This window comes from Dama dama, chromosome 19 (genome assembly GCF_033118175.1).
Source record: "Dama dama isolate Ldn47 chromosome 19, ASM3311817v1, whole genome shotgun sequence".
NCBI classification, from domain to species: domain Eukaryota; kingdom Metazoa; phylum Chordata; class Mammalia; order Artiodactyla; family Cervidae; genus Dama; species Dama dama.
The window spans coordinates 61,474,125-61,596,020 of NC_083699.1; the positions used below are offsets into that span (position 1 = coordinate 61,474,125).

Below are 121,896 nucleotides of genomic sequence, written 5' to 3' on the forward strand. Positions count from 1 at the left end.
AAGAATCTGCCTGCAAGGCAAGAGACCTGGATTTGATCCCTATGTCAGGGAGATCCCCTGGAGAAGGAAATGGCAATCCAGTATTCTTGCCTGGAGAATCCCATGGACAGATGGTATTAGAAAGTGTTCCAGTTTCATTCTTTTACATGTAGCTGTCCAGTTTTCCCAGCACCACTTATTGAAGAGGCTGTCTTTTCTCTATTGTGTATTCTTGCCTCCTTTGTCAAAAAAAGGTACCCATAGGTGCGTAGGTTTGTCTGTGGGCTTTCTATCTTGTTCCATTGATTTATATTTCTTTTTTTGTGCCTTGATGACCATATTGGCTTGATGACTATGGTTTTATAGTATAGTGTGAAGTCAGGAAGGTTGATTCTTCCAGCTCCATTCTTCTTTCTCAAGATCGCTTTGGCTATTTGGGGACTTATGTTTCCATATAAATTGTGAAATTTTTTGTTCTAGTTCTGTGAAAAATACAACTGGTAGTTTGATTAGGGATTGCATTGAATCTGTAGATTACTTTGGGTAGTATAGTCATTTTTCACAATATTGTTCTTCTAATCCAAGAACATGGTATATCTCTCCATCTGTTTGTGTCATCTTTGATTTCATTCATCAGTGTTTTATAGTTTTTTTGCATACAGGTCTTTGTCTCCTTAGGTAGATTTATTCCTTGGTATTCTTTTTGTTGCAGTGGTCAATGGAATTGTTTCCTTAATTTCTCTTTCTGATTTTTCATTGTTAGTGTGTATGAATGCAAGGGATTTCTGTGCTAGTTTTTACCCTGAAACTTTCTATATTCATTGATTAGCTCTAGTAATTTTCTGGTGGAATCTTTAGGGTTTTCTATATAGTATCATCTCACTGCAAATAGAGTTTTACTTCTTTTCTGATTTGGGTTTCTTTTATTTCTTTTTCCTCTCTGATTGCTGTGGCCAGAACTTCCAAAAGTATGTTGAATAGTCATGGCAAGAGTGGGCAGCCTCTCTTCCTGATATTAGAGGAAATGCTTTCAGTTTCTCACTGTTGAGAATAATGTATGTTGTGGTTTATTGTATATGGCCTTTATTATGTTGAGGTATGTTCCTTCTAAGCCTGCTTTTTGAGGAGTTTTTCTTTTTATCATGAATGGGTTGCCATTGCCTCCTCCAGGAGCTCTCCCCCACCAGGGATTGAACCTGCCTATCCTGCATTGCAAGAGCCCCCAGGGAAGCCCTGACCCTCTCAGTGTGCTGCTGGGTTCTGTTTGCTAGAATTGTGTTGAGGATTTTTGCATCTATGTTCATGAGGGATATTGGCCTGTAATTTTCTTTTTTTATAGTATCTTTGTCTGATTTTGGTGTCAGGGTGAGGATGGCCTTGTAGAATGAGTTTTGGAGTTTTCCTCCCTCTGCAGATTTTGGATGCATGTAAGGTGTGTAATCGCATAATTTCAGTCCCTGTGTTTGTCTGTTTTTTGGAACTGTACTCAATAAAACTTGTTTTTATAGGTGTACTGCTTGAAACTCACCAGTCACCTCATTTTAGCCTGAAGGATATCACGAATGTTCCTTTGTATCCTGTGATGAAAACTAGAAAGCTTTCTCTTTCTCCAAAAAAGAATGTAGAAAGCCCACCAGTGTCTTTACGTAAACGCAGGTGCACAGCCGCCATCGTGAACTATAAGGAACCCACGCTTGCTTCGTAAGTATTTGGCTTGTGGGAACTCACTTTTAATGACATACCTGGGAGAGTAAGGTTATAGAGCTTCATTAAAGGGTGAGCCTTATTTGAAATACACTATTTTGATGAAAAACTGAAGTGAGAATATTAACAATGGCATGATCTACAATAAACTTAAACTGAAGAGTAAGTTAGTATTGGGATGCTTATAATTATGCTTAAGAGTTCTCTTTACTCTTACAGGAAACTGAGAAGAGGGGACCCTTTTACAGATTTGTGTTTCTTGAATTCGCCTATTTTCAAGCAGAAAAAAGATTCCAGACACTGTTCTAAAAAAAAAAAAGTGTGAAGCAAGTACAATGAAGCCTGTGTTAGATGCTATTGAAATTCATCCTGCACCCGCTTCTGTGGCGCCAAGAGGGAATCTGAAAAATAGTATTCAAATGGTTAAACTATTGGCCGTAGAATATTCTCTTGACAAGATTGTAGATCATGAGCATGTCTTCAAAACTATACTTCAGAAGTGATGTGTCTTCTTAAACCTTTGATACATTTGGTTTATTTTTCTTCTAGCTATAAATAATTGGACTGAAGCACTATCATAGTTTAGATTTTTTTTTATATTGCCTAAAACTTAATTGATGTATCTTATACCAACATTGGGACATTAATCATGTTTCTTCAAATTAAGATGTTTTCGTTATAAGGCATCTTTTTTTCCCTTAGGTGGGTAGTACTATGATTGAATGAATTTTTGAAGACAGACTGAGAATCTTCTGAAACTCTTTGTACAGTGTTTGAATAAAATGAATCCTTGTCATTCGCAGTAGAGCATACGCTAAGCTGTTCGTGGGTTCCTTATACCATCGCTGTATTTGATTTTTTTCAGACAAAATGTGTATGAGATCGTGATTAGAGCACGATGGTTGCTTAGGCTCAGGGACTGGGTAAGTGACTACCTCTGAACCCACAGCTCCACATGCCCGTTGTTGAAAGTGATACGTTAGCATAATCACAAATTATTGCGTCATGGCCTCTCAGAATAGTTCCTTGTTTAGTCAGAAATGCCAAATGTTAAACGTGTGAAAGCCAAGGCCTTCTTTATGCATTTGCTCAAATTCCTAAGTCCATGGCCGAGGGACACTGCCAGTGGCAGAAGTGAGGTGTGCTCAAACCTGAAGCCACGAATTACCTCAAGTCAGGTCCTCAGGTGACGTGAAGCCAGTTTGCGACCCAGCCAACCTGGGACCCCAATGTGGAGAGTAGACCGCAGCCCGAGCTGGAGTGGGTCTGGCCTGGTTTAACTGCTCCAGCCTGCCCGGGGAGGACCAGCTGGTTTGGGGTCTCTGCCTCTGCCTGTAAATCCTGGTGTGACTTCATTTCTTCAAGGTTCCTAATTAAAGAATAGAATCTACCTTTCTAAGAAAAAAGTAAATTCAGTGAGAGTTCAGTTCTGAGAGTTTGAAACCTATACTTTTATATACTTCTGTAAATTTTGATTCGTGTTTAAAGAGTAATAAAGTTTGTATAAGATAGTGCGTCTGTTTTTTTCCATTCTTTAAATACAGACGTATCCTAGCTCTCTGGTCATCTTTGTCTCCAGCCATCACTGCTCTCACCCTTCCTGGGCATTTCTCCCCACAAACCTTGGCTTTCCCTGTGGTCATCGCCTCTGTCACATTACCATCCTCACGGTCTCTTCTCTTTTCTCTTCTCACTGGAGCCTCCCTATCCCAGTCAGCAGTGTCTGTGTTCCCAGCTGCCTCTTCTGACCCTGACCTCAAGTTGTCTACTGCATCTCCATACCTGCCTGCGTTCCGTGCTAGTCACACCCGAAATCCTTAACGTCAGCCCAGACTTTCCTGCCCCTGATGGAATCACGGGTTCATATGCCCTACTCTCCATCACAGTCTCTTATTTTTCCAGTTTGTTTATTCAGCTACTGCCCTTCCACCTGCTGTTTGAATTCATTCAAACTCTAGGATGGCTGTCTTAATTAGGGTTCAGTACAATTTTTAAAGCTTGTCAGTCACAGCTGCTGCATTGCAAGTGCTCAATAGCCACAGGTGACTAGTGGTTACCACACTGGGGACAACGCAAATATAGTCCATTCCTGTCATTCCAGAAAGTCCTGTTGGACTGATGGCTACTTTGGCTAGTAGTTAGCACACTGCAGCCTGCAGGTCCAAGTATAACTCGTTTTTGTCTTAGTAATAAAAAATGCATTCAGTGAAAAAGAATCTGTTTTATAAAATATATTTTTCTTTAAATCTTAAAAATTACTGTTTTTAACAGTCTGTCTGCTTTTGCATGGTCTGCAAGGTAAAGATGCTTTTTGTCTTTAAATAAAAAACTTGCTATTGATTTATTTTATCCCTTAAGCTTGCAAAGTCTAAAATATTTACTCTCAAGCCCTTTACCCCAAAGGCTTGCCAACTCTTGCTCTTCACCATTGACTGCCTTTACTATTACTTTATGGATCTTTCTCTTCTGACATTTTTGGATCTACCTTTATCCTCACCTTCCTTTCACCTCCAAAATCAATTATTCTGAATTTGGTGGCTTTATCCTTTTTTTAATTCACTTTTGGCTGTGCTGGGTCTCCACTGCCACACTCGGACTTTCTCTAGTTTCTCTGCTCTTCGGCGCGGTGCACGGCTGTTCTGCAGTGGCTCCTCGTTGCCGAGCACAGGCCCTCGGTGTGCGGGCCTCAGTTGTTGCAGCACACGGCCTCACTATTTGCGGCTTGCTGGCTCTAGGGCTCATGGGCTTCAGTGGTTTTGGTGCACAGGCGTATCAGCCGTTCCTTGGCATGTGGATCCCTCCTGGACCAGGGATCGAACCTATATCCCCTGCATTGGCAGGTGGATTCTTACCCACTGCACCATCAGGGAAGTCCTATACTTCTATAGTTTCTGTATTTTACTATTTCTTTATTCTTGTAAAGTGTTTATCCATAGACTATTAAGATTTCTTTGTATTTTAACATTTTACATGAATGTTATGTTGTATACATCTTTTTACAACTACTTTTCACTCAACACTGTTTTTAGATTTGTCCATGTCGGCAGATGTAGCTTATTTTCCTTGGTGTACAAAATTTTATTATATAAACCACACTTCCTCTTCTTTTCAGAAACAATTGGCTTCCACTTTGTCATTATTATAAATGAGTGTTTCACTGAATATTTTGTGTTCTTATATGTATAAATAAGTTTCCAGGGAGTTAGTACCTAAAAGTAGGGTTGCTCTTCTCCTGATAGAATGAGTATATCATTTTCCAAACAACAATTCTTTAAAATTTAAGTATGTATTTACTTTTTGTAGTATACTTGATTTACAATGTTGCATTAGTTTCTGGTAGGTATACAGCAAAGTCATTCACTTATATATAACCTATAATGGAGATTTTTCTTAAAGGTTACTGTAAAATATTGAATAGGCTTCCCTGTGCTATACAGTAGGTCCTTCTTTATCTATTTTATATATAGTGTGTATCTGTTGATCTCAAACTACTTAATCCTCTGTCCCTCCTTTCCCTTTTGGTAACTATAAGTTTGTTTTCTTTGAGCCTATTTCTGTTTTGTAAATAAGTTCATTTGTATTACTTTTTAAATATGTATATCTATTTATTTGGCTGTTCCAGGTCTTAGCTGCAGCATGCAAGACCGCCTCCTAACAAACTTTTTAGTTGCAGCACATGGGACCCAGTTCCCTGACCAGGGATCAGACCCAGGCCACCTGCATTGGGAGCATGGAGTCTTAGCCACTGGACCACAAGGGAAGTCCCTGTATCATTTTTAGATTCCACATACAAGGGATGTCATATGATATTTGTATTTCTCTATCTGACTTCACTGAGTATGATAATCCCTAGGTCCATCCATGTTGCTACAAATGGCATTCTTTTGTTCTTTTTTATGGCTGAGTAAAAACTATAAGGTGCTATTTTTGAAGTACAAGTTGTTTTCTTAGGTAGGTTTATTCCTAGGTATGTTATTCTTTTTTATATAATTATAAATTAGATTGTCCCTTTAATTTCTCTTTCTGATAATTTGTTATTTATAGAAATAGATTTCTATATGTTAATTTTTGTATCCTGCAACTTTACCAAATTCACTGATGAGCTATAGTAGTTTTCTTGTGGCATGTTAGGATTTCTTTGTATAATATCATGTCATCTGCAAACAGTGACAGTCTTCTTTCTTTCGCAGTTGATTCTTCTTTTTTCCTCTGGTTGTTTCACCTCAGGCTTCCAAAACTATATTGAATACAAGTGGCAAGAGGACTTCCCTGATGGTCCAGTGGTTAAGACTGTTTCCAGTGTAGGGGGCACGCCCAGGTGAGTGAGTGAAGTCCCACATGCCAGGTGGTGCAGCCCAAAAAACAGTGGCAAGAGTGGGCATCCTTGTTTCTGATCTTGGAGAGAATGCTTTCAGCTCTTCACCATTTGAGTATGTAAGTGGCTGTGACTGTCATATATGGCCTCTGGTATGTTGAGGTCGGTTCCCTCTATGCCCTCTTTCTGGAGAGTTTCTATCATAAATGGGTATTGGAATTTGTCAGATGCTTTTTCTGCGTTTTTTGTTTGTGAGTGAAACAGCAGCTGGTCATGTTCTGCGGATTCTTTTTTTGTAGGTAATTCATTGCTTTTCCCTTGCTTTTAGCACCTTATCTTTATTTTTCATTCTTATCGTTTTGATTACAATGTGTCTTGGTCTGTTCCTCTTTGGTTTGTCCTGTATCAGACTCTGCACTCCTGGATTTGGTTCATGATTTCCTTTTCCAGGTTAGGAAAGTTTTCATTTTTCAGTTACTATCTTTTCAAGTATTTTCTCAACCTTTTGACGAGAAATTTTTGATGTACTCCTTTCCCGATTTAGAACCAGTTTGTTGTTCTATGTCCCGTTGTTGCTTCCTGACCCGCATACAGGTTTCGCAGAAGGTAAGTTGCCCCAGTATTCCCATCTTTTGAAGAACTTTCCATAGTTTGTTGTGATCTATACAGTCAACGGCTTTGACATAATAAATAAAGCAGATGTTTTTCTGGAATTCTCTTGCTTTTTTGATGATGCAACAGATGTTCACAATTTGATTTCTGGTTCCTCTGGCTTGGAGAATTTTGAGATTACTTTACTAGCATGTGAGATGAGTGCAATTGTGCAGTAGTTTGAGCATTCCTTGACATTTGTCTTTCTTTGGGTTTGGAATGAAAACACCTTTTCCAGTTCTGTGGCCACTGCTGAGTTTTCCCAATTTGCTGGCATATTGAGTGCAGCACTTTCACAGCATCATCTTTTAGGATTTGAAATAGCTCAACTGGAATTCCATCACCTCCACTAGCTTTCTTTGTAGTGATGTTTCCTAAGGCATGGCCAAAGATAAGTAAATTACAAAAGAAAGAAAAGATAAAGATCTCCTGTAGGCCTTCCAAGAGTAGAGTCTGTTTCCCCCAGCCTTGTGGAGTTCTTGCAGTCAAGTCCTGCTCTTCAAAACCAAATGCTCTCGGGGCTTGTCTTCCTAGTGCCAGACCCCCAGACTGGGAACCTCATGTGGGACTCAGAACTCTCAGTCCTGTGGGAGAGCTTCCGTGAGAATTATTCTCTAGTCTGTGGGTCACCCACCCAGGGCATGTCAGATTTGATTATCTCACGAGATAGGTAGGCCTTGCTGTGGTTCCTTCTTTATGTCTTTAGCTGTTGAAGCTGTTACCTTGAGGTTCCAGTCTTTTTCTTTGAGGTTATTCTGCAGACACTTGTGATCTTGGCCTGCTTGTGATGGGTGAGCTCACAGCCTTTCTCCTCCACCATCTTGGCCACTGTCCCTAATAGCAGTTTATAAGTTCCAGGTTCCCCCACACGTGATCACTTGGTATTACTGAACGTTTAAATTAGCTAAGCCAGTGAGTGTGACACAATTTCTTTCTAATTACTTATGAGATTTTCTCTCACTGAGTTCATCACTTGTGATGACTCAAGTGTCAGTGGTCATTCTCACCCCTTCTGCATGGTGCTTATGCAACTGAAAGTTGCCTCCTGTTCTACTGGAATGTCTTTTCCTTGATAAACAGTATGGCCTCTTTAATATTCTAGGTTCTGTTCCTTGTCTTTATTTACATGGGTTATAACTGTCTTTTCTCAGTTTTTATCTGGATTTTTTAACTTGATAAAGAGATTTTCAGGTTTTAATTTCTTCAGTTTTGCTACTTTGTGTAACACAAAGTGTTTGTTCATTTCATCTAAATTATCAAATACATGGGAATGATGTTTATAATAATCTCCTTATCCTTTTAACATCTTTCATGAAAGAGCTCTAATTTTGTCCTCTTTGATTCCTGATATCAGTAATAATTCTGTAATTTTTTTAAGCACTGCATTAGCTACATCTCACAAATTTGAAATGTATTTTCACTTTCATTTAGTTCAAGATATTCTGTAATTTTGTTTGTGACTTTTAGTCCTTTTTCTCTTTGTGCTTCATTTTGGGTATCTTCTAGTGCTGCATCTTTAAGTTTACTTGTATTTTCTGCTATGTCAAATCTTTTATTGATCCCATCCAGTGAATGGGAAATGATTGATACTGTATTTTTTTTTCACCTTTAGAAACTCCATATGGGTGTTGTTTATATATATTCTATTTTATTCCTCAGTATGTTCATGGTTTCTTTGTATCCTTAAGCATATTTATGTTTATAAAAGCCATGTTAACATCCTTTTCTGGTAATTACCTCATTTTTTGATCAGTTTTATTGGCAAATTTCTCTTTTAGTTACATACTACAGTTTCCGGCTTCATATATCTTAATTTTTTTATTGGATATTGTACATTGGGAATTTAACATTCATATAAGCTATATTTTATTACAGGTCTTCAAACAGAGTTTTGAACTTTGTTGGGCAATTAAATTTCTTGGAGATCAGCTTGATCCTTCATGAGCTTGGTTTTAGGCTTTGGGGGCAGGTCTAAGATACCTTTTCCTCTAGGCTCCTTTAGCCCCCGTAGTAACTTTGAAGCATCTAAGGTCTCCACTGCATGTTGCGTGTATCTGATGGTGATCATGTCTGTCCTTTCTGGCTGCTGTAAACTCTGACAGTGATTTGGCTTACATAATTGGTCTTTGCCCTACAACTGTTCTTTCCCTGGCTTCATGATGTTTCATCCCACACATGTGCAGATAAGCATTCAACCAAGATTCAGGGACCCCTTAGCAGAATTCTGGAAACTTTCCCCTGCATGGCTCCTTTCTTTCCAACACTTTGTTTGCATATTCTTGCTTCCTTGAAACTTCCGTCTCTGTCTCCTTAAACCAGTGGTCACACTGGACTCTGAAGTCCAGTTTTCTCATTTACAGTGGGTCAAGAAGTCCTGCAGTTGATATGCATTCATGGAAACAAATGGACCGTAATTCATCATGCTTGGGAGTCAACTGATTATAAATATTCATGCCTTTTATTATAAGAAAAATTCTTAGTTCATTAAAAATTACTTTTTCCTCATTCTCTCCTTACTTCTGATAATTATTGTGCTTTAACTAATATCCAGCATCAACTGTGCCAGCATCATCAGGCACGGTTCTCGGCGTTCAGATTAGTTCAGTGAGCAAATGCTCAGCTCTGATGCAGTTCACATTGTTGGATCTGTCCTGTCCCTCTTTCCTATTTTCATCTCTTTGGCTGTGTTCTTTCTGTAATGTTTCATCGCCTCTGTATTCTAGTTCACTCTATTCTTGGCTGTATCATAGTCTATCCTAGCCAGCCCCATATGTTTCCTTTTCCTTTTAACAACCATAAACATGCGTTTTCTTTCAGAGTATTGGTGTTTTCTCACATTAGGTGGCTAAACCTGATATTTGATCATCTGACTTTTGAATATGATTTGGTATGATTTGATATGATTTGGTATGAATATGACTTGGTCATGCCTGTTTCCCAGCTTTTTGTGAGCTCATCTTTCAGTGGACTTATTTTTTTTGCTTTGAGAAAATTTATGGACTTAGGTTGTCCAAAATTTTGGTTGCCCACAGTGTAACATCAATACAGACTAATTTTTTTTTTCCCCTTACAGACTAATTTTATGTTTTATCAGAAGCCCTGCAGGTATCATCTAAGAACCAGTTTTTACTTTGTTACACTGGGGGATTTGGTTCAGGATTCCTAGATCAGGCAGGAAAATAAACTTGAAGTTGAAGCCTGGTTGAAGTCCTTGGGCTTCAGATTCTTAGGAAATCTGTCTGCCATGCTTTCACTAATATGTACAGACCTTTATTGATTCCAGCTTTATGTGGCAGGGGATGGGAAGGGGTCACAGCTTGTTTTAACCAATTCACAGATACATTAAAACCTAAGCCCCTTAATTATGGAGATAGCACCTTTCCCAGACTGACCAAGAATTAGTACCAGTGTTGGTGACACTGTTTTAAATTTCCTTTTATGTCACTTCAAAGTTGCCTATTGTTCCTTGTAAATCCAGATATATCCTTAAATTCAGTGCCTTAAATTCAGTGCCAGCATTTCCATGTATTTTTAGGGGGCAGGGTTTTCTTTTCTTTTTTTTTAATTGAAGTGTAGTTGATTTCTCCCAGGAGAAAGAAGCAGTGAACCCACAAGAAACTGACCCAGACTAGCCTGTGAGTGTCCCCGGAGTCTCTGGCAGAGGCCTGGGTCAGCAGTGTCCTGCTGCAGGGCCAGGGGCACTGAACAACAGTGCACGCACAAGAGCTTTTGAAGAAGATCACCGTTACCTTCCTTGAGTGAGTGAAGTCGTTCAGTTGTGTCCTACTCTTTGCGATCCCATGGACTGGAACCTACCAAGCTCCTCCGTCCATGGGATTTTCCAGGCAAGAGAACTGGAGTGGGTTGCCATTTCCTTCTCCAATTCTCCACCATAATTTGGTCTCAGGGAAGGAACACAGCCCCACCCATCGACAGAAAATTGGATTAAAGATTTACTGAGCATGGCCCTGCCCATCAAAACAACACCTAGTTTTCCCCAGTCTCTCCCATCAGAAAGCTTCCATAAGCTTCTTATCCATCAGAGGGCCAACAGAATCACCACAATCACGAACACTAATAAAACTGATCACATGCACTACAGCCTTGGGTAACTCAGTGAAACTATAAGCCATGCCATGTAGGGCCACCCAAGATGGATGGGTCATGGTGGAGAGTTCTGACAGAATGTGGTCCACTGGAGAAGGGAATGGCAAACCAGTAGTCTTTCCTTGAGAACTCCATTAAAAGTATGACAAGGCAAAAAGATATGACACAAAAGATGACTACCCAGGTCGGTACATAGCCAACATGCTACTGGAGAGGAGTGGAGAAATAACTCCAGAAAGAATGAAGAGACAGAGTCAAAGCAAAAACAACACCCAGTTGTGGATGTGACTGGTGACAGAAGTAAAATCCAATGCTGTAAAAAACAATACTGCACAGGAACCTGGAATGTTAGCTTCAGGAGTCAAGGTAAATGGGAAGTGGTCAAATCAGAGATGGCAAGAGTGAGCATCAACATTTTAGGAATCAGCTAAAATGGACCAGAATGGGAGAGTTTAACTCAGATGATCATTATATCTATGACTGTGGGCAGGAATCCCTTAGAAGAAATGGAGTAGCCATCATAGCCAACAAAAGAGTCCAAAATGCAGTACTTGGATGCAATCTCAAAAATGACAGAATGATCTCTGTTCATTTCCAAGGCAAACAATTCAATATCACAGTAATCCAAGTCTATGCCCCAACCAGTAACGCTGAAGAAGCAGAAGTTGAATGGGTTCTCTGAAGACCTACAAGACCTTCTAGAACTAATACCCAAAAAAGATGTCCTTTTCATCATAGGGGACTGGAATGCAAAAGTAGGAAATCAAGAGATACCTGGAGTAACAAGCAAGTTTAGCCTTTGAGTACAAAATAAAGCAGCAAAGGCTAATAGAGTTTTGCCAAGAGAATGCACTGGTCATAGCAAACACCTTCTTCCAACAACGCAAGAGAAGCCTCTACACATGGACATCACCAGATGGTCAACACCACAATCAGATTGATTATATTCTTTGTAGCCAAAGATGGAGAAGCTCTATATAGTCAGCAAAAAGAAGACCGGGAGCTGACTGGCTCAAATCATGAACTCCTTATTGCAAAATTCAGACTTAAATTGAAGAGAGTAGGGAAAATGACTAGACTATTCAGGTATGACCTAAATCAAATACCTTATGATTATACAGGGGAAGTGAGAAATAGATTCAAGGGATTACATCTGATAGAGTGCCTGAAGAACTATGGAGGCAGTGATCAAGACCATCCCCAAGAAAAAGAAATGCATAAAGGTAAAATGGCTGTCTGAGGAGGCCTTACAAATAGCTGAGAAAAGAAGAGAAGCAAAAGGCAAAGGAGAAAATGAAAGATATACCCATCTGAATGCAGAGTTCCAAAGGAAAGCAAGGAGAGATAAGAAAGCCTTCCTCAGTCATCAATGCAAAATAGAGGAAAACAATAGAATGGGAAAGACTAGAGATCTTTTCAAGAAAATTAGAGATACCAAGGGAATGTTTCATCAAAGATGGGCACAATAAAGGACAGAAATGGATGGACCTAACAGAAGCAGAACATATTAAGAAGAGGTGGCAACAATACACAGAAGAACTGTACAAAAAAGATATTAATTACCCATATAACAACTATGGTGTGATCACTCACCTAGAGCCAGACATCCTGGAATGTGAGGTTAGGTGGGCCTTCGGAAGCTTCACTACAAACAAAGCTAGTGGAGGTGATGGAATTCCAGTTGAGCCATTTCAAATCCTGGAAGATGATTCTGTGAAAGTGCTGCACTCAATATGCCAGTAAATTTGGGAAACTCAGCAGTGGCCACAGGATTGAAAAAGGTCAGTTTTCATTCTAATCCCAAAGAAAGGCAATGCCAAAGAAGTTCAAACTACTGCCCAATTGCACTCATCTCACACGCTAGAAAAGTGCTCAAAATTCTCCAAGCCAGGCTTCAACAGTACGTGAACCGTGAACTTGCAGATGTTCAAGCTGGATTTAGAAAAGGCAGAGGAACCAAAGATCAAATCGCCCACATCCTCTGGATCATTGAAAAAGCAAGAGAGTTCCAGAAAAACATCTATTTCTGCTTTATTGACTATGCTAAAGCCTTTGACTGTGTGGATCACAATAAACTGTGGAAAATTCTTCAAGAGATGGGAATAGCAGACACCTCACCTGCTTCCTGAGAAATCTGTATGCAGGTCAAGAAACAACAGAACTGGACATGGAACAACAGACTGGTTGCAAATAGGAAAAGGAGTACGTCAAGGCTGTATATTGTCACCTTGCTTATTTAACTTATATGCAGAGTATATCATGCGAAATGTTGGGCAGGATGAAGCACAAGCTGGAATCAAGATTGCTGGGAGAAATATCAATAACCTCAGATATGTAGATGACACCACCCTTATGGCAGGAAGTGAAAAAGAACTAAAGAGCCTGTTGATGAAAGTGAAAGAGGAGAGTGAAAAAGTTGGCTTAAAGCTCAACATTCAGGAAACTAAGATCATGGCACCTGGTCCCATCGTTTCATGGCAAATCGATGGGGAAACAATGGAAACAGTGACAGACTTTATTTTCTTGGGCTTCAAAATCACTTCAGATGGTGACTGCAGCCATGAAATTAAAAGACACTTGCTCCTTGGAAGAAAAACTATGATCAACCTAGAGAGTATATTAAAAAGCAGAGATACTATTTGCCAATAAAGGTCCATCTAGTCAAAATGTTTTTTCCAGTAGTCATGTATGGATGTGAGAGTTGGACTGTAAAGAAAGCTGAGTGCTGAAGAATTGATGCTTTTGAACTGTGGCATTGGAGAAGACTCATGAGAGTCCCTTGGACTGCATGGACATCCAACCAGTCCATCCTAAAGGAAATCAACCCTGAATATTCACTGGAAGGACTGATGCTGAAGCTGAAACTCCAATACTTTGGCCACCTGTTGGGAAGAACTACATCATTGGAAAAGACCCTGATGGTGGGAAGATTGAAGCCAGGAGGAGAAAGGGACAACAGAGGATGAGATGGTTGGATGGCATCACCAACTTGATGGGCATGTGTTTGAGCAAGCTTCGGGAGTTGGTGATGAACAGGGAAGTCTGGTGTGCTGCAGTCCATGGGGTCACAGAGTCGGACAGGACTGATTGACTGAACTGATCAGAGGAGACAGCATCAAAAAGAGATTGCTATGGTTTATGTCAATGATTATTCTATATTTTGCTCTAGGAGTTTTATAGTATCCAGTCTTGGATTTTGGTCTTCAATCCATTTTCTTTTTCTGTGTAGTGTTAGAGAATGTTCTAGTTTCTTTCTTTTTTTTTTTTTTTTTTCACAAGTAGCAGTCCAGTTTTCACAGCACTGCTTATTGAAGATATTGTCTTTTCTTCAATATATATTCTTGCCTACCCTGTTGTGGATTAGTTGACCATAGAGTAATGGATTTATTTCTGGCTTTCTATCCTGTTCCATGTAACTGTATTTCTGTTTTTGTGCCAGTTCCCTACTGTTTTGATTTCTGTTGTTGTTGCTTAGCCACTAAGTCCTGTCTGATTCTTCTGCAACCCCATGGACTGTAGCCCACCAGGCTCCTCTGTCCATTGGATTTCCCAGGCAAGAATACTGGAGTGGGGTGCCATTTCCTACTCCAGGGGATTTTCCTGACCCAGGGATTGAACCCACGTGTACTGTGTCTCCTGCATGAGCAGGCAGATTCTTTACCACTGCACCACCTGTGGGGCTTCTGTGTGTGTGTCTATGATTTTCAGATTTTCTTCCATTATAGATTATCACGAGTTATTGAACAGTGTCCTGTGTTATACACTAGGCCCATGTTTATTTTATACGTATCAGTGTGTGTCTGCTAATCCCAAACTCCTGATTTCTCTCTCCTCATCCTTAACCCTTTAGAACCATGTTTGTGTTTCTGTTTTGTAAATAAGTTTTTTTTAATATTCCACATATAAGCAATATCATATACTTGTCTTTTTCTATCAACTTGTGTGTTGACTGAAGCCCCCCTTTGAGCCACCTCTGCCAGCTGCGTCTCTCACTGCAGCCCTTTGTAGTAACTTGTTCAGTGTCTGACATCTGTGAGGTGTGCCTCCAGCTTTGGTCATCTGGTGCATACACAGTTTCAGCAGCTCTTGTGAGCCTGTTGGTAAAGCCCAGGCTCCTTAGAGAGGTGGCTGATGACCCATCCAGAGCACATTATCAGCCTTCAGCCCAGCCTCACAATGCTACCTCTGAATTCACAGATGTTATACCCTGTCACATGGCTTACATTTCATCTCCAGTAATAGATTTTAGTCTCAAAAGCTGGCAACTCACCTTTGTATCCTTGTCATTTCATGCATAAAAAATGTTTAACATGGAATATAGTAAGAATTCATAGTATAAAAGGAATTGGAACTACAGTTAATATGTAGATAAATTGTATTTAGAGACTTCATGCAACGCACAAGGACAGTCACTCTTTGGCTGTAGACGTGGCTGGTGCTGCACCGAGTTTAATAATCCTGACTCTGGATCAAAAATCCCAGCGTGTGACTTTTACTGCTTCCCTGTATCTCAGTGTTTTATTAAACTGTTGCCAGGATTCAATGACTTAATATGCTTAAGTAAAATGCTAAGAAGAGTGACTGACACCTAGTCAGTGCTTGATAAGTAGTTCCCAGGAAAGAAAATTACTTGTATGAATCCAAGGGCAACTAAGGCCACGTGCTGCAACCACAGCCTGTGCACTCTGGACACCACGTGCACTAACTTGAGAGAAGCCAGCGCTGCAACAAAGACCCCAAAGAGCCAAAAGTGAAAGTTTTAAAAATTAAAAGGACACAAAGAACTCTGTGTATAACTCTGTGTATAACTAAACTCTGTGTATAACACTGCATTGTCAATTATACTTCAGTTTTTTTATGTTAGAAAGATATTGGGGGGGGGGACCATCAAGATGTCAGGGCAGACGTACGTAGAGCTCACATCCTTCCACAAATACATCAAAAACGCATCTCCATGTGGGACAGTGCTGACAGGAAACCCACTGAGCCCCAGCAGAGGACTTCAGACTTCTGAAAGGGCGAGAAAAGTCTCCATGTAACTGGGTTGGGCAAGAGAAAACCCCAGAGCGAGAAAAGTCTGCAAAGGCCCCTCACTGGCAGGGAAGTCGGCCAGGACGGAGCGGCACTCCAGTGCCCCTGGGGAGAGAGCTGCTCTCGCTCTGTCTCAGGCACATAGACAGAGGCCCGCACCCCCAGCCTGAGTCGTGCGTCTGCCGTCGGTGGGGCGCAGCTGGAGCTGAGGCTCTGGCGGACAGGCCTGGCGGGAGCAGGGGTAGTGGTGTGGACAACCTGCTGGGCCCCAGAATCTGCTTTCTCCCCACTCGCTCTCAGCAACCGGCACCCTTTTACGGGCTGCATGCGCCAGGCGCGGGCTCCGGGGCGGGCAGCACCCACTGCGGGGAGAACAGCAGGCATCCACACTCACCAGCCCTCACCCCAGAAACCTTAACCCTACAAGGGGCACTCCCACAAAAACAGCCTTGAAGACACAGGAGGTGATTTTTTCTACTAAACTCATAGAGCAAGGGAGAAGTCAATGGCAACCCACCCCAGTACTCTTGCATGTAAGATCCCATGGCCAGAGGAGCCTGGTGGGCTACAGTCCATGGGGTCACAAAGAGTCAGACAACTGAGGGACTTCACTTTCACAGAGCAAGGGAAATACAAGTAAAATTGAGGAGTAAAGGAACCATCCCCAGTTCTAAGACCAAGAAAACTCCCCTGAAACAACAATGAAAAAGACTTCTTCAGTCTAGATAGAGTTCAAAAGGAGATAATAAAAATACCGAAGAGATTAAGAAAAGCTATTGACAGAAATGCAGATTATTATAAGAAGGCAATAGAAAGAGGAGCCAAGAAAACTCAGAAAACACAATCACTAAGACGAAAACCTAGGCTACAGGTAATGAAGAGCAGGATAATAATGCCAAAGAATGAGTCAGTGCTCTGAAAAACACAATAATGGAAGTCACCCAGCCAGAACAGCAGACAGAAAATGAAAGAAAATAAAAGAGACTTATGGGATTATGTGCCAACCTACACATAATAGGAATTCTAGAAGAAGGAAGAGAGGGGATCAAAAATGTATTGGGAGAAATTATGCATATATGCCCAGGAGAAAAAGACAACCTATGGAACAGGAGAAAATATTTGCAAACATTTGTGATGTCCAAAGCTTTAGTTTCCAAAACATACAAACAGCTCATACAACTCAACAACAGCAAAACAACTCAATCAAAAAATGCCTGAAGACCTAAACAGACATTTCTCCAAAGCAGACAGGTGGCCAACAGGCACATGAAAAGCCATTCAACATTGCTAATTATTAGAGAAATGCAAATCAAAACTTCAATGAGGCAACACCTCACAATAGTCAAGATGGCCATCATCCAAGTCTACAAATAAATGCGGGAGAGGGTGTGGAGAAAAGGGAACCCTCCTACACTCTTGGTGGGAATGTAAATTGGTGCAGCCACTGTGGAGAACAGTAGGGAGGATCCTCAAAAAACTAAAACTAGAGCTGCCTCCTGCAGTCCTACTCCTGGACATATATCCAGACAAAACTGTTAGTTCAGAAAGATAATGCACCTGAACATTCACTGCAGCATATTTACAATAGCCAAGACAAAGAAGCACCAATAAATGTCCACTGATGGATGAATGGATAAAGATATAGTGTGTGTGTGTGTGTGTGTGTGTGTGTGTGTGTCTGTGCTGTTGTTGTTCAGTCGCTTTGGCCAGCCCATGGACTGAAGCCCTCCAGGCTCCCGTCCATGGGATTTCCCAGGCGAGATACTGGACTGGGTTGCCATTTCCTTCTGCATGTGTTTGTGTGTGTGTGTATATAGATGGAATATTACTCAGCCATAAAAAGAATAAAATAATGCCATTGTAGCAACTTGGATGGAACTAGAGAAGTCAGAGAAAGACAAATACCACATGACATCATTTATATGAGGATATGACACAAATGAGCCTACCCATGAAACAGGAAGAATCACAGAGAACAGACTTGTGGCTGCCAAGGGGGAGCTGGGGAGAGGAGGGATGGAGGGAACAGAAGATGAGCAGAGGCGAACTCTTCCATTCAGAATGGACACGGGACACCCCTGGTGGTTCAGCAGCTAGGACTCTGCACTCCCAACGCAGCAGGCCCAGGTTCAATCCCTGGCCAGGAAGCTAGACACATGTGGCAACTAAGAGTCTGCATGTCCCAACTAAAGACCCCTCAGGCTGCAGCAGAGACTGAAGACCCCACATGCCAAGACGAAGACCCAGCACAGCCAAATAAATATTTTTTTTAAAAAATTAAGAACAGATAAACAATAAGGTCCTACTTTATAGCACAGGGAACAATATTTGATATCCTGTGATAACCATAATGGAAGAATGAAAAATAATATAAAAAAGAATGTGTGTGTGTGTATAACTAAATCACGTTGCTATACAGCAGAAATTAACACAACATTGTACATCAACTATACTTCAACTGAAAATGTATATAGGCTTCCTGGTGGCTCAGATGGTAAAGAATCCACCTGCAATGTGGGAGACCTGGGTGAGATCCCTGGGTCGGGAAGATCCCCTGAAGGAAGGCATGGCAACCCACTCCACATTCTTGCCTGGAGAATCCCATGGACGAGGAGCCTGGTGGGCTACAGTCCATGGGGCTGCAAAGAGTGCAACATGACTGAGCAACTAAGCACAGCATGTATTCAACAGCCACACAAGTGTTTTTGGGGTGTGCTGAGGAGAAGCAGTGCTGCTCCAATGACTGAACAGCACTCTGAAGGGCAAAGATTTGAATCGGAGCTTGATCACAGACTCTGCATGAAACAAGAGCGTGTTCTACTCAACTCTTATTTAAAATAGCCAACATCAAAAAATAAATAAACAAAATAGCCAACATCAACCCTACCTAAGGACTCTATCACCTTTGCCTGTGTTTACTGTAGAATAGTCCAATTGTACAAAAAGGCAGATTCTCTGTTCTTAGATATTTTAAACTGTAAATTAGATATCCATCTTTTACTGTCAAAAATGTGAGGTTAACAGAGCAAAGGACAGAGATCAGTGAATTTTAGGGAGCGTCCAAGAACCAATGGAGCAGGTATGCAGAAAGTTTGTGAACATGTGCATTACTTTGAGAAGGTCCTTTAGTCCAACATCCTCCAGGGGATTTCTTTTAACCTTCAGTTCAGCTCAGAAAATTACACACACACAAATAACATGTGTTGTTTCTCATTTTTTAAGCTACCTCTGCCAAGGTGGTGCCAGACTTCCCAGTAACAGGAGTGGGTAGACAGGTTAGCTTGTGTTTTCCTGGCTTTTCTCTGCTTTGTTGAAATTATATTGCTTTTTTAACAAACCCAAAGAAAATCTCTAGCTTTGACATTGTTAGCTTCCTTATTCTATTAAAAAAAAAAAAAAAAAAGATGCTACCAGGAAGAAACCAAGGCATGAATATACATGAATTACATTTGAAAACTTGTTACATTTGCCAGCGTTCTCTCACCCCCAAAGTCTGCTGTTTACTTTGTTGAAATTCCTCCTCTAAAGGGCCCCTGAAAACCTTCCACTTTGTTTTTCTGTTTCTTTTCTAGCTTCATGTTCATCTCTTTCCCAGACTGGAACATTCAGTTCGGTTCAGTTCAGTTGCTCAGTAGTGTCTGACTCTTTGAGACCCCATGAACCCCAGCACGCCAGGCCTCCCTGTCCACCACCAACTCTCGGAGTTTACCCAAACCCATGTCCATCCAGTCGGTGATGCCATCCAACCATCTCATCCTCTGTCGTCCCCTTCTCCTCCTGCCCTCAATCTTTCTCAGCATCAGGGTCTTTTCAAATGAGTCAGCTCTTCGCATCAGGTGGCCAAAGTATTGGAGTTTCAGCTTCAGCATCAGTCCTTCCAGTGAATATTCAGGGTTGATTTCCTTTAGGATGGACTCGTTGGATCTCCTTGCAGTCCAAGGGACTCTCAAGAGTCTTCTCCAACACCACAGTTCAAAAGCACCAATTCTTCAGCGCTCAGCTTTCTTTATAGTCCAACTCTCACATGACCACTGGAAAAACCATAGCCTTGACTAGATGGACCTTTGTTGGCAAAGTAATGTCTCTGCTGTTTAGTATGTTGTCTAAGTTGGTCATAACTTTCCTTCCAAGGAGTAAGTGTCTTTTAATTTCATGGCTGCAGTCACCATCTGCAGTGATTTTGGAGCCCAGAAAAATAAAGTCTGACACTGCTTCCACTGTTTCCCATGAAGTAATGGGACAGGATGCCATGATCTTAGTTTCCTGAATGTTGAGCTTTAAGCCAACTTTTTCACTCTCCTCTTTCACTTTCATCAACAGGCTCTTTAGTTCTTCTTCATTTTCTGCCATTAAAATGGTATCATCTGCTTATCTGAGGTTATTGATATTTCTCCCTGCAATAATTCCAGCTTGTGCTTCCTCCAGCCCAGCGTTTCTCATGATGTACTCTGCATATAAGTTAAATAAGCAAGGTGACAATACACAGCCTTGACGTACTCCTTTCCCTATTTGGAACCAGTCTGTTGTTCCATGTCCAGTTCTAACTGTTGCCTCCTGACCTGCATACAGGTTTCCCAAGAGGCAGGTCAGGTGGTCTGGTATCCCCATCTCCTTCAGAATTTTCCAGTTTGTGGTGATCCACACAGTCAGAAGCTTTGGCATAGTCAAAAAAGCAGAAATAGATGTTTTTCTGGAACTCTCTTGCTTTTTCTGTGATCCTTTGGATGTTGGCAATTTGATCTCTGGTTTCTCTGCCTTTTCTAAAACCAGCTTGAACATCTGGAAGTTCACGGTTCACATATTGCTGAAGCCTGGCTTGGAGAATTTTAAGCATTACTTTACTAGTGTGTCAGATGAGTCCAATTGTGCAGTACTTTGAGCATTCTTTGGCATTGCCTTTCTTTGGGATTAGAATGAAAACTGACCTTTTCCAGTCCTGTGGCCACTGCTGAGTTTTCCAAATGTGCTGGCATACTGAGTGCAGCACTTTCACAGCATCATCTTTCAGGATTTGAAATAGCTCAACTGGAATTCCATCACCTCCACTAGCTTTGTTCGTCATGATGCTTCCTAAAGCCCACTTGACTTCACATTCCAGGATGTCTGGCTCTAGGTGAGTGATCACACCACCGTGATTATCTGGGTCATGAAGATCTTTTTTGTACAGTTCTTCTGAGTATTCTTGCCACCTCGTCTTAATATCTTCTGTTTCTGTTAGGTCCCTACCATTTCTGTCCTTTATTGTGCCCATCTTTGCATGAAAGGTTTCCTTGGTATTTCTAATTTTCTTGACATCTCTAGTCTTTTCCATTCTGTTGTTTTCTTCTATTTCTTCGCATTGATTGCTGAGGAAGGCTTTCTTATCTCTCCTGGCTATTACTTTGGAACTCTGCATTCAAATGGGTATGTCTTTCCTTGTCTCCTTTGCTTTTCGCTTCATTACTGACCATATTTTCCCGTCGGCCTCCATCTCATACTAACAGCACTGATGCACCCAAAGGAGAAAGCTTCCCTAAAAGCCTGGAGACTCAGGTAAAGGCACCGCTTTCTTTCCCTACTGCTGTCCTCCACCCCAACCTCCACCTCTGCAAACACATCCCTCTTTTCCTGCCAGGGATAAATGAATAGTCAACAAATCTAAACATATATTTCATGATGATAAAAAAAAGTTACCTTAATTTGATGCTTTTGAACTGTGGTGTTGGGAGAACCCTCTTGAGAGTCCCTTGGGCTATGAGGCAATCCAACCAGTCCATCCTAAAGATCAATCCTGAATATTCACTGGAAGGACTGATGCTGAAGCTGATACTCCAATACTTTGGTCACCTGATGCGGAGAGCAGACTCATTTGAAAAGACCCTGATGCTGGGAAATATTGAGGGTGAGAGGAGAAGGGGACAACAGAGGATGAGATGGTTGGATGGCATCACTGACTCAATGGACATGAGTTTCAGCCAACTCCGGGAGTTGGTGATGGACAGGGAGGTCTGACATGCTGCAGTCCATGGGGTCACAGAGAGTCGGACACGACTGAGTGACTGGACTGAATTGCAAACGTGCCACCATCATGCCTTTTGAGATTCCATAGTGGCACTGGTCTTCTCTTCAGGTTTTCTACTTTCTTAAGGTAAGGGCAGGGCCAGAGCGGAGCAGCTCAGAACAATATAGAACAGGGCGAGGGCTGTGGCCAGTAGCCCTTCCTTGTGCCGCTTTAGCGTCTCTTACATAAAACCACGAGGGTCAGTCTGAGAAACACCAGCTTAGAGGGGTGACACATTATTAAGCTGACCACAATACCTCAGTCTGATCCTGTTTCTACTTCTTAGGTTCCATAATTATAAATTTTACTTCCAGGTAACATGAAAACCACAATGCTTTCTTCTCTTATAATGAATACTACCAAAGTTGAACCACCAAAACATTTTTACTGAGACTGCTGACCGTGGATGTATGGGCTGGGGTGGGAGGGAGACAGTCACCTTCCATGTGTTCACAGCCCCCAGGAGGACGCCAGTGGCTCCCCACGTGCCCCATGCCTGCCCCCACCCCGGGAGCGGCTCGCCTCAGACTCGCTTAGATGAGGACCTGGCCTGGGCTGGCCGCTCCTTCCTCTCCTATGCGTCCTCGGAGCGGGCCTGCTGTGGAGGGCATCGCTGCCTGGGCCAAGCACGGAGCTTAAGGGGAAAGGCCCTGCCCCGGGGGGGATGTGACGGGGTGTGGAGCTGCTGGTCAGTCAGCCACAGCCCGAGGTTCAGTATTAGCCCATCTCCCACAGATACGGAAGTCACCATCTCTTATATGTAAGTCACCATCTCCGATATATGTCACCATCTCTGATATGCATTCTAGTATTAATATATTCTGGCCATCGTGTGCCTCATTCCTTCAACTGCTAAGATGGCTCAGAATTCAGAAAGGAAGAATGATGCTCTTTGGTGGGTACTGATACCCCAGTGCGATATAGTTTTTTCAGCACTGTGAGTAACATTAGAAACCTATGGGAGATGTCTAAACATCAGCTGTTATGTTTTTTTTTGGGGGGGGGGGGGGCAGGGGTGGTGTCTCCTTATTCATCTATCTCACAGATGCAAAGCAGGAAAAACTGGGGCATGGGGTGGCTGCTTCTAAAACCAAGACCACTTCTTTAGCTGGATTTTTTTTCTTTTTTAGTAAGTGACAATAGGCACAGTAAGTGTCTCTCCTTTTGAAAATCTCTCAGTAATGGGCTGTGAATTTTTATGAAACTTCCCACAAATGCAACAATTCTGAACACCTCCCTCAAAATACTGCATCCTAAGAACTAAGGATGTAGTCAGTCATTAACCAGATCACACATTTGCCCCGCTAAACACAAATCTGTCAGAACAAAGCACACCAGCAGCAGAGCTTTTTAAAATATAATTTAAAACTATTTTGTACCAGTACAATATATTAATTTTACAAATGTAAAATTTTATCCGCTGTTAAAGCATTTGCAAAAACCACACATCCTACTTCAGCTTTATTGCACAGTATCTATAAGAAAATATTAATTTTTAAATTAGAAAACATAAAAATGCTTTCAATATAGAAGAGACAATCTGATTTTAAAGACAATATTCTATAAGAATGTCTACCCAGAAAATAACAAACATTTCACAGGATACCATGCTGGTCAGGTGATTCAGCAGATCCAGGACAAAGCACTGTTTAATACCAGTCCAAGATACTTAATCCAAACTCTATCATTCTTCTTCATTAGAAATCTAGATGCCACTCAAGGTGGTTTCTTTAAAAAGTTGAGGCATTTCTCAGTTGTGAGCATTCTGAGTGTATCTTAAACATTAAAAACCATCCTTCCAACTCCACAGCCATCTGCAGGGCTTTTTCCTTCACGCAGACTCTCTGGCAACTGTATCTAATGGTTATCAAATGATCATTTCAGTTAGTTTATGCTGATAGAAAGCACTGAGTTACAGACACTTTTAAAACCTAGTCCTTTACAAAAAGCAGTTTATAAATTTGTATCATAAAAATTAGTGTCGAGACCATCAAGATGGCCACCGTTTGCTTTATGAGTTGGTTCTCCCAGAGCTGGGGTTGCAGATGTCCCACTTTTCAGTGTAGTGTTAATCAGGAAATAAATCCCAGCAAGAAGCCGGAATCCCAAGACAGGTTAACAAGGTTGTATGACAGATTTTAGTGGGATATTATTACCCTGTACCAAAGCAGGTGTTAAAATACTGACAGAAGATCTTGGTGGTAACTGAATTCATCTCCAAACATGAATATAATCTGGAGACGCCAAAGGACAAGTGTCCATAAACACATTATCAGTTGGGCTGAGTATATTGTAGAAAAGGGGAAAAATCTTTATTTGTTAAAAAAAAAAGCAAAGGATTCACTAAATTTGATCCATAATATAGATTATACATCTTTTTAAATTAAAGCATGTTAATTCAATCTCAAGTGTTTTCAAATGGATGCTTTTGTGGCCCAAGCAATTGCCTTTTGGAACTTATGGCCTGCATAAGCAAAGTCAAATATAGTATTACAGACTCGTGTAGAGAAAATAATTATTAAAATAGTGGTTATGCACTCAAAAGTTTGTTATAGGTAGACAGAATTATCAAAAACCCAGACGCTTATAAAAAAATGTCTGCATTATTTAGAATTTCTTCTTTAGAAATCAAAGCAGTTGCTTTTCTGGAACTGCATTTTTCAGAACTGCTCAAAGCACCTCATCTAGATGACTGTTTTTTAAAAATATATATAAAAAGTCTACCATGAGACTTCAAACATCATGTTTCACCTTTTATGGGCTTTTTATCATGTATCCCTTCCTTTAAAGTCCTTCAGAATAAAATAAAAATAAACTCTCACATTCCATTAGAAAAAAATGGAAACATTCACGGTCTGAAAATTTTCTGCATTCCCCCAAATCTTGGTACTATGTGCAATTTCCTCATATACAAGTTGTGAGGAAACCCCTGATCATCTAGTACTGAATATTCAGCTAATGGACATGCCATAGAAAATTGACATTAATAGTAGTAAATAGATTAAAATCTATTCCATAAAATAAAAATGTTCTATGACTTCAATTTAAATACACATCTGAAAAGCTAAGAGGTTTTTTGTTTTTCAAAAGTGCTAATTGTTACAAGTATCTTCAATACATTATGTCCAATTCTTTGTAAAACTAAACCATGCTTTAGGCACACTGTTTGATGAGTTTCTAAGAAGCAGAGGAAAAAAATATCACTTGTCAATTAATCCAGCTTCCTTAATTTTACTGAAGAAGAATTTCTCCAGGATATTGGCACATTTGTAGTATTCACTCTCAGGGGGGTTGTACTCTTTGCAATTGGTAAAGACTCGCTGCAAGTCTGCCATGAACAATTTCTTAGACACGTAGTACCTATTCTTGAGGCGTTCACTCATGGTTTTCAGATCTACACAAGGAAAAAAAATATTAGCAATTTTTCACTCCTTTCAAACACTTGCTGACAAAAGTGAGACTGGGAAAGAAATGTGTCATCAGTCTGCCCACATTTTCACCACCTCAATGGTTTGTTTAAGAGAAATGCATATGATCAAGGAAAACAGTTCTTGAGGCTTGTGTTCTTCTGTGAGGGTATCCTGTGCAAATCAGTATTTTAACACTGAAGGGACCATCAGTGGTCATCTGGTGCAATCCCCTATTCAGTGTGAGGAAGCTAAGTAGATCAGCAGCTATAAGTATGATAAACTAAGTACTGTGAGCTGTTCACTCAGAAGTATAGAGAATGGGCTCCACCTACATGGACAGCAGCGGGTGGAACATTTGCATTGAATTATTTCATTACTTAAACAATCAGGATGAGTTTGTTTCTCTAAATCCCCAGTTGCTCTGGTGTTGTAGAGAGAACTAAAGTAGGGAAACAGATCATAAATACATCTGCAAGTACACATCGACCATGCATGTAAAATGTTTCCAGTGAATTTAGTTTCATGGTCCATTGATGAAATAAGAATGACAAACTTTACTTAATAAAATACTTTCTAAAGCAAGTAAACCTTGCAAGACAATTGTAAAAAGAATATTTCTCCAATATATCTACTTGCTTTAAATAATATTACTTTACAAACGAAAACAGTGCTTCATCTAAATTTGTAAGAATATAATGGGGCTTCTTTAATTCTCACTTTCAGAACCAATTTAAAGAATTCCATGCAGATTAGAAGATGCTGACATTTGTCTGTTTATAGGTCCCTAGTTGTCTCTAAGTCTGGTTCTATCATTAAAAATTATATCAACTATTAAACTGGATTAGCAGATATACACTACTGGATATAAAACAGATAAACAAGGTGTGTAGCACAAGGAATTATACTCAATATCTTGTAATAAACCATAATGGAAAAGAATATGAGAAAAATTACATAAACTAAGCATGAAAATATATATATATAAATTAAGCATGAGTCAAAACCACTCAAGAAATGCTTCTGACTACCAATGACCCAAATTCCCACTCTATTATCAAATTTTCCAGAGGGAAAGACACAATCAAATACACTGGCATTATCATTTAATGAGATAAATAAATTTATGTGCAACGTCTCAAGTGGGCAGAAACTGATTTGCATCAAGATCCTTCCTAAATCTACCACAAAATTCGAAAGGAGACATGGGAAATACCTGCTTTCCCGTCTCCTTTGATTAAAGCCTATCTGTTTTTCATTCTTTGACTGAAGCCTATATTGGTTAGAAATAAGTCATCACATGTTGTGTGTTCAACTTTCCACTTTCTTCTTCTCTAACTGAAACAGTTTGGAAGGAGACAAAAATTGAATAGTGTGTGAAGGCTCAGCAGACACCCCAGGAACCGTCTCCCAAGTGTGAGTGCACAGGTGAGGATGTGCTCTCGTTTAATAAAGAAGCACTGTCCTCCTGGGGGAGACTGGAGGCTTACCCTTCCCTCCACCTAAATGCCAGTTAAGGGCGGCTGAGAACGTGTTGCAATGTTTACAAGGAAGACAGGAGCAAGCAAAAACAGGTGGGGTGGGGGGGGGAGAGTGAAACTTGACACAAAGAAGCTTAGCCTAAACCTTTTCAAACTATTCTTTGGAAGAGAGGAGGAAAGAACAGCTGGGGATGGCAGAAGGAGAGTCACAGAAGTGTCTGGACCTTTCTGAATAGTGACAATCAATGCTGCATGCTTCCTTCTCCATTTCCTTTCTCCTCTAAACTGACAGACAGCATTTTCCTTCCTCTGACCTTCTTAGAATCTTTCAGTTGACCAAATGGCCTGGGTCACAGAAGAAGGTGATCGCACACCAGTGGTAACAATCAGTGGACAGGGCTGAGGACCATCCCCCGGGGAACACGAATATCCCGGGCCGGTTCTCAGGAGGGCCTGGGGCGGCCCTGGTGACAAGGCTGCAAAGGTCACTGAGGTCTGGACACGGGCGTAGAGGGTTCCAGCACATCTTTCACGTCGAATGTGTGTGCTAAGTCGATCAGTCGTGTCCCACTCTCTGCGACCCCGTGGACTGCAGCCCCCAGGCTCCTCTGTCCGTGGATTCTCTAGGCAAACACGAGCGGGTGGCCAGGCCCTCCTCCAGGGGGTCTTCCCAACCCGGGATCCAACCTGCCTCTCTTGCGTCTCCTGCACTGGCGGGCGGGTTCTCTACCACCAGCGCCACCTGGGAAGCCCTTTTCACATCATGGGAATTACCAATACCCAGGTCAGCCTTCCATCTAGAATTCTCCACTCTCTCCACCCTCACTCAGACTTTCAGACTGAAACACATGGGAACAAGGCCAAGAGAAAAGGGAAAGAGAACGGCAAGCATGCATGGTCACTGTAAGGCTTGGAGACCACGGGAGCCATCGCTGCATGGTGGAAACACTCCTGAGATGACTAAGGCCAGAGACACATCCGCCAGCGACTGCTCCAGGGGAGCCGGCGGGTCCCACTCCCTCTCCTTTCACCTCCTAACGCCCTCTCAGCCCCAGGAGGCCACATGGAGAAAAGGGACAGCAGATACAGCTCGCTCCCCAAAAGATGGTCCCACAACTAACTGATTGGGAAAAAAATGAAATTCAGCTAGTGGTCTTCAATTTGCACAATGCCACATTAGTTTAATTTGGGGATTCTCAACTGACTCCATTAATCATCTATTTTAGCCTGGTGCAGACTCGGCAACGAATTCCACAGTTCTACATTTCTAAAGGCATCTTCTATTTGTTTTGGATGTGGAACAAGGCTTAAAACAGGAGTGTAATTAGTAAGCCTCCCAGTCTCCACCGAGCGGTGGGAGAGCCAAAGCAGTGGGAATGCTCATCACTTCTGTCTACAAGGACAGCGGGCCAGCGGCGTCAGCTCACTTCACCTGTTTACCTTCCAAATCTCTCAGGCTCTCAAAGCCACCAAGGGGACAAGCTGATGCTTTTCCACTTGCAGCCCAACAGGTTATAAGCAAGGTTGTGTTCAAACAGCACACTTTCACCTCTGGTGCCGTCTGAGCTCATGCTGACGGAGCGGCCTTGACAGGACAGCAGAGAGTCATCTCCAAGAACATGGCCGCCCGGTGCCCGCTCCCTCCTCTGACCCCCTGCCCACCCCGCTCCCCTGTCCCTGTTCTGACCCCCTGCTTACCCTGGTCCCTGCTCTGACCCCTGTCCGCCCCGCTCCCCAGTCCCTGATCTGACCCCTGCTCACCCTGCTCACCCCGGTCCCTGCTCTGACCCCTGCTCACCCCGCTCACCCCGGTCCCTGCTCTGACCCCTGCTCACCCTGCTCACCCCAGTCCCTGCTCTGACCCCTGCCTGCCCTGCTCCCCGGTCCCTGCTCTGACCCCTGCTCACCCTGCTCACCCCGGTCCCTGCTCTGACCCCTGCTCACCCTGCTCACCCCGGTCCCTGCTCTGACCCTTGCTCACCCCGGTCCCTGCTCTGACCCCTGCCTGCCCTGCTCACCCCGGTCCCTGCTCTGACCCCTGCTCACCCTGCTCACCCCGGTCCCTGCTCTGACCCCTGCTCACCCTGCTCACCCCGGTCCCTGCTCTGACCCCTGCTCACCCTGCTCACCCCAGTACCTGCTCTGACCCCTGCTCACCCTGCTCACCCCAGTCCCTGCTCTGACCCCTGCCTGCCCTGCTCCCCGGTCCCTGCTCTGACCCCTGCTCACCCTGCTCACCCCGGTCCCTGCTCTGACCCCTGCTCACCCTGCTCACCCCTGTCCCTGCTCTGACCCCTGCCTGCCCTGCTCCCCGGTCCCTGCCCTGACACTCCTAACTGTCCACTGTCCGGCTCACGCGCCCTACCCTATGACAGAGAAACACGCCCTCGGCAATGTCTGTCCCCACACCGCCATCCAGAGCTTTAAGTCTATACTTAGAAAATGTTAATGGCATTACCCATGGGGAACCTTATAACTTCATAATATCCCGGAGCTTCTGTTCTCTTCACGGGTTCCATGAAGGGCCAAGCGCTTTGATGGCTCTTGGGTAAAGAAAAAAGTAAGGTATCTGATACGGCAATTCCATGCAGGAAATCATTTCAAAACATCCGCGTGGAGTGGAGGAAAGGCGGACACCCACCTTCACCTGCTGCAGGATGCTCCTGAGCGTGCTGTATAGCTGCTCGGGGTCCCGGGCCTCCTTACTGGAAAGGGAAGGGCACACAGGAGAACAAGGGTTAGCATGCGCCCCCTGCCGGGCGACGCCTACCCAGCTCATCTGCACAGAAACCTAAGATCAGAGCTACTACTGCGTGTTTTATGAAAAGTGAAACCTAACGAGTGCTGTGGTGGTGACTACAACCAATTTGCCTGTTTTCTCTAAGTTGCTGGGCAGGGAAATAAAAGCACTTCCGTCAGGATCCTCTGGCCCATCACACTTACCTCTTCTCTCTTCCGCTCGGTTTCCAGCCTGTCTCTCCTACACACACCAACGAAATTAAACAGTGAATGAGAACTGCTTTCGGTCAAGAGAGTAACACAGTTAATACTTGTAAAAATGCAATAACATACAGCCATGACTCAATACAATACTACTTCTGAAGAGAGACTGAAATTAACTGCAATTAATTCTTTCCTTCCTTACACACTTGAATATATAAAACATTCCCAAGACTAGCACTGCTCCATCTGCTAGTATTTTTTTAAAGCAGGAACTCCAACCTTTCAGAGGAAAGCATAACAAACAAGCATCGACCTTTCAGAGGAAAGCATAATAAACCAGCACATCTGGGCCTGTGGGCACGTATATTTTTAAAACTGTAAGTCACATTTTCTGCTAATCACCATGTGAAACAGTTAAGCTGTTATTTTAGGTTGGAACAAACTCTGTCCTGCTCTCTATTTTATTTGGCACAGAACCTGCTTGTAACGCAAGATGGTCTCGGGCAGCAGAAAGAAGACACAGCCTGGAATCCAACAGACCTAGATTTGATTTTTTGTTCTCTCCTTAAAAGCTAAGCTACCCTCCATATTAGTCAGCCCTTGCCTCTGTTTATCAATGTATAAGGCAGAATCCAGAACTGAGCTGATTCCTTTTGAGATTTGTTGATGCATGTATAAAAAATTAAAAAAAAAAAGAAGAAGAAGAATGCTTGGCACAGGTACGTTCACTGACACCGTTAATAAGGATAATACACAGAAGTAAAATTTCCAGGTCTAGCAAGGAAAGTAAGATCTGCTGTACGGGATACTTTGTAATGAAGACGTCTATCTGGCCCAAATAATGTCTTATTTTCTTCTGGAGAATTTTAGTTTTGTTTATTTAATCTTCAATACTCTAGAAGATCCTAGATTTGAACTGAATCAAAGTGCCAACATTTATAGCTTCTGATCAACAAAAACAGCTATTTTACATGTTTTAACCCAATATAATTTACTTCTAACATACTCGGAGAAGAACCCTTGGAAAACCACTCTAAAACAGGGAACCTGAGACCAGCGTTACACTGTTGGGTCCACCTGGTTTATTAGTCGGGGGCGCTAAGCTGGGGCGAGCACAGCTCTGCCCCGGACAGCCCAAGGCGGGAGAAGGGCGTGGACGGGAAGCCGCCTGGAGGAGGCAGGGCTGCTGCTCTTCCCGCGGTCACTGGCCACGAGCTGCTCACGGTTACGGGGCTGAGCCAGCCTGGGCCTCAGCCTCCCAGCCCTATGAGCAGAATTCCCTGCCCTTAAGGTCACCTGTGGGAGTGTCCGACACTGCGCCACAAACAACAGGCTCTCAAAGCGATGCGTTAACAGATAAAGCAGGAGCCGGGCCCTGCTCTCCGTGGTGTCTGCCCCGGAAGCAGAGCAGACACAAAGGAGAGCACTGCGCTCTTCCGAGACCGCAGGATCCCAACTAAAGCGGGCGCCCGAACCACCGCGCTCCGGCTTGCTGCTTCCGGGATCTCAGGGCTTGACCAGAAGCGTCTGCCTTAAAGAAGATCAATACATACGAATTCCAGGAATGCTTTCTATCGGGATCTGCCGAACTCCATCTTTAAAACAGGAAAGTCCAGGGTAGACTTTCCGAATCTGGGCTTGTTTTCTTTCTATCAGCTTTTTAATGATCTGCAAAGCACAAGAAGAAACTTCAGTTTAGTGACCGAAGTTTGTGGCTCCAGCTTAAGTCAGAAGTTATTTTCCCAACAAAATTAAGTCTTTAGGAAATAAAAGGGTGAATGATATTAAACGGTGAGACATGAAAACATCCTACGAGGCCATGCACGCTTAGTGTCACTGACAGAGCCATCGTTGAACGTCCCCTGCCCCCGGAAAAAAGCCGGCATTGGGAGACCGCACTGCCCTAGAGCCCACTGCCCTCTTCAGCGTAAGTGCCAGTCATCTCAGCCCTCCCCCGGAGCCTCGGCCACAGCCCTGCAGCCGGGCACCTCAGCTTCCCTGAACGCCGTCGCTAGGCCCAAGCGCTGCCCCGAGCACCTGAACGGCAGGCGTACGCACCAAGTCCCCAGCGCCCGGGAGGACGGACTCCCTGGCGCTCACATATTTCAGGGCGTCAGCCCCAACCTACGACGCTCGCATCCAGAAAGCAGCTCTGCAGACTAAAGGCAGCACAGTCAGGGCAGGGGCCGCCAGAAAGATTTAGGGATAAATTTTGGGAGGAGTCCGTTTGTCTTGTAAAATAATTCCCTTCTCCAGTAGAGCTTCCCAACCCAGGAATCACACCCAGGTCTCCTACACTGCAGCTGGATTCTGTACTGTCTGAGCCCCCAGGGAAACCCAATGTTCTGATGTAACCACTTCCAGGGCGGTTTTCCCTTTAAAGAAGGAAAGGGACTAGTGGTGCAGTGGTGAGGACTCCATGCTCCCGATGCAGGGGCACAGGTTTGATCTCTAGTCAGAGAACTAAGACCCCGCATGCTGCACAGAGCAGCCAAAAAAAGGAAAGAAAGACCAACAACAAACTCAAAAACCACCATATCGAGATTAACTATATCAGCGCTGAATTTTGGAAAACACTAAAACAGTAGCAGTCATTAATCAAATTAACGAAAAAATTCAAGTTGCTAACTTCTTGATCTCAAATGGAAGACTGGTAAATGCTACAGCATGAATACATAATCTTAACAATTAAACACAGGACTTCATAAAATGAATAGAAGTGGCAAAATAGACTGGTGGCAAATCTGCTCAGGGCTGCCCAACATCATGTAAACCACTCAGCAATTTAAAATTTTTCAGTAGCTACTTTAAAAAAAATAAAAAGAAACAGAAGAAACTGATTTTAACAATATATTTTTATTTAACCCAATATATCTAAAATACTATTACTGCAGCATATAATCAACAGAAAAAACTATGAGATATTTTACATGCTTTTATTCACACTAGGTCTTCAAAATCAGAATGCAGTTTACACTTACAGAACATCTGTTTTGACTGGCCATGCAGCTAGCACCCAGTAGCTACATGTGGCTAGTGGCTACCACTGAGGACAGGCAACTCTAAACGGAGGCTCTGCATTAGGTGTTAAGTCCAGGTCTTTTTAAAAAGACTCCTTGGGACTTCCCTGGTGGGCCAGTGGCTAAGACTCCACACTTCCAACTAAGGTCCCACATGCCACGTGGAAGTCACCCCACCCAAAAAAAGAAGAATTTCTGGAAACATGTATACAATGGAACATTACTCAGCCATAAAAAAGAATGAAATAATGCCATTTGCAACAACATGGAAGGACCTAAAGATTATCATACTAACTGAAGTAAGTCAGAGAAAGACATATACCATGTGATATCACTTGTATGTGGAATCTAAAAAAGTTGATACAAATGAACTTATTTCCAAAGCACAAACAGACTTGCAGATAGAAAACAAACTTACGATTACTGAAGGAGAGGAGGCGGAAGAATAAACTGGGAATTTGGGATTAACAGATGCACACTGCCATATAAAAAACAGACAGCAAGGACCTACTGCATAACATAGGGAACTCTACTCAATATTTCATAAGAACCTACATGGGAAAAAATCTTAATATATATATATATGTATGTATATGTATGTATGTGTGTATGTGTGTGTGTATGTAACACTCAATCACTTTGCTATACACCTGAAACTAACACCAACATTGTCAATCAACTATATTTCAATATAAATTTTTTTCAAAGAATCACAATGGCAATTTCTTAAATGAAGGCCTTCAGAAAACTTAATTTCAAACACAGCTTTAAATGTTTTTTTCTCTTCACCAAAGATGCTCTCAGATGTGATAACAAAACAGGCGGCTTCCACCGCCTCACGGAGCACCTTGAGGTGACTGGTAATGTTGGGGTGGGGGGCTACCCAACCTCTCGGACCCTGAGGATCACTTTAGAGAAAGCAGACCTTTCAATCCCACTCTAGCTTCTTATCATCGCTTCCCTAGAAACTCTCTTCAGTTCATCACCATGTCTTCATCTCCGTATCCTCAAATCCATCTTTCATTCCATTTTTGTCTTTTTTCGTCTTCCCAAACAGAGAATCAGGGGGCATATCACCTACTTTTATATTTCACCAAGTCGCACAATGTCTTCCTACAAAACACCCGGGCTCTTCTTCACTCTTTGGCTCCTCCAAGCCCCGGGTGGCAGCCTCACGTGTGAACCGAGCTTAAAGCCGACCCTCCTCCAGCCCCACACACGGCCCTGCTCCGTCCTGCCCGCTCCAGCCTGGCCACCCTTTCTCAGAGGCACTCATCATGTGCACGCCTCAGGCTCCAGGCGCTCCGGGCCCAGGGACCTCGTCTTGCAGGACTCCGTCTGCTCCTGCTGACGGCCTTCTGGGTCCCCTGGCCCCTCCAGTGATGCAAGTGATGCCGGGCCCTCTGCACCCTGGGTCTGCGCTCACCCCGGCGCTCAGCCCCCCCGGCCGCAGTCCTGGTCCCCATCTGCACCCCGCGGCCTCTGCTCCTGTGCCCCAGGGGGAGGACATCCGCCTGCCTGTCTGCTCCTGAGCACCGTCCATCCCTCCCTCCTCAGGGCCTTCCAGAGCTTGACTGAACGGCACGTGTGACAATCACCTGAATTCTATAGAGGTCACTAGGTAAATCCAAGAACCTCACTAAGGTGAGTTCCGAGCTCTTTTAAAAGAAAGAGGTGAACAGCTGCATTCAGGGGTGCCCGCTGGAGACATTGGAAACCGAGGTGGGGGACTCAAGGGGACGGAGCGGGAGGGGGGGCCTTGTCTTCTCCAACGCCAGGCTCCGCTGGACCTAAGACAGCCCAGACAGAGGGTCCCCAACCCAGGGGTCTGGACTCGGAGCCTGCGGACCCCGCGGGGTCCCGCTCTGGCCTCCACGGTGGGAACGTGGGGATGCAGGGAGCAGGGAAGAGTGGGGACCAAGGGGCCAGGAACATGGGGCGCGGGGAGCCGGGTGCCAGCTACCAGCACACGGCTCGGAACTCTGCCTCACGCTGGAACCTCTGCCCAAGAAACAACAGAGGCTGCTTCTATTTTCTAGTTTAATAAAAAGCCTTTGGCTCCCTTCCGTGGGACGTGTATGGAGAAGTCTGAGCTACTTTAACTAAAAGGGAAGCACTCGCTGCTCACCTGGTTCTTAGGACACACCCTGAGAAGGCAGCTTTATCTCTGCGATGTCAGAGACATCAACAAGGAACTAAGAACTGGGATCGAGGCACATAAGCAGAAACCAGAGAACAGAGACAGGCCTACGGCAGATGTCTTTTTTGTTACTCACTAGAGCAAAGCGCCTGCAGTACTCTTGCCTGGAAAAGCCCACAGACAGAGGAGCCTGGTAGGCTGCAGTCCATGGGGTCACTAAGAGTCAGACACGACTGAGCGACTTCACTTTCACTTTTCACTTTCATGCATTGGAGAAGGAAATGGCAACCCACTCCAGTGTTCTTGCCTGGAGAATCCCAGGGACGGGGTGCTTGGTGGGCTGCCGTCTATGGGGTCGCAGAGTCAGACACGACTGAAGCGACTTAGCAGCAGCAGCAGCAGCAGCAAAGCACCTCTGACTGAGTAACAGAAGAATAAAGTGGGACTGGGGCTCCCAGGTGGCTCAGGGGGTGAAGTGTCCACCTACACTGCAGGAGACACAGGAGATGCGAGGTGGATCCCGGATCGGGAAGATCCCCTGGAGGAGGGCCTGGCAACCCACTCCAGTGTTCTTGCCTGGAGAACCCCATGGTCGGAGGAGCCTGGGGGCTACAGTGCATGTGGTCGCAGAGACTCGGACTTGACGGAAGCAAACTGACAGGACAGGTGCAAAGCGGGATTGACGTGGGGTGCGATTTCCCAGTGTTTGAACTCCAAGAGCTAGGGGACCAGGAGGGTGATCCTCTGTTTACTATGTAAAGTTCACTCGTTTAATAAACGGCCTGTGTTGTGCTCCCCTAACTATGCCTTTATGTTTCTTTCTCCTGTCTTACAAAAATGTGAAACTTGTTATGTAATCAAGTCCATCAACCTTCCCTTCACCCCTTTTCTTTTAGTTCATATGCATAAAAGACTTGACCCCAGTATCAGAGGACAAATCACCTGGAACTTCCCTGGGGTCCCTTGGTTAAGACTCCGCACATCCACTGCAGGGGGCGTGGGTTCAACCCCTGGTCAGGGAACTAAGACTCCGCAAGCTATGTGGTGTGGCCAAAAAAAAAAAGTTCTCTCCAGATCACAAATCATTTAATATCTGGAAGAATACACTTTCAGAACTTGCAATGGAAAAGAGATGAATACACACTAAGATAAATATGGAAGATGATGAGTAACTGAAGTCCAAATGAGTGGATCAAACTAGTGCTTGAGAGGTTCAAAGAGGAATGGAACACAGGCAGAAGTGGTGTGTGTGTGTGTGTGTGTGTGTGCGCGTGAATTGGGAGAGGAAGTAAGTGAAGGATGAAGACACCACGTCAAAGGGTTAGAGCGTCAGTAACAGCCTTGGAGAGCAGTTTAGAAAAGGGAATAAAGAGATGAGTCTGGGAAGAAGGCATGGGGCCGGCATGTAAGAGGCCTTGAAGGTAAAACCACTGTATTTTATACCAATTTAATAGGTATTGACCCCTGCTTCAAAGTGGTGATGCAGACAGGAGGTAAAGGATACGTTCAAAGAAGAAATCCAGACAAAGCAGAGCAAGCGGAGGTCCTGGTGTCCAGCAGACGCCCCCCCAGAGCCCAGGGGTGCGCACTGCGCCCTAGAGGAGCCTGGTCTGTGCAGAGGGAACCCGAGTCGGCCACACGCTTACCTCCTTCTGCTTCTTAATGATGACAGAGAACTCCGTGTATGGGATCCGTGGATTTAGCTCACATCCCATTAAAGTGGCACCTTCATAATCCTTGATGTAGCCAACATATTTGGTTTTAGGTATTTTAATTTCTTTGGAGAAACCCTGCAAAACCAGTAACTTCATTTAAAAAGGCCCTGAGCATCAAACACCCTGTCTGAGTGCAAACTACATGTGAGGCCTGGCTTGGTGGCGGCAGAGGTCCAAGCTCCTTTCTGACTATCCTGGGGCATTAGCATGAAACTCCTCTAAGAAGTTCATCAAAAATCAAACTGTGCAAATAGGAAGCAACCGAACATAAAATAATAATATTTAATTTAGCATTAAGCTGCACGTAGAGAGGGGGCCTCTAGGATGTTCTGGAAATCAACTAACAGTGAACCCTATTTTGAAAGCAAAATTTGTCCAAAAATATACCAAGAACCTTGATATTGAAGAAATGAAACACTTAATAGACAAAAAACTTCCAGACCATTACAAGTGTGGTTGTTTCAGTGACGTTAATACTTTGCAATATATTCATTTACATACTTTAAGCTGTAATAACATAGTTATACAGGGAATATAGTCATATTATTTATAACAATTTTCCTTAAGGTGTCTGTTTCAAATTTTTGCAGAAAATTACTTGGGACTTCAGTTTCTTGCCTCCTCTTTCAGTAAAAACTTATTTTCCAAGCAATTATTCCCATCAGCCTCAGAGAGGACCACAGACGCAGACAAGTCATTGAGAACAGAATGGAGAGAGTGACATGGAAGCTTACACACCACCACGTGTGAAATAAAAACCAGTGCGAGTTTTCTGTGTGACTCAGGGGGCCCGAACTGGGGCTCCGGAACTCCCCAGAGCGGTGGGGAGGGGTGGACGGTGGGAGGCAGGTGAGGAGGGAGGAGCTAACACGAACCTGCGCTGATCCATGTGATGTGGCGGAGGCCAACACAGGAATGGGAAGCAATCTTCCTTCATTAAAAATAAATCAGCTTGGGGCGGGGCGGTGGAAAGCATGGCTGAGGGCTTCCCTGGTGGCGCAGCGGTACAGAATCTGCCTGCCGATGCAGAAGCACAGGCTTGCTCCTTGGTCCAGGAAGGTCCCACTGCGCCCGCGCCCCAGGACCGTGAGCTCCAAAGCCTGCGCCCCGCAACCAGCGCCTGCGCCCCACGCCAAGCGCGACCCCCCTGGAGCCGGGGCCGCGGGGGGGTGGCCCGCTCGCAGCAGAGAGAAGCCCACGCAGCGATGGGCAGCAGAGCCAGAGACAAATCAATGAAAAATTCCTAATCTTTTTCTAAAAAAAAATCCTTGCTGAGTTACTTCTTTGCCATGCAGGTACAGCCTAGGAAAGCTGACACTCAAGTCCCAGTAAAATAAAGCCACTGAGATCTCTCTAGCAAGTTTTACTATAAAAGTTACCAATGCATCGCAGAATGAGAAGAAAATAAAAAGGTTAATCATCTGACACTGTAGGGAAAGATTTCTAGTCATATGTATAAGGACTTATATTTTTCAAAGAGGTTAACAGATTTTATGTGATAAAATCTCTAAAATTCTGTACATTGGGAAAAAAGCCATAAGCAATGTTGAAACAGAAAAACCAGGGAGAAAAATCATAAAATAAAAGGTTATTACTCTCATATCCTTATATATGAGTTCTAATAAATCAATAGAAAAATAAATATTTTAATAGAAAAAGAGGCAAAATACAATAAAGTGGCATTTCAAAAAAAGAAGAAATACAAAGAGTCAATGAACAAGGAAAAACAGGTCAAATCTCACAATAATCAAATGAATGCAAACATGCTCAATTTGTTACCTAGGAAAGGGGTAAAAAAAATTTTTTTTCAATCAACTCCTTTCCTGAGCCCCTTTACATACTGCTGACAAGAGCAGAAATTGTTACAGTATTTGTTATTATTTGTTACAGTGCATAACAAAACGTTAGATATGTCTGGAAGCCCACACTCACACATAGACACTTACTTACAAAAAATACATAAATGTTCCCTAAATGTGGGATTGGTGTGAGAAATTAGTTTCCATTTCTACAACAACAATTCAGAGAACCATCAAAAATCATAATTAAAAAATCAGACAATAGTAAGTAAAAAAGTCAACTAATTAAACTGCATATAGTATGAGCCAATTTTGTTTATATACACACAAACACACACAGAGAAAAAAACATAGGAAGGGTATCTGTCAAAACATTAACAGTAAATTTCTCTGGGTGGTGGAATCACATGCAATTTTTCTTTTTTTTGGAGTTTTATTTCATTTTCCAGTTATTATATTTCTATAATAACTATACATTACTTTTGTCATCAAAAAAGTAAACGGAAAATGTTTAGGAATCTAGAATTATAAAGCACTATTAAAAAAACATGTAGCAGGGACTTCCCTGGTGGTCCAGTGGTTCAGACTCCACTCTTCCACTGCAGGGACTTTACACCTGGTCGGGGAAGGAGGGTCCCACATACTGAGCCACAAGGGCAAAGAAACAGAAGAATCCTCAGAGGGCTGAGATGAAACTTCTAGTAGAAAGAACTAAGATGTGGCTAAGCGCCCAGCCACCCACATGCTGACGGAGCAGGACTGTCTGGAGCCCTCTGTGACGTCAGAACTTCCTCTCTGCCATCAGAAACACACTCTGACTTCCAGAGATTAAATCTATTTCTCTCTTTCAAGGTGAACTCCAGTCCCCCAATGTGAACCCCCCTCAGCCTGGAGAGACCACGTTTTAGACTGTCGTGGTGCAACAGTGCACCCCACTCACAGATGACATCCCTTCATTCACTCAAACATTTATTTAGTACTGATGGTGTGCTGGTCACACCCTCTAATCCAGACTGAAGTTTACCTCTGGCTTAAGGCTTTCAAAACAAATGTGTGTCCTTATAAGGAAAAGACACTGCTGGGGGGAGGACTTATTTGCATGAAAGCTACTTGAGTGGATATCAAGAAAAGGAAGGGCAGAGCAGGTTTGCACAGCCAAAAAACCCACCTGCTTCTTGAAATATCCAATTGCATATTCATCTGCATAGGTGAGGAAGTTCAGGATGTCATGTTTTATGTGGTATTCCTTCAGGTGGTTCATCAGGTGTGTTCCATAGCCCTATGGGCAAGTCAGTATACAGACAAATATATTAGGTTCTGGACAAAAGAAAGTCCCACATTTTCACTGAGAAATACTCGCAAATTTAGGCATATGTATTACCAATGTAATACCAATACCCTTCTTGAGTTTCTGAACTTTGAAAATGAGCTGCAAAGCCAAAAAATTCAAAATTGTTGAATTAAAATACAATCATCACTTAAAAACACAAGTTTCTGGCTCTTAGAAAAGAATATACCAAAGCTACAAGCTGCTCATTCACACCTAGAGATTACAGGCTGAATATTAATAGAGGTGTCTGGAGTAAATATTGATCATGAATTTCTGCTTATGTTTAGAGTATTTGAGAACCTGAGATCAAAAGAGCAATGTAAATGAGAAGGGCTAACCTTTTCTAGAATATTAACTAATACAAGTGTTTCCTATATACAACAAGTCAGCAATCCTTTCAAAGAACTGTATCATCACACACAAAGGATTTTCAACTTGGTCTTTTCAGACCTTTCCCAGCAAAGTCTGAGGAGCCCCGAAGTGCTGAGTGAGCCAGAAGACATTAGGAAGTAACTAAGAACAGTGACAGAGGATGGGATGGTTGAATGGCAACACCAATTCAATGGACATGAATTTGAGCAACTCTGGGAGATGGTGAGGGACAGGGAAGTCTGGCATGCTGAAGTCCATGGGGTCGTGAAGACCTGGACATGACTTAGCAACTGAACAACAGCAGCAAAAATAGTGAACAATGTTGAATAAATTAATGATTGAAATATGAAAAAAAAGAGTAAAGTTTCTTGGTGATGGACAAAGCTTAAAGAAAATGTATAAATTTAAAGGGATGGTTTGAGAATCTCATAAAAAGAAGATGAAAGTAAACCCAGACACGAATACCTTTACATCAATATTTTAGAATTTGATGACACATTTTTCTAAAGAACTCAAAGAGGCTCACAGGTATGACGTCATGGAACTACAGCACCATACTGGAGAAGGGTCTTGGCAGTCATTTGGTCTAATTCTTCCCCATGTGAAGCTAGGAGTCTTCTGCCATCTACCTCAGGGAGGTCAGCCGCTAGAAAACCTCCACTTACGGTGCTCACTGAGTCCTTGGACCAGTTCGTTTTCAGCCACTGTTGTGGCTGGGAAGTTCTTTCTAATTTTCACCTGTGATCTGACCCCTTGTTTTTTCTATTGACCTTAGTTCTGGTCCTAGAATAACAGTGACTCTTCCCTGCTCTTAACAACTCCCTAAGCCCTTGAAAATCACCCACGTCCATCCCTACCTCCCAGGTCCCAGGTCCCGCCTCATCGAGGCTTCAGTCCTGCCTCGTACGCATGACTGGAGACCCCATCTCAACGTTACTCGTATCTTTCAAGGCTTGCTCCTGTGTAACAATACACGTCTAGAGCACGGATCCCAAAACCAAGCATAACATCCAGGGGATGATCTGACCAGTACATAGGGAAAGAGTACAACTGTCTTCCTATTCTGGAAACTATTCTTTCATTGGTATTGACCATAGACATGTTAGCTTTTCCCAAACATGTCACAATACTGACACTCTGCAAGTCTGAATGTAACTCAGACTAAAGGATGAAGGAAAGCTCTCTTAAGGAGAAGAGAGTAAGATGGGGAAAATAAACACATAAAACTCATAATTACAGTATACGAGTAGCTGTTCAAAGTGGCAGCCACTAGCCATGTGTAGCTTTTGAGCAATGGGAATATGATAAGTCCAAATTGAGGTGTGCAAGTGTAAAATACACACCACAAAAAAAAACACCTCTCATTAACAACGTCTATTACATATTGAAATGACTGTATTTTGGACACATTCAGTTAAATAGAAAATGTCTGCAAAACAGAAACAGAGGCACAGATGCAGAACAAGTGTATGGACGGCAGGCTGGGAAGGGCGATGGGCTGGACGGGAGACTGCGGGTGGGATTTCTGCTTTACATGGAAATGTACTGGTACATGACCTACAAAATTAAATCTTGTTTTTAAAGAAAAGTGGGAGAAAAAAAACGGAGAAAAGGGAAGGATTTGCTACTGCGTGTGCAGAGGAATAGTAATGTCTAGGGATCAGTAAGAAACGAGTCTTCTGATGAAACCTAGATGCAGCGGATGGAAGAGAGACAGGCTTTTGCTGTATACGCCACCTTGTAAGGAGCTAATAAAACTATTAGAATCCCATGGGCTCCTCTGTCCATGGGATTCTCCAGGCAGGAATGCTGGAGTGGGTTGTCATGCCCTTCTCCAGGGGGTCTTCCCGATCCAGGGATCAAACTCGGGTCTCCTGCGCCTCCTGCGTTGCAGGCAGATTCTTTACCTCTGAACCTCCGGGGGGGGTTCCTCTTTGTTGTATTTCCAGCATGTAAATCAATTCCAGGTACCTGGTATATACTCAATAACTATCAGAAGGTAGTTTTCCCCCGGGAACATCTAGAACCAATATTCTGCATTTTTTCATCTTAATATATCACTGACATTGTTAATAATGGATTTATCAGAGGATGAGATGGTTGGATGGCATCACTGACTCAATGGACATGAGTTTGGGTAAACTCCAGGAGTTGGTGATGGACAGGGAGGCCTGGTGTGCTGTAGTCCATGGGGTCGCAAAGAGTTGGACACGACTGGGCGACTGAACTGAACTGAATAGAACTATGCATTTTCTCCCCTTCATCCACAATCCAAGGATTTTACTCAAGAAGAACAATAATGGTTCTGTTGTTAGCAGCATCTCAAAATCTGCATGAGATAGTCTTTATCACTGGCCACTGATCTGTCACCTCTCCAAAGAATTTCCAGATTCCAGCTGCTTGTGAGTAGGGGCTGTCTTTCATCTTGAATCCTGTGTGCCTAGTATTGTGACCAGCAGTAGTAAAGCTCAAATATCTGCTTGGTTAAAGAAGCAGTAACAGAGGTAAGCTATTATATGCAAAAATGCTTAGATTTTCCACCCCAGCACTGTTTCCCCTCTTTGCATGCCTTTCAACTGTCATGGGCTTCCCTGATAGCCCAGTTAGTAAAGAATCTGCCTGCAATGCAGGAGACCCCAGTTCGATTCCTGGGTCAGGAAGATCCCCTGGAGGAGGGAAAGGCTACCCACTCCAGGATTCTGGCCTGGAGAATTCCACAGACTGTACAGTCCATGGGGTCGCAGAGTCGGACACAACTGAGCAACTTTCACTTCAACTGTCACCAAAAGGATTCCTTTCCAAATCCACCTGGTAACTTCAGTGTTTATTTAAATACTTATTATGGTTAAATAAGTATTAGCCCTGTAACTTTAAAGTTGCATATAATGTCAAAACCAAATAGTTAGATAATCTATTTTAAAACCAGGTTAGGAGCTTTAAGTAAATTCTCAAATGTTATCTTGTATGTGTTCTAAGCAAGATAAACTCACACAAAAATCTTATTTGAAGCATTACAGGAATTTATATATAAGCTTAAGTCTCTAAAATGAGTGGATGCAAATTTTAAAGTACCATTTAGCCCAGATTTTTAATACCTCAGATCAAAATTGTAATCCTCCATTTAAGATCTTGCTGTTTTCACAAATAAATGCTAGCGCCATTGGCTTCCACCAGATTCATCCATTCTATTCAGTTTTTAAAGATTAATCTTCATTTGCTAAAACTACTTTCAAGTCACTTACAAAAAATGGCTTTTCTTTTTGCTTTTCCTGCTCAGTTTGTGATTTGGCCACCTTCCTTTAAGTCTTTAGAAAATTACATGGTTTGGGGGGAAAAAAAATACACTACCCTTCTGGGAAGTAATAAGACAAAGCATCCGATTCATATTAAGCACCTTTAGTTACCCTCTGGAATCCTAAAAGTGTCCAAGGCAACCTTAACCAACCTTTCCAAACAAGTTGCTTGGTGTAGCTTTCTGTGCAAACAAATATTATGCAATCTTCTTCTGAAATTGTAAACCAAGGGCATATTTTCAAGTTCCTCTCCCTACAAAAAGCCCAACCAAATTTTCTTTAAGCGAGTTCCTAAATTCAGGACCCTGGAGTTGTCTCTCAGTTTGGCCAGGGGTAAATGAATCTGTGACAGGCATAGCAAGCGGACCACCTGAAGACACACCGCCAAAGCACCCCCACACGGGCAGAGGTCAGTCTCATGCAAACGTGTGCCCTCACCTCCCCCAGTCAGAAGGATGAATGTGACACTGCTGCATTTTGTTTGCCCTTGGATGCTTCACGTTGTGAGTCAACGTCAAAAGCCCCTTTTGTGCTTTCTGAGAGGAGCCCACAGCTGTTGTCGGCACAGTGACTGTGACACAGAGCTGAGCTGTTAATGAAGCCAAAAGCGCCCTCAGCGTTGGCTGCGGCCCCCAGGCCAAGCACGATTCCTTCCAGAGATCATCCGTTTTCGGTTTTTGTATCTGGCATTGCTTCATGGTAACTGAAGAAGGCAACAGTGTCCTTAGGCCCGCAATGTCCAAGCCCAGAGAGCCCTAGTCCAGAGCAAGACAGGTGCAGTCTAAAACACACTGTGGATTTCAGAGACTCGGTACAAATCAAAGAATGTAAACAGTCTCCATAATTCCTGGCCCCTGAGTGCCTGCTGCAAGGACAGCACTTTGGATATACTGAGTAAAATAAAGTATATATTTTTAGAATTATTTTTCCGTATTTTCAATGTAGCTAACAGAAAATTTAAACTCACATGTTGCTGACATGGGCACATCATGTTATAGATCATTGGGCAGCACTGCCTTAGACTTTCCAATACGTTATCTCGTAGCTACTGATTCAGTAGCTACTTATCTTTCCACCAAATGCCATAGTTTTGTATGACTTTAGGACTCCCCAAGTACCAAACCCTCTGAAGACACGTTTCTGGTTCCACTTTCATGAAAGCAACAGAGTAGGACACAACATCACCTAGATCTTCCTGCCAATTAGGAGTCTGGTCTATTCCAGGCAGATGGCAAAGCCAACCGCACGGTAAACATGGCAGTCTGGTTCCTGGGGAGGGACTTGTGCCAAGGACAGCTGGGAAAGCGAGTCAGAATCACACACACTCGCAGATCTGACTCTCACACCCACACAGATCCGACTCTCACACTCACACAGATCAGTCTCTCACACTCACACAGATCAGTCTCTCACACTCACTCACACAGATCAGACTCACACTCACTCAGATCAGAATCACACTCAGATCAGTCTCTCACACGCATACAGATCAGAATCACACACTCACACAGATCAGTCTCTCACACACTCACAGATCAGAATCACACACTTACACAGATCAGTCTCTCACACACTCACAAAGGTCCGTCTCTCTCACATGCATACAGATCAGTCTCTCACACACTCACACTCCCCAAAAGACCCAAGTTCCAAACCTTGCATGAGTATTTCTGAAACCCGGTCATACAATTACTCACATTTTTCATCAATTCCCCAACAGGATTTCTTTAGCCCTTGTCCCCTCACTTCAGGCACGAGGTCCTAAGGTATCTTTCTGAGGTCTGAGCCACCTCAGGCATCTCCCTAACCCACATGGCACCACACCCCTTCTGCTGGTGCCGTGTGCCCAGGCGTGTGTGGACACATCTGCACATGGAAATCACCAACACCACTGAGAGTGTTTGCAGACACCTCTTCACGTGCCATAAACTAAACCTGAGCTGCTCCTGGGGCTGCCTGGTGTCCCCAGCCCCGGCCCCGACCCTGAGGTCCAACAAAGCCCGGTAGAGACTGACTGTGGGTATGTGGAGGCGTGTGCCCTCCACACACACACACACACACACACACACACACACACACACACACACACTCGCAGTGAGAGGATACTCCTCAGAGTCCGGGACTCTCTGGACATGGAGACCCTGCCACGCTCTGCGGCTTTTGTGAAAAGCACCACATCCTGCATTTCTTCTGAGACCCTGGGTGAGTCTTACCTTGACTTGTTCATTAGAGGTTACAGCGCAGAAAACAATCTCTGTGAAGCCCTGGGACGGGAACATCCGGAAGCAGATACCGCCAATGACACGGCCGTCTTTGATTAAAGCAAGGGTTTTGTGCTTCCTGGAAGAAGAAGATTTCGTCACCGTTTCACCTCCTGTTCGGGGTGTTCCTCATTAACCAGTCAGGAAAACTGGAAGGAAGGGGGTTCTTTTTTGATTTTTCTGTGAAAACCGCGTCTGTCTGGTCACCATCTCACTTAGAACATTCTCTAAGTGGATGTCTTAGAGCAAGCTTGCCACCAAGATATCCCCAGAGTTTTCTTGAGGACCAAATGCCAGCCACCTGAGGGGGGCCTGAGCCCCCAGGCAAAGAACAGAGCCCGTGGACAGGCGCTGACTGGCGCTGAAACAGGGTCACGTCCGACACCCGTGAACCCAGGACGGCAGCCCAGGGGGAGCAAAAGCCAGGGACCTGAGCACACGTTTCTGAAGAGTTCACTCTCACTCAGAAATACCACAGAAGCTATAAGGAAAAGAAAACACAATCCACCTGCACGATTTGCTAAAACCAGGCTTCTAGACTCCCGTCAAGCCTTCTGCCTAAAATGTCACTCTGAACAGTCACGGGCATGGGTCACAGTCCACACAGGCGACTGTATGTTAAAATGCATTCAATTACGGAAGCTTTCTCTCCTGTCTTTTCCTTATTTTTAATGCAATGGGTGATCAAAGTTAACCTAACACCACAATAATCTTGCCAGGGCTTACAGACTCAGGCAAGAACGGAACCTACTTAAGACGCCAAAATCAGAATATTTGACTATGAGAAAATTGGGACATCCTCTTAATGTTTATATATTCCTTCACTAATGCAATGAATGAAGCACAGAATGGTCACCAGCAGCTTAAAATATAAAGCCTCATTAACAAAAAATTGATCAGCTGCTGGAAAACTAATCTGAACGCCTTTGGCCATGGCCGTGGTTGTGACGTCACTCTGTCTGCACAGCTGATGAGAAGCAGCAGGACTTGGTGGGTGACTGTGACTGACTTTCACTACCTGAGCGGTTCCTCTTTCATTTAAAAAGGAGAATGAGGTCCCTGGTGGTCCAGTGAAGACCTAACCTTTCAAAGCAGAGGGTGGGATCAAATCCCCATTTGATTCCTGACCAGGGAGCTGAGATCACACTTGCCTTGGGGTCAAAAAAACCAAAACATAAGACAGAAAAAATATTGCAACAAATTCAAGAGAGACTTTAAAAAATGGTACACATTAAAAAAAAAATCTTCAAGGCTGGTTCATGTTGATGTTTGGTAGAAACCAATACAATTCTGTAAAGCAATTATCCTTCAATTAAAAGTAAATAATTTTTTAAGTAAAAAAAAATCTTAAAAAACAGAATGCATTTTACAAAATAAATCAGGAAAGCAGAAAGCAAAGGGATGGAAGCAAAGCGGGGGCAGGACTCACGGATCGAAGACGAGCCGCGTGATGTACTCTTTGGGCATGCGCGGCAGCTGGTGTGAAAACACGTTCTGCAGCCCCACCAGCCACATGAGCACCTTCTTGTTGGGCTTCTGGCTCAGAGAGTTGCCCACCACGTGGAACTCGATCACACCCCGCCGCTCCTCCAGCCTGGCCGCCTCGTCCCTGGCCGAGTGCGCTGACAGAAAGTTGGTCTGGGAGCAGGAGACAGGAGGTTACATGGAGCCCCTCCCTAAGACGGGAGGGACAGTTCACGGCAGCGCCTCTCCTCCATGCGCTAATAAGATACCTATTCGTGGGTTTCAGGGTCCCAACCAATAACACACAAGCCATGAAAACAAAACAGACAGCTAGGCAGAGCGTTCTGCCAGACCAGAGTCTCCCACGTGTCCATGGACACTCGGTACAGACCAGGAATCACCAGACTTTCTCTGAAGGGCCAAACAGCTCATGTTTGGATCTGCAAGTCAGGAGGCCTCTGCGGCAGCTGCAGACACTGCAGCAGGGTGAATGCAGTCCGGACCACGCGGACACTGCAGTGGGGTGAACACGGCCGGGACCATGTGGACACTGCAGCGGGGTGAATGCGGGGGAGACCACGCGGACATGTGTGGGCCGGGCAGAGCGCCCGAGGACTTGATTTAATGGGGGAGGCAGACTTTCTGTCCTGTGTGCTACAGCCTGCCAGTCCTTGGTTTTGGGACTCCGGTCTAGCTGAGCACCCTTGGGGTCACAGACCCCAAATTCTCCCTGCAGGCCCACGAGTGGCAGTCACGTCTATACTACCAGCACCTGTTTTTCATAGGATGAGAGTCTTCTTTGCAAAGGTGTCGTGTTGACCACTCTCAACCCCAGCTGGCAGCACAACCTCCTCCCAGCACCCTGTGCCCCATTCTATTTAACCCATGCAGTGGGGTGCAGGTCAATGTTCAACAAACAGACCCCCAAGGCAGAAGGGCCAGCTGCTGGCGCGTTCCGGCTTCACTGGTCTATGGCTGACCCGGAGGCCCAGCGGCCACCATGGCCAATTTCAAGCTTCCAACACATTTAACGACCATCTCACAAAATTCCTGAAAATTTCACAGTTGCCTTGTGCACACCAGTACAAGGCAACTTCAGGACACCACTAAATTCACCCAACAAATCCTGAAATGTGTGACTACATCCACACTTCACAGCTGAAACAAACTGAGCAAAACTGTTCTGTGAAGCTACTAAATCCCCGACAGACATGTTCACAAAAGGTACTATAGTCCCAAGTCCCAAGGACTGGATACCTAGAAGGAAATGGAAAGAACAATCTTACAAGGGGATCGCTCTCTTAACAGCATTCCAATTCTGTGAATTATCCTCAACTGCACAAAATAAATCTCTAAGGAAACATGACAAATTAAACATGGATACCTTCACCCAGCAGAGCCATTCTCAAAAAAAATTTTTACAGATGTTTTGAAAAATCATCTCATTTCTTCATTTCCTGGAAGCTGTCAGAAACATCTTAAACTGCTTTGCCCCTGGATATGACACGAGATGACAGCAGTCCTTTTGCCCCAAAGGCTTTACTTGCATCTAATCATGAGTAAACAGACACAGCCAAATACAGAGGCCTTATGCCAAAGCAGGACTCTACAACAATGGTGCTGCCACAAAAGGCCAAAAGAGAGCTGGGGAACTGTTCTAGAATAAACCAAATAGACTAAAGAGGTGAAGAGATCAGAATTAAATGCAATGTGACCCCAGACGGATCCTCCAACAACAGGAAGATATATGATAAACAACAGAATTTGGATATATGGGAAATCTGGATATGGGCTGTACATTAGGCCAAAACCAGCAAGTGGACTGGATTTGGTACCCAGGCTGTAGACTGCCTATCCACACATTAGATGATATTGTAATCCAGCTAAATTTTCTGGTAGTGATAACTACCCTGTGGGAATGCAAATGAATAGTCTCAGTCTTCAGAGACACATGCAAAAAAGTTAGGGGTGAAGTGTTACAACATCTGTATGTAATTCTGAAATGGTTCCACATGGCTTACAGGAGAGGGAGACAGAGGGACAGTGAACGTGGCATGCAAACCATTTGTGAGTCTAAATAAAGAGACTCTGGATCTTTATCACGGAATTTTTGCAACATTTATGAGGGTTTAAATTTTTCAAGATAAAAAGCTGAAGCAAGAGGAATGCCTTCAACGGTGGGGATTATGTTTCCCCGCGACGTGGCTGTCATCAGCGGAATTAGCCTCTCATCAGCCTGCCTGCCTCTCCACCCTGAGCCCCAGACAACATGCAAACAGGGGGCACAGCTCCCTCGGCAACACCACCCCGTCCCCAACAGCAGGAGTGGCTACAGAGCAGACAGGGTTCACCCACAGGCGGCTCACATTCCCCCTGCTGACCTCTGGCCCAAGCATCGCCGCGGGGTCTGTGATGGTGGACATGACCTCGTGGATTAACTCCAGTGGGATATCGCCCATCACCCGGGGCTTCTTGGTCTCCTCCAAAACATGAGAGTCGTTCATTTTCCTCTTTTCTCCTTGATGATCAAAATTAAAGGGCAAACGATGGGTTATTTTAAACACAAAGCATGTGCCAACTAATCCAACTGATTTTCTAATAACACTGACAGGTGTGGACATCAACCCTCTGTGTACCAGGGAGGAGCGGTGCAGCAGAAGGTGGGAAAGAGGAGGTCGCAGTAACTGCCCACCGTTCTTTTTCTTTTCTACTTTACTTATTTATTGGCTGGGCAGCATGTGGGATTTCCTTGAGCAGGGACTGAATCTCCGCCCCCTGCACTGGGATACAGAGTCTTAACTGCTGGCCCACCAGGGAGTCCCCCAAGTGCCCACCATTCTGAAGAGCATTTGCTGTCTACACTAAGTTGTTTAACTTGACATATGAGTTATTACGGCACTGCTTCTTCATGTGCATATTGAGGGGGGAGTCTAATTGTCACTGGTTATTAACCTCCATGTTAGAGATTAATTGTCCCTTTGTGGTCAGAAGAATACGGCCCTTAAGATAACAAAGGTCAAAATTTCTTGAAACTTGAGTTATGACCTAAAACTTGACCAATTATTTGTAAATTAAGCATCTTCTTGGAAAGAATGTACACATTCGGGAAAATACATTTCCCGATTTTCAGTGCTCTCTACGTGTTGATTGTGTTTGTGGGGCTTCTGTCCTTACTGATAGCTTTGTCTGTTTGATCTATGAATTAATCAGAGATGTTTCTTCAAGTATTCAATTTCTGGTTGATTTGATCATTTCTCCTTATAGTTAAGTCTTTCTTTCATATATGTTTGCATGGACATATGTATATATACATCTGTGGATGTATGTTATATATGTGTGTGTGTGTCTACATATACTGGAAATACACTCATGAACTATTTCACTTTGCTGCTGAATTTAGTTTTTGTCATTACAAAATGACCCTCATGATCTCTCACAATCCTTTTTTTGCCTTAAAATGATGCCTCACAAAGTGAGCAGGGCCCCTGGCCTTGGAAGTAGGTACATTCATTCCCAGGATGTCATAATATATCACAACTTGGAAAAGGCCAGGCAAAATCATGGAGAACTCTTCCCGACTTTCCTCCTTATATTACATGGCCGCTTTCTGTCCTACTATCATGTTTGGTTTTTTTTTCTTTTTTTTCCCTTCTGTCATAACGTATTTATTTTCACAATTAAATTTTTAAATGCTCAAATCCAATTGATTCCTCAGGTGTGAATTCCAGTAAGCAGGCTCCATAAAGCATTCACACCATCCTGAGCTAAACGGCAGCAGAGCAATGTCAAGCATCTTGTCCATATAAGATGCTTTTCCAAATATGAGACAACTTACTAAACAGCTTTTGTTGAGTTGTATTTTTATAACTCTTTAGTTGTTATTATTGGAGGTGAGTGAGAATATTTTCCTTCATTTGATCAACTCTTCAAATCCCACAATTCCACAAGAATAATGGTGTGAACTATTTATTTTAGAGCTGAGGTTTATACCCAATATGCCCCAAACTGGATAGCTTGCTTAGTGCTGCAATAAGAAAGCACCCTGGGCTATATCTGAATTCAACGGCAGTTTCCAGAATAGTCAGTAGCGCCTCCCCTGGAAGTGGCCCAGTGCTGCACGCTTCGTCCTTCACAGAAAACCCTCTCCTCTCCCCATCTCAAGGGGCTTCTCAGTGTCAAGCTTCGCTCATGCTGAGATGTGTCTGACGTCACGGCTGTGGACACAAACGCGGCCTTCGGAACATTCTATAACTGCAAAATGCCTCTAGCATTAAGAGATTTTTTTGCCTACGTGGCAGATTACATTCATGGCCAAATTCTTTCCCCTCCTGTATCCAGCTTCTGCCAAATGATTCTGTGGCTCTTCCTACAAAAGGCGTAAAGGGCATCTCCCCACCCCTTGATTCTGAGTCTGACCCCATGATTCACTTATGATGACAAAATAAGATAGGCATCATGGTGTACCAGCTATGAGCTTAAGCTGCAGGAAGCTGCATTTCTTCCTGCTCTCTGGTGTCTCTGCCATCATCATAAGGACGTATTCTGCCCCAAGGAAAGGAAAAATCCAGTGGTCCTCAAAGGAGGACGAGAATTATGCGAGCATAGCCTGAAGGAGACAAGCCATATCAGCCACCTCCTAGGCAGCACACAGAATGAGTGAGCTATGATAATAAAGGATCACAATTTGAGACTCTGCATCTCGAGTTGGTTTGTTAAATAGCAATAACTAACCAATGCAGCTCAGAGGGAGTTCCAGCCATTAAGATCCTTGACACGCACAGCACGCAGTTGCTTTAGGGCTCCCTTTCACACTCCTCAGATAACGGAGCTTCTCAGGCGAATCACAGCCCTCGCTGACGCCCTTCGAGCTTACCTGGGTTTGTCTCAAGCCCGGACGCGCCTCGACAGGATGGGCTGGTGCTCCCTCCATTCTGCTGCTCAAGGGAAGTGGAGCTGGAATTGTAGGACACTGTCCCGGCCACGGGAGGTGGACTGATAACTGCCCCCGGGAGAAGGAAGAGAAGGCATTAAATGACGTCTTTCTTGGTAGTAATGAACCAAGTGCATGCGAGACCATTCCACTCCCGTCCAGCACCCCGAAGCAGTCATCTTTAAGACAGAAGCTGTGGGGCCAATGTGAGCTTGATAATAAAGACAAGGGCAGATTATAACCCACTGGATAAAATAAAGATATCTGAGTCCACAGTGATAATATAAGAAATGAATAAATAAATAATTGGGAGAAGGTAAAACTCTCCTTACAGGAGAATGCCAACAAATAAGGAAGCAATGATGAAAGTTGTGGGGTGGGGGGCAGTTAGGGAGCAGCCAGCACATAATGACTGATTCAGGGAAGAAGCATCTGTACAGACCTAATCTTGTGACTGTAATTTTGATAAAGATAGAATAGCCTCAAAGTATCTCCCCACAAAAGTACCTTTTTCTTTTTAAATTACCAAAGCAGAAAAGTTATCACTGCTGTGGAGAAATCGCAAAAACCCCACCTTAATCCAGTGACAAACTTCACACCAGTGATGATGGGAGAAGCCAACGTTACGTGCCTCCTGGTGTGACAGAAAATGGCTGTGAACCACGTGGCTGAGATAAGAGGAAGGATGAAAAACAGAAGCCAGATTAAGGAATAATATGGCATCAAGGTTAAAATTCCTCACTGTGATAACTCTGCTGGGGTTAAATACGAAAACCCTCTTGCTCTTAGGAGATTCCCACTGAAGTCAGCAAAGGGGCATGACCTTTGTAACCGACAGACCGTTCAGAAGACAGAAAGGTACGCACACGTTAATATACATGGAGAGAGACAGAAGCAGGAGAAACGATGGCGCAACAGGGCAAAACGTTAACAATTGCTGAGTCTGGAACAGAAAATACACAGCACGGGACTGCTTTGTCCTGGTCCTGTAACTTTTCTGTAAGTTCAAGAGTGTCTCCAAACAAAACCATTTTGTTTTGCCTTTACAGAAAAAGAAAAAGCCAAGGTAGGAAGTAGGATGTTGTTTGCTCGTGAGTGGCTGATGGCAGGACAGACATCAGCGACACCGCACACAGACCTCGCAGACAAGAGGCCCCAGAGCACGCCATCTCAGTGCGGGGACGCCCCCGCAGCCAAGAGTGGTGAAAGAAGCAAAACTAGCTACAGAGACACAGGCACACAGCTCCTAACTGAACAGCAACCGGTATGTAAAGAACTGGAATATACTGATCGACAATGTGTGTTAGCTTCAGGTACAGAGCGAGGTGAATCCATTAGACATTTACATATATCCACTCTTTTTTACATTCTTTTCTCATAGAGGCCATCAACAATAAGTGTTAAAAAGAAAAATAGCCATATATAGGTGAGACTTCCTCAGATGCACACACACGAAGGAATCAGAAGAGACTGAAGCACCAGGCTGCAGGCCTTTCATTCCAGCAAACAGGCCTCCTGAATTTCACAGAGCTTCCACACAAAGAGGAAGCTCTGGTGACTCACAAGACATCTGAGAACCTCGCCAAAGTTCAGAGCCGTCATTGTGACTGTCATTTCTCACAGGTGCCTGGGTGCGCAGACATGCCAATTAAGGAGAAGATTACCCTTTTCTTTCCCCCCAGAGCACACACTGCAATTACAGCAGAACAGAAGTCGGCCGGCTTCTGACGGGGGCAGGGACTCTGATGAGTGCGCTCCAGCTGAGCTGGGTGACAGCCGGACCCACTGGGGTGAACCTGACATCCCAGGGGCCAGAGACAGCCGCCTGCTCCATGCTGCGCGGGGACGGGCGAGTCTCGGGGAGCGGGGCAGGCCAGGAGGCGTCCTGAGCAGGAAGGTCAGGGAAGTCTTCACAGATAGGGACCCCCTCCATCCCTCCAGCAGAGAACTAGCTGGACCTGCCTGGAGCCAGGATCGGGTCCCCGCCCGATCATTCCTCTTTCCTTCCACAAGCGTCTGCCTGCGTGTCTGCAAGGCACATGGGGGTGCAGCGGGAATCAGACGCGATGGGAAACCCTGTCCCGTCACTCGGAAGGCTCTGCTTTTGGGCGACTGGCTGCTCTTCTCTGAGCTCCCATGTCTCATCCACATACAAGGGTTAATCACACCAACTTCTCCTGGTTCTAGCTAGAGCTTAAAGACCCGAAGCAAACCTCACCAGCCAGCACTCACTGGAAGTGCGAGCTATTCTCATGGATAAACTGGGTCTGACCAGGTAGGCATCACACTCACGAAAAGGGGGCTGGGGTAGCGTGGTGACTGCTGAGGGCAGCAGGTCTCGGGCTGATGCCCATCAGACCCTCCAGGAGCTGTTAACATGCCGAAGGCCACGCCCTTGGTCACTTACGCCACAGCCTCTTGGCAGGGGCCTCAGGATCAGTAGGTTTTTTATTTTTTTTAGTATTTATGCATTTGGATTGTGGGGTCTTTAGCTGCAGCCTGCAAACTCTTCGTGGTGGCATGTGAGATCCAGTTCGCTGGCCAGGGAGGGAAGCTGGGCCCCTGACGGGGAGTGAGAAGCCTTAGCCGCTGGACCACAGGGAAGCCCCAGATATCAGCAGTATTGTAGATCCCATGGGTGGTGCCACCGAGCAGACAAGCTAAAGAACCGGGGATAGGACATTATCGAGGTTCCATGTTTGGAAGAAAGGAGACCCAGCTCTTGCTGGGAGGCATGGAGAGAATTAGAAAAGGGTTTGGGGGAGAGATGTCATCCAAAAGTCAGGTAAGTTAAAGGCAGAGACAAAGCCAACAGCATGCGGGCAGAGACGGACGCAGCAGGAGCCCAGGGGCTCGGGGAGCTCTCCGGGAAGGGTCGACACGTGGGCTGGAGTCCTGTCCACACGCAGACAGGCCCCAGAGGGCTGCAGACTGTGAGCCAGAGAAACGTGAGATTATATTTTATGGCCTAAGGTGAAAAAACACAACACAAAAGGTGTCTTTGACATGGTTTTGGGAACAAGAATCCAAAGAAAGAAGGTTTGATACAAACCAAAATACCTCATTCCCTAAGTATTCTGCTGGGTAGGATTTAATTTTATTCACATCCAAACTCAGGCTCCAGATGAAACAGCATTTTAATCACCTTCTCCAGTGCCGTATTATGCTCAGTGAAAGAAGCCAGAGTCGGACGTTACGTGCTGTGTGACCCCACTCGTGTGGCATTCTAGAAAAGCACAACTACAGGAACAAAGGACGGACCGGAGGCGGGCCGCCAGGGCCGATCTCAGCACCGAGCACGTCGCGGGGAACTTTCTGGGCTGATGGCCACGGGGTGATACAGCACTGGGCATTCGCCAGAATCCACAGGACCGCACACTAGGGGTGGCTAAGGGTGACTTTCGCTGGATATAAAATCAAACCAGGGGAGGTGTCGAGAACGGCAGAAACAACCTTTGCTGCAGGCGGCACTCACGGTCCCCAGGACACACTGAACCAGATCTACTGAAAAGTCGACACCAAAATTCTGCGTTCTGCCTCTCCCCGAGGCCACACGGAAATGCCTGCCCTGGGACCTCCTGACAGCCTTCTCCAAGGCTTCTGAGCATCCAAGGCAGGAGTTCAGACCCTGTCTCCAGAGTCAGTGTGACTCCAAGTCACACGTCCTCACCAAAGGCCCGCTGAGGCCCTGAGCCCACGGGGGACGGCACGTCCTGAGACTCAGCCCCACCATTACCCGAGAGCAGCCTGGTGCTCCAAACAGACGTCCAGACTCACAAGCCAGACTGAGCCGTGCCTGCAGAGCAGGCCGTGACCGAGACTCTGTCTTTAAACAGCCGGCGTCTGCCTGCAGACCTGAGTGCCGGGTGCTTCGCCCTCCGCACGATGTGCAGGGCAGGCTGAGCAAACCTTGGGGCAGAGCAGCAGCTGCTGCGGCCTTAGCTGCCTGCCTCGCACCTGCTCGCCTCGGGAACAGAGATGTTGATGCCAGGTTTGCCAAAGTGTTTACTTTTCTTTGCTGACTTTAGTCTTCAATTTCTTGATGAAAAATGCAAATAAATGCACAGTGAACTGCAACAAACACTTCCTGGTTGTGTTCTGATTTATGCAAAAAAAAAAAAAAAATTTTTTTTAAATTTTTTTACCTGTTTGGATTCCAAGCTGGCTGGTTCTGGAAGAAGCTGAGAGAAAATCCTGATCCCAGATGGGAGAGTTTTGACTATAAACTTCTTCTTCTAACATAGACAGAAACCTAGGCACAAGAATAAAGGCAAGAGTGAGATCACAAGTCATGCATCACGAGGGGGACAAGTGCCGGGCACCCATGGCAATCCCACCAACACTAGCATCTCATCCTCAATTGAGAAATATGAAATACTCAAGTCAGTAAATCATCAGGTGATGATTTAGTTGGGTGGCCTTGGTATATTCAAATAGAAATGCATTTCTACAAATGTATTCTCTTTGGACTCCATGTAGGTATTAGTAGATACAACCTAGACCACACAGAGAATTACATCAGTGGAAATGCATTTCACCAAGTCCCCCTGGGAGAGTCCTGGAACAAGAGCTCATCTCTCCTTAGAGCTGTTGTCATTTCCATCACAAAAGCTGCTCGTATTTACTGAGTCCTTGCCATGTGCCTACACTGTGCTGAGAACGTTTCATTGAATCTTCTCATCAACACAATGAGTTACAGATTTTGTTTTTATTTATCACACACATGTACACATAGCTCTTACTATAGGATGGACACTGTTCTAAGCAGTCAACGTATATTAACTCACTTGCTCTTCCGAATAACCTTGAGATAGGATCCATTACTGTACTCATTTCACAGATGAAAATAACTTAGGGCACAGGCAGGTTCAATAACTGGCACAAAGGCCCACAACCAGTAAACTGCAGGGCCAAGACTAATTACCATGTTATATTTCCGGTCATGTTATAAAACAAGCAGGTCTCAAGTTTTGGGGCCACGGAAATCACCTGCACACCGCGGCTGGAATGCAGACACCCAAGCCCCACCCAGGCTCACTGAACTGCAGGCTGTGAGAAAGGTCCAAGCAACTGAATGCTGGTAAGTACCTTGGACAGTTCTTGTGTTTCCCCCGAAATGCAAAAGACTGTGAGTAAAATACCAACCCAAATCTATACTTCTGGTATTGGAAAGTCTTCCTGCAAACCTTTCAGGCACATTCATTCTCACGGAGGAATATAAAATAACGGCTAAGAGCCTGGGGTCTAAAACCCAGTTACCACTTATTATTTCTGTGACCTTGGGACAAATTCCTAGCTTTCCTCTTCTTCGGTTCCCCTTTTATAAAATGGAGACATCAACAGTAACTTCTGCACACGGTGGTGCCAAAGACTATACACCGTCATGCTGCAACCAGTGCCGACCGCTGAGAAAGTGCTCCTTCGTTCACTCAACCAACACTGGCTGCCCGCCACACGCCAGGTGCCGCGCCAGGCCCGGGAGGGCAGAGTGAGCACAGCCTTGCCTTGCCTTCAAGACGTTTACATTGCAGCGATGTGAAAGGTTAGCAATTAAATGTCTCTGAAATTTTTAACTCCAAAAACCCTTTTAAAAGTATTTTCCCTAATCCATTTGGCAACAAAATCTGACCTGAACATATGCAAGTTTATTTACAGTCTTTATAAATATAAATGGATTTGCTTCGGGGGACCTACCCCTCTCCCAGAGCTATGATACACAGTCTGTGTGTTCTGTTACCTTTAGGAAGCAGCCAAGTTTACCTCAAAGCGTGAATTGTGAAACATGCCAAGTTTGGGTCACTGATTAAGGACTTATATTAACATTAACATCATCATCATCACAATAAGGGAAAGTACCACTAATCTCATTAATCAAACCCTGTAAGACTGCAGAAGGGCAGGGAGAGGTTGGGCAGTGAAGACAGGTGGGAAAGGCCCTGCGGGTCTCCGGACTGGCCTCTCACACTCAAACATTTAAGAAAAGGAACCACTGCATGAATGTCGACCTGCACTCAGCCATGAGGTGCATGGTTTAAAGAAACAGCACGGGCCACTTTTTGCCGAGCTAGTCACCATTAACTTACACTTCAAAACACTTCAGTATGTCTCTCATCTAACACAGAAAGACTAACAGCAACCAGAGGCAAAATCCTTACTGAGATCACAGTTTGACCTTGCTGACGAGAAGGCAGGTTCCGGATGCATCTCCTCCTTTGGCCCAGCAGACCCTGCCTTCACCTCGCCCAGCCCTCAAGATTTCCCAACCACCCTTCATCACAGAAGTAAATTTCCTTTCCTTTCCCAGGCTCCTTCTTTACGAGCAATTACATAATAGAACATCATTAAGCCCTATGGAGACTTACCAAAGAAGAATGCCATTAATAATTTAGGAAAATAGTCATGTGTGTGCTATATATATATATAATTATTTCAATACAATGAAAGACAGTCTCATCTAATGTCATGAGAAAGTGCTTATTATGTATACAGAGGTTACAAAATTGAACATAGAATAAAAGAACACAATACACGGAGGAAAAAGTAAGAAATATCTAATAAAAGCACAAAAAGTAGATCACAACGGTAGGGCTATAGCAGTCCTTTGCCTCTTTGTTCTCTCTGAATCAGATCTTCACCAAATGTCCCTCTGTCACTTTTACAATGAAATGCAGATACTGAAGTTCTAAAGGACACCTGTGGGACGCGGTGGGTGTGGGGATGGCACACAAGAAGGCCAAGCAGGAGGAAGGGCTGGAGTCCCTGCGGACGCAGAGGCTGGGGCTGCACTTCTCCTGCAGGGGCCTGGGTTCAATGCCCGGCTGGGGAACCAGGACCCCGCCTGCCGAGCAGCACAGCCAGAAAAAAGAAGGAAGGAAGGGCGGCGTAGGAAGTGCAGGAAAGTAAGTGTGCAAGACCTGAAGACACCCGGCAAGCACGGGGGCCCCACGGGGTCAGAGGCATCCACAGTCTGACTCTGAGCCAGGCCCCGGCTCCAAACGGCACCTCTGGCTTCAGTATACGAGATTCTGCTGCCAAGTCTGCAGGTATGAATCCCTAACAGCCTCCAGTGTTGTCATATTCAATGGAAAGGGCCTGAAAGGAGAAGTGGGTGGTAGCTTTACCCTGCCATTAGTAACAGAGAAGGAAAGAAAGCGGCACTGATTTTCTCAGCTAAGCAGCTTAAGCATGCCAGAACTACGGGCTGAAGGAACAAACACTGTAATTAGCAAATATCTCCAAGAAGGAAAATGAGTTTGCTATGGGAAAAAACCTGCTCCTATGCAAGATAATTAAAATCTCTCATTAAGCACCATAAAAGGTGTGACGAGGGAGGGGTCCTCTGTCCGCTGGCTTAGAGGCAGGAGACAACTATAACCTAAACACATGAAACATGGCTTATGTGGCAGATGTAACAGAGAAACAAGAAAACTACTTTAATCTCTAAGGAAAGGAGCTTAGATCAGTTAACAGGCAGATGCTGAAATACACAAGCACCAGAGTTCCTAACCTCTTCAGGAACGACACCCGAGCTGCTGTTTAGGTCCTTCTGGACGTTCCTCCCTGCAGGACACCAAGTGTTCGGGCCCTGCCTCATCCTGGGTTGTCGCTGTCTTCAGGAAATGCTGCAAATCAGGTCACTAGGACTCATGTTCAGCTAAAGCTCATGAGAATTATCCTCTACCTAACACTGGAGATTCATGCTAAACTACAAAAACAAATTGTTCCGTCCATTTTCATCAGAAAATCATTTTTGTTGTTGTTTTGGACCTAACTTATCTTTAAAAATTAAAATGATCATGTTTCCTGAGACACACATTGGGTAACCCAGAAATAGTAGCAATTATAAAAATCTAGTATTTCGCATAAAACAGGATTCCATCCATCTTGGTTCCAGGAGCATAACAGCACCTCTCCTAAACTGCTCTCCGCCTCACAGCTGTCCCTGGCAGAACTCTCTCAGACCCAGAAAGCCTGTTCAAATGACAGCTTCCACCCATGCTGGACCAGCGCGGCTGCCGGCGGGAGTGAGCAGAAGGAATCAGCTCCGCCCTGTCTCACCACACAGTGCTGAGGAGTCGTCACCTGCACCCTCAGCTGCCAGACACTTAGGTTAAAGTCTGCGTTCTTCACACTGAAAACCCATTCCAAGCCCAGTGGCATACACTGTACCTTCCTACCCCCCTGACCTATTTCCTACATTTGGAAAATATTTAAGTGAGTCTTTACACGCTTGAGGTCTAGCAGGTTCAAGCAGCAAGGGGCCAAGGGCACTCGTGTGCCTGGGAAGCTGAGTACAGAGGCGCAAAGATCCTCCTGTCAGAGTCCTGTCTATTCCAGGCCGGCTCCCAGCCTCGGAGTCCAGTTCATTCCAGCTGAGACAGGGATGACCCGCTGGCCTCAGGAAGGGCAGGAGAACTGGGTGCCTGAATCAGCCCCGGGCTCTCCTGCACCACCTCTTGGAGACCACTTCTGCAGGGTCCCCACTGCCCTGGAGCAGCCTGGAGCTGCTCCACACACAGCCCTGGCCTGTCCTCTGAGAATTGGGAGGGATAAGACAGGCCAAGGGAACAGTCGACCCAAAGCCAAGCTCATTTCAGATGGGCTGGAAACATCCACGAGGCTCCCAGGGGGGCTGCGAAGATGGGGGTCCTGCCATGCCACCACCCCCCCAGCCAGTTCTGTCCCCGAGGCTTTGATGTGCATCCGTCCATCTCAAGCGTGGCACCGAGCAAAGACCCCCACGAGCTCTCCCTTACTTCGGGAAGTGGGTGAGGATCAGAGTCCGCTTCTCCAGCGGCAGTTTGTCCTTCTCCTGCCTCGCCTGCTCCAGCAGCTGCCGCCGCATAACAGTGAAGACGGAGCGCAGCAGCGTCCTCCCGAACACCTGGGCCGTCTCGTACCTCGGCAGGCTGTCGCAGAACTGGGGCACGTTGCAATAACACAGCCACCTGCACGGAGGAGACCACAGCATCAGCGCCCGCGAGCCCCGCCACGAGGAACACACACGACGCTACTCGACACCATCACCCTCAGCGGGAGACCAGGCCTGCAGACACGCCGGGGAAGCGCCATCAGCAGGTCAGATGCTGGCTCACCCTGCCAGAGCCCTCGGGCCCAACTCTACTAGAGTCACTCCAGTCTGCAGCATCCTTTAAACAGGAGGATGGATTCAAGGGGAACAGAGGACATCCCTTTTGGAGGAGAAGCAGAACTCCCCCACTGAACCCTCTGAGTAAAAACTTAAGACCGCTTTAAAATGCCTACACAGCACTCACGCCCCCCACAGCTTCAATGAGAAGATAAAGATCTCCACGACTGCTCAAGACTCAGTCAAAACGCAGGAAGTAATAAGCTTCCACCACCTGTCACCTAGGTACATGTTCAGTGACTCAAAGTCAGAACTGTCTCTCGGTGTCGCGTGGGGCTGGAGGGGTGCCGGGCCCGAAGGAAACCAGGCCTTTCCTGAGCACAGTGTGGGGCACGGGGCTGATGCAGGGCAGATTCAGGACGCCGCTTCAGCCGAGAAGCTGAAAACAAACATTCATCAGCCACCACCTGCTCCAGGGCCTCCCGGAGATGCAAGGCCTGAAATTCCCAGCAGTAGGGGCAGGGGGCCCAGCAGGCGGCAGAGACCAGGAAGAGACCCGGCTTCAGTGCCCAAGTCCTGCTCCTCAGAGGCAGACCCAGCTACCCCTCATCAGGGGAGGACCCCACTCCCCAGACAGAACCCTAACCCCACTGGGGACCCCTCTCCCCCAGAGAGGACCCTCTGCCCCGCCCAGGACCCCTCTCCCCAAGACAGGACCCTCTGCCCCGCCCAGGACCCCTCTCCCCGGATGGAACCCTCTACCCCACCAGGCGCCTTTGGCACCCTTTCAGGTGGGGGCCGAGCTCCCACACGCCCAGACAGCTGGAGGAGACCTGATGACAGCCAGTCCTCAATAAAGAGTGGAGTAATGTCCACTTACCCAGGCTGTCTGACTTATTCTTTATGTTACTCTGTATTAGCTCCCCTGTGTGGGGTGGGGCCGCTTCATCTTTGGGGAAGAAATCCTTCATTAGTGTTAGTTCATCTACCTAGATTCAAAATTAGCCTTAAAACCCTGCTACTATTTCTGTTCCTCTCAACTTTCCTGTCCTAATAATTCACATGCCAATGTCACTCTACGATACAATACCCAGATGGGCATCCTAAGTGCCGTCCTGTATCCTGTCAAGTTGAAAACAGTGACCTTGGTAGCAGAAGAAACTGAAGGATGCATTTATTTTGTAATTTATAAGGCACGTCATATAGAAATTCATCAACTTCAAAGCTAGTCTTTGCTGGAAGTTAGTCCGTGGCCACTTAATGAAGTTAAAATATTTGGAGTTGAAGGCAGGCCAGCTTCCAGGGAACTAATTATGAAGGCACACACGTAATCACAAACCATAACCATCAGATCAATTTCATGAGACTGTAAATCTTAACAAAAGTATGTCCAGCGTGGTACAATGGGAGATATAAGGATTTAAGGATTTAGAAGTACTGTCCGATAAAGGCTTCGGTGATGACAAGATTGCTGTACCCCTGTGTTGATGCATAGCTGTGGAGCCCCTCAGCCATGTGTAACTACTGAGCACTTGTACAAGTGAAAAAACATTTTTCTTTTTAATTTTAATTGACGTATAGCTGGCTTACAAGGTTCTGCTAGTTTCAGGTACGTAGCAAAGTGATTCCGTTTTATGTGTATGTGCGTTGAGATTCTTTTTCAGATTCTTTTCCCTTATAGGTTATTACAGAACACTGAATACAGTTCCCTGTGCTACATACAATCAGTCCTCGTTGTTTCTTTTATACACAGCAGTTGCATCTGCGAACCCCAAACCCCTGATTTATCACTCTCACCCCTTTGTTCTTGGGTAATCATGTTTGTTTTCCTGAAGAGACTGATTCTGGGAAAGACTGAAGGCAGGAGGAGAAGGGAACAACAGAGAACAAGGTGGCTGGATGGCATCACCGACTCCACGGACGTGAGTCTGAGCAAACTCCGGGAGACGCTGAAGGACAGGGAAGCCTGGCGCGCCGCAGTCCATGGGGTTACAAAGAGTCAGACATGACTGAGCGACTGACCAACAAATTTTAATCAATTTAAAATTTACTTTCAACCAACAAGGGCCTACTGTATAGCACGGTGAACTATCCTATGATAAACCATAATGCAAAAGACTCTGAAAAAGAATAGATTTGTATTCTTTTAATATATATCTATGTACATTTGCTTCAGCTGTGTCTGACTCTTTGTGACCTCATGGGTTGTAGCCTGCCAGGCTCCTCTGTCCACGGGATTCCCCAGGCAAGAATACTGGTGTGGGTTGCCATCTCCTTCTCCAGGGGATCTTCTTGACCCAGGGATTGAACCTGCATCTCTTACATCTCCTGCACTGGCAGGTGGGTTCTTTACCACACACACACACACACACACACACACACACACGTATGTCTGAATTGTTCTGCTGTATGCCTGAAACCACTGTAACTCAACTACACTGAAATTTTAACATAAATAGAGGGAAAAAATATTTAAAAATTTACTTTCAAATGGAAACCCTGAGAAATACTTTTTCATTAAACACAACTTTACTGTTTTGGTAGAACTCCATTTAGCTTTAACCACTTAAAATGTAAAGAATAAATTAAAATATGCTGTAATTATAAAACCCCCACATTGGATTTGGAAGATTTAGTATAAAGAAAAGTAAAAGACATTATTAATAATTGCTCATATTGATTCCATGTTAAGTGATAACATTTTTATACAATGGGTCAAATAAAACACTATTAATATTAATGTCCTGTTCTACCTTTTTAAATGTAGTTACTAGAAAATGTCAAATTACAGCTGTGGCTCACATTTGTGGATCATGTTATATTCTATTTGGCAGTGCTGATTTTGAGTCTGAAGAGCATTCCTATCTATGGAGGTCACATATGTCTGAGACTCTACTGAAGACAGATGCTATTTCTGCTACAACAATGACAGTGATAAATATTATAAAATCATAAAATGTTATCCAAAGTGCTTAACACATCATTCACTCTCCACAGGGCAGAGGAAGGCAATGTAGATTAATATTATCTAGTCAAAATTTTCAAACAAAAGGTTTCCACTTATTTCCTCTGAAAATCACTTTATAGTACTTAAGTTTATACTTTTTTAGTTTAGTTCTGGTTTTGCTTCCAAAACTAATCTTATAAATTCTAAGGGCACTGTACGAAAAGACAGGAGATGAGTCAACACGTTCTGGGCGTTTTGGGTGTTATAGCGATTGACACAGTCTGGGCGTGCGGTGAGACAGAAGGAAACAGGAACGGATGTGTGTCTTGCTACTCAGATGTTCCTCTAAACACTAACCTGGAAAACAAGGGTGTACCTAAACCTCTGGTTTCAGGTCTCCTCAAAAGAAGTGAAAAGACGGTTTAGTCACTTTTGTATACCTAACAGAGATGGCATGGTGTGCAAGTCACTGACTGTTCAAACAACTCTCAGATTTTCATAGCATTGGGATTACTTGCAGTGACCTTGCTTTCTTTAAAACGTGAGTAGAGCTGGAGGACTTGCGTGATGAAGGCCATGTCACCTACTACCTGCTGGACAGAAAGTCCTAAAGCTTTCAGGAATTAAATGACCCTCCGGGTTTTCCTGCACTAAAGGCTAGTTACTTTCAGAGTCCAGACTAGAAGCTGGGTCTCTAAAGCCCCATCCCACTGTTCCTCCCCCAATCCGTGAGAAATACCATCCTGGGATGACACGCCTAATTATGAACATTCAGGAAGCCTGGTGGTGGGTCTATACCTCACAGTGCAACAGTTACAGGAAACTTTCACCAGAATTAATTTAGTTATATCTCATTTGCTTGCATTCTTACAAAACATCTCCCCAAGATAAGCGTAACTTCTAATTTTGAGATGTTCTGCACAGTTCAGAATCTAAGACTAATAATTTGCCACGTTCCTTTAGCATGGGATTCCCTGGGGGTTCAGATGGTAGAGAATCTGCCTGCAATGCAGAAGACCTGGATTTGATCCCTGGGTCGGGAAGATCCCCAGGAGAAGGAAATGGCAACCCACCCCAGTATTCTTGCCTGGGAAATCCCATGGACAGAGGAGCCAGGCAGGCTACAGTCCATGGGGTCACAAAGAGTCAGACACGACTGAGCAACTTACACTTTGACTTTAGCATATTCTGTTGGTCAGATGTATTTTAAGAAGTCATATTCCTCTGACACTTCTCCAGCTATTTTCTCATGGACTATTATATTGGCATACCACCAGAAAATTCAGGAAATTTCAAAATATTTGTCTAGGTCTGTCTCTAAAACCACAGTGACTTCTGGGGGACATATAAAGGTATATTTAATATAATAACTCATATAGATTATTAAGGTTAAGTATATGTTAACATTAATATATCAGATTTTTCAACATATAAAATGCTGATATTTTGCCTCACTTCAGAACAGAGAGTATAAGTAATATAAGCAGTCCTACTGTTCAGCAAGCGTTTACTCTTTCATGGGATAAGTCCTCTCGTGATAAGGAACACAATTACTTTCGGAGTCAGTCCTGTTCCCCGAGTATCCTGTCTCTCCCACCTCCATGCTGTGATTCCAGAATCTTCCCGAAGGACCTGACCGCGCAGACACGCTGAGCCAACTGTCCACGACCCCGGCTCCCGCCGTCCCAACGGGCCGCGGTGCCCGCAGGGTTAACAGTGCTGCGTTTGAGAAGCAGCATCAGTGAGGAGGGCGGTGTGAGCTTTCCTCGGTTCTCAAGCAGTCAGGACCGTCGAGGTCTGACTCTATGCAAGGCAAGCATCTCTCAGCGTTCACGGGTTGGCCTTCTCTGCTCTTCATCGGGGGAACTCCCCTATTATTACCACCCACCGAGGCTGCGGGGCTCGCCCGCCCAGGGCTCAGCCGGTCACTGCCTCCAGCGCAGGCCGCTCCCCTCGAGGCACCCTCCGCCCCCGGGGAGGCTGGCCCGGACCCTGCTGGGCTCTGGGCCGTCACCGCCCTTCCTTCAGCGACCCCAGACCCTAAGCTCTCCTCTCCCGGCGCACGCTCGAGTCTAGCTGGTTGGCGGTGACTGAGGCTCCGAGGAAAAGCACCAGGAGCATCTGAGCATCTCATCTCCCCGGGGTGCGGGGAGGGGATGGGGCCGTGGTTCAAGCCCACCACTCCTTCCACAAGGAGGCGTCACGTTTACGACTCAAGGGTTTGCAAGTGCTGCCCAGTATTGGTAATTCCCACGTGCTACAAACTAGTTTTACTCTTTTCTAAAATACAGCATTAACTCTGTGCCGCTTCACAATGAATTCTCCTCCTTGATTACACAATCTTCCCTCTCTTAGAGTGGCAAATATTTCAGGGGTTTGGCTTTGACAAATACTCAGTTTTGTCAACTGTTCACAGATGGAGTTAAAAGATATGGGCCTTCCCCACTGGCCCAATGGTTAGGTCCCTGCTCTCCCACTGCAGCGGGGTTCAGGTCTGCTCCCTGGTCAGGAAATTAAGATTCCGCATGCCTTATTCTTCAGACAACAAATAAAGTAAAATAAAACTTGTTAAAACTATATATACATAGAGAGAGAGAGAGTTCTACTATTTCAACTCATTATAAACAAGTGTTACAATAATATAGGAACTACTCTGAAATGAAGATGTAAAAATAAAGGTATCATTTTAAAAGTGGATTATGAAGCAATCTGTAAATCCTATTTACACTTATTAAGATAAAATATTTTATAATTCAAATTGTATATATTGTAAAAGGCTGGATGAGAGGCAAAAACTTGGATGTTACTCATAAAATCAGGTCAGTGATTAGACAGGAAAGTTTAGCTTTAACTCCACCCATTTCTACTTGTCATCTGCGGTTAAATCTGGGTACAAGTGGTCTTTACAGGTTGTCAAAAAACATTGCTCATTTTAACTCAAGAGGAAAAAAAGGCTAAAACAAAAAACCCTGAAGCAAGCTTGATATGCCTATTAAATATAAATGGGAAAAGTTATAAAAAGGTGAATAAAATGGATGGTACAAGTCACTCTCTTCCTTAAAGATGAATATGTCACACTATTTTGTGTGGTCCACATTTATGACTCTTAAATCATAAACTCAATTTTATTATCCTGCAAATCATAGGTAATAAAAATAAATTGCCATTTTAGAAAAAATGTAATCCAAGAATATGTGCAGAGTTTGATGCCCACAAACAGAGAAAAGATTAGGTAAATCACGATGCATCAACAATGTAACCAGTAAAATGTTTAAACCGGGCAGGGTGGCCAAAGAAGATGCAAATGCTCTCTTTTCTTTCATTCTAACAAATGTAAAATGTGTATTTAAAGAGACAAAGGCTGTAAGACCATGTATATAACACTATTATATTTACACCACAGTGCTGAGACTATATGGTGGTCTTTCCTTCTTTGGAGAAGACTCTTGAGAGTCCTTGGACTGCAAGGAGATCCAACCAGTCCATCCTAAAGGAGATCAGTCCTAGGTGTTCATTGCAAAGACTGATGGTGAAGCTGAAACTTCAGTATACTTTGGCCACCTGATGTGAAGAACTGACTCACTGGAAAAGATCCGGATGCTAGGAAAGATTGAAGGCAGGGGGAGAAGGGGGCGACAGAGGATGAGATGGTTGGATGGCATCACCAACTCAATGGACATGAGTCTGAGCAAGCTCCGGGAGTTGGTGAAGGACAGGGAGGCCTGGCGTGCTGCGCAGCAGTCCATGGGGTCTCAAAGAGTTGGACATGACTGAGTGACTGAACTGAACTGAATCGATATTCTTGGGCATTGCATTTGTTTTTTTAAGAGTAAGTTCTCTATATAATTACAGAGTCATAATATAGTTATCTAGGTCAGCAGTGCTCAAAAGAAATACAATGCAAGCCACATGTAATTTTAAATTTCCCAGTAGTCACATTAAAAAAGTAAATAGCAACAGGTGAAATTAACTTTAATATATTATTTAATTCAATATATCCAACATGCTACCATTTCAACATGTAATCAATATAAAAAATGATTAATGAAATACTTCACATTCTTTTTTTGTACAATCTTGGAAATCTCAATTTAGGCCAGCCACACTTCCAGGGCTCAGTGGCCACGTGTGGTGAGCAACTATTGTACTAAGTAGTTCAGCTCTAACTGATCCAATTCTTCACACTCAGAATATCAAGGCCAGAGGAGAGGAGCCAGCCCCGCTCACCTGGTGTAGTTCTCCTTGTACCCAGAGATGTCGTCGTTGGGAGAGCGCAGTCTTCGCTGAGATGGTGCCTCCAGATGCCAATAGTTGATGCGGTTCAGGAACATTTTTGCCAGTTCAACGATCGTTTGTCTTTCTTTGGGTGGCAGGTGACTGAATTTGTACTGTACAAAGTTATTCACACCCTTAAAAGGAGGGAAGGCAATTTATTCATGCAGCTCTGCAATCCTGAATGCCCACCCAGGCAGCACCAGTGGTGGTCATTAGCAAAAGAACAGACAGTTCTCTAGTCACAAAAACCTCTTTTTTCCCTATTAGAAAACAGGAATATGCCCAGAGGGAATCATGCCTCAGATCACAGCCTATGAAAAGTGACAAGACACAGAAGCTGGGAGCTGCAATTCTCTGCCTGCTGCAATCATGAAGCGATGAAGAAAAAATCAAAACAGTGGACTGAAAAGATCAAAACCCCCCAAACAATAAAATATGGCTATTTCGCAGAATAACTCTTGCTGTACAATCAAAACAGGAGCTCACATATAATGAGATTCTTGGATAAATATGTTTTTACATTCACAAAATTTTAATCAAAACTCTGCTAGCAAGGCCTTGCAATGAACTAAACCACAAGAATTTAAACTCTTTACTGTCATTCTTTCAGTTTTTAGTAAACTTACCCAAAAAGAAATTCTTACTCAAAATTATGAGCTTTTGAAAAAAATCTGTGGATTAATTTAATCTGTCTTCAGAATACTCTCATCTAATTTAACTTCAAATAAAGTAACAATGAAATCTTATTTTGTAGGGTTTGAAGACATTTCTTCTACTAAAAACTGACTGATAAAATACACTTATTGGTATCTCATATCATGCCTTCTGTAACTACTCTCATCAGGAAACTCAGTCCAGAGTGTCTGACATTTACTTATGAAAATAATGAGGCTAAAAAATTGATACTGATGACAGATCCTGACAACACCTAACAGGAAAGGTCTGTACATATTAACAGATGCCCCAAGTGGATCTAGGCTTCTCTGCAGGAATCATAATGTGGCAGGAAGCCAACTTCTGGATACAAAATCTCATTTCTTTTCTGTGCTTTTTGCTTGACTTACAATGTGTTTCACATTGCTCCTGAATTCCCTCACCTCAATAGACTTTTCAACAGTGCCAAACACAGGGACAAAGACTTAATTTTAAAACATCAACACCAAGAAAAAGCCCATTTCATGTGTTCTGATGAACTACATGTTCTATTTTTTTTTTTTTCTTTTCCAAACACACAGTGAATTCTGAGCATTCAGCAACCTAAGAGACAAAAGCTAAATCATTTACTACATGGAGTATTCACTTCTGATCCAAAGGGCTTGAGACTATTCCTACAGACTTGAACATCTCTAAGCCAGCTATGAACATGAAGATGAGGTTTGTTCAGCCTTAAAGCAATTTAAAAAAACGGGGTTTCTCGCATTTTTTTTTTTTTTACCTGTTCAATACTAGGTTTTTCAAAAGGGGGCTTCTTCTCCAAAGAGCCTTCAACCACAGGTTTTCCTCTTTGTAAAATAGACTTCCTCAAGAGCTGTAAGAAATCATTTTTAAAAAATCAGTGTATGTGTGTGTGTGTGTCTCTCTCTCTCTCTCTCTCACACACACACACACACACACACACACACACACACTGGCGTCTCCAAGCTTACAATCTTGTTAGGGGCAAAAAGGCCACATAACGGAGCTGGACGGGGTCACACCGTGCTGTCACCCAAAAATGAAAGGAAGAAAACAAAAAAATTCAAGTTGGCAGCAGAAACATTCCAAATAAGTTGCAAGTGCTGTCTAAGCTCAGAGATGAGAGCTCAGAAATCTGGTACTGAGGGAAGACGTCACAGCCGAGAAAGGGTGCTCTGAGTGTGGAAGGGAGGAAGGTGTGGGACACAACCAGGAGGAAAGGCGTCTGAGGAAGGTGAGGGGTGATGCCAGCCTCGAGGAGCTCGAGGGTCCCGAGTCCATGAGGCTGCCCCAGCAGGTGGTCAGAGGGCCCCTGAGACCTTGGAGCTGTTTTCTCCGTAAGGCGTTTAATCAACCAAGATGTGAATCAAAAGTAATCATAAGAGTACCAAATTTAGTCTTCATTTTAAAATCTTCCTCTGAGACATGTAAGCTGAGGCTTTCTCTAAAACACTCCATGCCTCACACAGAGAGCCTTTGGAAGGGAAGTCACCATATTCCATTTATCTTAATTACACGTGCTGTTGTCTCCAAGTCACGTCTGACTCTTCGCAACCCCACAGACAGCAGCACACCAGGCTTCCCCGTCCTCTACCATCTCCCAGAATTTGCTCAAATTCATGTCCACTGAGTCAGTGATGCCATCCAGTTACCTGTCAGTGAATCCTCACATCAACAGATGGGAGACCACCAGCGAGCCCCACGGCCCCCCGAACCTCTCCTGCTCACCCCTTCACCGCCCCGCTCCTGGCTTCAGCTGACCCCGAGGCCTGGAGCGCCCTCTGCACACGCCCCCAGGCCAGGCAAGGGTGCTCACGCCCTGGGGGGCCTGCTCTAAACCCTGAAAAGGCCGTGGCCCTCTCTGCACGCAGGAGCCGCGTGTCGCAGGCGCGGTCACAGGCACGGTCCTGGCCTCAAGGGGCCGCCGCACATGGTCTCGGGCTCGTCCCCACTCCCTCTCCACGCGCAGAGTGCAAAGTGCAGAGCAAGGGTCCTGGCATGGCCGAGCCCACAGAACAAAACGCCACTCTGAATCCCACCACTGGAATTCCAGATCCTCAAAGAGCAAACACCAGAGGGAGAAAAGAACGCAGAACCAGTCATCAAGACCCAACTTGAAAACACATTTGATACTGAACTTCTTTACCTTCAACCTTTGCGTGAACCTTCCATAACCCTTCACACAGGCCAGTTATGACATATATGCAATCATTCATTTATTCACTCACCCACGTATTATTTACTTATTACACATTTATTTACATCTTTCCTCCTTTCTCCATTGATTGCTTTTTCAACAGAAACAAAACATGGCAAACTTTCCCCCAGGAGTTAGTGGAAACAGATGACACACCGCCACCCCCACCCCCACCCCGCCCCCGAGGTGGAAGATCACCCTGTGTCATCCCCCCGGGGCTGGGTCTGACAAAGACCTCAGTTCTTCTAGAGGTGCCATATCAATTACTCACACTGAGCATTTGCTGATCCTTTCAGGGTATCATACCCATCTTTACAAAAATAAAGGTGTCATAATGATAAGTTGTTATATGTTTCTAAGGATATGCAAAGACTGATCATCACATTTAGATACAAATAATTAGGGCTGCCCATTTTCTTGCCCATTTTGCCCAATGGATCATTTGGAAACTTGATCCATTGCGGGTTTCAATTTGGAGGAAGATGGATAAATAGGGGAGATGCTGACTCTTAGCTTCCTTGTCTAAACCAGGATGGAGTTGGGATAAACAGGCAAATATCCAACATAAAAATGTTAACAGCAGTAGTGGCATTTGCCCGTTACTTGCCAAGCACTCTCTGTAGTTCTATCTGTACTATCTCATGAATCCTCCTCACAGCCTTTTGAGGGAAGTGCTATCATATCATGGTCTACACTTTTAATTTTTTTTTAACACCAAAAACGTTTTGTCCTGGGGTACAGCTGATTAACAATGTTGTGGTAGTTTCAGGCGAACAGCGAAGGGACTCGGCCACACACGCATCACAATCTACACTTTACAGATAAGGAAACGGAGCTGCACAACCTGGCTGAGGTCACTAAGGGATGAAGCCAGGCCTGGAAGCAGCCAGCTGTGCTCCGGCACCATGCTGACGGGCTCCAGGGTGAAATCAGCTTCAGGAAGGAGCTTTTCACCAAGTTCATTTTCAACATCTAGGGCAAAAGTTTCCAAAATGCACTAAAATGTGTAAGTGCATGTTAATTAATTTTAGAGACATAGGAGACACAGGAACTGGTTTTCCAAAGCTAAGAAGAAATGGATGATTGCCCAAAGAATGACTTTGGGGCAGGGGAGGGGAGAATGCTGAATATTTTGGATCTTGTTCTCAGAAGCAAATATATGTGCACTGTTAAAGGAAGGGAACAGAGAGAGGGAAGAAAGGCAGGATGATGTTTTCTGGCCTCTTAGGTGGTTCTGAACAGAACTGAGCGGAGGTCAGCAGGATGGAAGCCTTTCCTTCCAGCAGGGCGCTGGGGAACCCCGCCAGGGATCTGGGTTCCAAGACAAATAATAGTTGCAGCCATGCAGACGTTGTTTTTCTCCAACTAAGAGCTTTTTCCAAAGACGCTCTAAACAGCACGAAGCTGGTGGGGTTCAGTCCAGAGGACTCAGCCCACAGTCAGGTCAACAAGTCGTCACCTGGAGGAGCCGGGCGCTTGCTAACAGCTGTGCTCTCGCCCCTCCCCATTACTTATCTTTTTGGTGTTAAAATCCCCACAAGATTCCAATGTTTAAAAATATAACGTCTTTCCCACTCTTGTCCCTATCGACCCCCAATATCCCCAGTACTACATTCAAAGACAAAAGTTAACAGAAGAAAAGGAACAATTGTGTATTGTCGTCCCAACCCAAAGCGACAGGAACTGGGTCGGAAACTTGCCCTGAGTTTCCTGGCAGCCAGAGCAAAAGAGGAAAACTCCTGGTCACAGAAAATGGAGCCCAGACTCCTCCTGGCTGTCAGCTCCGGTGAAGGGTCGGAGTTTGTTTTTAGGTCCTTGTAAGGGCTACACAGTACAGCGCAGTCTACAGGGCCCCAAATCGTCGGTTTGGGGTTTTTTTAAATTTATTCCTTCTGTCAGCCACCTTTGCAAAACTTATTTTTTTGGTGACCTGAATTTCTTCTATCCGGTCCCCCCCACTCCACCATTTCCCTCCCCCTGTCAGTGCAAACCAACCCACATCTACGGAAAGGAAGGGCCTGGACCCTCTGGAGCTGAGGCCACGCCCCAGGAGGCAGAGGTAGGGGTGGCGGGGCTGGTGTCAGCTAGACGGCGAGAGGGGAGCCTCTCGCCGGGAGCGGGGAGGCGCACACCGACCGGAGCCCTCACTCCTGAGCTTGGGGCGCCGAGTCCAGCCACCAGCCAGCCAGGCCTCCCGCCTCCCCCGCCGCCGGGGCCCCCGCGCTGGGCTGGGGGCTTCAGGCCCACCGTGGGGTCTGACGCTGTGCGATCGCACACCGCCCAGAAGGCGCCTCCGCAGCCCTTTGCAGGGGCGGCCCCTGGCCCCCGCTGGCATCTCTGCGCAGCCGTCAGCTCATCTTCCCTAACTGAGTTGGGAAGTTAGTGCCACGTGTCCCTGGCACCACGTCCCCGCCCGCCAGCGCCCTCCCACGCGGACGGCACTCACTCTGCCGGCTCGGGGTGCACGCTCACCACCACCGGCGTGCACTGCCGACCTGCTGACGGTCTCCGCCTCTCCTACCGAAACCTAAACTCCATGAAGGCAAGGACTTCGCTGCCCAGGGACCCAGGCTTCACGCCCACACGAGCGCCGGCACAGAGCAGGCTGCACTAAGTCCTCCTCAGATGGACAGACGGACGGTTGGACACATGCTTGGATGGACAAATGGACAGATGGAGGGATGAACAGAGGTGTGATGGGAAGAAATCCATAAGCATAAAGATACTCCACTCGGCCGACAGGTAGGAGGCGCTCAGGGAGAGGGATGTGCTCCAAGCATGGTGCCCACGGCAGAGTCCCCCTGGAGAAACTTGCCTCCGCAGACCCAGGGCCAGCCTCCCGTGACCTGCTGCATCTGGACAAAGAGAGGGAGAAGCAAGCCTTTCTAAACGTGGATGTCTCACCTTGAACAGGTAGAAGTAAACCTGCTTGGTGTCGGCATCTTCTTCCCTGTGGACGCAGGTGAAGAGATACTCCACATCCAAGACGATCCCCAGCAGTCTGTTCATCTCCTCCTCCGACACGTTCTCCAGGTGCGACACATGAGCAGCTGCAGGCAGAAAGGAATGCAGTGGGAGTCAGCACAGCTCACCTCTTCCTTACGGCCAGGCTTCTCTGCCTGTGGAGTCCAGTCCCCAGCCAGGGGTCAAACCCACGCCCCCTGTGTTGGAAGCATGGAGTCTTAGCCACCGGAATGCCACGGAGATCCCAGTCTGGAACATTCTCTCCCAGGAACCTTCCAGAATACCAATATTTCAGATGGCCTTGTAAATAGAGGAATTTTCTGAACTACAAGACTGAAGTCTGCTTACAAAACTGACTTACCTTAAGTTCTGCTATGTCCCTATAGAAGCCAACTCCCACAGGGCCAGAGGGCCCTGTGGTCCTGGAGCCTGGATCCAGGATCTGAGGACTGTGGGTTCAGAAGGATCCAGAAAACAGACTCCCTAAGGGTTTACATCTAAGTCCTATGAACAGTTCTGGTGGCCAAGAACATCACATCGCAAGAAAGACCAAAAAAGTATCAGTAAAATCTGAATGAAGCCCTTTTCCTGAGCCCTGAGACACACTGAAAGCTGTGTCTACAGCGAAAACCTAAGGCCAATTTGCATTCAAGAGTCAGCATCCTCCAAGGTCACGCCCCAAACCACCTTCCCTTCCTCTATTCTGCACGCTATCGTTAAGTGACCTATCCATATCCTCCCCTCTCCCATGTCCCTGTCCTCTGTTCTACCCAAATCCAGTCCACTTTTCGAGGTGAACACATTTTATCCTCAAAACATCTCATGAAGTAGGTCTGAGTAACCCTGTTCTATGGCTGAGAAAACTAAGGCTCAGAGACTGAACACTGTTTCCTCCAGTGTCAAAGACAAAGGTCTGACTCCAATCCTGAAGCACACACACATGTGCTTTTTGGATGATTAGCTGATTTCGCTTTAAGTCCTTCTCACTCTTACGGGTCTCTCAAGGTCTCTCGAGGTCGCGAGGGTCTCTCGGGGTCGTGAGGGTCTCTGGAGGTGAGTCATCCGAGAACCCACCAGGAGCACCTCCAAGACGCGGCCCAGCTCTCAGAGTGTGTCTCCAGGAATCGTCACTACACTTGCTGACAGACAGCGGCCCTGCAAGAGCAATCCTTTGAGGCGGAGCTCTTGTTGTGCTGGCCGAAAATCCTTGGACCTAGAGTGCTTGAGATGACTTCTAAAGAAGAGCAGAGGTAGGCCTTTCCTCGCCTTTTTCAAGCGCATGCTAAGTTGCTGCAGTCATGTCCGACTCTTTGCGACCCTACGGACTGTAGCCCGCCAAGCTCCTCAGTCCATGGGATTCTCCAGGCAAGAATATGGAGTGCGTTGCCCTGCCCTCCTCCAAGGGATCTTCCCAACCCAAGGGATCGAACGTGCACCCCAAGTCTCCTGCATTGACAGGAGGTTCTTCACCACCAGCACCACCTCCTGCACATCATGAAGAGCAGGCTAGATGGAAATTTAAACGCTTAAGACAGGAGACCTGAGGAGATCTATCGACCTCTGACTCTGCACAGAAGGGAATCCATAATCTCTCCTTCAAGCTCTGTGTGACCCAGGATACAGAGAACCAGATGCAGGAACACGAAACAAAACAACAGGTTCCTAGAGGGAGGAAGGCAAGGCTCTGCTGGACAAGGGGAGCGACGACGGTCAGGATCCTCCTCCGAAAAGAAGGGAAGGGCGGGCCAGGGATGGGGAGCTACACGGAAGCAGAAAGATGACGCTGCACGAAAAGGGTTAAACTTCTAGAATGAATAATGGGTTGAGGTGGAGGGGGGGAGATCAGATGAAAACAGGGGGAGGAGACCACCCGTCAAAGAAGATAAGCCGCTCTGGACAAGCCGCCAAAAAAGAGAAGCTTCCCTATGGTGAGAAAGCAACAAGGCATCAGTACTTAGTAGCCCGGAGGGTTAATTTTGACTCCAGACTAAGACTTCAACTCCTGTCTTTGCCAATTTTGTTGTTATAATCGTACATAATGGCCTGCCTCTGAGAACCCTGCCCCCTCTGCCTGACTCTTAAACTAAAGAGCTCCAGTTTAGCTCACAGGGAGATAACGTGAACCTACCACCTATGAATGACCCTAAAGAAACTAATGCATCCTCCTGCCTGAGGCTTGCAAGAATCAAATGGTCTCTTTACTTTGTTTCCTTACCCCCCCATCTCTGATCCATAAGTTTATGTGGATCCATATCCAAATCCATCAAAATCCATAAATGGTTATTTTGAGACATTAGTCTGCTCTCCTGTCAGCCAACTTTCCTAATAAAAGGAGTCCTTGCCTCAAGGCCTCATCTCTGGGACTCACTGGCCAACTGTGCAAAACACAGAGCGTGCTCAGACCTGGCCACATTCTCAGACTCTCCAGCTACAGGTCCCTCTCACCAACGCTCCTTGGCAGTCTCTGAGCACCCTACACTCAGCCTTCTCTCACCAAATCCACATCGGCAGCTAAACCCATGCCAACCCAATCATCCCCGCACCCCTCATCACCCCCCACCCCAACAACCAGGGCACCACCATCCCCGCACACTTGACCTTGGAATTACAGTCCTTGAGGCCATCCTCAGAATGGTGGCCCCCTCCAGCCAAAGAGCCCAGCATTTACTGCCTCACTGCCCTTCCCTGGCACAGTGCCCGCAGCAGACACAGCTGCGCACCCCCCTACACTCTTCCCCACTCCCACCTCTGATCACAGGGACCTCAAGCCTTTCCCCAGACTGCTCTGTCGCCACGGGAGGGAGGGAGACTGTCCCCATCAGACCCACGTCTACTGAGTCCAGAGATGGCTCCTTGGGGCTGATGAGCAGAATTAGGGGCTTCCCAGAATTAGTGGTGAAGAACTCACCCACCAGTGCCGGAGACATTATGTAGCACGATCCCTGGGTCAGGAGGACCCCCTGGAGGAGGGCATGGCCACCCACTCCAGTGTTCTTGCCTAGATGATCCCATGGACAGAGGAGCCTGGCGGGCCACAGTCCATGGGGTCGCAAAGAGTCGGACACAACTGAAGCGACTGAGCACGCAAGCATGCACAAGCGAATTAAACAGATTCACCAATGAGGCCAAAGTCAACCCTACGTCATGCAAAACCCAGATACACTTCACTCTAACTGAAATGCTAAACTACTTACTGAACTCATATTTAACCAAAGACTCACTACTGAAGAAAAAAAAATCTCAATCTTCTCCAAAGAAACCTTTTGATGCAAATAAGGTTTGCACTTCAATTGATGCACTTCAATGAGCCCAAAGTATATTTTCTTGAAGAGATATACCTCTATACTACAACGCACAAATCTACAACAGTTAATTCAGCCACAGAACTCATAATACACAGTCAACACTATTTAAAGCTTTGATATACGGTCCCTAATTTATCCTCCAAGTAAAGCCCGCACCAGTCCACCACATCAGCGCTGAGACAGACCCCTTCCCCCACACTGGCCAACAGTGGAGAATCTGCTCATTCAATCAATCTTCTGAAAATCAATCAAAGTCCCCCACTGTTTTGATCTGCATTCACTGGAATGCCCCTGGAATTGTTTTCCATTTACTGGCCACTTGTATTTATTCTTTTGTATACTAACTAGTCAGGCCCTCTGCCTGCTTTTCTAGGATGCGGGTCTTTTTCTATCTGTCCTCCCAGATTTGTTGGGATTTTTGTTTGTTGGCTTGTGGTTTGATTATGCAGGAATTTTATATTTTTCAGAAAGCCAAATATATGTCTGGCATTTCTTCAAGGTTGTTTGCAAAGGTCTTTCCCATAGAATCAAAAGATGACAAAAATGTATTTTCTCCCAGCTTTTAACAGGTTTAGTCTTAAAATTGAAAACATTCCTCCACCAAAACATCAATATCATAAAAGACAAAAAGAGGGAGGGTGGTGGGGAGGAGGGCTGGTCCACATCAGAGCAGACTGAAGAGGCATGCAGTGACACCGTGATATATAATAAAAAACACACATTTGGTCTTTGTCCCCTTTCTCAGCAAAGTGCTCCTAAAACTCCTGGAATTGCACAAGTGATGGTAACAATAAAGGTGAAAGGAGTGTCTGTTGTTATTCATAAAGACCGTTCCAGCTGCACCTGCATTTCTATGAATGGACTTTTGCAAAGCCCCAAGGATGGGGACAGCGGGCAGGGGAAGCACACAGAGAAGAGGGTTGGAACCCCCACCTCGGGAGGGAAGAAGGGTCTGGACGCTGAGCTAATCACCACCAGCCAATGATCTGACCATGGTGCCTAAGAGGCGTCCGTCAAACCCTGAACTGAGAGGCTCTGGGAGGGGAAGCGGAGAGGTGCTGAGAGGTAGCTCTCTGGGGGACGCAGAGACGCTCCGTGCTCCCCACCCTGCTCCAGGGTTCTCCTCCACCAGCTGTTCCTGACTTGTATCCTTTTATAAAAAACTGGAAATCTAGTGACTGCTTTCCTGAGTTCTGTGAGCCACTCTGCAAAGTTATCAAAGCCCAGGAGTAGGAACCTCCAGTTTACAGCTGGCCAGTGGGAAAGATGGGTGATGACCTGAACTTGGGATTGGCATCTGAAGGGGGTGCAGACCCCTGACCTTGTGGGGTCTGCACTAATCACAGGCAGGTAGCACTGGAATTAAGTCGCCGGACACCCAGTCGGGGTCTGCTGGAGAGCTGAGTAGAAAAGCCCGTGCATCTGCTGTCAGAAGCTTCTGGAAGTGCTGAGGAGAGGAGATTCACTGTCTGACTTTCATATGACAACTAAATACCAATGTGATCCTAGCCTGCTGGGCGCTTAATGGAGAGGAAAAAATGCTCTAAAAGACATATTTGGGTCAACTCTAAAATTGGAACACAAGCAAGCACTAGGTTAAGTATTACATTAATGCTAACATTTACTGAAGTTGGTAAGGTAACTAACCTGAGGTTGTGTAAAAGAATACATGGGAATCCCCTGGCAGGCCGGAGGTTAGGGGTCTGCTTTCACTGCCCAGGGCCTGGGTGCATGGCAGGCAATGAGGACCCTGCAAACAGTGCAGCACAGCCAAAAAAAGTAATAGAAAAAATTTATAAAAAAGAATATCCTGATTTTTAGAAAATATATACTTAAGTATTTTAAGAGGAAAAAGCCATGATGTAAATGCATCTTATTCTCACATGATCCAGGAAAAAGTATAACACATACAAATACACACATACACACACAGACTCATATGTGTGATACATGAGTGTGGGCGTGTGCACACACACATGAAAGCATAGGACAAGGCAAACACAGCAAACGTTACCAACAGGTAAATCTGGGCAAAAGATACATGGGATGTTCCCTGTTACTATTCTCACCACTTTTCTGTAAGTTTGAAACCATTTCTAAATAAAAGTTTTTTTTAAAAAAATCTTTCTTCCACCTGGAATTTTATAATCAAACGTAAAGGGCCCTGCCTTCATTTCAAATCATCGTCGAAGATCCTGGTACAAAGCATCCACATAATTACCCAAGAATGGCCCACCCCCGACTCCGGGCGGGTGCACTTCCTGCAGTGGCGTCCCTGCAGAGCCCACCGCCTGCGGAGGGTGGGAGGCACAGCCAGGATGGCAGGCTGACCACCGTGCATCCCCCCAGCGGGGCGGCCCGTCACTGTGCAGTAGGTCAGACCGCAGATGCCAGGGGGCCAGAGCCACCCGCCAGGGATCCAGGCACCGCGCCTGGCCGGGAAGTGAAGCACCCGGCACCCGCAGGCCACGACCTTCATGCCTCCAGCCCCAGCCCCCAGTCAGCACCTCCTCCTCTAGGGCAGCCGAGTCCTCACGCCCTGCGGCGGGGCCAGGGCATGGTCCAGACCCTGGACCGGACAGAAAGCGAGCGGCACGGCATCCGGGGGATGCGCAAGATGCTCAAATACGTATTTGGTTCATGGGAATCTGAGGTCAAGGATAGAAGAGATCAAATGAAGTCCTTCAATGACGGCTTCCGACCAGACGCAAAAGGCTAGTAACTTAAAAGTAGTTTCCTGTAACAGAAAAGAATCTGCAACACTACAGAGACGGATGGATGGGTGGGTAGGTAGGCAAACGGATAACTGAATCACTCTGCTATACACCCAAAACTAGCACAACGTGGTAAACCTTCATGGTCAAATACTTAAGTAAAAAAAAAAAAAAAAAAACAATAAAAAATTAAAGAATTTAAAAAATAAATAAAAGTGGTTTCATCTTCAGTAATCTCACATCTGGAATGGAGAAAAAGGGTCATTTAAGAGTAAGACCCCTCTAGAGAGCTCAGCCCAAAGGAATGTGTGAGCCACATCTGTGTGTGTGTGTGGGTGTGTCTGTGGGTGTCAGGCACTCAGTCATTTGCAACCCCATGGACTGTAGCCCGCCAGGGTCCTCTGCACATGGAATTCTCCAGGGAAGAATACTGGAGTGGCTTGCTATTCCTTGCTCCAAGGGACTTTCCTGTCCCAGGGATTGAATCGTCTCCTGCATTGCAGGTGGATTCTTTACCGTCTGAGCCACCAGGGAAGCCCGAGAACCACATATGTACATGTAAATATTCTAGCAACCACTTTAATATTTTTTAACAATAGGTATTCAAGAAACATTTTAATTAAAAGAAATCTGGCCACACCACACAGCTTGCAGGATCTTTGCTCCCTGACCAGGGGTTGAACTTCTGCCCCCTGCAGTGGAAGCATGCAGTGTGACCTCTGGATGCCTAGGGAAGCCCCTAGGAACCACTTTTATAAAGGTAAAAAGAAACAGGGGAAGTTAATTTTATTTTTTTTTAAGTTAATTTTAATACATTGTATCTAACCTAGTGGATACCAAATTATTTCAACGCATACTCAGTATTAAAACATTTTATATTCTTTTCTCATATGAAGTCTTCAAGACTGTTTTGCATTTTCCATGGGCAGCACATTTCAACTGGAACAGCCACGTTTCAAGTGTGGTCGTCAGTCACACATGGCTGGCAGCTACCACGATGCACAGAACAGGTACCGATCATGAACCATGAAAACCCCTCTGTGAATAACCACCACCAGCCATCTTTATAGTGATCCTGAATGCAATGAATATTCTAGCAATGAAGAAACAAACCCAGTGATGCCCAAGGGACTAAACATCCCAGGAACTAGAGAAAAAGCCAGTCCCCTTCATGTCAGTCCAGCACAGAAAAGCAACAGGGGCTGGAGGACCACAGTTACACCAGTTACACAAGGTCTGGATTCTCTGTACCGAGGGCTGCGTGAGCCAGGGCGCGGAGGCAAGTCAGGCTCCCCCGCAGGGAAGGAATAAAGGACAAGGCTGGCGCTGTGTGCCCCCACGTGCAAGGCAGAGGGAGACGCCCGACGCACCTCACACACTCAGCCCAGGGGCCTCTGTCCTGAGAGGAAGAGGTGCCCAGAGGGCTGAAGCAGGATATCGTGCCCGGATTAGATGGCGAGGACACGACTGAGCGCGCACACGCATGCCTGTATGCGAAGCCAGGTGTGCAAGAAGAGACTCAGCTCCCGGTACTGCTGCAAGTGTGAGCACAGGACTGGCAGGCTGGTGCGGGGGGAGCTCAGAGCAATCCCCTAGGACCTCAGGACCCCAGGGCTCAGAGCAATCCCCCAGGACCTCAGGGCTCAGAGCAGTCCCCCAGGACCTCAGGACCCCAGGGCTCAGAGCAATCCCCCAGGACCTCAAGACCCCAGGGCACTGGGAAAGTAATGATAAACCAAGTGAGCACAAAATGCTACCAGCTTTATCCCCAACTCGTTCCACAGACTCACAGCTCCCAACAACTCTGAGGCCATGGAGAAAGAGTACAGAAAACAGGGACCCCTCCCCGAGAGGGATAAACAGTCTTGACCAGGTGGCTGTGTCCCTGTCTGGCTGGGCCCCATGTGTCTGTCACGAGGTGTCCGCCCGGGACACGTGTACAAGGGGGCCGGGGGTGAGCAGGTGGCGGGGGTCTCGCGATGTGGTAGGAACACAGAGGAGGGCTCGGTCCCCTGTGATTCCAGGCAGGGCCCTATGAGGCTCCCGGGCAGGAAAGCCTTCCTGTGTCCCCATCTCTCACTTACAGGAAACAGGTTTCATTCATTCTATGACCTTCCAGAAATTCCAAACAGCAGGTCCAAACAGCTGCTAGTCAGGGAAGGGAGGGGCCGCGAGACAAGGGAGGAGCTGTCAGAAACAAGGCTGCCTTGAGGCATGGGTACCGGGACCCCTCACGGGGTACACAGCAGTGACTCTGAGCGGCTTGCAGCTATGAAACCCCCACCACGTGGGAGAAGTTAGCTGTTTGCTGCCTGTAAGCACACAGACCCCAGAGCAGCTGGAACCAGGTTTTTGATGCTGACTCCCAATTACCTCACCACCAACCAATCAGAAGAAGGTCCTCCAGCTGATGGCCCTCTCTGAACCATTACTGTAAAACTTCCTGCTACCTGCCAGGTGGAAACACACAGTTTTTAGGGCATTAGCCTGCTGTGTCCCCTTTTGCCTGGCAAACCAATAAACCTATTCTCTGCTGCTTCACCCAAAACTCTCCAAAAAATTCCAAAATCTCCAAATCTCAAAAAGTTTCCAAGATTTAATTTGATGTTGGGGTACAAAGGCCAGATTCAGCTTCAACAGTCCATGAGAAAAACACTGTTGATAAGATACGTGGTGAGACGCTTCCTACTGCTCAAGAAACAAGTCTGGTCTAATTGTTAATGCTGGTCTTTACTTTGTTTGGAAAGTTTCTACCGTAAATAAGCAGGTAAGCAGAGATAACCACAGGTTAAAGTGAAAGTCACTCAGCCGTGTCCAACTCTTTGCAACCCCATGGACTACACAGTCCATGGAATTCTCCAGGCCAGAATACTGGAGTGGGCAGCCTTTCCCTTCTCCAAGGGATCTTCCCAGGGGTTGAACCCAGGTCGAATAAATACCAATTTCCACTTTCTTGATGTTTAAATACATGTATGTATCAGGAAAATTTAATGACATTAAAAACCAATCAGGGGCTTCCCTGACAGCTCCGTGGTCCAGAGGCCCGCGCAGGAGGCAGGGCTTCAGCCCCTGGTCTGGGAGGACCCCACATGATACAGGGGACTGAACTCAGGAGCCGCAACTACTGAGCCCTGCTCTGGAGACGGCGCTCGGAAACAGGAGACACCACCCCGGTGCGAGGCCCACACGTCACAGCTGGCGAGGAGCCCCCGCCAGCTTTCTCGGGAACTGGAGAAAGGCCCACACAGCGAGGAAGACTCAGCTCAGCCAAAGACAAATAAATTTTAAAAATCACAACAATAAGAAATCTCCATAAAACTGCAAAACATTATCACTACTCAAATTTAATAAGCAGTATGTCTCTGCACAGTTCAGAACAATGGACGCCAAAATGACAACAAAAGTCCCAGTTTTGTTGTGATCACAATGGCTATCTCCTCCTGTCCTGGTCATAAGAAGGAGGCTGCCATTTAAACAAGCAGTCCCAAAATAAGAAATTCTGCTTAATACTAAAGTAAGGAGATGGGTTTGGGCCAACTGAAGAGCTCTGCTAGGACCCTTTGTCAAACTTTGGATGTAATTATAATCCCAAATATCAAATAATTTCAGAGAATCGAGAAGAATGTTCTAGGCCTACGCTATCCAATAGAAATATAATGCTAGGCACACATGATTTTAAGTTTTCCAGTAGCAACATTAAAGAAAAAAGAAACAGGTGAGATTAATTTGAAGAATATTGATTTATTTTATTAACCCAATATATCCAACATATCATCTCAGCATATAATCAAAATTAATGAGATATCTTACTTTTTTCATATAAAACCTTCAACATTTGGCCTGGATTTCACACCTACAGTTCACCTCAATTTGGAGCAGCTACAATTCAAGTGTTCATTAGCCAAATGTAGCAAGTGGCTATAATATTAACAAACACCAAGACGGTTCCATTCTGTGGTGAAGATTCTAAAGAGCAAAGCGGTTAGGGGACGGGTAAACTGAGAGCCAGGCCTAGAGTTGCTTCTAACTCCCGACCAAACATTTGTTGTATTTAATCAGACCGTCAGCCCTGCGATTTGACACAGAGAGTATCAAATTAAGGCAGGCCAAGGACACCCGGGATGCAAGTCACTGTCAAGACCGTGTGAAACCAGAGCTCACTGTCAAAAGACCATGTCTGGCTGAACCAAAGGACACCGAACAGCAAATCAACAGAGCAGACCCTATCTCAATCGGTAAGCCTGGATGCTTTGTTTTGACAAGTCTGAGAACATCACAGGTATTGTAGGGTCCAAACTCCCCAGGCTCAGAACAATGACTGTGAAAATAGCACAGTGCACACAGAGGGAAGGGTTTTTGAGAATTCAAGCTCACATGACACTGGATAGAATTTCCTACACCCTGACCCTCCTCACTGTTGGTAATATTTATGAAGTAATCAGGGGCTTCCCTGGTGGTACACTGGACAAAAACCCGCCTGCCAATGCAGGGGACACGGGTTTGATCCCTGGCCTGGGAAGATCCTACATGCTGCAGCAACTACCGCAGCCCATGAGCCTAGAGCCGTGCTCTGCATCAGGAGCGGCTCCACAATGGCAAGCCCACGCTCTGCATCAGGAGCGGCTCCACAATGGCAAGCCCACGCTCTGCAGGGCAGCCCCGCTCAGCACAACTAGAGAGCTCGTACACAGCGACGAAGACCCAGCACTGCCAAAGCAAAGAAATCGTAAAGAAAAAGAAGCCATCTGCAGGAATAAGAAAAGATGTCTTGCTTAAAAGAAAATCCTCTGGCCCAAAATAGGAGGGAGAGGGAAATTGTCGTATGTTAATCACTGTTAAAGCTGGGTGATGGATACAAGGCTATTTATTATATTAAATGATTCTTCCTTCCTTTCTGTAACATGAAAGTTTCCACAATAAAAAATTTCGGTTTTTTTTTTAAAGGAGGGAAGAAGGAGGGGGGGCATAGTCTTCCTTCTAAAAGAGGACGTTTCCTAGTGTCAGAGCCCTGACACCAGGACAAATAAACAAACTCCAGCATCCTGGTGATAATTCCAAGAGCACTTGAAAATATGCAGACGTTGCAATTTTAAGGAAGTGACCGAATGGAGAGCAGAAGGAAGGAAAGAGGGAAAATATTTTTAAAATGCCTACAACCCCAACGTCCTGAGAAAATCACTGACAGCAGCATCTCAACATATACCCTCCAGACCATCCCGGTCTGTTTATTGAAACGTGTATCATGGCCTCCAGCCTGATGCAGTGAGGTGATGAGCGGGGCTGCTCTCCAGGAGCGGGCCTGCCTTGGGAAGGGCCACCTTCCAGGTGGTTCTCAGCGGGAGGGTCAAACTCTGGGCTGGGCAAGTGACAGAGACGGTGTGACACAGCCCCTCCTCTGAAGATTTAAATCCCCAACCAGGGTAGGGCAGTGGCTGCTGTTCAGTCCCTGAGTGTGTCCCACTCTCTGCGACCCCAGCGACTGCAGCACACCCAGTTCCTGTCCTTCACTACCTCCCAGAGTTCGCTCAGATTCCTGTCCATCAAGTCAGTGATGCCATCCAACCATCTCATCCTATGCTGGCCCTCTCCTTTGGCCTTCAGTCTTTCCCAGCATCAGGGTCTTTCCCGATGAGTCGGCTATTTGCATAGGGTGGCTAAACCACTGAAGCATCAGCATCAGTCCTCCCAATGAATATTTAGAGCTGATTTCCTTTAGACTTGACCAGTGTGATCTCCCTGCAGTCCAAGGGACTCTCAAGAGTCTTCTCTGGCTAGTAGACCTGAATCATCCAGGGTCCTGGACAGAGGACCTTGAATTCCTACAGCTGGGATCCCAGGACCTGACTGACTCCAGCTTGTGAAAACAACCAGTACCCTTCTTACAAACACGGTTTTCTCATTTAAGCTGGATAGAGTTCCCATCCGTTGTTTGAAGTAAAGAACTCCAATAAGAGTAATAACGAATTTTCCACCAGGTACTGTGCTAAAATTTTGATTGGCGTTAATTCATTTACTCCTCAAACACTCCCATGAGGTAAATACTACCACTGACTCCGTTTCAGAACTGAAAACCTGGAGATCCAGGCAGATTAAATAGTATGTCCCAGCTTACCGCTACTGGTTGTTCAGCTGGGATTTGAACTTCGGCTGGTGGATCTTGCCATTTTGTCCAAAATCATAAAACCTTCAATTAAGCTGCTTTCTGGCCTGCTTTTTTCATTAACAATATGTTAAGAATGTCTTTGGCGTGTTGGAAAATACATCTTTTGTTAACAGCCACAATGAATTTCATAATTCAACCAAGAACCTCTTCCACTGGGATATTTAGGTTGTTTTAGTTTTTCAGTATCATGAATATGGCTCTAATAGCTGCCCTTTTAATCTGAAGGAGCATCCGATTTACAGTTGGATTAACTTTCCGGCCTGGGTTTGTCAGGTCAAAGGATATACGCCCTTTCCCATTCTCAGTACGCGTAGTACAGCAGGGCACTGTCCTCACAGCCTGTTAAATGCAAAAGGAACAACGTCAGCTTTTCTCTGAGAAAGGCTGTGGGCATTCCCATGTGCTCGGAAAGGAGACAATCTGCGCAGCTAAATCAGAAAGAAAATTCTGTTTTTAAATGTTAATTGGTGAAGGATAATAGGATTTCCCAATCAATACCAAGTACAGTTCAAGTCCAGTGTTTGAGGACTTCTATTGCGTCACATTCCCCGAGGCAATTCTAAAGGGCTTCGCTCAGGGATGACTGTGGAAAAGGTGAGTTACAAGCAAAGACGTTACTGTGACTCTTGGCCTCTTTTCTTTGCACTGGCTGCTTCAAAAGCCAGAAGAGACACCAGTTAAATCAACACAGTGATATGACTACCAGTGCGTTTATTTCCCCCGTGAGACTGAGGTTCTCTAGTTCCTGTTCTCAGGTCACTCCGGTGTGGTAACTTCCTGAGGAGATCGCATTCTTTCCTACTTTGTTCTATACAGACTGAACCCTCTCTAGCTGAATACAAAATCACACTTCAAACTAGACCTAACTGCTAGCTAACGAAGGCCGAGGCTCCACCTGAGATGAGCAGGAAGCTTGAGAGAAAGATAATGGCTGAAAGCACCCACCCCTCACAAGGGGGCAGGTGGGAAAGACAAAATATATTAGGATGTGTGGCCGGGGCTGCAGCCGTGTGACACTGGACAGCAAACTCCACACTGAGCCGTCCTCTGGGAGACAGGATGACTGAAGGCAGAAAAGTATGAACAACAGTCCAAGATCCCTTGTGAATTTGAATATCTAGGGAAAACTAGTTACTCAGTAACTTTTATCCACTCAGACAGAATATAAATTTAAAAAGAAAATGTTTGCCCTAAAACTAGTATCAGGACATAGAATATATTAGCACAGTCCTGGTAACTAACTCAGGCAGAGGCTGGCTAGGCTGACAGTGATTATCTTGCAGGGACAGATAAGAATGATGAAAGGGAAAAGACAAGTAAATATTTACCAAACACAATTCCAAGGAAGAAAAGAGATAGCAGACCCAGGAAACTAAAGAATATGAAGATAAAATGAAGCACTCCCAGAAAGTTCAGGGACTCAGAAGAGAATAAAAAATTAAAAATCAAAGTGGATCAGGACACGCTACCTATTATTCTAACTAGTTCAGCGGCCACGTTTCCTCCTATTTGGCAATCCTCATGCCTGCCCCCAGTCAGCGGTCAGCCCAGCTCTTGGGGGAAAGTGAGCAGAGACAGAGACGGATGAGAACGGCTGTGGAGAATGTGAAGAATCCGCCCGCAGGACACACGGTCCGGTCCGACCCCTGATCCCAGAAGATCCGACGCGCCAGATGAACTAAGCCCGAGTGTCACAACTCCTGAGCCCAACAGCTGAAGCCCCGAGAGGAGCCACCAGATGCGAAGCCCTCACACTGCGGTTAGAGAGCAGGCTCAGCTCGCCACCGCAGCGAAGACCCGGCACAGCTGATAAATTCAAGAAAAAAAAAAGAATGAGTGCAGGCAGGGCAGGATTCTGCTCCCACGGGAAGCCTCCCAGCAGAACCAGGAGGTCAAGGGATCGTGCTTGCGGCCTTCTCAGTGGCGAGGTGTACAAGCCTGGCTAACCCGCCGAGGCCATCAGGGCAGTCTCAGGGGACACAGCTGGTCCCCCGAGGAGCGGGGCTCACCGAGGGCATGGCTGCAGCTCCGGCAGGACTCCGTCAGGCTGACGATGATCTGCTGCAGGTCGGCTCTGGGGGGAGTGGGCGAAGGATTGGGGTTTTTCCAGCCATTGCATTTACAAGATTCCTCTGCCTAAAAAGCGAATAAAGAGAGAAACAAAATTATATACTAGACACCAAGGAACTGAATGTTTTACGCACAAGTAACACACACACCAGTCACAGGACTGCAACCTCCCCAACTCCTGACTTAATAATATTCTCTGTATTAGCAGGAAACAAAAGCAGAAAAAAGGCAAAGGGGGTGTGTGACTCAGGCATGTTGTTTTTGTCGTTGCTTTTAGGGTTTGGGTTTCTTTTCTGCTGATCCTGCCTCACAGAGAGGAGACTGTGCCCTCCACTCTGGTACCACGGCCCCAGGGAGCATCCACCGGGTCCATCCATCAAGCTTTCCGAAAGGAAAAGCCAGATTCCTGAGGTCCCAGCAACACGTGCGGTTCCAGCGACAGCTCTGCCCACGGCACTGACGGGGTCAGCAACCCCAGGGCCACCGGAGGACGCCCTCGCCGGCCCCTCCCACTCCCCCGCCGGCCCCTCCCACTCCCCCCCCAGACCCCTGCCGGCTCCTCCCACACACTCGCGGGCTCCTCCCAGTTCCTCCTGGGCTCCCAGCCATACAAGTGGAGAGGGTTCTTCCTGGAGGCCACGAGTTCTCCCTCCAAGAAATATCCCAGGTTTCCCACACCAGAGCATTTTTTAGTAACGCTTGACAGCATCTTTCTTAACTTTCCCCACTTAATCTTCACATTTCCCCACCTTCTTAGAAAACAGCGAACATGCTCAAGTGTTTCTGTGATGACATGGGGTTATAAAGCAGAGGACAAGAGTGGAAAGGTACCGATTATTCCCAATTATTCTACCGAGTACCACTCTGGGTCTTCACGGGTCATAAGGTGTGGAGGGAAACGTGGAAAGCTTGTACTGAATGATTCCAACCTTTACTCCCTTCACTGACTCTATCCTTCACCACATCAGTTCAGTTCAGTAGCTCAGTCGTGTCCGACTCTTTGCGACCCCATGAATCGCAGCACGCCAGGCCTCCCTGTGCATCACCAACTCCCGGAGTTTACTCAAACTCATGTCCATCGAGTCGGTGATGCCATCCAGCCATCTCATGCTCTGTCGTCCCCTTCTCCTCCTGCCCCCAGTCCCTCCCAGCATCAGGGTCTTTTCCAATGAGTCAACTCTTCAAATCAGGTGGCCAAAGTATTGGAGTTTCAGCTTCATCATCATTCCTTCCAGTGAACACCCAGGACTGACCTCTTTTAGGATGGACTCGTTGTCTTCTCCAACACCACAGTTCAAAAGCATCAACTTTTCAGTGCTCAGCTTTCTTCACAGTCCAACTCTCACATTCATACATGACCACTGGAAAAACCATAGCTTTGACTAGATGGACCTTTGTTGGCAAAGTAATGTCTCTGCTTTTTAATATGCTATCTAGGTTGATCATACCTTTCCTTCCAAGGAGTAAGTGTCTTTTAATTTCATGGCTGCAATCACCATCTGCAGTGATTTTGGAGCCCAAAAAACTAAAGTCTGACACTGTTTCCACTGTTTCCCCATCTATTTGCCATGAAGTGATGGGACCAGATGCCATGATCTTAGTTTTCTGAATGTTGAGCTTTAAGCCAACTTTTTCACTCTCCTCTTTCACTTTCATCAAGAGGCTTTTTAGTTCCTCTTCACTTTCTGCCGAAAGGGTGGTATCATCTGCATATCTGAGGTTACTGATATTTCTCCCAGAAATCTTCATTCCAGCTTGTGCTTCCTCCAGCCCAGCGTTTCTCATGATGTACTCTGCATATAAGTTAAATAAGTAGGGTGACAATACACAGCCTTGACGTACTCCATTCCCTATTTGGAACCAGTCTGTTGTTCCATGTCCAGTTCTAACTGTTGCTTCCTGACCTGCATATTGCTTTCTCAAGAGGCAGGTCAGGTGGTCTGGTATGCCCATCTCTTTCAGAATTCTCCACAGTTTATTGTGATCCACACAATCGAAGGCTTTGGCGTAGTCAATAAAGCAGAAATAGATGTTTTTCTGGAACTCTCTTGCTTTTTCGATGATCCAGTGGATATTGGCAATTTGATCTCTGGTTCCTCTGCCTTTTCTAAAACCAGCTTGAACATCTGGAAGTTCTCGGTTCACGTATTGCTGAAGCCTGGCTTGGAGAATTTTGAGCATTACTTTACTAGCATGAGAGATGAGTGCAATTGTGCAGTACTTTGAGCATTCTTTGGGATTGCCTTTCTTAGGGATTGGAATGAAAACTGACCTTTTCCAGTCCTGTGGCCACTGCTGAGTTCTCCAAATTTGCTGGCATACTGAGTGCAGCACTTTCACAGGATCATCTTTCAGGATTTGAAATAGCTCAACTGGAATTCCATCACCTCCACTAGCTTTGTTCGTAGTGATGCTTTCTAAGGCCCGCTTGACTTCACATTCCAGGATGTCTGGCTCTAGGTGAGTGATCACACCATTGTGATTATCTGGGTCATGAAGATCTTTTTTGTATAGTTCTTCTGTGTATTCTTGCCACCTCTTCTTAATATCTTCTGCTTCTATTAGGTCCATATCATTTCTGTCCTTTATTGAACCCATCTTTGCCTGAAATGTTCCCTTGGTATCTCTAATTTTCTTAAAGAGATCTCTACTCTTTCCATTCTGCTGCTTTCCTCTATTTCTTTGCATTGTTCGCTGAGGAAGGCTTTCTTATCTCTCCTGGCTATTCTTTTGAACTCTGCATTCAAATGGGAATATCTTTCCTTTTCTCCTTTGCTTTTCGCTTCTCTTCTTCTCACAGCTTTTTGTAAGGCCGCCTCAGACAACCATTTTGCCTTTTTGCATTTCTTTTCCATGGGGATGGTCTTGATCCCTGTCTCCTGTACAATGTCACGAACCTCTGTCCATAGTTAATCAGGCTCTCTGTCTATCAGATCTAGTCCGTGAGAAGATACCCCTCCGCCAAGGTAAGGAGCAGCGGCTGCGCTTTGCTGGAGCAGCCGTGAAGAGATACCCCACGTCCAAGGTAAGAGAAACCCAAGTAAGACGGTAGGTGTTGCCAGAGGGCATCAGAGGGCAGACACACTAAAACCATAATCACAGAAAACTAGCCAATCTGATCACAGGACCACAGTCGTGTCTAACTCAATGAAACTAAGCCATGCTGTGTGAGGCCACCCAAGACAGTCGGGTCGTGGAGAGGTCTGACAGAATGTGGTCCACTGGAGAAGGGAATGGCAAACCACTTCAGTATTCTTGCCTTGAGAACCCCATGAACAGTATGAGAAGGCAAAATGATAGGATACTGAAAGAGGAACTCCCCAGGTCGGTAGGTGCCCAATATGCTAATGGATCAATGGAGAAATAACTCCAGAAAGAATGAAGAGATGGAGCCAAGGCAAAAACAATACTCAGTTATGGATGTGACTGGTGATAGAAGCAAGGTCCGATGCTGTAAAGAGCAATATTGCATAGGAACCTGGAATGTTAGGTCCATGAATCAAGGCAAATTGGAAGTGGTCAAACAGGAGATGGTAAAAGTCGACATTCTTATGTCGACATTCTAGGAATCAGTGAACTAAAATGGACTGAAATGGGTGAATTTAACTCAGATGACCAGTATATCTACTACTGTGGGCAGGAATCCCTTAGAAGAAATGGAGTAGCCATCATGGTCAACAAAAGAGTCCAAAGTGCAGTACTTGGATACAATCTCAAAAATGACAGAATGATCTCTGTTCGTTTCCAAGGCAAACCACTCAATATCACGGTAATCCAAGGCTATGCCCCAACCAGTAATGCTGAAGAAGCTGAAGTTGAACGGCTCTATGAAGACCTACAAGACCTTTTAGAACTAACACCCAAAAAAGATGTCCTTTTCATTATAGGGGACTGGAATGCAAAAGTAGGAAGTCAAGAAACACCTGGAGTAACAGGCAAATTTGGCCTTGGAGTACGGAATGAAGCAGGGCAAAGGCTAATAGAGTTCTACCAAGAGAACGCACTGGTCATAGCAAACATCCTCTTCCAACAACACAAGAGAAGACTCTACACATGGACATCACCAGATGGTCAACACCGAAATCAGATTGATTATACTCTTTTCAGCCAAAGATGCAGAAGCTCTATACAGTCAGCAAACAAGACCAGGAGCTGACTGTGGCTCAGATCATGAACTCCTTATTGCCAAATTCAGACTGAAATTGAAGAAAGTGGGGAAAACCACTAGACCATTCAGGTATGACCTAAATCAAATCCTGGACACTACTGGCCTTTAAATAAACTGCAATATTTTTATGCTTGGGCTTTGTGTTAGATCTTTTGTCCCCTCAGACGTCTTTTCTCCCTGGTTTGGATCTCCCAGCCCCCCCAACCCCTGATGTACCAGATGGCTGAAGTTAACAGAAGTCTGAAAATTTCCGAACGGCTGCTGCCTTGACCTCACAGGGAAAATTCTCCCAAGATAGGAATAGTTCCTGAAGTGTATCCATGTAAAGGAGATTAAGAAAAGAAAGAATAAATAACTGGCAAGGCAGGGAGGGTCAAGATGCAAGAAGAAAAACCTGCTTTTGATGGTAAGCCCTTCCCCGTGGGCACGTGGAACCTGGCAATCCCCACCTTACTGCTCCTCACAGTGAGGATGGGGAGGAAGGACCTTCCACCAGCAACCCCAACAGAGCAGCCCCCAGTGCCTAGCTCCAGGGACCCTCTTTGGTCTGGCCAGGCACCAGGCAGGGCCTACTGCTACCCACAGTCTCTGATACTAAGCTAAACTGGGCCCTGAAATTCTCTGAGGCAAGCCATCTGCCTTTGAGAGACAAGGTTTCCAAGGCCATGTTCCTGAGGTGATGCTCATGAGAGTCTGCACCCCAGAAAGCACCCCACAATCCCGAGGGCTGGGGCAGACCCCACACACACACACCCACCCCTCCTCTCCTCGTGGTGGGCCATCTGTCCCCACCTCCAGCTGTTCTGAGCAGTTGGTCTGATTCAGCTGACCTTTCCAAAAAAGGCCTTTGGCTAAAGAAAAACAAGTGATGGCAAAAGCAGCCAATGAAGGACAGCGTGCCAAACCTAAAAGGGGAAAACAGCGGTGGCCAGAAACGGGGAGTCTGGAGAACTACATGCTAAGTCAAGGACTCAAGATAGGCGCCAAGAGTCTACTCCCTGCCGGCTACATTTGTTGGGTATGGAAGGAGCCAAGGAGACCCTGCTGGTGCGGGGGAGAGCAGCTGTGGGGGAGCTGGGGGCGGCAGACAGGCAGAGCAGGTGAGCACAGCGCACAGGCTGTCAGAGAGGGTGGTGCTGGGAGAGAAAGACTGACGGCGGGTCAGGAAGGTCTGGGAACAGAGAAGCCAAACGCAGTTTTAACCGGGACCCTTACAGACGGGGACATTCAAGCAAAGGTTTGACAATGAAGGTCACTGGCAGAAGAACAGCCCAGGCAGAGGGAGCAACCTCTGCAAAGGCAAGGGCAGGCCTGGTTTGCTCAACAGAGCGCAGCAGCCAGGGCGAGGAGCTCAGGGCAGAAAGGGGAGCGCTGCAGTGGAGACCCCACAGAGAAGGCCTCCTGAGAACGGTAACATGTCAGCCCAGGTACCTGTCTTCCCCTCCTCTCAAGGAGGGTCCTCCAGGCTTCAAACAGGAATGGAGACAGAACACAAGGGCTTGAGGCAGGGTGTCTGCAAACATTTTCTTTCTCTTTCACTCTTTCCTTTAGTCATTAGGGTCAACCATCCCCACTCTCTTTTTTTCCCTTAAATAGCAATCATGGAGGGGGGGGAATCCACCCACTTTCCTGTCATTAATCTGTATCAGTAAATCGTCTTACTTCCTTCTGCTTCTAACTTCCAGTCCAGGATAATGATGCTCCTATCACACAGGGAAGCACATTAACTGCAAATACGACCCAGCACTTATAAATCTCTGATATCTGGATAGAAAGGAAGGCCCACCGAGAGACCGCAGGATGCTCCCTGAATTGTCCTAAAGGTGCCAAGCTGCCTAGTCAAGGGTTTCGTGACTTAACAAGGACAAGGGCTTATGTTGGGTGTGGGGTCAAGCGGATAATAACCGGAGTTCAGTCTGTCCTCAGTCTGCCTCCGTGACCTCTGCAGCTTTTGACAGACACGATGGATTTTGCATCTGGTCACGGAAGCAACCACAGCCGCGGTCTGCTTCACGGGCAGGTTGGCCCCGGGAAGGAAGTACCTGTGGCAAGAGCTCCGTGTAGACCACAATTAAACCCACTGAAGGCCGCATCTGTCACTCCAAACGCTCAGAGAGACTCTGACCTAGGTAGGCATGAGGTTCCTCGTTACAGGGACGTGGGGAGGCTGGCCAGCAGGCCTGATCAACCCTGTTCGCTCCACAGCTACGAGGACAGCCATTACCCGGACAAGACAGAACTTCCTGCGGCAAAAGTCTGAGCCCACACATAAGAAAGCCCGTGGCCGTGCCTGAGGTGCGGCCTCCCCGCAGCTCTTCCCACGGCACGCAGACGGCACAGCTCGAGAGACGGCTACGGGAGGGCTCCCTGCGTTTGGAGGCCGGGGGGTAACGTGCACAGGGAGGAGAGGGGAAAGGAAACAAGCCCGGAGCCCTTCCTGCTCCTCACACCCCATGTACTCACTTTTCAAACCTTGAGCACCCTCTGCGTGTCCCTCACATCACAAGCCTGGATGCTGACACACCAGAACCCTCTCTTCACGGGAGATGAAGACGCAGCCCAGTGGCGCTCGGCTTTGGAGGCCCCGCAGTCACTGGACAACTTCCTCAGAAAAGTAAAGCGGAGTCTGGGAGCGTGGGCAGCACCAGAGGGAGGCAGGTATCCGTCTTCTCTAAGCGAGTGATTAAATTCTCCCAGACAACCCGGTAGAAGGAGACTGGATCTTCCCGCAGCAAAGTCCCAGGACCAGGATCTTCCTTCAGGATTTGCTTCCTCCAAGCCTGGAGGTGCGCAGAAGGCAGGGGTGGAGACGGCGGGGAGGGCGGGGGAAGGCAGGACCGCTCTCAGCCACAGAGGCTGGCAGGAGAACCTGGGGAAGGCGGAGCGCGTCCATGAGGACTCGGCCGCTTCCCCCGCAGCCCCTGACCAGCGACGGGACAAGAATGTGTTTGCCAGCAAAGCGTTTCATTCTGGGCTGAGGTTGGCAGACAGGCGGCAGGGGACAGCACACAGTATCAAAGCTCTGTTCAGGAGGGTGGGCCTGGAGTGATGCAAAGGCAATTTCAAATCTTAGCTTCAGCATCTGCAAACTGTATGAACCTGAGGTAAATCCCTTAACCTTCCTAATCTATGAAAGGAGCACAAAATATTCATCCCACAAGACTGTTAGAGGCACTAAGGAATGAAGGTGGGTAGGCGCTGAATGGATGGAAGTGGTAATGAAGACGCTGTTAACATGGTAGGAGAGCCCTGTTAGGTGAAAGATTAGCTGAGACCAGAGCTCTGTAAATCATGACCAACTGTGACAGTTAATACTTTAAAGCAAGGACCTAAAGAGGATGCAACCAACGAAAGTAGCTTGAAGATACTGGTCCCGATCACTGTGGAATCACAGCACTTAGTGAACAAAAGATTGGTCAGCTTACACCGAAAAGTGTCACTCCTCACATACATGATCCAGCAATCCCATTGCTGGGCATGAATCTGGAGAAAACTAATTTAAAAGATATGTGCAAACTAACACAACATTGTAAAGCAATTATCCTCTAATTAAAAAAAAAAAAGTTATTCCTAACTTGAAGTCACTTGCTTGCTCAATATTAAACAACAAAAAAGATATATGCATCCCAACATTCATTGCAACACTATTTACAATAACCAAGACATGGAAGCAATTTAAATGTCCATCAACAGAGGAATGGATAAAAAAGATGTGGTACATGTGCACAATATAAACTGGAAGGGCCAAAGCTGGAGCTGGAGCTCCAATACTTCGGCCACCTGATGCTAAGAGCCGACTCACTGGAAAAGACCCTGATGCTGGGAAGGATTGAGGGCAGGAAGAGAAGGGGATGACCGAGGATGAGACGGTTGGATGGCATCACTGACTCAATGGACATGAGTTTAAGTAAACTCTGGGAGATGGTGAAGGACAGGGAGGCCTGGCGTGCTGCAGTCCATGGGGCCACAAAGAGTTGAACACGACTGAGTGACGGAACAAAAACAAGCATACACGATGGAATATTACTCAGCCATAAAAAAGAAAGAAATAATACCATTTGCAACAACATGGATAGACCTAGAGATTGTCATACTGAGTGAAGTAAGTCAGAGACAGAAAGATAAATATGATATCACTTATATGTGGAATCTAAAAAAAAAGGTACAAATGAACTTATTTACAAAAGAGAAATAGAGTTACATATGTAGACAACAAACTTACTGTCACCAGCGGGGGAAGGGAGGAGAGACGGATAAAATGGGAGCTTGGGATTGACATCCACACACGCGACATATAAAACAGTAACTAATGAGGACCTACTGCATAGCACAGGGATCTCTACTCAACACCCTCTAATGACTGTATGGGGAAAGGATCTTCCAAATGTGTGACAATATATATATATGTAACTGATTCACTTTGCTCACACCTAAAACAATATTATTTATCAACTAGACTTCAATTTTTTAATGGATTAAAAAAAATAAGGCTAAATATTTGTTCTGACAATGAACCTGTCTAGGTCCTAGTGAATGGTAGCAAAGACAAACCCACCAAATAATACGGACCATAATTTGATGTATGTTTGTTAAATGCATAAGCAATTTCAAATGTAGGATTGCAGATATACAGAGGAACTAGAAAGAGACACACTTTCTAGTGTGTGTGGGGGGGTGAAAGTTGGGAGGAGAAGGGACATTCCCTTTGTATTCTATATTCTTCTCTGGAGTTCATATTCATGGGTTGATTGCTAATTTTCTTTAACATTGATTCCTCTGAAGGAAAAAACATGATTCCAACAACAGTAACAGAGACTCAGTACACACAGGGAGGGTGGAAACCACAGCCTTATCATAAACCACATGTAAGAATTCCAGGATCCAACACCCTTGTCCCTGTGGCACTGCTTATAAGCCCCCTCCCCTCACTGAGGTTCAAGCCAAGACAGGAACAAGCTTCCAGTTCTTGGAGAAAAGGATACGGGGATTTTCAGAGATAAAAATCTTAACCTCATGATTGCAACAGACTTACAGTCCAGAAGTTAAAGTCGATGCCTCTTCTTGTCCTTCTTGTCTTAATATGACAGAAGACTGCTGTGTTCTTGGGGGCCTAACAAGTGGGTAGGTCATGAACCTCACATCAGGGAGAGTCCTCCCAAGACCCTTGCATTCCCGGTACTCAGTAAAAGACGGCTACATCCCCCACATTGAAGCCACTTGTTACAGAAGAGCTTGATAAATTGCACAACAAGAAACTCCGATGATTTAGAAAGTAACTGAATAAAGGACTTTTCTTTCAAAAGTGGCTAACCCTGCTTCCTCCGCTGAGTCTTGGGAACCCAGTAGCTTTTACAAAGTAGGTTTTTGTTTCCTTTGTTCAGAAGGACTGAGACTTTTCCCAAATAAACAGAAAAATTCCATGAAAACTAAGGGAAGGGTGGAGGGAGGGTGAGAAGGGAGCACAGAGAAACCCTGAAGTGGGAAAGCTGCGTCAGCACGCGCAGGGCTCCAGGCCGCCCTGCCGCCCCGGGCAAGGCTGAGGCTCCAGAGCGCCCTGCCGCCCTCAGGCAAGGCCGAGGTGAGCCGCAAGGTCGGAAATGCTCTGAATTCAGAGACAGTGTCAAAGGTGGGGGAAGGATGCTAAACTATCTAATCAGGAATTCTTTTCTACTGATTCATGTTATAATGATATTTTGGAATATTAGGTAAAACATTAAAACTAAGGAAAGTGTTTTATTGCAATTTTTTATGTGCTGAATACTTGTCCCCCAAAGTTTATGACCACCCAGAACCTCACAAAGGGACCTTGTCTGGACCCAGGATTACTTAAGGATCTTGAGACAAAATTAACCTAGTTTAGACTGGGCCTTAAAACCAATAAGTGGTATTTTTGTAAGAGAAAGGAGAGGGAGATCCGGACACCAAGTCATTCACGCAGATGGAAGATGCCCTGTGGAGACAGAGGCAGAGACTGGAGAGGAGAACCTATAAAACCAAGAGGGAACCTCCCCTGTGGTTCAGGGGTTAACAACCCACCCTGTTGATCCCTGGTACTGGCCAAGGCTGCCAGGAGCCACCAGATGTTAGGAAGACCCAGGAAGGATTCATCCCAGATCCTTCAGAGCCCTGCCCTGCTGACACCTTGATTTCAGACCTCTGGCCTCCAAAATTGAATTAAAGGAATAAATTCCTGATAATGTTTGTGATCATTTTTTATGGCATTCCAAGAAAATTAATGCAAGTGGCATAAAATAGATAAGAACCTGCTGTGTAACACAGGGAGCTCCACTCGATCCTCTGTAATGACCTACAATGGGAAAAGACTCTAAGACAGAGTGGATATGTGTACACGCATAACTGATTGACTTTGCTGGACGCCTGAAGCTAACACAACACTGTCAATCAACTGTAACAGAACGTTTAAGAACACAGGTGGCTGTCAGGAAATGTTAAGTTACAGAGAGGTATGTGCTCACGTTCGATTCCTATTGATGTTGCTGCACTAGAGTTTAAAGGGAATTTACCCCTCCAAACCCAAGTCTTCACTACGGACCCTAACTGCTGAGGTACAGAAGAGTCCCCATATTTCTTAAATGCTTCTAAATGATGAAAGTTACACCCAATTGAAACATCTGGAAGTCTCTTGATTTTGCTCAGTTGTTTCTGGATTTTTCATGTTGGTGGGATAAGAAAATTACTTCCTACATGTGTACAAATATCACAGGACACGCTGAACACTAAGTGCATCATATTTTTAACTTGTGCAGGACCTATGGCCCAGTTTACGAGACAGGACGTACCAAGTCCTGAGAAAACACTCAGCATCACCCCTGATGCCAGCAGCGCATTTTCTGCCAAGCACCCCAAGCTGCTGCTACCTGCCCTCCGCCTCAGCCTCCCTATCTCCCTTCCAGATGTTCCGGCTGCCACTGTTCTCTGAGATAAGAGGGCTCCCTTCAAAACACCTTAATTAGACCAGACGGCTGCTGGCTCAGGGGAACTCCCAAGGGGATTGGCCTTGCAGCTTCAACAGAGTATCAGCTTCAGGACAACCTTGCAGGGAGTGACTGCCAAGCCAATTACTGTGGCAGCTACAAACTGGGCGTGGGGGGGTGGGGAGCTCATTCCCCAGGAGCCGTCTCTGCAGAGCAGCAGTGCCAAGAGAGAAAAGGTCGCCTCAGTGCTGCTGACAAGCCCACGGCATAAAAATGGTCTCTGCCCCAGCAGGATCCAGGGTGAGAGGTCAGAGGATGCAGAAGCCAGGAGAGAAGGAAGCAAAACTGGATAAACAAGTAACCGTGACCCAGATGGCAGGCAGACAGGGAGCAGGGTGCTCCGGGCCTGAAGAGTCCTGGTTGGCACCCAGAGGAGCCACAGTGGAAGCGCCAGGCCCTCCAGCAGGACGCTCGCTGTCAGGCTTAAAATGCCGGAGAGTCGTGCTTGCCGGAGAAGTTAAACCAGTGACAGGGAATGTCCCACAGCGAAAACGTACAGACAGGATTAGGGAGTAAAACTGAGTCCAACATTACAGCACGGGCTAAAACAGGCAGTTGCACACACATTCCCACCTCACCCTGTGTGAGAAAGGGATTCACTGCTCCCACTACTCAGAAGAGAAAGCAGAAGCTCTAGACGTTAAGACACCTCCCTGAGTTTGTTCAGTCTACTCCGCAGAAGCACCGCGTGTGTTCACGCCCTGTGGCTGTGCGCGCCTGTGTGTCTGTCTGATTTGCTACCTCTCTGTTCCAGTCTGGACAAAAGCAAAATGTTCAAAGGTTAAGAATGAAAAAAACAATGGGATACAACTTCTCCCCCATGAGAATGACTGCAATCAAAAGAGCAGGTAATACGTCTGGTCATGAAGGCACATTGAGTCCTCGGGCACTGTTGAAGGGGCCTGTTAATATGGAGCAGCTGCTTTGGAAAACAACTCAGCAGTTTCATAAAAAGTTAAACTAACAGAAAACCCCCAAATAAACCCTCACATAGGTGGTCAAATGATTCTCGACAAGGGGGCCAAGACCATTCAATGGGAAAAGGGCAACCTTTTTGACAAATGGAAAAACTGAATATTCACATGCAAAAGAATGAAGTTGTTGAACTCTTACATCATATAGAAAAACTAACCTCAAATGGATTAAAGACCTAAAACCTAAATGATGAAACTCTTAACAGAAAACATAAGGGAAAAGCTTCTTGACATTAGATTTGTCCATGATTTCTTGGATAGGACACCAAAAGCATAGACAGCAACAACAACAACACGACTTAATCAAAATGTAAAATTTCTATGCATCAAAAGAACACAGAGTGAAAAGTAGTCAAATCCTAGAGACAAGGGGAGGTTGCCAGGAATTGAGTAACTGAAGCCATGGGAAGCTGCTGTTCAATGAGAAGAGAGTTTCCGTTTGCAGGATGAAGTACAGTAGAGAGATGATGATGGTTGTACAACAGGGTGAATTTCTCAACACTGCTGAACTTAAAAATGGTTAAGATGATAAATTTTATGTGATGTGTATTCTACCACAACTTAAAAAAAAGTCATTTTCAGTAACATTATTCATATTAACCAAAAAGTGAAAAGAACCCAAAGTCCATCAACCGGTGAATTCATAAAATGTGGCATACCCACTGGAATATGACAGGGCAGAAAACAGTGACGTGATGATGCAAGCTACCAGAGGAGGAGCTGCAAAACATGATGCAAGGAGCCAGGGGCCAAAAAATCACATATTATACATTTCAGTTACATAAATGTTCAGAAAAGGCAAATGCATAGAGGTGGAAAGTTGACTAGGCTTCCCTGGTGGCTCAGCGGTAAAGCAATTGCCTGCAATTCAGGAGACCTGGGTTCAGTCCCTGGGTTGGCAAGATCCACTGGAGGAGGCATGGCAACCCACTCCAGTATTCGCACCAGGAGCATCCCACGGACAGAGGAGCCCGGGGGCTGCAGTCCATGGGGTCGCACAGTCGGACACGCCTGAGAGCAGCAGCAGAGAGGCAACAGCAGTCTGGGCGGGAGGTGCACACAAGGCCCTTTCTGCGGAAATGGAAACCTGGACTTGGGTGATCACTATACTACTCAGACAGTTTCCCAAAATGATTGAATTGCACACTTAGAGCCAGAGGAATTCATGCCATGCGAATTATACCTCAGTAAAGCTGTCGTTTAAAAGGGCAAGAGCTTGCTATTAAATTCTATCTATTCAAATATGGGTCTTCTACAGTGTGTCCCAAAATTGAAGCTTATTTTCTCAAATACAAATGGAAGAAGCTTAATAAGCTACATTAAAAACCATCATCATAATAAAACACCAGCCCCAGGGTGGGGGTGTGGGGGTCTCCACCGCTGTCCTTTCTGATCAAGGAAAAAGCAAAAGAAGTCAGAGCATCTAGGTGACCACGCCTGTCGGAATCTACCCCAGCAAAGGAGAAATAACAAGCGACAGAAATAAGCCATTAAGTAGGCTGCCCTGGTTTCACAATTAGTGGAAAGGCTGAAACAATTAAAACGTGCTAATAATAAAGCCCTCTCTCTGGCGTCCCTCTCACTCACTGACACCTTTGACCTGCTGCCCTGCAGCTTTCTGGCTTGTTTGCAAATTGATTCTATCAGAATCAGCAATGGGTTTCTGTACAATGACTCCTTTCCCCTCCTTAAACTATAGTAGAAAATGGAAGATGCAGCCTCAGGAAGGCAGGGGAAGAAGGGAGACCAGCAATTTCTGAAAATGATTACAAGAGAAGGAAGAGTGAGCTGGGGTTGGGAGGACTGGGGTGGGAGCGTCTAAGTTTTGATTTGCCACCATCATGAGCATCTGAATTCTGCTCTTAACTGTGAGCATGTCTTTTTTTTTTTATCATGTATTTCTTTGAAAAAAAAAATTTCTTTCCTCCTATTTTAAAACAGCAACAACACCCGGAGTCTGCTGTATGAGCTGTGATTTCAATAAAGGTTCTCTCTGGAACTGAACCGCTTTGGAAGCAGTTTGAATGATACTCGTGGGGTGTTCTCAAACTTTAATCTGCCCCCAAATTACCTCAGCAATCTTGTTAAAATGCAGATTCAGAATCAGGAGGGCCAGGGTGAGGCCCCAGAATCTCATTTCTAAGCAGTGAGGTGAGGACCACACTTGGAGCAGCAAAATGTGAAGGTGGCCTTGGGGATGTAACTGTTAAAACCTCTCTTCTCCCTGATTAACGGGAGCTTTCCACACCCGCTGTGAATTTAAGCGGCTAAGCCATCCTTTCTGGGACGCGAAATTTTTTCTTTCCTCTCTGGGTGATAATGCCTCTGGCTTCCACAACTGCCGGTGGACGGCCCACAGACAGCATAAAGCTGTGACTGGAAACAGGGATCTTTAAGATTTGGGGGCTTTGAGCGCAGGTAAAAAGAAGTGGGAGTGGGGAGACAGTCTTCCCTCAGGAGCTCGTATTTGCCCAGGACTGAAGGTGTCCTTGGAAGGAAAGTTATGACCAACCTAGATAGCATATTAAAAAGCTGAGACATTACTTTGCCAACAAAGGTCCGTCTAGTCAAGGCTATGGTTTTTCCCGTGGTCACGTATGGATGTGACAGTTGGATTATAAAGAAAGCTGTGTGCAGAAGAATTGATGCTTTTGAACTGTGGTGTTGGAGAAGACTGCTGAGAGTCCCTTGGGCTGCAAGGAGATCCAACCAGGCCATCCTAAAGGAGATCAGTCCTGGGTGTTCATTGGAAGGACTGATGCTAAAGCTGAAACTCCAATACTTTGGCCACAACATGCGAAGAGTTGACTCAGTTGAAAAGACCCTGATGCTGGGAGGGATTGGGGGCAGGAGGAAAAGGGGATGACAGAGGATGAGATGGCTGGATGGCATCACTGACTCGATGGACATGAGTTTGGGTAAACTCCGGGAGTTGGTGATGGACAGGGAGGCCTGGTGTGCTGCGATTCATGGGGTCACAAAGAGTCAGACACGACTGAGCGACTGAACTGACTGATTGAAGGTGAAAACTGGGGATCCCCTGGTGGTCAGCAGTTAAGACTCCGCGCTTCCCCTGCAGGGCGAGGGTCTGAGCCCCGGTTCAGGAACTAAGACCCCAGGTGCAGCAGGGTACAGCCAAAAAAACAAAGTGGAGACAGAATTGGAAGGAGAGATCAGACAACCAGTGCTGCTGCTGCTAAGTCGCTTCAGTCGTGTCCGACTCTGTGCGACCCCATAGATGGCAGCCCACCAGGCTCCCCCATCCCTGGGATTCTGCAGGCAAAAATACTGGAGTGGGTTGCCATTTCCTTCTCCAATGCATGAAACTGAAAAGTGAAAGTGAAGTCGCTCAGTAGTGCCCGACTCTTGGCGACCCCATAGACTTCAGGCTCCTCCATCCATGGGATTTTCCAGGCAAGAGTACTGGAGTGGGTTGCCATTGCCTTCTCCGGACAACCAGTGAGGCACTGGGAAACACAAGGTCTCTGAGACCTTGAGGAAGGGTGCCATTCTGGTCTGGAAGCCACGTGGAACCAGCAAAGCGAGGACTGAGGAGAGTGGTCAGGGGGTACAGAGGAGAAGAGAACTCAGCCCTGAGGAAATGATCCCAGGGAAGACCACCAGGTACAGACAAGATTCACACAACGCCCTTGCAGACCCTCCAAGACGTGCCAACATCAGGCCAACGGGAAAGCTCTGGGAGGAGACCCCTGGGCCTGGAAGACATCCCTGCGTCCAGGCTGGAGTCAAGTCAAGATCTGACTCTTCACGCTGACTCATCCGATCTGGGCGAATCCAAGGCCCAGGACCCCCGAGACCCTCAGACGCTGTTAGAACGACTCTAGGGCCGCGACCGGCCTACGAGGGGCGGGACACCTCATCACACCCGAGTCAGCCCTCCAGGCCCAAAGCCAGCGGCGTCACCCGGAGGGGCCCCGGAGCGCAGAGCCGTAGACGTTCCCGGAGCCGCGGACACTCCCGGAGCCTCGTCCTGCGCGCGCGCACGCACGCGTGTCCCCACCGTGGGTTTCGCCAGAGACCCCCGAAGCGGCCGGCGCGGACTCCAGCGCGGGCAGGGACGCCTCGGTCCCGCCTGCTGTCTCGGCACCGCACCGACCAGACGATCAGCACAGACCGTGGGCACCGCTCCGGGGCCCCCGCACGGTCAGCCTAGCAGCCCCACCACCCGCAGAGCAGGCCCCCCACCAGGCTCCTCAGCCGGGTTCTCGAGGCCACCCTCAGCCCCAGCACCCAGCCCACCACCCTTCCCTACATCCGCGTCCCCAGCTTCCAGGGTGACCACCTGCCTGCCAGCCCCCATCCCAGGCCACCTGGCTCTCCTTTCCAAGCCTCTCCCGGTTCACTCTTCTCCTCTCTCCCCGCCGGCCCGGCAGACCCCCACCAGCGGCGGGAGGAAGAGCCCCCTCCCACCTTCAGCACATGCCTGCCTTGCAGGGAACACGGGCTCTGCTCAAAACTGCCACCAGCAAAGTTAAGCACTTCTGTCTGCCGCTCCCAAGGCGACTGTCGCCTGCATCGTCCTATCTCCCCGTCCTATCTCCCCATCCTATCTCCCCACCCAAGGGCCCACAGGGCCCGAGAGTCCGCGCTCAGAGAGGCCTGCTTGCTGCGCTCACACGGCTGGCCAAGGAGCAAGCACCCCACCCAAAACCTCGACCTCGACCTCGACCTGCTGGCTCTAAAACATCCCATGTGTCCTCCTTCCTGCTGCCAAAGACTCACTGTTAGCACGCGGATTCAGTGTGAAGTTTTCTACCTGAAACTCAAGACCTTCCATCAATGGCTCTCCCCTTTAGCCAGGGGACCCTAATTCCCACTATTTCTGTTTACTCACTTTTCCTTTGCCTCCATTTGGGCAAGTCACTGTATTAAGATCAACAATTATCACTTAGCACTGTTGTTTTTTTTTCCAAGTAGAGCTGACTTACAATATTGAGTCCCTTTCGTGTGTATAGCAAAGTAATTCAGTTATACTGGGTATGTATTCTTTTTCCTGTTCTCTTCCACAACAGGTCATCGTAAGATGCTGGATCCAGTTCCCTGTGCTAGACGCAGGGCCTTGCTGTTCACCGTTTTGTACACAGCAGTGTGTGTAAGTGAAATCCAGGCTCCTAACGCATCCCTCCCCCAACCCTGGGGGCCATAAGCTTGTTTTCTGTTTCTGTGAGTCTGTTTCTGTTTTGTAAGTTCACTTGTACTATTTTAGCATCACATGTAAGTGATACCATATGGTATTCGTCTTACTTCACTTAGGATGATAATCCCTAGATCCATCCATGCTGCAGCAAGTGACATTATTTCATCCATTTTAGGACTAAGTAACAGCCCAATGTATATACACACCACACCTTTATCCATTCATCTTCGCCAACACTTAGGTTTAATTAGCGCTGCCTGTAACTGGAATAGTAGCTACCATTTGCTAATTATTTAGAATGCTCCAGATATTACACACAACTGCTAAATGAAATCACCTCACTTTAGCATCACACTTGACTCAGAATCACACCATAACACGTCCGTAAGAGAGTTCTCAACTCACCCGTCTCAATGTTTCTCCCGCGGTCTCACCATCTTGATAAATGGATCCCTCCTCTCAGCTGCTCAGGCCAACAATCTACACATCACATACATTCACCTGTCTTTGCTTCACACGCCAGCACGCCCCCCAATAACGCAAATCCTGTTGCTTCTAAATTCATAATACAGCCTCAAGCTGTCTCCTCACCCGTCTACTGCCTTCACCCAAGCCACCATCCACTTAGACCCGGGCTGTAGTAACTTCAAATGCCCCCCTTTTCCTACTCTTTGTCTTACACATTTTATCCTTCTCAGGGCAGCCAAAGAGGATGCTTAAAACAAGCAGGTCTTCTCTGAAAATACTGGAAACAGGCCAGATCTATCAACAGGTAGACAGATAAGCTGTAGCACATCCGTATAGTGGAGTATTTCTCAACAATAAAAAGAAATAAACTACTGACGAATGCAGCAACATGAATGAACCCCCAAAATCCTAAGTGGAGTGCAAAAAGAACACTGTGTACCATGTGGTACAAGAAATGCAGGAATACCAGAACTAACCTTCGGTTACACAAAGTAGATCAGCGGTTGCTTCTGAGGTGGGGAACTTTCTAAGGTGACAAAAACGTTCTGGGTCTGGCTATGCATTTGTTGAAACTGCTCGGAAGTGGGAGATCAGATCATTTCACCCTGTGAGGATGACCCTCTGGCAACCCGGCCCCATCACCCCCACCTCACGCCCGCCCCCCTAGCCCAGCAGTCCCAGGCTGCCCGTGACCCCGCCAAGCCCCTGGGCCGGAGTCTCTGCGGCAGCCTCTCCCCGGGGCCTGGGGCCCCACGCTAGCTGGCTCCCTGCCGTCACTCAGGTCCAGGACGGGCCCCTCTTTGGAGAGGACTTTCCGTCTGGCGGCGCCGCCCAGGGAGCCTCGTCTGCGGCTCTGCTTTCGTCTTCACTGTGTGCAGCACTTAGCGCTCTATTTTCTTATTTACTGTCTGCTTCTGCCACCAGCAAGCAAGCTCTCCCAGAGCGAGCTCCCATCTGTCGCTGTGTGCCCACGTCTGCACGTTCCAGGAGGGTCTGCCGGGTGGACGGGGATGGTGGCAGGACCCCTCTGCTTGACAGCCCTGAGAGCTGAGGCTTGTGGAGGGGGCGCGACCCCCACCGCCCCGCAGACTCACAGCACGAAAGCAGCACGTTAGGGACACACACACACCCTCGTTGCCCGGCCTGCCGGCACTCATGGACACGTCCCCGGGAGGCAGCAGGGCAGGTGGTCCTGCGGGGACGCCCGAGTCTTGGCTGCCAGGACTCACGTCGCTGTTTCAAAGTGCGCTGACCTTGGCTTCCCTGGCCTTCTGCCAGCCAGTTTCAGCACCAGCTTGTTAGAGCCGAGGCAAACTGGAGCAGCGGCCATCAGTCACTGGGATGTTAGTCAGGAATCACCCTGCACTTCAGGACTCTCCCGCGGACCACAGACGCCTCCCAGGAGGCTGTCCACTCCCAGTGAGGGTGGGGGCCGGCTCCATGGTGTGGCCGTCATGGAAATACCCCTACACTCCTTGCCCTGAGGTCACTGAAGAGACCACAGGAAACCTCCTAAGGTGAGGTGGTGCGTCACTCCAAGGGAATCGTTAGAGACATTATTCACACTTTTTCTTCCAAAATAAATGCACTTGACTCCTGATTAAAAACATAATAAGTCCTGTGTCTGGGGCTCTGGGTACAAACAGAAGAACAAATTAAAGAAAGCCTATTGTGTGGGGAGGAATAAATCGGGAAATTGGACCATTCCAATATACAATATATATAGTTCCACATATACACTACCATATAACACAGATAACTAACAAGGACATACTGCGGGCTTCCCTGGCGGCTCAGCTGGTAAAGAATCTGCCTGCAATGCAGGAGAACCTGGGTTCGATCCCTGGATTGGGAAGATCCCCTGGAGAAGGGAACACTACCCACTCCAGTATTCTGGCCTGGAGAATTCCATGGACTGTACAGTCCATGGGGTCACAAAGAGTCGGACACGACTGAGTGACTCTCACTTTCACTCAAGGACATACCGTGAGCACAGGGAACGCTCCTCAGTGCCCGGTAAAGACCAATATGGGAAAGAATCAAAACAGTCTGTGTGTATGTGTAGCCGATTCACTCTGCTGTACACCCAAAACGAACACGACACTGTAAATCAACTACACTCCAGTAAGAAGTTTTAAAAGAGAAAGCCTACCTGAGTGGCAGCCTTCCTAAGTTGTGCATGGAAACAAATGTTAATATATAAACAACACAGGGATAACACCCCCATGTTATATACATGCACACGCAAGACAAAAAGATGAAAATCCCTTTGCGTTAACCCTATCAACTACAGAAAAGATTACTTTATGGTCCATATAATTCCATTAAATAGTAAGCTTATCTTGAATATTTAACAGGGTTTTCAAGGATGAGCTGTTTGGGAAAACCAGAGGCTGTACCGTAATCAGGTTGCCTCACTGCCTCTCCAGGGGAGGACGGGGCCCTTAGCGGCCTCAGCACACAGTTCTGCAGATCGGGTGGGTGTGAACCAGGAGGAACGTCTCTGTGCTACGTGTCCACCCCCTGGGCCAGTAACACGGAGGTGTCAGTGTCCACTGGGGCCTCTGGACCGGACTCCAGCCAGCCTTCTAGGAACCCGCCCCCGCAAGCAATACGCTGGGCTCTGCGTGGCTTACAGGACACAGCATACAGCTCGGTCACCTTCCGCAGCCAAGGGGGGTGACAGCAGGACTTGGCCTGACATTCACTGGCACGGGCGCCCCAAGAGGCTGCAGGGAGGAGGAAAGCCACAGGCTGCAGGATCCTCCTCTCATCCGACCCGTCTCTCCATCTGCGCAGCTGCACGCCTGCTAGATTTCCCATCACATTCTTACCTTCATGGGTTCTTCCGGTACATCCAAAGATCAAATTCCAATCTTTTCTTTCAGAAGCCTAATCAGGGGACTTCCCCGGCAGTCCAGGGGTTGGGAGGCCATGGTTTCACTGCCGGGAGCCTGGGTTCAATCCCTGGTCAGGGAACTAGGAGCCCACAAGCCACGCAGTGTGGTGCAGCCACAAAAAAATTAAAAGTTTCACAAGCCTAATTAAAATTCATCTTAGGAAGCTGTCCACATCCAATGACCTCCATTCTGTAAATGGTTAACCAATTTTAACTTGTTTTCTAGCTTAAAAACATGGGCTCTTACGACCTAGAGCTATAGCTGACAACATACACGCAGCCTACGGCTGCCACGTGGAGCGCCCGAGCCAAAGGCAAGGAGGTCATGCCGTGCTGACTCCACTGATGTGACCTCCAAGGGAGGCAAAGCCAGTCTCTGGCAAAAAGCATCAGAAAAAAAGAGTACCGGCGGTGGGGAGGGCGCACAGGGCCTCTGGGGGGCTGGAAACGCTCCACAGCGTTATCCGGGTGACAGCGGCACAAACGTGCAAATATGCAAAAGCGCACCCCATATCCTCACACACACTGATGCTCCGAGCACTGCCCCGGCTGTGAGCACAAGGGTAGAAAGACTGTTTCGTCTGGACTGTGCTGAAATTCTGCCGCGTGTGCAGTCTTAGCTGAAGCTATTCGGGGACTCCTAAATTCCCAGGACAGGGGAGTCCTCACCTCTCCAGCCCATCTGTCATCTCCCTTCCACAGGGAACTCTCTGGGGCCAGCGCGGTGGCCGCTCTGGACTGTCAGCTTTAAAACAATCTAGGGCATGCATCTGTCTGCCCCGGGCCAGTCATAAAAAACACTTAACTCTGCTCACTTTTCGGCCTGCACGTCTCAATGAACTAGAGCAAGCCTCTGAACATACTTCTCAATAGGAGCACAATAAACATCAAATAGGAGCAGGAGAATGCCTGCCACGAACTCAGGCCCCCTACAAACCATCTGCAGGAAGGCGCCCTCCCCGCGAGGGGAGCGTCTGGAGAGGACGCGGGTGGGGGCAGCCCCGCCAGTGAGACGACCTCCCAGCTGTTCTGTTCCCCCAGGTGGAAGCATCTGATGATGTGCAGGAAAACGATAGTGACAGAACTGCTGATAGCAACGGAAATTGTTAAAAAATAAAACAGACGTCCGTGGAATGCCTGTGTTCTTCTAAGAAGGCTCGAAGACGCCCGACAATCTTGTCTTCGTGGTAAACCGACGAGGCGGCCCCTGCCTCCCACTCCACCCGTGAGGAGACTGAAAGGCAGGCAGGTGAGGCCTGCTGGGGGCACCCGGCTGGGGACAGGTGAGGCCTGCCGGGGGCACCCGGCTGGGGGCAAGCGACCTTCCAGGCTCCCTTCAGGTCGCAGGGGGTCCCACCCAGGCACTGCGGCAGATTCAAAGCCGGGTTCGGAGTAGGAGACGAGACGGTCCAGAGCGGAAACCTCTGACAACTCTTCCCGAACCTTCCTCTCAGGGTGGAACAGACAACTCCGTCAGAAGCCGCTGAGCCGCGGACACCCAAGCTTTACCGGCACTGAGCTGAGTATCCAGGTCTCTCATCTGAGAAGCAGATGTTCTGATGTTCCACGGTACCTGGAATGAAACTGCATGTTTCACCCTCAACGTTCCCTACGACCGGTCAGAGCTGTGGAGTTACAGAATTAAATGGACGCTGGATTAAATCCTGCTGATGTGGACAGGTAACCAGGTTTAGACTGACTGAATGGTAAACACGAACACACAGGAGACCCACCAGCACGGCCTCATAAAGCACTATTTTTGCGAGCGCAGGCTTCCTGAAACCAAACAGTCCTCAGCAGGTTTTTGTGCTGTTTTGCCCTCTAAACTACTTTTCTCAGTTACATAAAACTGCAAACTGTAATCCGAAGGCTTTGCAGGCTGGCATTTCAATCTCCTCTGAGAGTTTAGGAGGAAATAATTCAATTTGGTCCTCTTTCTCACTTTCTGTATGGTGCCTGCCAAATGAAACATTCTGCCGGACTGCTTGGTTCCACGGTACCCCCTTTCAGAGCAATGTGGTGTGAGGCTGAGTTGGTTTTTTTGGCTTTAAACATTTTATCTACCCACCTGTGCTTTGCTGTAACAATACCGCTGATCTAAAAAAGTCTCCCAAAAGATACTTTCAATTGGGTTTCTGTTTGCAAACCAACAATCACATGACATAAAACATCACCTTAAAAGGGTGCCCACAGTGGGAGGTGGCGGGCGGGGGGGGGGGGTGACCAGACTTTGGGGGGGGGCGGGGGGATGGCAGTGATAACGCTGGACTGTGGTCATGGAAGCTCTACTGGACACCTTTACTCAAAAGCACCTGACTACACACAGTTGGTTAGCTTTATGGTCTATAAATTATACCAAAATAAAGCTGTTTAAAAATATGCCCAGGATTCACAACTGAGATTTTTTTCAGGTTTTGAGTGCTATTCAACTTAACATGAAAAGTATTCATTTTTTCCTCAGCTGCAAAGTTACGGTATTTGGGGGCAAATCAGCGTTCTCCTGAGGCAGTTTCTCGGCTTCCGCACCGTTGTCTCAGGGGCCAGGTCCCCGGGGCGGGTGGGGAGGGGCGGCCCACGCCGAGGGACGGTCACCCACACCCCGGGCCTGTTCACCAGCTGCAGTAGGGCCGCCTCCCGACGCCTCCCGACGCCTCCCGACCCCCCACCGTTACAACGGCTGAAACATCCCCTGGGGGGCACAAGAGCTCCTGGGTAAGAGCCGCTGCTCCAGATGCTGGAACAGCAATCTGCTCCCAGGAGGGCGGACAAACGCAGGCAGAGGCTTCCCGCGCTCCCCCCAACTTCGAGGCTGGCTCTCGGCCCCCTCTCTGCTGGCGGCCGGCCACCCCCAACGCAGGGCGCTTTCCCTCTCACAGCAGCACCTCTGCCTGTGCGGGCATTTCACACCCAGGGCCCCTTCTAGATGATAAACCATTATTTTTTAAATGAAGGCTAATTTTCTAGTTCTGTGCCCACGTAGGTCTCTCAAGTATGGCTCTCAGCCCGGAATCCCATCAACTGCGTCCACTGTAACTGCTTGGCGGCCCCTGACTGGGACCCTAAGCACAGCACCAGGCAATTTCTTTTCTTGTTTTTAGTAATTTTTAGTGGAGTATTGTGGGTTTACAGTGTTGCGTCAGTTCAGGTGTACACCGATGTGAATCAGTTACACAGAAACATATACCCACTCTTCCTTAGAGTCTTCTCCCGTGTCGGGAATCACAGATTATTGAGGACGGTTTCCTGTGCTTATCTGATACACAGCAGTGTCAACCTCAACTCCCAGTTTATCCCCCCCATCTCTTTCTCTCCTGGAAGCATAAGTTTGTTTTCCATATCTGAAACTCTATTTCTGTTTCAGCACTAGGCAGGTTCATTTCGCCAGTGTGGACCCAACAGTCTAAGGTTCCAGAAACATTCTGGGACCTACTGTCTTTGAACTTCAAGGCTGAAGTCATGATCTCCCTCTTAGAGATGAAGCAAGCCAGGTTCAGAGGGAAACTCTGTGACCTGTGCCCAAGGCCACACACGCAGCAGAAGTGAGACAGGAGGCTAAGCCCCGTGTTCCTTCTCAACTCCCACGGTTCCAGGTTACCCTACTCTGAGCTGCTCAGAGGATGCACCATGGACCATACACCTGCTGGTGCTCAGACACCGGAGCCCATTTGAAGTCCTCAGTGTCGCCCTGTGAGGGGGGCTTCTAGGCCCGTGCTGTAGACAAGGAAACGGAGAGTGAAGTAAAGTCATGTCCAAGGTCACGCAGTAGGGCCTGAAACGTGAACTCAGAGGACTCTCGCCCACCACCCCCTCCAGCCTCCTCACGTTGAGAAATGGCCTATTTCCCTAGGAAGACTTAGGTAATGGTTTTGGTTTTCCGGTACATAAATTACACTCTCATTCAAACAGATGTGGATTTGGGCTCCTTGTAACTTACTTGGGGCTCCTTCTATAACACTAAAATCTAGTCCTATGCACATCTATGAGAGCCCTGGAAATGCCTTAAGTGAAAAATCGCCAATTCCCTCCACCCAGCTGTCAAGAAGTGGTCAGGCTACAATTTCACTACTACTGGTCTTCTAGCAGTTAATCATCTCGGTTTTTTCTAGTTCATTCAGCCAGTCAATAACCACATCACTTAGGATCTATTCACAGTGACAAACACATTACCAAATAATCACACAATTAAAAGTCAAGATAAAAGCACCATGAAGAAGAAATCAGCACAGAGGGGGTTCTGAAAATTTAGAACGGGAAGGCTGAATAGGGTTGTAAATGTGATGCAAGGAATCTGACATTTGCAGGAAGAGCTGGGAGTTCGCTTGAAGGTGAGGGAAAAGGAGCTTTCGGTCCTGGTGAACAGTACATGCAAAGGCCCTGAGGCAGAAGGGAACCTTGCATGCATGGCCCTGAAAAGGGGCCAGAGACAGCAGTGGCCAGCCCACACAGGGTCTTTCGGTAAAGAAAAATTAAGGGTCAGTAGGGACAGAATATGGTCAGATCTACACTTTCAATGATCGCTCTACCTGGGTCACCTGAGCGATCTGGGCCAGGACACAGTTCAAAGAACTCTACTCTGGATCCTGCAAAACAAGTTTGTTTGTTTCTTTTCCTTTTTTTTTTTTTCCCTCTCCAGGGTGTGGTGCCCCTCCCTGGCTAGGAACTAGCTCCCTTCTTTTTCTGTTTGTTTGTGAAGTTTAAAGGCCAAATCTTTTATCAGGTCTGAGGCCTGTTTTCTTTCAATAGCTCCAACCGCATCTCCCCTCCCCATGAACATACTTGTCTCTTTCCAGAGAGATGTCACTTTTGCCAAGGGCCAATCAGTGACAGAAGATAGGGGAATCTGTCCTTTGGGGTTTTCTTACAAAAAAGGTACAGGCAAGCTCAGAAAGGAACACAGATGCTGGTCTGCACCTCCTCATACTCAAGCACAGTTAAAAAACAAACAAACAAGCAAACAAAAATCCTGAGATAACATTAAGATCCCTGGCCTCTCTCTTGGCCACACACACCCCTCCCCACCAACCTAGGGCCCTGGTCAGTGCACTCGAGGTCCCGCTGGCCCCGCTCCAAGCTGTCATAACTACTTTCAGTTTCTCCACTACAAGAAGCTGCAGCTCATCCCACCCTGCACCGCTAAGAGTCCTTAGCACCCACTGACACTTCCTCCAGGAAGTTTTCCTCCCCACCCGTGCTCCAGTCGGTGAAGGCCCTGCTCGGAGTGCCAACAGCATTCTAAGAAGGCAGGTTTTCTGAGATTCACTGTCACTGGCTCACCCACCACTTGCACACAAAGCCGTGCCCACATCTGGCCAGTAGCCCCAGAAGGACACATTCTGGGTGTCACTGTCCCAGCGTCTAGCACAATGCCTGGCACCCCGATGGGAATCCCTCTGACACTGAATGAATGAATGAGCAAATAGATATGGACTTGCAGCCTCCCAGGAGCAAGAGAGACCTTCTATGACAGAGGTTTTCCCTTCCAGTAGGTTTGGTTGTTAATGTGAATGTAAAACACTCAAGTTACAAACTTTAGAAAGGGTGCTAATTTCACTCCAAGGACATTTGAAAGGATTAAAAACATGAATGAAGGGCACAGATGCGCAAGGGTTTTAGACAGGACCAAAACTTCAGGCAAGTTAGGGTGGCAGCAGGGTGAGAAGGAACCCGATAAAGAACCAGACCAGAAATACGGAGCGGACAGGCGCCGGGCCGAGCCCCTCTGGTTCCGAACCCGCGGCCGCCGGGTACCTGGGCCCGTTCCCGGCCCGGCGCAGACCTGCCTTGCGCCCGCGACTCCCCCGCCTTGTTCTGACCCATCTACGCGCCCGGCAGTCAACCCCCGGGCCCTTCTAAGAAGCACTCTCCCCACTCGATCACTTTTGCACTCCTTCAGAAACACCAGTCATGGAGCACCACTGTCTCCCAGTTTCAGGAATCCGATACCGTCCCGGGTGGCACTGGGGTTGCCCCTCGGGATGCGGCCTGTGACCCGCCCAGCATCACATCACCTGAGAGCAGCCTCTCAGCCTCGTCCCAGCCCTTCGGACACCGAGTCAGTATGGAAGCGGCTCCCGGGAGACGCTTGTGCGCACTCAAGTCTGAGTGGATGCTACACCAGCCGACAAACCTGTACTGACCCGGGTAGGGTCTACACAGGGCGTGAGCGGCGCGGAGGGGAGCGCACCCAGGAGCCGAGAAGCCCCAGCAGACGCTGAAGCCGCCTGGCCGGGGGACGCGCGCGCGGGGTCACCGACCCCGAGCGCCCGGCCTGGCCGCGTCTGCGGGGGGCGCAAGGCCGGGGCGCCCGTCCCCGCCCCGCCGTCACCCGGTCCAAGCCGAGCTGACAACGGCCCCCCCGGCGGCGCCGCGTCCGGACGGGCAGCGGGGTCGGGGGTGCTGTTTGCAGCCGAGAGCCGGGGAGGCGTCCCAGCGGCACCAGTAACAGCACCGGGCGCCCGGCAGCCCGCCGCGCAGCGCCCCGGGCCCCCGCGGCCGCGCCCCCGCCCCGCTTGCCCAGAGTCCGGGGTCGCGCCCCCGCTTCCACACAGCTCCGCCCAGTGGGGACGAGGGCCGAGGGGGGCGCGCAGGTCCCCGAGAGGGGCTCCCTGGGACCCGCTCCGCTCCCGGAAGGCGCCTCCGGCGAGCTCCTACAGAGCAGCAGCGCCCCAGGGCAGCGCGGGCGCGGAGCAACGCCTGCGGGTGGAGGTAGGGGGGAGTCCTCTCGGGGTTGGCGTCCCCCGACGGGGCTCGGCCCGGGACGGCTCTCCGGCCCGGGGACGGGCGGGGGCCGGGCGGCGCGCCTACCTTGCAGGCGGAGTATACCCCGAGTTTCTCCAGCTTCTTGGCCCGCGGGGCGGAGCGCAGCTGCGCCTTCTTCACGGCGATCCGGGCCGAGCCGCCGCCGCCCGGGCCCTCTGTCGCGCCCGCCGCCGCCCCCGCCGCGGCCGGCCCGCAGGAGCCCGCGCCCCCGGCCGCCGCGCCCGGGGGGCCCTGCGGGGGCGCAGGGGGCAGCGGGGGCGCCCCAGGAGCGGGCCCGCCCGCCTCCGACATGCCGGCCCGGAGCGCAGCAGGCGCCGCGAGTCGGGGCCGGGGCCGCCGCCAGGGTCTCCGCCCGGCTCTGGGCGCCGGAGCGCGGGACCCCCGCCCGCCGCCCGCCGCCCGCCGCCCGCCGCCCGCCGCCGCCCGCCGCGCGCCGAGGCCGCAGCTGCTCGCGGAGGGAGGGGCCGGCGCCGCCCGCCGCCCGCCGCCCGCCGCCCGCCCGGGCCTCCACCCCGCGGGCCTCCCCGCCCGCCCGGGCGCTCCTCCCCACCTCCCCCCCTACGGCCCCGCGCTCCTCCCCGCCCGCCCGGGCGCTCCTCCTCCCGGCCCAGCGCTCCTCCCTGCTCCTCCCCGCGCTCCTCCTCCCGACCCCGCGCTCCTCCCGGCCCGCCCGGGCGCTCCTCCCCGTTCCTCCCCGCGCTCCTCCCCCGGCCCTTCCCCCCTCCCCCGCGGCCTGCCCGCCCCCGCGCCCCAGACCCGCGCCCGCCGGGGGCGAGGCCCGCCGGGGGTTGGAGGGGGTGGAGAGGGAGGGGGCCCCCGGGCACCTGCCGGCCACCCCCTCTCCAAGCCGTCCCCGCGGGGACACAGGCGGGAGAGACGCGCCCCGTCCGTCCCTCGGCTACAGTCCACCCTCCCTCGGAGCCGGGCCACTTCCTCCACCCTAGCGGGAGCCCGAGAGAAAAAAAAAAAAACATTTTTGAAAAGTACCAGTCCACGCTAATCCTTTTCTTTGTTACTAATTCACCAAAATACAGGCGTGATGTTTTGCATGTCTCTTTGCAGTTCCTTTGCCTTCCCCGGTCTCTCTTTTAATTCAGAACGCTTCCAGCCTATAAGCGATCTCTGGATCCCATCCGGCAGAGAAAGGGAAAGACGGTTAATCGATATTTTCTAACATTTTTGTTTGAAAGGGCTGGTTGTGGAAAGAACGGTCGTCCAAGAAACGCCGTGCGTATGAAAACTAAACGCAGGGGGAGAAGTTGGCTGCTCGGGCTCATCTCTGCAGGTGGGGGTTAGAACCGTACTCCTTTCTAGATCCTTCTTTGCTGTAATGTTTCAAATTCAGAATTGATATCACCAGCATGCACATTAACCATGAAAACAATTAGGCAGCATCCAAAAGAATGTGTTGACTCTGGCCTCAAACTTAAAAAAAAAAAAGAAAAGCTCAACTCAGCGTTTTCAACTTTGTTGAGACTGTTGCAGACTACCGGTCTCATTGTTGATGACAAGGAGGGTGGTGGTTAGTAATTCGGAGAATACGTTTCAGTTTTTTTCATTTGAAAGTTGTGCACTTTTGGTCGGCCTTTCCGAAGCAGCTTTTGAAAGCCCAGCGCTATATTTCAAGACCCTCCACAAGTGTCCTGCTTTTGTAACGGTCATAATTTTTACATAATATGGGCTATTAATGTGCATGTTATCAAATTCTTTGCATACTTTATAGCTCTCGCCCAACTCCAGCCAAAACGCTTGCAGGAATGTGCTTTTCCCTGGAATTATTCCCTTTCCCATCCCATTTTTTTCCAGTTAATTTTCTCTAGCCTTTTTCTAGGTTCTCTGTGTTCTTTCTACTTTTAATACAGAGTGATATATAAAAATGAACTTTTTTTTCTAAGTTAGTAAATCCAGTGACATTAGACAGCACAAAAGGAAAGGGCCCCTCCCAACTTGAGCCCCAGCTGAAGGCCTGAAATGGTAGACTTTAGTTCCATCAGGACAGTCTCAGCAGGATGTCTTAAAGGTTGCATGAGCAGAGTCCATGAGCAAAGTCCAACATCAGGATGTCAGCAGATATTGAGAGGGGCTTAGGTTCCACGTGGCGGCATTTATCAAACTGATGGTCCCCTTGAGATCTGTGCCTTTCACTGGATAAAAATATCTTCATATATTAAAAAAATTATAAATATTTTTAAAGAAATGTAAAACTCATAAATGTTAAAGTCTAGTTGGTGGTTCTCCTGCTGAAAGTATAGGGACTCAGCCTCCTGATATACACGGTGTGCTTTAAGAATCATTTAAAAAAAGATGGATTGATCCATCTGTGAAGGGACAAGCAGGCAGATGAACAGATAGTTATATATGATCAAACCAGTAGAGCGGAATGTTGAATCTAGACGGTAGGTATATGGGTGTTCACTGCAATTTTTCAATCTTCTCTGTACGTTTGAAATTTTCATCATAAAATAGTGGGGGGAACCCAGCATCAATATTAACTTGCCCATCACCCCTCCCTCCCGAGCTGTGCCCAGAATTCAGGAGGCAGGCTATTTCCAGGATGTTTTGGAGCAGAAGAAAATAACCTCATTTCGGCCTACCCTGAAAACCATCACTGTCGGAATGGTGAATCGCTTGTGACATCCACTGAACATTATTTTTCATTATTTCCCCCGCTCAGAACGCCCAGATGACATTCTGCCTTAGGCTGAAGGCCCACAGTGTCAAGGCCTGCTTCAAAATGTGTTGTAAGCATCAGGCAGGGACAGTTCAAGGGCAAAGGATCCAGGAGGCTTGTTGCATCTACATAATCAGGCTCTGTGAGCATTTAGGAAGCACCCGGGTGCTGTCCTTTTATGAAGCGAGCACCAAGAAAATAAAAGGCAAGGTTTTCAATTAGAAAGAATTCACAACTGTGGAAGGACGACGATCTAAAATGGAAATCGCACGCCTGGGGCCCTGAAAAGAGAGAAATGTTGCACTTAAGAATTGAGCCAGGGATTCGCCCGAAAGGCTGGTCCTGCAAACGGCCTGCCTTGCTTCCTGACCAGTAACAGCCAGAGAGTCTCAGCGGTCCTCCAGCCGACAACCCCGGTGGACTGTGCCCCGCGCCCCGCTTCCCCTCCCCGTCCCGCCTCCTCTACAGCCCTTCCGCCCAACTCACTTGCCTGTACCTGTAGCCTCCTGGGATCTGCATTTCCTCAAACTGCAATTCCTATTCTATTCCCACGTAATCTCAGTTTCTGGTAGTTCTAGCTTGCCTCAGTTTACCTCTTTATTTAGTTTGACACGACTTGCTGAAGGAGGAAAACCACAGTTAGGAAAGGAAAGCCTTGGAGAAAAGGAATTGAGGGAGCAGGTCTCCAGCTGGAAATGACTTCTGGCTTAAAAATACTGTAGAATAATGTGCAACTGTCCCGAGTGACCTTTACACAAGGACAAGCAAGTGATAGTGAAGTGAAGTCGCTCAGGCCTGTCCGACTCTTTGCAAGCCCATGGACTGTAGCCCACTAGGCTCCTCCATCCATGGAATTTTCCAGGCACGAGTACTGCAGTGGGTTGCCATTTCCTTCTCATACAAGGGTAATAGCCTAGGTAAATCTCCAGAAATACTGCTGAATGAACCCTGTACAGGATAATACCATCTATATTAAAACCGGACTCACACTGAAGCTTCCCTGACTGTCCAGTGGTTAAGACTCCATGCCTCCACTGCAGGGGGCACACGTTCCATCCCAGGTTGAGGAACTAAGATTTCACATGCCTCGAGGCATGGCCAAAAATAAAAGAAACTCATGCTGGCATACAAGTACAATTCTGTGTGTGTCCAATCAGTGCATTTAAAAACGCAAAAGCAAAACAAAGATCTAGAAACATTTGCAGCCAGCTTCTAAATGGAGCTGCCTTTCACCGGACTCCTTTGAGAGTAAAGCTTCTATTTCTCATTTAAAAAAAAAAAACAAAACACTATTTGTTTTTAATCGAAGGATAATTGTTTCACAATATTGCGCTGGTTTCTGCCATATGTCATCTTTTCCCCATTTTTCTACTCCTTAAACTCAGTCTCCAGTCTGTTCATCTCGGTCTCCACGCTGTTGTTTCGTCGCCAAGTCGTGCCCAACTCTTCTGTGAGCCCTTGGACTGTCGCCCACCATGCCTCTCTGTCCGCGGGACTTCCCAGCAAGGATGCTGGAGCGGGCTGCCGTCTCCTTCCTGACTCTGTCTCCACGGCTCTCACCTATCGCCCACGCTACTAACAACGTCCCTTCTGCTCTGTCTGCTTTTGCCCTTTCTACCACAATCCCCTCTTCACAGTTGAGTTTTCAAACTGTAAATGCAAGCCTGATCCCCACGACCCCCTGCTGGAAACCCCCGGATAGCCTCTCATAATATTGCAAACACACTCTCAACCCCATAACCGGACTGGCAAGGGTCACCTCTCTGGGCCCTTCTCCCAAAGTGAGTGGTTTAACTCAGAAAGCTTCTTCTGCCTCAGGGCCTTTGCATTTTCCGTCTGGCCTGACGCCCTCCCCCAAACAGCACTGCTGGCCCCTGTTCATCCAGGATCCTTTGGCTGGAGACACCTTTCCATCGAGAAAGAGGCAGGTTTGGGACTATGAGTCGCTGCTCCAACATCTGGTACCTTTGGGCCATACTTCTTCCTACTCAGCTTCTGTAAAACACCAACCCTGAAGGCCACAAGCGGGTTGGTGCTGTCCCCACCAAAGGCGCGTCTCCTCTCCAGGGGCTGGGTCTGCTCCAGGCGGCAGTAGAGCCTGTGCCCGGTGGCTGACCCCGCCCTCCCAGCACAGCCACCTGCTTCTGGAGACAGAGGCTCAACAGGAGTGTGAGGTGGAGGCTGGGCAGGCAGAGGCCTTAGCATGGAGATCCTTGGGCCAGCTTCCCGCTGGAGAAAGTGACAATGATCACTGGACGTTTGTTTTAATAACTGATAAAATAAAGAAGAAAGAGAAGGAAATGGCACCTCACACCAGTATTCTTGCCTGGAAAGTTCCATGGACAGAGGCGCCTGGCAGGTGACAGTCTATGGGGTCGCAAAGAGTCAGACGCGACCGAGAACACATATACGTAACAAAATCTATCCTTCTAAGGAAAAATTATTGAAAAATGATCATCAAATGAATCCTAGGATGGGGAGACATAAAATCTCCTTCCTTGGTTTTCAAGCATTTTTGCAATTAAATCATGATTTCCAGTGTGAGCCTTAACTATGACCCAAATACCATTAGTGCTAAATTTTATTCATTTTTATTTTTAGGTGTTCTTAATAGAAATTTTCATATCTAATGTTAGTAAGCCTAAATGTGTTTGGCTGAGCATAGCCTTTGAAAAGAGAGAGGGTTTTTCCCTTTTGTTTTTGTTTATAATTACTAACATATAACGCCTGTTTTACCAAACTACCTATCATGTACAATAAAGGTGCAAAATAAGTAAAAGAAATAAAGTTTCCTTTTTCTGAACTCCAGCTAAATGACTGACTGCTTATCTAAAGCAATATGTGAATATTTATCTCTTTGAGCAACTTCAACATTATATGAGAAAGTCAAATTTCCAAAGAACCAAACTTTGGTGTGACCTAGATTTTCTGTAAAAAATCTGAATATCATGAATTTTACTAATGTTAGTGCCAGATCATTGTAAGAGGGAGTCTAATTCTCAAACTCTATAAAAATTTTCATACACATAATTTCAAAAATTAAGAAAAAGATTGTATTAGGACAGGTCTCCTAGTTTAGGGTCTCCTTATCAAGGGAAAATCTGTTTCTTCAGTTCCTTAATCTTAAATCTTGGCTGGCTGACCCTCTGGGGCTAAAATCAAAATCCAGAGGGGAGTGTTTCAAAATTTATAAAAGAAGTGCTGTACTTCAGCAAACACTTTGGGTGAAGAAAACAAACAAAAAAAAAAGGTTAAGCATGGTAACATGATATCCTACCAAAGTACAAAGCTGTATGTTGTTATAAAATGTCTCAAACTTATAGAAAAATATAGGGAGTGATTTAATATCTGTATGTTCACCAACCACATTTTCTTAATGTGTTCATTTGCCAGAGAGATGTGTATTATTAGTTTAACAAATCCA

General features: G+C 46.7%; 2 protein-coding genes across 3 annotated transcripts in view; one reads left to right on the top strand and one right to left on the bottom strand.

Annotated features, from left to right (window-relative positions):
- Positions 1 to 5,059, top strand: part of SGO1 (shugoshin 1) — an 18,807-nt gene extending 13,748 nt beyond the window's left edge. The window contains exons 7-8 of one of the 2 annotated variants that reach the window (XM_061167240.1): positions 1,488 to 1,680; positions 1,903 to 5,057. In XM_061167240.1, coding sequence (XP_061023223.1) covers positions 1,488 to 1,680; positions 1,903 to 2,008 — 299 coding nt within the window. In that variant the 3' untranslated portion in view covers positions 2,009 to 5,057. Of the gene's footprint in view, positions 1 to 1,487; positions 1,681 to 1,902 lie in introns of both variants that reach the window. The other variant, XM_061167241.1, reaches the window with a different exon arrangement.
- Positions 5,060 to 23,169: 18,110 nt separating this feature from the next.
- KAT2B (lysine acetyltransferase 2B) lies at positions 23,170 to 116,107 on the bottom strand. Its single transcript, XM_061167242.1, has 18 exons — positions 115,847 to 116,107; positions 88,320 to 88,446; positions 74,069 to 74,214; positions 69,728 to 69,820; positions 68,245 to 68,426; positions 60,739 to 60,930; positions 56,128 to 56,234; positions 51,926 to 52,051; positions 49,434 to 49,570; positions 47,018 to 47,226; positions 45,541 to 45,667; positions 39,501 to 39,611; positions 36,465 to 36,608; positions 31,212 to 31,326; positions 29,659 to 29,695; positions 29,357 to 29,420; positions 29,174 to 29,258; positions 23,170 to 25,221 (listed from the first exon to the last, which is right to left on the bottom strand). Exons 1-18 carry the CDS (start codon positions 116,090 to 116,092, stop codon positions 25,028 to 25,030), a joined length of 2,442 nt encoding a protein of 813 aa, XP_061023225.1. The 5' UTR covers positions 116,093 to 116,107; the 3' UTR covers positions 23,170 to 25,027.
- Positions 116,108 to 121,896: the final 5,789 nt, after the last annotated feature.

What these genes read in the sequence shown, in the direction of transcription:
- KAT2B (XM_061167242.1), bottom strand. Translation starts at nt 116,092, where the DNA reads ATGTCGGAGGCGGGCGGGCCCGCTCCTGGGGCGCCCCCGCTGCCCCCT. An exon ending in TTTACTTCTACCTGTTCAAG is followed by an intron (nt 69,821 to 74,068) that starts GTGAGACATCCA and finishes GATTTCTTACAG; the next exon opens with CTCTTGAGGAAGTCTATTTT. An exon ending in ACGCGGCTCGTCTTCGATCC is followed by an intron (nt 45,668 to 47,017) that starts GTGAGTCCTGCC and finishes TTCTTCTTCCAG; the next exon opens with GAAGCACAAAACCCTTGCTT.